This window comes from Jaculus jaculus, chromosome 13 (genome assembly GCF_020740685.1).
Source record: "Jaculus jaculus isolate mJacJac1 chromosome 13, mJacJac1.mat.Y.cur, whole genome shotgun sequence".
Taxonomy (NCBI): domain Eukaryota; kingdom Metazoa; phylum Chordata; class Mammalia; order Rodentia; family Dipodidae; genus Jaculus; species Jaculus jaculus.
Genome location: NC_059114.1, coordinates 9,628,563 through 9,758,597, shown reverse-complemented (window position 1 = coordinate 9,758,597; position 130,035 = coordinate 9,628,563). Strand labels below are relative to the sequence as shown.

Below are 130,035 nucleotides of genomic sequence, written 5' to 3'. Positions count from 1 at the left end.
GGTCCTCTGCCAGATGTCTGTGTGACACTGGGCAAGTGTGCTGAGACGTAGAGACCTGGGAGGCGGCGTCTGTGCCCTCACGCAGTGTAACCTGCTCCCAGTGAGAACACAGTGGAGCCTTTGGAGCAAGCCGGGGGGCTCTGAGAGTTTGCGATCCCCTTCCCAGGGAGCGAGGACACCTGTTTCTCAGGGAGAACAGACAGTAAGATCTGGAGGAACTGAGCCTGGGATCTAGAACAGCACACATGTCTCAGTGGCATCTGTTGATGCCAGGGACCTCGGGAGGACTTGTCACCATGTGTCTGGGAGCATCCTATTTCAAGGTAGGGTCTCACTCTAGCTCAGGCTGACCTGGAATTCACTATGTAGTCTCAGGCTGGCCTCGAACCCACAGCGATCCTCCTACCTCTGCCTCCCGAGATTAAAGGCGTGTGCCACCACGCCCAGCTTGTTTTGTTTATATGTTGTTTTGGTTTGGTTTTTTCAAGACAGGGTCTCACTCTTGCCCAGGCTGACCTGGAATTCACTATGAAGCCTCAGGGTAGCCTCCAATTCACGGTGATCCTCCTTTCTCTGACGCCCGAGTGCTGGGATGAAAGGTGTGCGCCACCACGCCCAGCTGGAGAATCCTATCTGGATACCACCAAAGATAGGAAGCTGAGCCCCAAAGGGCTGGACCCTGGATTCCGCCTCTGTGTTCAAAGCTCTCTCGTGCTTTGCGACACCTGTTTCTCCTGGGAAAGAGACAATGCTAAGGTGTGGCCACTCATGAGTGGCAACTTCCCTTTAGACTGGGGGACATCTGTGGCTCTTTGAGCCTGTGGGCAGAGAATGGTGTGGGCACAAAGAGAGCAAGGGGGTTTGGGGGAGCAGACAGTGGGGCAGCCTCTGAAATGAGCACCCGGACTCTTGCTCCAGGACCCTGGGACTGAAATTAGCCTGACATTGACATCAGGACATAGAAGGGAAGGATTTTGTCTGTGGGGAGTGAGGGAGATGGAGCCCCTCAGGCCAGACTGCCACCAGTTCTGTGGGGCGCTAGGCTATAATCCTTCAGAGTCTTTGATATTGGGGCATGGGGCTAGGTGGAGGCCTTACAGGTGGTGGGTGGACAGACTTCCTCTGAGATGGCGCTCCGTCCCTGGGCAGTCCCTGGCTCATGGGTTCGACAACAGGCCTCATGGCTTGCAGTGCCCCGTCATGTTGAGCCTAAGTGATGATAAAATCGACAGCAGTTTAATTGGTAATTTTAATCCTGGACAGAGCAGTAATGGCGTTACTAATTGGATCGTTAGAAATTTGTGCTTTATAGCTGTGTAATTAGAGAAGCTGTGGGGGGCCAGGGTGAACTGGGGGGGCATGTGGGGCCAGGGGCAGGGAGCAGCAGGCAGTGCCCTCTTCCAGGCTGGGTTGAGTCATTGGCAAGACTTCTGTTCTGCTCACCTTCCACACTATGGCCCTGGGTAGCTGAGAGAAGGAGCCTGGCTGTGACAATCGTGCCACCCTTCCTAAATCCGGGTCCCAGGAGGGATCTTGGAAAGTACTATGCAAGGTGACTGCACAACATATAGCTCAGTGGTGTAGGGGCAGAGATGCCCCCCTCCCCCAAACCCAGACCTTCCTTGTGTCCCCTGAGCTCACAAGGCTCCACAGCCTGGCCCGTGGCTCACTTCACACACTGTCCCCTGTCTCTGCCTGCACAGGTGACACCATAGCCCTGTGCCCTCTCAGAGGGTGCCCCTACAAGTCTTGGTAACTACAAAAGGGCTTTTTTTTTCTTTTTTTGTTTATCAAGGTAGGGTCTTGCTCTGGCCCAGGCTGACCTGGAAGTCACTTTGTAATCTCAGGGTGGCCTCAAACTCACGGAAATCCTCCTACCTCTGCCTCCTGAGTGCTGGGATTAAAGGCATGAGCCACCACTCCTTACTGGCATTTTAATTTTTAATTAATTAATTTATTTATTTTTGGTTTTTCAAGGTAGGGTCTCACTGTAGCCCAGGCTGACCTGGAATTCACTAAGGAGTCTTAGAGTGGCCTCGAACTCATGGCGATCCTCCTACCTCTGCCTCCCGAGTGCTGGGATTAAAGGCATGCGCCACCACGCCCGGCTTCTTACTGGCATTTTTAAATGGGAGTTCTGAGGATTAAATTCAGGTCCTCATGCTTGTGAGGCAAGCATTTTACCAACTGAGCTGTCTCCTTAGCCCCTTCTTTTCCCTTTACTATTTATTTTCTTTTGGTTTTTCGAGGTAGGGTCTCCCTCTACCCCAGGCTGATCTGGAATTCACTTTGTGGTCTCAGGGTGGCCTAGAACTTATGGCGATCCTCCTACCTCTGCCCCCCCCCCCCCGAGTGCTGGGATGAAAGGCGTGCGCCACCACGCCCGGCCTTCTGTTCTTCATTTAGTGCAGAGCTGGGGAAGCCGCCCAAGGACTTGCACTTGCTAGACAAGGGCTCCATCTCGGAGCTACATCCCCAGTGCCCAAATGTCTTCATTTTAGAACATGAAGAGAACCTGCACCACTCAATGGAGCCTCAGAATAGGAAGGACTCGTGCTGTCCCCTCTGTCATTTCTCACATGGGGGACGTTGAGGCCCGGCAGGGGAGGGGCCACCTTTGTGTGTGTTGCACGCCTAGTCATCCACACATGTGAGGCACATGCTTGCTAGCCCTGGACACACCAACATGGGGGGGGGGAGGTTCTCACAAACATTGCAGCCATTGCACACCCAGGATACAGGAGGACTCTGGGGACTTGGCTCCCGTCCCAACCACATGGAGCAGACATTGTGAGGTGCTTTGGGGGAGGTGGGCAGGGCAGAACATCTTCTGGATTGAGCTCACAAAAGACAAACGCATTACGCGGTTCTCTCAATAAATACTTGCTGGATTAACAGATGAAAGAAAGATAAAAGGTGCCAAGCGTGGTGGCACATACTTTTAATCCCAGCACTTGGAGGCAGAGGTAGGAGGATCGCCATGCGTTCAAAGCCACCCTAAGACTACATAGTGAATTCCAGGTCAGCCTGGGCTAGAGTGAGACCCTACCTCAAAAAAACAAAAAAGAGAGAAGAGAAGAGAAGAGAAGAGAAGAGAAGAGAAGAGAAGAGAAGAGAAGAGAAGAGAAGAGAAGAGAAGAGAAGAGAAGGAAGATGGACAGACAGAGTAGAAACAGTAGGCCTCTGTCACATGCCTGGCTACCTCCTCTCCTGTTGGCCCTCCAGTGTCTCCTATAGGGTCCCCTAACCCACCATCCTCCTCTATAGTCTGGATTGGCTTCCTCCCAGCTATCCCATAGTACCGACTTTATTCCAAAGAAGAGGCAAGTCTTCCCAGGGACCCACAATCCTCTTTCCTTGTCTTTCCACCCTCGCCTTGCATCCTGCTGCTCCAGCTGCCACACCTGCTCATGGCAGAATTCCAGGTGCCCTCCTGTCCCAGGGCCCTGCACTTGCTGTCAGGTCTTTATTCAAAAACCACCTTTCTTTTCTTTCTTTTTTAATTTGTGTGTGTGTGTGTGTGTGTGTATACACACTTTTTTTTTTTAAAAAAAAGTTATTTATTTGAGAGAGGTAGAAAGAGGGAGAGAGACAGACAGAATGGGCACTCCGGGGCCTCCAGCCGCTGCAAACAAATTCCAGACGCGTGCACCACTTTGTACATCTGGCTTACATGGGTCCTGGGAAGTCAAACTGGGTCCTTAGGTTTTGCAGGCAAGTGCCTTAACTGCTAAGCCATTTCTCCAGCCCTCTTTTCTTATTTATTTATTTATTTTTTGTGGGGGGGGAGTGGTTTTACAATTTTTTTTGTTTATTTTTATTTATTTATTTGAGAGTGACAGAGAGAGAGAAAGAGGCAGATAGATAGAGAGTGGGTGTGCCCAGGGCCCCTGGAGTTCCTAGCTACTGCAAAGGAACTCCAGACCATTACGCCCCCTTGTTTGTCTGGCTTGTGTGGGTCCTGGGGAATTGAGCCTCAAACTGAGGTTCTTGGGCTTCATAGGCAAGCACTTAACTGCTAAGCCATCTCTCCAGCCCAGAAGTGACTTTTTTTTTTTTTTTTTTTTTCGAGGTAGGGTCTTACTCTAGCTCAGGCTGACCTGGAATTCACTATGTTGTCTCAGGGTGGTTTCAAACTCACAGCAATCCTCCTACATCTGCCTCCAGAGTAAGTGCTGGGATTGAAGGTGTGTGCCACCACGCCCGGCCAAAAGTCACCTTTCTAATGGGCCTTCTCTGGTCACCCTAGTTTTTTTTTTAAGTTTTTTTTTTTTTTGTTCATTTTTATTTATTTATTTGAGAGTGACAGAGAGAGAAAGAGGTAGAGAGACAGAGAAAAAGAATGGGCACGCCAGGGCTTCTAGCCACTGCAAACAAACTCCAGACACATGTGCCCCTTTATGTATCTGGCTAACGTGGGTCCTGGAGAATCGAGCCTTGAACCAGGGTCCTTAGGCTTCACAGGCAAGTGCTTAACCACTAAGCCATCTCTCCAGGTCACCCTAGTTTTAAACCAAGCAAATAAACAAACAATGCCTCTTCTCCCCAGCTCTGTTTCACCATCCTTGTGTTTATCAGTGTGACCCGGGGCTGACTTAACCTTTCTTGTCTGGTCTGGATTTTGTTCACTGGATTCTGTCATGTCTCCAGTGTCGTGGCACCCAACGTGACTGTGGGATGAGTGGAGAACTAGAGGTGGGGCTGGGGCGGGTGGGTGCAGGATGAGGAAGGTCACCAGCCTTGGCTGGGATGGACACTCCCACCTGGGGCCCTTTCCATTCTGGTTGATCAAGCTTGCAACCCCCCATCCCCTGGAAGCAGTGCAGAAATAGATGGCGCCCCAGCAGCAACCTATATCAGCAAATGACTTGGGAAGGGGGGGAGTGGGGACTGTCCTGTCAAATGCTACAGAGCCATTGCCTCAGCCCCCTTCAGCCAGGTCACCCTGGCGCTTCTTCTATAAGAAGCAGCTACCTCTGGGGTGGGCTTGGGGATCCCAAGAAGCCCCCTCCTTTGCTGGGACCAGACTCTGGGCTGCAGGCAGGGATCACGGTGCCTGGCTTCCCCCCAGTTGGGCACAGAGGTGGGTGGTACTGAGCCCAGCAACATGCTGCCCACTCGCCTTGGCCCCAGCTGCCTCAGCATGGACAGGTGATGTACGGCCCACTGGCCCTGCCAGGAAGTGACAGCCGATGGATGGGCAGCGCTGGGGGCAGGCTCAGAGCCAGGTGTTGCAAGCCGTGGGGGGAGGTGCCTGGCGCTGGAGAAAGCTATTCCCGGAAAGTCACCTCCCTGACCCAGGGCAAGATGGGGAGGCAGGAATTGTCTTGGACATGGTGCCTACGCTCTGGTCTTTGGGGGGGGGGGGCAGTTCAGGGAGTGAGGGGGGAGGGGTTCTTGACCTCTGTTTCCTCATCTATGAAATGGTCGAGAAGCATCTAGTGGGAGGCAGCACAGAATGTTCAGCTAGAAACTCCTCAGGCTAAGGCTCAGGCCCGCTGTAATCCTGGCCTGTCCATAAAACCCTCCTTCCTCATCTTGATACCTCTCCACCTGACCCCCACACTCCTTCCATCTTTTGGTCTGTGGGACAATCAAGATTTACCCTCCCCCCCATCTTCCAGACAGAAAAACTGAGGTCTTATGAGATGGATTTGCCAAAGTCAGGGGCAGACCTTGGGAAACCTGTCACAGTGGGTCCTAATAGGGGCCCACTCTCCTCTGTGGCCCCTGGAGGATGGCAAGTGCCAGCTGCCTCTGATCTGAGCAGGGACAAAGGACAATTAGGGCAATGCTGGGCACAGGGAAGGGGCCTGGGGGCTGGCGCAGCTGCCTGGGGCTGAGTCAGGACACGCCAGACACCTCCGTGGGCATTGTCTGCATCCAAGGAGACCAGGACGCAGGGAGGGCGGACAACGTGTCCTTGCAGGCAGTGCCTGGAGAGGGATGGAGATTTTTTTGGGGGGGTCATTTTGGGAACTGTGCAGCACCTCCTGCCATCTGCTCCCCTGTCTTGCTTCTCAAAGGATCCTGGACCCCACGTGGGACCTCCAGTGGCTGTGGGCATGTGACACAGACAGATCCAAGTGGCCTGTCACAGAGCAGACAGGAGTTGGTGGCTGGGAGTGTGTGCACACGTGTACTTGTGGTCATTGAGTACATGTGTGTGCACACATGTACTTGTGGTCACTGAGTACTGAGGGGGTGTGCACCCAGGTTTCTGATATTTGGGCCTGGGCAGAACAGGTGCAGACACAGGTGGACACACATACCAGAGATTAGTATTCGTGTTCCATATGCATCTGGGTGCGTCATGCTTGTTGTACATGCATGCACGGGTATAAATGCACACTCAACATTCATTAGGGTTCATTCAATCAGCCCCGGTCAAGGTGAAAAGTGAGAGCTCCTGTAATCATATGGGTAAACTGAGGGCAGTGGCCGGCTCCGGGTTACTGGGATCCTGCCTGGACATCTAGGACAGTGAATCTTGCCAGGCCTTCGTCTCAAGGTGAGACTCAGGCTAAAATCTATCCCACCCAGTGTTGGCCCTCTGAACAGGCCCTACTGCAGGATCAGGGTGTTTTGAGTTGGGCAAGGTTGTCTCTTGAGACCAGCGGGCAGCTGTTTTGTAGAGGGGCACCTTGCGTGGAGAGTTGCCCTCTCCAAACCTCAGTTTCCTCATCTTAGAATGGAGCCCCTCCCCTCCATTCTTCCTAGGTTCCTCTGGGAAGAGCTGATCCAGCCTTAAGCACTGGAGTCCTTCCACAAATCAAGGTAAGGGATCCAAGGTCACCCCGGGGACAAGGTGACGGTCCTGCACACCACATGGCTCTCCTGTTGGCCCGAGGTCTGGGCGAGTAGATGAGTCTGGGGCGGGGCGGAGGGGGGTGCGGGTTGGGAAGAGGGGAGCTAGAGGAATCGGAGGCAGGGCGGCAGGCCTTCCAGTTCACTTAGTGAAGGGATTTGTCATTTTAATGATGCGATATTTCTTGCCTGGCTTCTGCCCGTGGCAGTGCGAAAGGGGACAGCTGCCTCCACAAGTGAGGAGGTAGTGGGGCTACTGGGGGCTGTCCAGGCTGAGGTAGAGGAGGCTGGGCCTCTCAGGTCTGAGGAACCAAGAGCTTGGACTATTGCTTCCAACCCAACTCTGCCCCTCCCTCCCTCCTGTGTGACCTTGGGCAAGTTCTCAAGTTCTTCCCCATCTCCAAGCCTGCTTTTTTTTTTTTTTTTCCCCATCTCTAAAACAGCTGGCCACCACCCTCCCGGAGGTTAGCACTGACCACTGCTAGCTGTCATTTGTCCTCCCTGGGCCCCAGCCCATCTATCTCTGCGTCACCATCCTGCACATGCCACAGCCATCCACCTTTCTTACTTCTGGGACTTTGTAAGAGCTGCTCCTCAGTGTGACACAAACCCATCACTCTAGTCCCTTAATTAAGTCTGCTCAGAGGGGTTCTCTGGCTCCCCTGCTCATCCTCGGTTTGCCTCATGGCCATCATGGTCACACACCGGAGGGTGACAGCTGGTGTGCTACCCCGCTTCCGCGCTGCGGTGCGTCGAGTGACTGTATGAATGGCCACAGCGCTGTGGATGTGCGGGCAACGCAGGCAGGGGATGGTGGCCCAGCGGGCGGCCCATCCATCAGCCTACCGCTGTGCCTGTCCAGACAGAGCCCCTGGGGGGAGGGAGAGGAGGAGGAGATCCATCACCCCATGGTGGGCAGCAGGCGTGTGGGCGTGCCACCCTGGCCCCGGAAGATCCTCATCCATCACACTCTCAGGGACACTTGGAGGAGGCAAGCACAGCAGACACCTCAGGGCGGCTCGGTGGGACAAAGGGGACACTGAGGTCTGAGGTGGGTGGTACAGGTTAAAAGTACAGGCTCTGGGGCCAGACCAACCAACTCCCCCCACCCTTTGGATTTTCAAGGTAGGGTCTTGCGTTAGCCCAGGCTGACCTGGAATTCACTTTGTAGTTTCAGGGTGACCTCGAACTCACGTCGATACTCCTACCTCTGCTGGGATTAAAGGCATGCGTCACCACGCCCGCCCGGCCCAATTTTTGAATGACAGTTGATTCATGCTGGGGGAATTTCTGAGCTCTGGGAGGCATTTTTCTCTGTGACATGGGGACACAAGAGTACTTCTTCACTGGGAAGAGGAATCACAGAGACAGGCACACTACCTGCATGTAGATCACTCAGACCACCTCCCCTCCCTCCCCCCCCCCCCGCCCAACTGGCCTCAGTTCCTCTTCAGGTGGCAGGAAGAAGTGGTTTCTAATAGCAGGTTCAGCAGATACAAGCAAAGTTAATGTCCTGGGCCACCAGGAGGAGGAAGTTTCGATGCTTCTCTTGCCAGAGGGGCTGAGGGCGGGTGGCTGAGTGATCGTGATCAGACCCTGGGTGATCACAGCTCACCAGCTAGACTGAGGGGACGTCATGCACTGTTCTCTGCCTTCTCCCAGCCCCCATGCCCATTTACTTGGAAATCACCACCTCCCTCTTCCTCCTTCCTCAGCCTTTTGATTCTAAGAAGCAGTCTCGGGCTGGAGAGATAGCTCAGCAGTTAAGGTGTTTGCCTGCACAGCCTAATGATCAGGGTTTGATTCCCCAGTACCCACGTAAAGCCAGATGCTCAAAGTGGCATATGCCTCTGGAGTTCATTTGCAGTAGCTGAAGGCCCTGGCATGCCTATTCTCTCTGTATCATGTCTCTCTATCTCTCTCTGCTTGCAAATAAATAAATAAAAATAATTTTCAGGACTGGAGAGATAACTTAGCATTTAAGGTGCTTGCCTGCAAAGCCTAAGGACCCATGTTCAACTCTCCAGATCCCACATTAGCCATTCACACAAAGGTGAGGTGAGCGCAAGTGTCTGGCATTCTACTGCAGTGGCTGAGGCCCTGGTGTACCAATTCTTTCTTGCTCTCTGAAATAAAAAAATATTAAAAAATTTTTTTTAGTAGCTGGGTATGGTGACACACGCCTTTAACCCCAGCACTCAGGAGGCAGAGGTAGAAGGATCACCGTGAGTTTGAGGCCACCCTGAGACTACATAGTTAATTACAGGTCAGCCTGGACCAGAGTGAGACCTTACCTTGGAAAAGAAAAAAAAGAAAAAAATATATATATATATGCCTTTTCTGAGCCATTCTTACACCTGCATTGTCCAGGGAGAGGGCCGAGACCCTCTGGCATTGAGATCATCATTCCACCATGGGGATTCATTCATTCATTCATTTACTTAGCAGTTGTATCAGACGTACCCATGTGCCATGCCAGGCCCTGTGTTGGTCAGGGTGGTGGGAGCAAGGAAGCAGGCTTAGGCTAGTGGGGCACTTGGGCAGTCACAGGTGGATTGCTCTGAGTTCTGTATCTAGCGTGGGCCTGCCAGTTAAGCAAGAGTGTTACGGGATGTCAACCCTTTAGCGACACAGAATCTCTGGCACTTATGGGCATTGCTCAGGGCCAGGCACCATAAATGCACTTCTGGGCATCGTTTTCATTTACTCATCCACAGCAGACGTCAGTGACCCTGTTTTTCAGCTGAGCAAACTGGAGCACAAAGGGGACAAGTGACCTGCTTTGGGGTCCTGTAGCTAGGGGAGGGGAATCAGCACGAACCCCTCCCCCAACTTGGGTTCTTTTCTCCCTACATTACACATGTTCAGGAACCTCCTGCTGTAGGTGGAAGGCCAGGCCTAGAACTATATCCCTCCAGAATCAAACTCTTCCCTGGTGGGTCTAGGCCAACCTGGAGTTAACCCCTCCCTGAGCCCCTCAGAGTCACTGGCCACAGTGGGGTGACTAAGGGAAAGGACTTTAGTCCTCAGGGGTTGCAGGGGTTTCCCTCAGAGGCTAAACTGCACAATGAGTCCAGGCCTGGGGGTGGGGGGCTTAAGGGAGCCTTCAAATTCCAGCTGTGAGAAGACACATGGACCCTAGCCTCAGTTTCCTACTCTGTCACAAATGAGCAGAATGTCACAGGGCTGTTGTAGGGCCTATCATGGTAAGCAGGAGCCACTGGCATTCAGTGGTGTATACAGTGATGCAGAGCTCTCCTCTTGGGACTACTGTGAGGTTAAAGACCAATCAAGTATGTTGAGCTGAGCCAGGTGTGGTGGCGCACGCCTTTAATCCCAACACTGTTGAGGCAGAGGTAGGAGGATCGCCATCAGTTCCAGGCCACTCTGAGACTACATAGTGAATTCCAGGTCAGCCTGGGCTAGAGTGAGACTCTACCTCGAAAAGCCAAAAAGAAAGAAAGAAAGGAAAAAGAAAAAAGGGGCTGGAGCTGGGCGTGGTGGTGCACGTCTTTAATCCCAGCACCTGGGGACAGAGGTAGGAGGATCGCCATGAATTCAAGGCCACTCTGAGACTACATAGTGAGTTCCAGGTCTGCCTGTGCTAGAGCGAGACCCTACTCCCCCCCACCCACAAAAAAAGAGGGAGGGGAGGCTGAAGAGATGGCTTAGTGGTTATAAGGCATTTGCCTATGAAACCAAAGGACCCAAGTTCCATTCTTCAGGACCAGGTAAGCCAGCTGCACAAGCTGGCCCATTTGTTTGGAGTTCATTTACAGCGGCTGAAGGCCCTGACATGCTCATTCTCTCTCAAATGAAAATAAATCTTAAAAAAGAAAAAAAAAAAAGAATGCTGAGGTTAGCTGAGCATGGCACATGCCTGTAATCCCAGCACTGAAAAGGTGGAGGAGTTCAAGGTCATCCTCAGCTACACAGCATTCCAGACTAGCCTAGGATACATTAGACTCTGTCACAAATGAAGAGTTCTAGCAGGTGTGATGGTGGTGGTGTCTGTAATCCCAGCACTTGGGAGGCAGAAACAGGAGGATAAGAAGGTCATTCTCAGTGACGTAGTGAATTCAAGGTTAGCCTGGGCTATATACGCCTTGTCTCAAAAAAAAAAAAAAAAAAAAGGCCAATACAGGCCACTGTTGTCATCATTACTCTCATCTTTTTTCGTTTGGTTTTTTTTTTTTTTTTTTTTTTTTTTTGGTTTTTCGAGGTAGGGTCTCACTCTGGTCCAGGCTGACCTGGAATTAACTCTGTAGTTTCAGGGTGGCCTTGAACTCATGGCGATCCTCCTACCTCTGCCTCCCGAGTGCTGGGATTAAAGGCGTGTGCCACCATGCACAGCTGTTTTTTGTTTTTGTTTTTGTTTTTTTAATTTTCGAGGTAGGGTCTCACTCTGGCTCAGGCTGACCTGGAATTCACTATGTAGTCTCAGGGTGGCCTCGAACTCCCGGCGATCCTCCTACTTCTGCCTCCTGAATGCTGGGATTAAAGGCGTGCACCACCATACATGGCTTAATCTTTTTTAAAATATATATTTATGTATTTATTTATTTGGACAGAGAGCAAGAGAGTAGCATGGATGCTCCAGGGCCACTGTAAGCAAACTCCAGCCACATGTGCCACTTTGTGTATCTACTGGGGAATTGAACCTGGACCTTTAACTGCAGAGCCATCTCTCCAGCCCCTACTCTCTTCTTTTCTAGGTCTGACCAGAGCAAGATGTTCAGGAGACACTGTGGTCCTGACCTCGTGAACACAGGATCCTGGGCTGGGGTAGAAAAGAGGGTCCCTGGGGCCTGCTTTCCTGAACCAGTTGTTCGGTGGGCTGGGCGGGCCTAGAGGAGCTGCGGGCCTGAGGAAGAGCTGTGCTGGTCCAGCCACTGGAGCAGAGAGACGCTAATGAAGTGACCTAGCCCCAAGCCACACTGATTTCATGTCTCAGTGGCCACTTCTCAGCTGGTAAATGTCACTGGAGAGCAGCAGAGACACCTGGCAATGGGCCAGTTGTGGCTGGGGACGGGCAGGCTGCTGGAGGGACTGGGAATGCCCATGGAATGCTGATGCCAGGCCGGGGTCTCCAGACCCTGTGGACTTCCCCACCCAAATTCCAGAATGGCTGCATGTCACCAACTATGCATGCATGTCACTGACTTGGGTACACTTGCAATCACCAGTCCCAATCCTGCTCTGAACCCACAACAGTGGGAACTCCAGGGCTGGCAGGCTGCCCGCCCTCCCCAGCCAACCACAGTTGCCCCTGTGGGGGCACCTGTGGGGTCTCCAGAGGCCTCAGCTGACCTCGGTCCATAAGTGAGGAGTAGAGTGCCTGTGGAGCCCTCCCCACCCCAAGCTGTTTCCTTTGATAACTGGTCCAGGACAAGCAAATAGTGCATAGCTATAACCATACAGTGGCAGGCCTTGTTTAATAAACTCTCACTGCGGCAGGTGCTGGCTCAGAACCCAGACTGTGTGATCTCATGTAACCCCGAGATAACCCTGTGGTAGGTTTGGAACTGGCTCTGTTACTGAGAGGGGACTGAGAAGCTAAGCCCCTAATTCTGATCACCTCGTCCACCTATAGTCCTTGTGGATTCTAGCCCTCTGCTCAGCCCCTTCCTCTGATCTATCCTGCCTCGTCCCTCACCCCCTCAGGCTCAGAGGCAGGTGGAGGTAGTTTTGGATCATGGCCAGGGGAGCTGAAGGGGGAAGACGCTCCTGGATGACTTGGAGATGCAAGGCAGCCAATCGCAGAAGAGGCCAAGGGGCAACGGTTCCCTCTTTTCTCTTCTAGGACACAAAGTCTGCCCGATCCACACCTACAGCAGACCCGACATTTCCTGGGCCTCAGTCATGAATGAGCTGTTTCTTCCTGTTGCTGAAGGGTCTGGGGGAAACAGTATCCTTGGGGTTGAACATGTGACAGCCAGAGTCAGGCCCTTCAGAAAGCTGCAACTTCCTCTTGGGGACCCGACTGGTGGCTCAGCCCAGAGACTACCAGCTTCCACCTCCTGACAAAAGCTCCTCTTCCTAGTTTGTTCCTCAATGCACTGGACACCCATGCTTAAGTTTGGACGAGCCACAGTGGAGCCTGAAGAATTCCACCAGCCAGGGGAGTCCTGGTGAGCTCAGGGGCAGGCGGCAGCTCTCAGCCGGGCTTCCTTAGAACACCTGCTCCATCTGGGAGCTGCTCCCCGCTCCTCCTCCTTGGCATCCAGGGGACCTTCCTACGTGGAATGAGGAGCCCTGGCATCCCCAGCCACTCTTCCCCCTTCCATGGGGCATGAGGGCGGGGGGTGGGGACAAGGGGGAGGAGAGAAAAATCCGTATTAATAAAAGAATAGAATGCTGCCACGACCAGACTAACTCTGTACTGGTGTGTGCAGCCCAGAATAGCAATGCGCTTTCTCAAGGCAAACAGAGCTCCCCGGGTGTTGATGCAAATTCACTTGCTGAAGATGAAAGAAGATTGTTTCCCCCCTTCGCTGGCTAATATGAAGAACTTAATAGATTCAGCCTTGGGACACTGGGGACCTCAGGCTGGGAGCTGGGAGCAGTGGGTAGAAGAGGGATGGGGTGTGGTCCCCAGTGGCAGCAGGATTACTGAGCTAAGCCTTCTGCTCTGGGGCCTTTCCCATTGATCTAAGGGCTGGCACCATGGGGTCCTTGCTCAATTTGTGCCAGGAGAAAGAATGGGGCAAGGCGGGGAATCCTAACATGGGTCCGGGCTGGTTAGGTCTAGTCTAGCTCACTCTGTGGACCACCCCTGCAGGGTCCTAGGCCAGTCCTCTCTCCCCCAAAGGGTGACACCTGTGTGGCAGTCCGTGGGGGCTAGCCTGTGGAGTTGGCATATAAGAGGCTTTACAAGGCTTTTTGTATAAACTTGACCTTCTACAGCCAAAGCACAGCAGCCTAGTGGAAAGGAGTTAGCCCAGGCCACGTGGCTGAAGCAGAGAGCTGAGGACCCTTCGCAGCAAACTCACCAAGCTCTCCTGGCAGCCTTGGTGTCCTCCGTCCAGCATGCAGCCCCTCTCCAGCGTGGGGCCCCAAGCCTAAGCTATGCGTTCCTCCACTGAAAACCACGTGGGACTTCATTGGAGGAACATATGGAACCATGAGCTGCGTACGTCCCACAGGTGTGTGCCAGAGGTTCCGGAAGAAGTCCCCTGGGCTCAGCAGAGACTCGGAGAAACCTAGGCTGGGCTGTCCCCAGGTTGGCTGGAACTTAACTCCTCTTGGTCAGGGTCAATGGCGTAGCAGGTACTGGACAAGACAAGACACCTCCACAGCCTTCCTTGTTTTTGTTTACTGACTTCATTCCTTCAGATCAAAGGCTGCCCCTTCCTCCCCAAGCAGGCAGGCAGGGGAATTACATTATTTATATTGGAAATGGGCTAGGCTCCGTGGGGACTCCTTCCTTATGCCTGATAAGAGAAAATTAGGTCACTGCCGAGCCTCCCTGGTGCGGGTTTTTCCAACCCAGGTACTATGAGCTGGGGCAGAGCTCTGTTGGTAGAGCAGCCCACCCAGCTCCTGTCCCATCTGAGCCTCCAGTAAATTATTGACTTGAACAAGGAGTATTAATGGGACCCAACAAGAACATCCTTCCCGGGCAGCTCAGGCCAGGGTGATCTATCATCTCCTGGGCCCTGCGGCTGGCACTGAGCAAACATGGAGGACAAACAGGCCACATGCAGGGTCATTAAGCTCCAGGTGCACAAGGTGTGTGTGGGGGGGGCTAGTGCCTCTGAGCCGTGACTGCCTCGGGGTCACCCTATGTGCTAATTTGAATGTGAACTACCCTCCAAAGCCTCAGGTGTTTGTGACTGGGCCTCACCTACCTCAATCCTAGCTGGAGACAATGAAAGGAAGTGGAGCCTTGCTGGAGGAGGTGTCTCATTTGAGGTAGGCCTTGGGGTGTTACAGCCCAAGCCCCCCAGTTGCCAGAGCAAACTCATTCTTGCTGCTACCTCCCAGCTGCTGTGGCAAGATGTGATGCCAAGCCTGTGTTCTGCCATGCCACGAAGAAACTAGATTCTAGAGGCTGGAAGCCTCCCATAAACTGCTCTGGCCAGGCATTCTGTTACCAGCAATGGACGATAACTTCCACACCCTGGCTCTTTCCTCTGATTCCTCCTGCCACTCCCTCCACGCCCCACACCAAAGGAAGCATTCAGAGAAGGCCACCACTCTAGGGTGATGACATGATGTCTAAGCTTAAGAGCTTTCTGGGCATCAAATTTATATAAACCCCTCTAAAAGTTCCACTTCACAGTGAAGAAACTATAGTACCCAGAGGTGATACAACTTGCCCAGGCTCAAATGGTTGGTTGGTAAATGGCCGAGCAGGAGTTTGAGCCCAGGCTTGTTGGATTGAGTCTCTCCACCAAGTCAGACCGCATCCGCAGCTCACCTGTGGCTGATATCAGGTAAAGAAAAGATTCTGGCTGAGGGTGGTGGTCCCCACCTATAATCTCAGGCAGCTTGACCTATGGTATAAATTCCAGGCCACTCTGGCCTATGGTGAGACCCTGTCTAAACACAAAAACAAAACAACAAAAAGATTCTGTTTCTTAGCCAGGCATGGTGGGTACACCTTTGATCCGGATCAGCACCCGGGAGGCGGAGGTAGGAGGTTCACTGTGAGCTCAAGGCCACCCTGAGACTACATAGTGAATTCCAGAGATCAGCCTGGGTTAGAGCGAGACCCTACCTCAAAAAAGATAAAACTCAACAAAAATTCTGTTTCTTCACCCAGCTGCCTGTTACTTGCTGACAGTGTGATAAGAGTTCTCCATACCCATTCCCTTCCTCTTTCTGATAAACTGGAGTCCTCCTGTTTCCATTCCCCACAGATTCCCGAGGCAGCCAGATGTCACCGTCAACTACCTTTACAGATGGGATAAAGGGCTTGGCCCCAGGGAGAGGCGTGGGACAGGTGTCCTTCAGTTTGGCCAAGACTGGCTGGAAGCAGTGTGGCTCAGCAGCTCCGTTTGGCTCCCATGGAGTTCTCAGATGTTTAGATTTTCACTCAAAGGTAACATGCCAGGTGCTATTGAGGCCACTACTCCAGTGAGAAATGAGCATCAAGTGGAAAGCAGAAGACCTGGTGTGTGCGCATGCGGGGGTCCTCTCTGAGACAGGAAGAGACCTTGCTGTGTTGATAAGCAACCCTATAATTTGCAGGAGCTGTGGTTGGTCGGTCGTTCTCTCTACAGGGCTGGGACTGCGGGGCTGGCCGGCAGGATCCTGCAGTAATGCAGTAATGACAGGCTGCCAGGAAGGCTTCCTGGGCAGGGAGGGGTAAGAGGAGAGCCCTTGGCCTTTCTCACTGGAGAAGAGGATGCCTGGGCTGTGTGCAGGGAGGCAGGAAGGTGCAGCTGGCTCAACGTTTTTCTCTACCCCAGACGACAAGAGATTGGATTAGACATAGTTGCAGCAATTTTCTCCCCAGTACCTTTCTCCCAGAGACTTGGGCTGCCAGCTTTTCATTATATGTGGGTGGCGCCTTATCCGATCCTACACATGACGGCTTCTGGGGCACATAGCCCTTGGGGAGCAGCTGCCAGGTTCTCCCCACTCAAGCGTGGCCCAAGGCAGAGGAGGAGGCACTGGCAGGAAGGCCAGAATGAGCAACTCAGATCCCACAGGATCGGGCTGCACTGAGGTCCAGCAGTCACTTGGTTCTGACAGCATGGGCAGAATCAACTAGGAGAGAACGCAGGTCATCTCGGTGACCATCCTCAAGGCACCAGGCCAAGGTTTGTGCAGGCTTGTCGGCCCAGCACTTGGGAGACTGAGGCAGGAGGACATTGAGTTTGAGGTCAGTCCGGGCAACATAATGTCTCAAAAACAAAACCACCAGGCTATAATATTGTTAGTTCCAACTTTGCTTAATGGAGACCTTGGAATCTTGGTAAGTGCCTTCTGTTTTTTTTTTTTTTGTTGTTGTTGTTGTTTGTTTGTTTGTTTTTAAGGTTAGGTACTACCTGGACAGCTTTAAGAAATCTGTGTGTAGAAAATGCTTCCTCTGGTTTGACTGTACAGGAAATGAGGCTACTATTTGCTAAAACCAACAATCTAATCAGTTACTAGCTCTACATATTCGAAGCTAACAAAATATTGCTAAAAGTTTTACAAGTCTGTAATTTTACAACATCATTCCAAAACATATGAAAGTAGTAATATTTAACACAAATAATGGGAAAAAATTTTTATATAGTCACATATAACTTAGTGATGGGGACACATTCTGAGACACATTGTTAGATGATCCCACTGGTGTATAACACAAAAATAGCTACAGTGTCATTCATTAGGCCATAACCTTATGGAACTACTGTCCTTCCTATACTAAAATGGCTTATTAAATTGACTGATTTATTTGAGGAAGAGCAAAAGGCAGAGAGAATGGGTGTGCCAGGGGCTCTAGCCACTGAAAATGAACTTCAGACACATGCGCCAACTTGTGCATCTGGCTTACGCGGGTACTGGGGAAACTGAACCTGGGTCCTTAGGCTTCACATGCCTTACCTGCTAAGCCACGTCTCCAGCCCCCACAGACTATATTTTGATGCCATTTTCCTCATTAACTTGTATAACGGAAACCTGAAGTATGTTCTCACAAACAATCCCTTATTCGTCCTCATAGCCACATTGCGTCACCTGAGTAACTTTAGGCTAGTGGTTTGGGAGAATTATCCTGTCATAATTTTGGTCTTAATAAAGGACATTCATTGATTTAAAAAGACCACGACACAAAACCCCATGTGCTCTGCAGAGGTGGCTCCCAGTTCCAGTGCAAATGTGCTTCTGTGAGGAGGGGAGTCACATTTGCTCTGCAGACAGCCCCTGTCTGGCCCATACTCTCTCCAGACTCCTAGAAGCTGAAGTGACTGGACAGCTCAGCTAGCCCAGCACCCTGGTTCCCAGGACTGGTTTCAGGGATCAAGAGGAAACAGAGGCCACTTTTACAACTTTGGTGTGACCCACAGCAAGGGGGAGAGCCCCAGGACTTGCTATCAAGGCTGTCACCAGCATGGTAGAGGCAGCCCTCTTACCATCAATGACAGGGGCCAGAGGTGAACCAGGGCAGGGGGTGGGGAGCAGGGCGCTCTTCCTCATAGAACCAAAGAGAGGGCCCCACCACGTCACCCTCCATGACTGGAAGAACAGCAAAGGAAAAAAAAAAAAAAAAAAACAGTGACAAACTATTGCAGCTCAGTTTTTATTAAAACAATCACTTAAATTACAACAATTCACCAGAACAGAAAACAGCCCTCCCTGGTCTGGGCCTGACGGGAATGCCACAGGGCTCACAGGCAAAAGTGCTGCTTGACGCCTCTGACAACAGAGTCCCTGGAAGCCCAAGAGCATTGGCCTGGCCCCACGGCAACTAGGAGAGGCAGAACCCCCTGTTCATGCCACAGAGTTCGGGGCCCTCGCCCTGTTGGCAAGAAACAGTCACTATTGCTGGTTGTCAGACTCTAGACTTTTGAGAAAAGGAGAATCTGCCCAAAGGATGACAAATCAGTCACTCAGGAAGTGTTATGTAATGCCAGGGGGGTTGCGGGGCAGGACCTGACAGGTATGTGAATAATGGAGTGGTGACCACGGGTCAGGGAGCTGCTGTGACACAGGTGTGGTTTCAGTCAGGATATATGACTGGCTACAAGCCCAAGGTGAGGCCTCAGTGTCCAGAGCTGGGCAGTGACTTACTGCTCCATCATGGTTCCTTTGCCCAAGAGCCACCAGAAGTGCTCCTAATGAAGCAATCGTGGCCAGGACTCTGCCTCCCTCAGACCCCAGAGACTTCCTTCCTTGACAAGCTCTGTACAGGAGTCACCTCAGCCACAGCCTGGGTCTCTGAAGACCAGACACTGCTTTCATTCTTTTCCCTGGAGCTGGAGACACTCTTGGGCCTCACTCTCCCTTTCCTGGGAGAGCTCAGGTGTTGCTGGCTGGGTGGATTTTGGGGTCCCCCTTGCACCTGCCACAACTCATATGCCAGTGGCTCCAATATGGCCATGTGATTTAGCATTCCTTAGATTTCAGAGATATACACAAATAGTTAAACAACAAGGCTCACCATCACTTTTGTAAACCACCAGCATGCTCCTCTGCCCCACAGCTACTGTTAAAGATTAAATTTACAGATAGGGAAGAAAGGAAGTCCTGGCAGAAATCCAGGGATGGGATTTGGGCCCAAGACGACACACTTGCACAACAGATGGGACTTGGCACACACCTGGGACATCGGTTCCAGAGGACTTCCCTTAATCTGCAGGTTCCAGACCAGAGCCATCCTCAAGGGCCAGGGTGACACTTAGGGGCATACTTCTAGGAGCAAAGTGGACTAAGAAGGGAATGGCTAGTTGGACAGTGGAAATGGGGCAAAGTGCCTCAGTTTCTCAAACCCAGAATGATATCACAGAGACTGCCTCTGCTCGAAGACCTCTAGGCCTCAGCTGTCTTAAGCTAATCAGATTTTTCACAAAGTGAGGCATATCACCTGCTCTGCTTCACAGTCCAGTGTTAGGGTGTGAAGGATCCTGGGTTGGGCACAGTAATACCCGCTTAAGTAGAAAAAAAGCAGCCAGATGGTGGCCCCAGGCCATGGAGCGTGTGAGCCAGCATGGAGGAGTGCCACCAGCAGCCTGTGTGATCACTGGCGGAGGAAACGCCTGTGTCAGGCTCAGGCAGAGAAAGGAGAGACCCTGTTGGACAACAGCCAAATGAGGCCTAGGTAGAGCATGCTGGGATGGGTGTGGGGGGGGGTGGGTACTGGGAAGGATTAATTCAGATCAGCAACAGGGCTCCTAAGTTCGGAGTGCTGCTGGGGCCTGTGAGAAGCATGCGTGAAAGCCCTTGTCATGGCTGGATTCCAGGCAGTGAGGAGATCGGGGAGCCCGTGGCCCACCACAGGCAAGAAGGCTGATGCTGAAGGGGGACAGGAAGGGCACTGTGGCTCTCACCTGCCACTCAGACCCTATCTGGGCCCGGTAGGAAGGGCAGTGAGTGCTCTGTACCGTCAGCCCTGCACAGGCTCCGTGTGCCTCCCTGCCCCTCAGCTGGCCACCAGGCCTTTAGCACAGTGTCTGTCTCAAGTTCCTCCCCCGTCACAGCTGCCCTGCCTGCCTGCTCGCTGCTGAAGGCAGCCCAGTAGCCCGGCTTGTCTGTTCGCAGCACCATTGCCTCAGGGGTGCATGGCTGAGAATCCATCACTGTGGATCTTAATTTCAGACAAGCTCCTGGGCAGGCACCGGCCAGGCTGGGCTTCGGCACTATTGCAGGAAAGGAGGCCTCTGCACTTCACTTCCTACAGCCACTTCCCACACTAGGGACACTCACGCCCGAGTGCCTGGGACACAGGAAGAACATATCCCACACATGACAAAGACAGACAAACACTTCTCAAAAAAAAAGTCAAAGATTCAGGTCAGGAGAACTAGAACGCCAGGAGAGAGGTGTTCTCTACGGGGTCGTAGTTGACAGGCAATTGCACATGAAGGGGGCTGGGCCTTCCACTGAGCTGGAGAAAGTTTTAGAGCTCCCACGAAGAGTCCGAAAACCAGCCCGCCCCCTATGGATGGTTTCCACGGTGTCACCCCTATCCTGCTGGTGCAGGGAGTAGCAGAAGTGGCAGATCCTGGAGCGGCTGGGTCACCTGCTAGAGCTCTTCAAAGAAGGCCACTCGGGACTTGGCGCTCTGTAAAGTGAGCTGTAAGAGAGCAGAGAAGAAGTTGAAAGGCACATTGGTTCTCACGGCAGAGCCCATCTTGCTGCAGGGGACTGACCTCAAATGTGGCTTTGAATGACAGAAAAGCCTGTTCAAAGAGATGCTCAAGATGTTGGTGGTCAAGCCCAGATACAATTCCTGATTTGCCCTAGAATTCCAATGTGGAGGGACAAACGCCGACTGCCCAAAGGGTGGCAGGTGGGCAGAAGCGCCATCAGCAGGAAAATGCCCATCGCTTGGCCTTTCCAGATGGAGTCTAGCTTGCTAGGCTCTCACACTGCTTCTACAGAAGCCCCTGAAACATCACCTCCATGCTGCAATTGGTGGTGACACCAGGCTGGGAGCCTTTCTGGGCGGAGGCCACAGCTTGGTAGAACAAGTGTGTGTCGGATGAGAAGAGCTTGTCCCTTCTGCTCCTGGTTCCCAAGGTGGTCCTACAGCAGAATTGCCCATGGCCTGACAGCAAAGAGATGGCTGCTCTCTGCAGGCTCCACGCAGGAAGGGCTCAGGCAGGAGGGCAGGAATTCAGGGCACATGCTGGGGGGCAACCCCAATGCCTCCCAGGAAGGACACTGCCTAAAGACCTGGCTGGGAAGAAGCAAGAGGGGAGCAGCGGGCCAGGACTGAGACTTAGCATGGTGGACATACCTCCCTAAGTTCCTGATTCTGCTGCCACCTTCCAGCCTCTCCCCAGACAGAATCACTGGACAGTGACCTGCTTCCTGCTGCTTCAGAAATGAAGTGCTTGGGACAAGACAGCGTTCTAGATGCAGCTCCGGGGCTTCCTAGAGCACGGGGAGGGGCCAGGGAGTACACACTGCCATCTTCATACCCCAAACTGTCTGGCTTACTGCTTGGCTGATTCGGGAGCCTAGACCATACTTCTTGCGTGGATGGGACAAGGATGTGGGTCACACTAATAACCAAATGGGAGACAGACATCAGGAAAAGCAAAGAGCTTCACCTGGAGCTGACTCCCACCGCAGGCATTGCGAGGCGCCAGTGAGGAAGCTTGGCATCTCTGTAGCTCACCCCTCCGGCGGGAAACCACAGGGCAGACAAGCTGGTCTGGCCCTGCCCTGGGCTTTGGGCCATCACCGAACGTGGAGCACCCCAGTGCTCCATGCAGCTCTACCAAGGGCAGGGGAGGGAGACTGAACCCACCACGTCACCATCAAAAGACAGGCGGTGTCAGTGTGCTCAAAATGAGACAGCTTGCGAGCACACTTCAAATCCTGCCAAATCTTTTGGCCTTGAAGTTCCTGACTAACGAGCTGAACGCGGGGAGGCATCTGAGTTGTTTTCTTCGGAGGAACCAGCTCCGGAAGCCCTGCGGAAGCCTGGTTCTCAGGAGCGGGGAGTTGCTCTCTGCTGAAGCAAGCCCTCTAGACAGGAGCAGCGCTGGCTGGGGTTCTCCAGAGGGGGGTGGGGGTGGGGGTGTCCTGTGACACAGGGGACCAGGACAGTGACGGGTCTGGAACAAAACTCCTGTCCGGAGAGGGTTTGAATCAAGAGATCTCTACACTTCTGCGACCTCGGGGGTGAGGAACCTGTAGAGACAGGGCCATGGCCATAAACAGGCATAGTTGGACCCAAGGCCTGTCTGCCCAATGACCAACCGGGTGGCCCTGGGCATATCACTTAACTTGCTGGCCTCAGCTACCCATCACAAAGCAGGGCCATGCAGCCCTTCCTCACAGGATAACACGGGATGCACTGAGCAGCGCCTTTTACTGCTAATTAGGGCGTCACTTCCCCTTCTAGGGGAAGCCAAGCACAGCCTTATTAGAATAGGGTGCAAGAGGAGGCAGGGCCATGTGCTGTGCTGACCCCTGAGCCAGGACAGGCACTGCCCAAAGAGGACTGGCCACATACTCAGGCAGGGCGCCAGGCTGTGGGGGCCCCTGAGAGTCTCCTGCTTGTTTGCACAATGTTGGCTCCAAGAATTCCTGGATCCTCTACCAGAGGAGCTTGCTGGCTGTCCCCTGAAGGTGCCAGGGGAGGGTTTTGGAAGCACCAGATTCCAGTTACTCAAGCATATGCTTGTTAGGATGCAGAGTGCTCCGGGGAGGGGGGAGTGTGACAAAACGCTCCTCCATTCTACCTGAATTCCACCAGTGCTGCACTGCAGGGCTTGGCTGACCTCTTCTCTAACCTCAGCCCCAAGGAAAGGGCAGGTTTGGAGCAAAGCCAATACTGCAATACCATGCAGGAGAGAGCTCGACAGTCTTCTGGAAGGCCCCAGGACTGCAGTACTTGCTGGACAGGGCAGCTGAGAGCCTCCTGTGATCATTGCCTGATCCCAAGGGAAACCTGTCTATAACCACCCCACCTTCTACCCTTACCATACAGTTCCTGGCACTGTAATTCCATTGTGAACCCCAAAGTCTGAGGAATGTGTGACATGCACTCACTCCCCACTCTTGGACACCTCCAGGGGCCATCCCAGCCTCTGCTTGCTTCTCCCTCAGGAGGAGAGCAAAGGGACTGGGAAGCAGTGAGTCAAGGGTGGCAGGAAGAAGCCCTGGGCTTCTTTCTTGGGCGAGCTCAGGGTCCGCACTGGCCCAGGAGCGATGTTGTCTAGAGCCACGGGAGCCCTTCCTCTGGGGAACTGCCATTTACTTCTACACACTCTGCTCCCAGCTGGGACTCCCCATGAGCAGGCTCACCTACCTGCGGGGTCTTTTGCCACTCGCTGTTTCTGAAACAGTGCCAGTCCTAGAAAGCTTGCTGTCATATTTATAGGGGAGCAACAAGCAAGAGGTGTTCATAGGAGAAAAGAAAAGGCTCAGAGGAAGTGGCACACAGCTAGTCTTTCATAAAATAATGTTTTCCACTCACGAAGTCAGTCAACAAGCTTCCCTGTGGCTCTCTTTCTTTTTAAAAACATTTATTTATGTGTGAGAGAGAGACAGAGAGAGAGAGAGAGAGAGAGAGAGAGAGAAAGGATACACAATGGCCTCCAGCCACTGCAAACAAACTCCAGATGCATGCGCCACCTTGTACATCTGGCTTGTGTGGGTCTTCAGAAATCAAACCTGGGTCCTTTGGATTTGCAGGCAAGCATCTAAACTGCTGAGCCATATCTTCAGCCCAAGTTGCAGAGAATTAAAAGAAGAAAAGAAAAAGGACTGGTGAGATATCTCAGTGGTTAAAGCACTTGCCTGCAAAGCCTAAGGACCTCGGTTCAATCTCCCAGGACCCACGTAAGCCAGATGCACAAGGTGGTGCATGCATCTAGAGTTTGTTTGCAGCAGCTGGAGGGCATTGTGCTCCCATTCTTTCTCTCTCTCTCAAATAAATACGGCAAGGCACACGAGCTCACTGCAACACTTGGGCCACCCTTTCGCTCAATGACTGGCTTGGCTCTTTCTGCATGGCAGTGACACCATTGTTTGCCAAAGCCAGGAAGTGCCTCGAAAATGATCCCACTGAGGCTCTAGCCTCATTCTATGTTGCACTGAGTTGAGAAATGAACCTACCCTGCAAGTCTCACCTATCCACCAGCATCTACACAGATTTATACTCCCCTGGGTGGTGAAAGTGAATCCCTTCAGAATGGGGTGCAGACCCTCTACTCACTCTGCCACTGTTCCTGAAAGGCGGTCTGGGAAGGGATTTCAGCTGGTGGCGCAGCTGAAAAGCTCAGAGCATGATGCATCCCAATGCCCTACAGATGCTGCTACATTAATCTGGGACATGCCTGGTCTGGTGATCCCCCTACCCCTGAATACTTCTGTGGACAAGTAGGCAGAGCTCTGTGAACATGACCAGTGGCCATCCTGCTATGAACTGTCCTTCAAAACACTAGAGCCAGACAAGGCCAACCACAGGCGTCTGAGCAACTGGGTCTTGCTTCTTTAGGGAGGCTGGAAATCACGAGTGCCCTGCTCAGTGTCCAACCCAAAGCGCTCTTGCCAGCTCCTTCAAGATGACTACAGGAACACGCAGCCTCCTCACCAGGCACTGGGCTGACCCGCTGCTCTCTTCCAGCTGTCTCTTCACATCTGATTAGAATCAGCCGTGTGAATAATACAGGAGGAATTAAGTTCTCTCTTGACTGAACCGGCTGTTCAAGTCTGTCACTAATCCAATTCCATTCTGAAGAGACTGACTTCCTTTCCTTTCTCTGCAGCAGATCTATATGGCTCTTATGGGCATCTGAACCACCTGGGGGAGGGGGGCTGGCTCCTCCTTCCAGTACACAAACGTGGCCCTGGAAGATACACCTTTCTATCCCCTGCTCCACAAACAGCCAGCCATTTGTGACCCAGCTGTGGATGGGAAAGAGAGGAAGGCATTTGGCAGTGCGAGGCTCCCTTTCTGCTCCCCATACCATGAGTGATTCAACAAAAATGGACAGATCCTTCTAATCTAAACAGATTTGGATCTGGGAGACATATCTGCCCCTTAAAGATAGGAGGGGGCTGGAGAGATGGCTTAGCCGTTAAGGCGCTTGCCTGCAAAGCCAAAGGACCCCATTACAATTCCCCAGGTCCCACATAAGCCAGATGTACAAAGGGCGCACATGCATCTGGAGTTCATTTGCAGTGGCTGGAGGCCCTGGCGTGTCCATCCCCCCATCTGCCTCTTCCTTTCTTTCTCTCCAATAAATAAATAAAAATATTTTTAAAAAGATAGGAGGTGCACACTTAGAATCCCAGCACTTGGGAGGTAGAGGCAAGAATATCTCAGCAAATTTGACTCAAATCAGGTCTACACGGAGAGTTCCAGGCCAGCAAGGCCTACATAGTGACACACTTTCTTCCCACCTCCTCACCAAAACCAGGAGGCTACACTGGCAGATGCCTGTCATCCCAGTACTCAAAAGGCTAAGGTAGGAGAACCCTAAGTCCAGAGGCCAGCCTGGGTTGAATAGTGAGACTCTATCTTAAAACCAATAGAAGATTTGAGTGAGTAAGTGGTTCAGTGGTAAAGCACTTGTGTAGCATGTGTAAAGCCCTTGGTTCAATTTGCCTCAGCCTGTAAATATTAAGTTTTTTTTTTTTTTTTTTTTTTTTTTTTAAGGAGGTAGGACTGGCTGGCTCCTCCACCCTAGAAAAGACCTGCTACCCAACAGATTCTCCATAACCCAGCCATGGATTTGCAAACTTCACCTGGCTCCCTCTCATGGCTGTGACAGGCAGCCCATCAAAATGCTCCTGAGAAATGGCCCCAGAGCCAGCAGACAGTAAGCGGGAAGGCACCAGTGACAAGCACTTCCCTGTTGATGGGCCAGAGGAAGGCTTCCAACTAAGGCTCCTTCAACATGCCTTCCAAGAGCGCCCCCTGCTGGAAAGCCAGTGTGAGAAGGTGCACTGCCAACTGCCCAGCTCTCCTCCAAAAGTCCTTTTGAGGGGCTGTTTCCCAGAGTAATGGGAGGGCAACTAAATGTATTCCAGCGTGGAGACTGCAGCAGCAAGGCTGCTTGATTAAGAATGAATTACACTTCCATCAGCACAGAAAGAAAATTGATTCACAAGGCTGTATTGTGATAATTTTGTTCCTAAAGCCAAAGGGGGTGGCGAGGCAGGCAGGACAGAGCCACCTAGGCCACCAATGGCAAGAGAAAGGAAGCCCTCCAGTTATGCTGGGGGAACAAAACTAGCCATGGCACCAGGATTCCTTTAACTAGTCCCTGGGGGCCTTGCCTCAATCCACTCATCCCTGGGGAGGGGAAGAAGGTGGGGGGGCAGTCTAATTCATTTTAAACAATAGGGTCACAGCGCAGAACCCATTTCAGATACTAACCTAATAACTCCCAGCGCTGAGACTCAGCTTGCCCCATAAAATGCAGTGGAATTGAAATGCAAGCCCTAAGATCAGGCTATACCTCCTCTCCGCCACTACATGTGGAAAACGATGGAGCGGGGGAGGGTGCAGATAGAAAAGGACATGCAGATTCTCTGGCGCACGCATCACAGGGAGAAAGCAGACTCTGGAGCAGAAAAGTGACAGTCAGATCCCACAGTAGCAAATTCCAAAGTAATCCTTGGTTTGGGATGTGATAAACATTATCCCTTCCAAACTGGATCAGGGTGGGGGGAGGGCTAGCAAAGTGGGGGTCGCTGCCATAAAGTAGCCACATTAAGCTCTTCTGCAGTCTTGCTAGTGACAGCTTGCACCCAAATGCCATCTGGCGATGTGCATGGGAGAGAGCTATCCACATGCTTATCCCTGAACAGAGGTGGAATGAAAGGCCGCATCTATCGCAACAAACAAATCAAATTTAGTGTTAGGTCTAGAGAGGAATCTGCCTGGGGAAACCTCAGGGGGCCCTATTCTGTATTAATCCTTGAGGGACAGAAAGCAGCAGAAAATGCCCGGAAACATGTCTGCCTATGTCTCCAGCTGCCCCCGTGATGCTGGTGGGCCTGTTAGCTACTCTGTTTTTCCACCTGACAAATGAACTCATCAGCCTGATTCACCTCACTGGGCAGGTGGAGGCTAAATGGTATCGTCCCAGCACTCTGAGCAAGAGCCTTAGGAAAGAGCTCCAGATATATTGATGTCACTGTTAAATTGCCAATCTCAAAAGAGAAATCATGGCGAGGCTCATAAGAACAGAACCCCGAGCCCGCAGAATGAGTTTGCATCCCAGCTCTTCCCTCCCACTGTTGCAGCAACAAATCAGGTGCCCATGGAGAGCTGCGCTGAAACAGATCTTCAGAGCCCAGGGGCCAAATGGGATGTTTTACTGCATCAAATAAGGCCCAATAATGGCCGCAGGCATTTTCAAATAGTCATAAAATATGCTAGACTGCAAGGCAGGGTTTGTTGGCTCAACACTTACTTCTCAAGGAGCAACTGCCTGATGTGATAAACTCTTCCAACAATATCCAGGATTCGACTGTTGTCTTAGAAAAGAGAATGGTAAAATCTATTGACAGAACTACCAGAAAAATACAAGAAAACCATCGCCCCTGAACAGTACAATTCTTCTAGAAACTCAGTTGTGCTGGGAGTGGCCTTCAGGGACGACCCTTCACTGTGAGATCCAGGAGAGCTCTCTCAGGACTGGCCAGCAGCTCCTAACACCTTTGGTGTGCTTCTGCAGAGCCTGGGAGCTGAGAGGAAGGGTCTGGGGGTACTGCAGTTTCTTCTGGGGGTTCAGTACACATGTGTGGTCTTGCTGCTAGCTCTCACCCAATTTCCCACTCCTTTGTCTTCCCTTTTTACTTAATTTAATTTAGAGAGAGCATGCGTGCATACCAGGGCCTTCTGGCGCTGCAAATGAACTCCAGATGCAAGAGTATCTGGCTTTATGTGACTATTGGAGAACTGAACCTGGGCCATCATGCTTTGCAAGCAAGTGCCTTTAACTGCTGAGCATCTCCCCAGCCCATCCCTCCATGGCTTTTTCTTGCTTCCTCCATGAACACAACAAAAACCAGGGTGCTGGCTTTTATGTCGGGGCCAAGGATGCACTACCAGAAAAATGTCTGATTTCTAAAGCAAGCAGAGCCACTCAGCCCATACGACATAAATAAGGCTGCACATATGAGCCACATATTAATCCATTTTGCAGCAGTCGTTAAAGCGGGTGTTATACATCAGAGGTCAGGAGAGGTGCTGCCTGCTTGTTTTAATTGTGGGAGATGCCTTTCATGCATATGCAACTTCTCCCTGTGATATATCACTTCTCCAGGTGCCGAAAGTGTTCTACTTTACTTTGCCAACTCTGTATCTCCAAGGGGACTCTGTAGAAATTGAAGATGACATTGGACTTTTATGTCTTCCTGATCTAGGAGAGGCAGCTGAGCTACCCATAAATGTCAAGGCTCTCTAGTCCTGTTCCTCTGTGGTGGGAACCCCGACTGGAGGCTGATAGTCCAAACCATTTACAAATGAAGTAAGCTTTCCCAGGTCCACGAATCCCATGATTTTTCATCTGTCAATTTCCTTTGAAATTCTCTGCTCCCTTGGAGACCATGGGCACAAAAAATGATGACTTGTTTGCTGGCACTTGGATCAGCTCTGGATCATGAGACTGAGCCAAGAATCTTGGCAGGGGATGATAGCAGGATCCTGAAGGGTACAAGTCCCTGGACAACATTTTTATCCCCAGAGCTAACTCACACCTGGCCAACACTGTCACCAGCACTGTTGATCTGATGGCCCAAGACACCCTGTATGTCTACCCAGACAGACTGCTGGTTTTGCTCCTTCGTTCAAAGGCTCAGAAGCCATGAACACAATACACTCCCTCAGAGAATGAAACAAATCCTGGTTCTCCAGGGTGGATCTTTTTCACAAATATTTTAAAATATTAATTTATTTATTTATGAGAGAGAGAGAGAGAGAGAGAGAGAGAGAGAATGGGTGCACCAGGGCCTCCAGCCACCTTGTACATGTGGCTTACGTGGGTCCTGGAGAATCAAACCTGGGTCCTTTGGCTTTGTAGGCAAGGGCCTTAACTGTTAAGCCATCTCTCCAGCCCTCACTTATTTTATTTTTGTGTTGCTGAAAATATAACAAGGACCTCATGCATGCTAGCAAATACTCTACCATCTAGCTACATCACAGCCCATAAATGTTTCCCAAGCTGGCTTTGAATTTGTGATCCTACCACCTCCGCCTCCCAAGTGGCTGGAAGTTATAAGGGACTCACTCTAGCCCAGGCTGACCTAGAATTCACTCTGTAGTCTCAGGCTGGCCTCCAACTCACAGTGATCCTCCTAACTCTGCCTCTTGAGTGCTGGGATTAAAGGCACGTGCCCATGCCTGGTGGGTGCTGACTCTTAAGAGAGAATAAAGAGTACAGCAAAAGGACCAGACAGTCTCACCTCTTGGCATTCAAGTGAGTACGATAACCCCTGGAAACCCAAGGCCCAAGTTACTTTGGCCTTTCATAACCTCCATGGGTCCTTCAGAGACTGCATATGAAATAGCTCCTTTATGAGGCAGCATAGTGGGAGCAAAAAGGAGGAACATTCCTAGATTATAGTTAGTAGGTAGAAGACCCATTCCTTGGCTGAACAAATACAAATCTATGATCAAAAACCACTAAAACAAAACAAAAACTAATTCAGGCCAGTTTGGACACAGATTAATGGGCCGAAGCTCTCCAAGCCACCACCAGTATTTGCATCTTTTGTCCCCAGTGTTTGAGACAGAGCTCTGCCCATGACATCTATGTACTTACACTTTTCTTCTAGGCTGGCATTGACCCAGACATGACTTCAGAGCCACTTCTGCAAAGGCAGGTGTGGGTCATCAGTCTTGGTCACTAGCCATAGGGACTGCCAGCATCTAGAAAACAGAGCATGCCTCAAACTTCCTGTGCAGTAAAAAGCCACCGCTGTTAGTCTAGAGACACTGAGAGAACTCCAGACACCTAGAGGCAAAAATCTGTGCTGGAGAGATGGCTCAGCAGTCAAGGCACTTGTTTGCAAAGCTCAAGGATTCAGTTTTTGATTCCCCAGTGCCCAGGTAAAACCAGATGCACCAAATGGGGCATGCATCTGAACTTTGTTCAGTGGCTAGAGGCCCTGGCACACCCATTCTCATTCTCTTTCTTTCTCTGTCCTCTACCTCTGCTTGCAAGTAAACAAATAACTTTTGTTTTGTTTTGTTTTTTGAGGTAGATTCTCACCCTAGCCCAGGCTGACCTGGAATTCACTATGGAGTCTCAGGGTGGCCTCGAACTCACGACGACCCTCCTACCTCTGCCTCCTGAGTGCTGGGATTAACGGCGTGCAGCACCACGCCCGGCTACAAATAACTTTTAAAGCAAAATCTATACTTTTAGTAACCCTTGCATAGCCTAGTAACTGCTTTGAAAACATTCACATCAAGATAGTAAGGTGAGTGAAGTCTGGTATGGTGGCGCACACCTTTAATTCCATCACTTGGGTGGCAGAGGTAGATGGATCACTATGAGTTCGAGGCCAGCCTGGGTCTACAGAGTGAGTGCCAAGTTAGCTTGGGCTAGAGTAACACAATACCTAATAAAAAAGCTATTAATGTGACTAATTTTAAGAATGAACAAATGTTTCCACACAGAGTTATTTGTTGCTTGATTCTGGGACATGTTGTGGGAGATGCATTATTAAATGATCTAATCACTGAGCAAAAAATCATAGTGCTTTTACACTGAGTAAGACGGCTGTGATATCACATGGTGATATATGACGCAATCTCACAGAACCACTGTTGTACACCCACTCCATCATTGTCCACATGGCATTATGGTGCCCATGGTTGTTTGTCCAAGGGCAATACAGAGGTGACAAAGAATGAAACTTTTGTCCATAACAACTTAGAAATCTGAAGAACGTAGACATTCTGTGTCATACAGAAAGAGGATAAACCCATGTTCAAGCCAAGCCATGTGATTATAAGCAGGGAATATCGGCTACACAGGCTGAAACCAATCAGTTTTCTCCACATCCGAACCACACACAGGACCTGGGTGCCACTTGGGGAGAGGTTGATCTGCCCTGCCTATTCTTTACTTTCTTTGGCAGGGACTCTATAGCCCACGCTGTCTTAAACTTATGGTGATCTGCTTGTCTCAGCCTCCCAAGTGCTGGGATTCCAGGCACATGCCACCATGCCTGACTCCTGTCCTGACCATTCGGATTGCCTGCTCGGAGCACGAGCTGTAGTGTTGGGGTAACACCACCAAAGTGAGCAGGAAGCTGAAGAAACAGTCTTCAGCCTGATCAGTCGGGCTGAGATCACACTGCAGGTCCTGTTTATACCTTGGGTTCTTAGAACCTCTGGCAGATCTCATTCATCTGATAGCAGATCTACTTGGAACTTTAATACTTAACCCCCTTGCTGAGACCATGAATATAGATTGATCTGTCTACTCCCAATTCTCTTTTGGGTAGAAGCTTCCAGAGCTGCTTCTACTTGTCTGTAGCATCCCAAAGGATATAGTCTATGCTCCTTTTGGATGGCACCAAGCTCACTGGCCTGGGTATGACTAGAGATTAGGTGAGAAACAGTGAGTATGAGGCAGGGTGACATTTTGTTACTGAGGAAAACCAATTCTCTCCATTGCCTAGACATGATGGAAGAGTAAACGTGATCCTCCCATTAAGTGACTCAACACTGCTGTAGTGTGAGAGAGCGCCCACACAGCTTCCATTCTAGGGGTGAAACGGAGGCAGCCTTCGAGCAACTGCGGGCCACCTCCTGGGCTGACCAACAGACACTTCTGTGTTCTGTGCTCACTGCCCTCGGAGAGCAAAGGGGTGTGCACAGAATGGGGGCGCTCGAGGGGAAAATGAGAATGAGTGACCACACCCAGGAGCTGCTAGCTGTGACAAGTCTGCAGCAAACACCACCACAGGACAGGAGGTGATCTTGAGTGAGGGGAGATACCAGCCGAAAAAGCACCCGAACTGGCCCCACCTCCATGCTAGGGCTGTTCACCTTAGGAGTACACCATCAAGACAAAGGACCTGAAGACAGACCTGACTGGACAGGAAGCCATGACTTCCCCCAACCCAACAGTGACAGGAGATGAGCAGGGCAGCTGGTCCTGCAGCCCCGTGACATGCTCGAGAGCAAGGCAGCCTTCCGAACCCGGAGGCTGATGTGGCCCCTCAGGGTGGACACTTGCTCTTAGCCTTAAAGCATGCTATGGCTAGCCCCAGGTCCCACCTGCCCTTGGGAGGGCTCTGCATGGCCCAAGGACAGAGACAGGCAAGCTCATGCACGGGTTAGTATCACAGACGGCAGGACCATCACCACAGACAGAGTACCTGGGAATAACCTACTGTGAGGACTCAAATGCAGATAGGTCTTCTGCCTTGGGCTTGAGGCTAAACCAGCAAAATAAAATGAAGAAAAACAAAGACATACCCTGTGAAATCAACAATGCTACATGTGCCATTTGCTAAATGCTCAGAAAGGCCTGAAATCATGACAAGTGACTTCACATGCTTTTATGGTTTGAACATGAGTCTTTCTGGTTTTTAGCACTCCAGGCTTCTGGAGCTAAGGGTCAAGCTCACCACAGCAATCCCAATGCCCAAGTGCTCAGTAGGCTGGAAGAGATGTCTGGTAGCTCCCCTGGGGCTGACTAGCTGACTGGCCCAATCACAGTCTTACCTTGTTGCTTAAGGTCAGAGGGCTTTGCTTTTGCTAATGGTTTAATCATTTCATTTGGGAGGGGAAACCCAGAAAAATGACAGAATCCAGATAAAAGAAGGGTATGGAGTATGGAAATGTCTTTCCCTCAAGGTTATGCTATTAAGAATTCCCTATGTGACATCAATTGTAACAAGTCAAGAGGAAGAAATGGGGGATCCCTACTGTACCCACAAGGCAGTGGTAGGCAGGTGCAGATTTCTTAGGGTTGTCAGTGGCAACCTAACCACTGAAAACAGAGCATCCTTAGCTGGAGACCACTTTAAAGACTGAGGTAGACAGTAAAATCTTAACCATATCAGCTGCTATCTAAACTCAAGGACCAGGAGACAAGGTCTCACTCTACAGTCTAGGCTGGCCTCAAGCTTCCAATACTCCTGCCTCTGCAGGGGTTAGAGGCAGGGCCACATGACAGTCACACAGCCTCATCTTTATAACCCTACTTTACGGAAGCAGCCTGATTCTAGACAATCAATGAAGAGCAAAATATCAATCACTCAGAGGATCTCTCTGCTTTGCCCAAATAAGAGACTTATATTCTTGGGCAGATAATGAATACTCAATTTAACTTTTAAATCCCTGAAATGTCAAAAGCTCTACATATCAGGGGAGAAAGATGGGATACTATGAACCTTATACATGAAGTCTAATTTTTAGAACATTAAGGTTCTCCTACATATTTCCTTTTACATATGAAAAAAGTTGAGAATTCAGAATATGGTCTTTTGTTCATTTTTGATTTTCAAGGTAGGGTCTCGCTCAGGCTGACCTGGAATTCACTAGGTAGCCTTGAACTCACAGTGATCCTACTACCTTGACCTCCCCAGTGCTGAGATTAAACCCAGCTTTTTTTTTTGGTTTTTCGAGGTAGGGTCTCACTCTGGTCCAGGCTGACCTGGAATTAACTCTGTCATCTCAGGTTGCCCTTGAACTCATGGCAATCCTCCTACCTCTGCCTCCCGAGTGCTGGGATTAAAGGTGTGCGCCACCACGCCCGGCTTTTTTTTTTTTTTTTTGAGGCAGGGTATCACTTTAGCCTAGGCTATTCTAGAAGTCACTCAGTAGCCCGTGCTGGTCTCAAACTCACTGTAATCTTCCTCTCTCGGCCTCCCAAGTGCTGGGATTAAAGGCATAAACCACCACATCTAACATCAAAATATGGCCTTACACAAAAAGATTAGAGAGGATTCCATTCCATGGCCTCTAACCCATCATGCCTTCTCATGAGGTAGGTAAGGCAGCTCCCTGGGTATAAGTCCCACTGGCTTAAAGACAGAAATGCTTTTGTGCTCAATGATGGGAAAACCCTCTCAGAAAAGGGAAGGGATTCATTTCATCAGAGCTTTTTTTTTTTTCCTGAGGTAGGGTCTCACTCTGGTCCAGGCTGACCTGGCATTCACTATGTAGTCTCAGAGTGGCCTTGAACTCACGGCAATCCTCCTACCTCTGCCTCCTGAGTGCTGGGATTAAAAGTGTGCACCACTGTGACCAGCTCATCAGAGCTTTTAACACAAGCTCCACTCCCATCAAGTCAATGGGTTCACTGTCATTGGCAGATTAAATTCCTTATCTGTCAAGAGTTGAGAAATACCCTCAACTGAGTACATGTAAAAAATGACAACAGCCTAATGACTGTTCCAGAGGAAACCAGATGCCAACCTCACATTTCATTAATGAATGTCTTGATTAGCAAAAGCCAGGAGACTCGGGGTACCTTTTTAATGGTATTGTGCTTGCTGCTGGTGCCGCCCCTGTCTGAGTTCTCATTGTGCAGGATGTCCAAGGCTGTCTCCCTCTCCTTCAGTTTCAAGGCCTCGATTTCTGTCTTGAGTTCATTGAGCTGTTCCTGCAGATGCTTGCTCTTCTCCATGTACTCCACTCTGTGGCAAGAGGATGTCATATATCAGCGCTGGGCAGACAATGAACCATGCCTGAGATGTGCTTGCTTGGTGTGGCATGCAGGGGCTGAGGCCTACAGACCACATTTCAACGTGGGTGCCACTCAGAGAGCAAGGGACTTTGGGTTACTCACTTAATTGCTAGGAATCTCTCTGCCCATTGGTACAACTCAGATATTGATCAGAGGACTTCTGGCCAGAAAGAAATAAAGAACCAAACCTCCTAAACCCACAACACTCTCCAGTCTCCTTCCTTCTTGGGACTACATCAAGTGATCTCTTCCATAAGGCCACCTTTACCCTAAGGCTCACCTAGCCAGTACCAGGAAGAAAAAGGTCTCCACTGCTATCTTCAAGTGGACATGCAGAGCCCCACTGCGTATGACGGTAAATGTCAGGGATCCATAGTGACTGGAAAGACTATACAACACAAATATGAAGGAACCTTCTGATGAGGTCCTATGGCTAGTGGATGGACTCTACCCACTGAAGCAAAGAATTAAGTGCTATGGGCTGGATGTAGGTGACACTGACACCCTGCCCCCAACATATGTGGAAACGGAATCACCAGTGTGTTAGGAGGTGAGGCCTTTGGGACATGATTAGTTCATAAGGGTGACAGCCTCATGATAGGATTTGTGTCCTTAGAAAAGTGACCCCAGAGAACCCCCAGCCCATGTGAGTACATCTATAAACTGGGATGAGGGCTCTTGTCAGAATCTGCATTGGAAAGTACCTTGATCTTGGATATCTTAGCCTCCAGAATGATGAGAAATACATTTCTATTGTTTATAAGCTACCTCACTGCTGATATTTTCTTATAGCCCAACACACTAAGACAGTAAGAAAACACAAACTATAAAACAGCAGGACACAGAACGGGTTGTAGCCTTTTGCTGATCCGCACATCTGAATGCTGACACCAGATGATACCAACAGCCGCTGTGGGCACCAGCCTCTTAGCTATTCTCTCAATGTGAGGCCATGCTGAACTCCAGGTAGGCACTTTCCAGAGAGTTATCCTGAAGGTGCCACACATGGGTGAGAGGTTTTGCTTCTCATGGGCTGTGTAAGCTCGGTAAACTAAGTCTACTCTCATATACACAAGAGGAACATGAAAGCCTCCCTGTAGCCAGTGTGGCCTCAACCTTGCCATGGAGCAAGGACCTTCTGATCCTCCTGCCTCCCTCTCTGAGTGCTGGGATTCCACGTGTACACCACCACATCCAGTTCATGTGGTGCTGGGATCAAATCCAGGGCTTCAGGCATATTCGGTGAGTCCTCTACCAACTGAGCTACAACCCCAGCCTCTAACCTGTCATGTCCGTGTGACGTCTGCCAATTAATAGGAATTAAATGAGACAAATAAGAAATGCTGGGACATGGAGGTGCTCATGGTGTTGTGACGGCTCTCTGGCAGCTGTGGCCATGTTAACCACCAGCTCAGAGAATGAAGGGGCTGTGCTTAGATCTCCTCTACAGTGGGCCTCTTCTCTGTCTCTATTCCACTTCCGCTGACTACCAAGTCAGGTCCTCGGTAGAAGCTGCTGTGGTTAGGCTGGGGTGGGGCTCTGCTCAGACCTACCTGCTCAGCAAACTAGAACTTGCTCACCTGGACCTTTGCTCAGCCTGGAGTCCTGGTCCCAGTTTCATTTCATTTCTTTTCTTTCTTTCTTTTTTGTTTTTTTTTTAGTTAGGGTTTCACTGTAGCCCAGGCTGACCTGGGTCTCACTATGTAGTCTCAGGGTGACCTCGAACTCACAGTGATCCTCCTACCTCTGCCTCCCGAGTGCTGAGATTAAAGGCATGTGCCACCTTGCCTGGCAAGTCCTAGTTTCTTCTCTCTCACCTTTGTTGTAGACACAGGAACTGCTACTGAAGAACACGACCAGGAGAACTCTGAGCTCTACTACCATGTGGATAGCTGTCTGACTGATGCAGAAACCCCTGACAACCCCATCCTGTTCTTCAGTCAAGACTCTGAACCACTATAAACACTAGGCCACCAGTCAAGTGTTATTTTTAACCTGGAACATTGACTGTTAACCCAATATGTTTAATATCTTTAATTTCTAATTAGAAACTATGTCCCATAGTGGTGACAACAGAGCAAACCTTTGCAGAGCTACTGACAAGCCACTGCAGTGACCTCCTGTGTGCCCAGGCCAGATCCACTCACTCCATTCACAGTTGTCCTAAGCAAGCCACAGGAGGCTACGTACTTTTCTTTCTCTATCTCCATGGAGAGCCGCTTCATGTCAGTATCCTTGAAGTCGAAAGACAGGCTATCACCGATGAGGTCAAAGTTCGGTATGTCAGGAGGCAATGGTGCTGGTATTGGATTCATGGGCTATCAGTGAGAAAGCTTACATTAGAACACTCAAGTTATACAAGACTAACCCCTCCACAATTGATGCTGCCAGGCAAGTGACCCAGAGCGCCCAAACTCAGGCAAGCCATCCCTCTCCCCTCAAATCTAACCAAAAACTCCTAATCAGCTTTTCATTTAGAAAACTCCCAGGCACTGTTCTAGGAGCTGGAAACGAAGTAAGACAGGCTCTTGGCTCTGAGCAGCTGAAAGTCTTGTTCAGGAAGCACTTGTGAGCAAACCCTCACAGTTAAGTAAGGTAAACACTGCAGCCAAAGGAGGAGCAGTGGCCGAGTGTGGAGGGAGTCTGCCAGAAAAGTCTGCTGGAATCCAAGAAGATGCAGAAGGAGAGGCATGGAAGTAGCAGGGCAGAGTGTCCAGTGAGGATGCTGGGCGTTTGCAGTGCCCCTGTAGGGAGGCACATAGAAGACTGGCCCTGGGCCAGAGAGGCTTTGCTGACATGCTGGGAGGCTTGGATTTGCAAGACCAAGCCAGAGGAAAGCCTGACGTACAGGGTGAAGTTATTAGATTTGTTTTTAGGACTTTCTCATCCAAGAACAAAGGGTCATCACTATTTGCTCTACTAAATTGTGACGGTACTGCTTATTCCTGGGGCCACACTCCATGCTTGCTTCCTTTCCCTTCCCTTTCCTCTTTCTTTATCTCCCCACTTTTTTTTTTTTTTTTTAAGGTAGGGTCTCACTCTAGCTGAGGCTGACCTGAATTCACAATGTAGTCTCAGGGTGGTCTTGAACTCACAGTGACCCACCTACCTCAGCCTCCTGAATGTTGGAATTAAAGGCGAGCACCATCACACCCGGCTTCTCCCCACTTTTTAAAAGTATTTTAAATGCTATTTTTTTTTAAATTTATTTGAGAGAGACAGAGACAGACAGTGAGAGAGACTGACAATGGGGTTGCCAGGGCCTCTAGCTACTGCAAAAGAACTCCAGATACATGCACCACCTTGTGCATCTGGCTTACATGGGTACTGGAGAGTTGAACCTGGGTCCTTAGGCTTTGCAGGCAAGCACCATAATTGCTAAGCCATCTCTCTAGCCCCACTTAAAAAAAAAAAAAAGATTTATTTTTATTTATTTATTAGGGTCAGAGAGAGGGAAAGAGAAAGACAGAAAGTAAGAATAGGCAAATAACTCCAGACACATGCACTACTATGTGCATCTGGCTTATGTGGGACCTGGAGAATTGAACCTGGGCTTCCCAGGCAGCACCTTAACCACTAAGGCAGCTCCTCAGCCCTCTCTCCCCACTTTTTTTTGCCATACTGGAAATGTGCACGCTAGGTAAGCATTCTACCACTGAGCTACATCCCATCCTCAGTCATCTTTCTATTTTCTTTTAATTTGATTTTTTTATTTGAGAGAGAGAGGGAGGGAGGGCGGGAGGGAGAATGGGAGCATCAGGGCCTCCAGCCACTGCAAATAAACCCTAGACACCTGTGCCACCATGTGCATCTGGCTTATGTGGGCACTAGGGAATTAACCCTAGGTCCTTAGGCTTCTCAGGTAAGTGCCTTAACTGCTAAGTCATCTCTCCAGCTCCATCTTTTTGTTGTTATAGAGACAGGTTTCTTTACATAGCCCAGACTCACCTCCCAAGTCCTGGGATTACAGGGGTGTGTCAACATGCCTGGCAAGTGCTCCATTCCTCTTTCAAGTCAACTCCTTCAATCTCTCACCAAAGCCCTACCAAATCCCTTTTGGCCAAATGGCCACTCTTAACTTGTCCTGTTCTTGAGTATGGCATCAACAGTTCTACAATGGGTCTTTCTATTACCTAAGGGTAGTATCTGCTTCCTTTTCATTCTTAGATCCCTTACTGAGTCTAGGACAGTGTTTGGGAAAGAGCAGAGCCTCTGAACTTCCATTTGTCAGAAAAGCTGCAATGTTGGTGGTATACTGGTGAGCAGCACAGCTGCTTTCCACGTATCACAATCATGAGGCTTAAGGCAGGGTGTATGGAGGGTGTCATAAGCAGTGCCAGGTGGGGGCTCCTGGGGCCTACAGAAATTCTGTTTTCTGATCTGAATGCTAAGTATGTGGAGGTGTTCAGTCTGTGGAAATTCATCAAACTGTACAGTTGTAATGTGGGCACATCTTTGTATATACCTTATATTTTACAAACATTTCCAGAAAGGAAGAACATTAGCACCTCTGGAAAGAGCACATCCAGCATGACCTTTCGGAGGCTATCATTTAACATTTAACCCCATAGTTAAACATTTAACCCCATAGTTCTAGTCATGACAATTCATTCTACCAACACCGACACATGTGTGTGCAAAGGTTTGTGTTCAGGGATGCTCAGTACAGTTGTGCTCAACACTGCAAAACAAACAGACTAAATATCCTTCCATCCACAGGGACTGACTAGACAAATTACAATCCATCCATACAACAAAATGTGATTAAAAAGCTGGTATGGATAATCTCCTCCCAGATATATTGCTAAGAGGCATGAGCAAAGCAAGAACAATGCATAAAGCTTGCTCCAAAGGATTTTTTAAAATATTTTATTTTTATTTGAGAGAGAGAGAGAGAGAGGGAGGGAGAAATAGGCAGGGAGAGACAGGGAATGAATGGGCCCACTAGGGCCTCCAGCTATTGCAAACGAACTCTAGATGCATGCACCCCCCTTGTGCATCTGGCTTATATGGGTGTTGGGGAACCAAACCTGGGTCCTTTGGCTTTGCAGGCAAACACTTTAACCAATAAGCCATCTCTCCAGCCCCCAAAGGATGTTTTAAACACATGTATCTCGGGTATATAGTCCAGCTGTCACCTGATTGTGACCACCTGAAAGATTCTGACCCAAGGGGCAATAATAGATGGGTATTTGGAGTCACATGATTGGCTTGGGGTGATCTGTTACCAGGGAATAGATAACTCAGACACATGGCAATAGCAAACTGGTATTTATATCTACGCCCTGAGTGCATCTGTGCCATATGCAAATGGGCTATGTGTGCAAATGTATATAGTGTGTGTGCACTACATGTATGATGGGCCATGCGCTGTGAATGCGTTGTTCCCTTGTTGACACTATGCAATTCTGTCTTCCCCACCTAGCAGGAAGCTTGTTCCTACTCCCCTCCAAGAGTAAGCCATCCTGAGCTTTCCCACTCCCCATGCTGGGCTGTGTTCTGAGCACCTGTGTGGATCTGTTTGGATAGAGATTTCCAACTGATGGTATTATGTGGACAGAAAACAGATGTGCAAAAAACTGTGCAGAGTGGAATACACAGAGGAAAGGAAGGGAAGCGACTTCTATTTATTCTGTGACCCCATTAAGAGCTACGTGACCAGATGGCACCCTGGGGGGGGGGGTCCTATCCAGGTTCTGACTTGCTGGCTGTGTAAATTACTTGTTCTAACCTGTGTTAAGTGCCTGAGGTCACTGTCAAGTAAACCAAAGGGCCGGGAGGGTTAGGAAGTCATCAGGTCTTAAGGAGCCACAGGCTGGCAGCCTGTACCCAGGCTCACCGGATATGTGGGCTTGGTGGCAATTTCTAAGAGCTTCTGCTTGGCTCGTCGCTCTGCCTCACGAGCTTCCTGAAGGTCTTGCTTCAGCTGATCAGCCTCCTTAGCCCTGCAAAGAAAGGAGATATTAGTGAGACAAAAGAGAACAGGTGAAGGGAGGAGACCCCTAACCCCTGGGTGAGCCCTGGAATGGCACCTGACAAGACAAACATCAACAGTAGGACAGAGACGTTCACAAGTCGGGACTCTTAAAGCAAGAACAACAGTACTGGGCACTGCAAATCTCAACTGGTCAATCTAGACTGGAAGGTGGGCAGCTGGTGGGGCAGAACCAAAGAGGAAGCCCCACAGGCCAGCGGGGTGTGGTGGTTTGTGTCTGTGATCCCAGCAGCTGGAGGCCAGCTTGGGCAGTAACAGGGCGATGCAATGTCAAAATAACAAAACCAACTGCTCCCCCGCCCACCCCAGGATAGATGGAAGGGAAAGAGATTGGGGAGGACCCAGAGGTGCTCGTTCTCTGCTTATTTCCTAGGAAATAGTAGTCTGGACAAAGGAGAGCATTGGGGGTCAAAAGTCTTACGACAGACCTCAAAGGGCAGACAGAATATGAAAGAACTGCTTTTTCACAGTCCCCAAGTAAAGCATTCACTCTCAGGGCAGGAAGATGAGTCCCTAGAAGAAACAGGCTAGGTATGGCGAGGGAAGCTGTGCTCAGGAACCCAGCCCAGGGGATGTGATCCACACACAGAAAGAAAGGGGCTGAGGGCAGGGCAGGTATCAAGGAGCCCTATTTCCATACTGACATGCAGACAGCGCTGAGGAAAACCACAGTGATGCCTTAGTAGCTAAGAGCCAGATTTAAGTGCTCTAAACCAACAGAGGCAGATGCTGTGGGGAATGTTTGCCAGTGTTTATATCAAGGCTGCAGGCCTAGAACAATCCAGAGTCTAGAATAGTCTCTGAAAAGTACAGACAGTCTCTGAAAAGTTCCATCCTTCACCTGGTCATGGTCACGAAGAGGATGGAGACTCCCCCCATCCCCATCTGCCTGAAAGGGAAAGAGACACTGAGTTTCCCTCAGAGGTAAATAACTGCTATTCACCTGCAACATCCCTAGATAAAAAGGGGACATATATATATGTACACATACACACACATACATACATATACACACACACACATATATACACATACATACACACACATACATATATATATTATATACATATATATGTATGTATGTATCTTTTCGGAAAAAGCCTTTAAAAACAGATTGTAGGCCAGCACTCGGGAGGCAGAGGTAGGAGGATCGCCGAGAGTTCGAGACCACCCTGAGACTACATAGTGAATTCCAGGTCAGCCTGAGCCAGAGTGAGACCCTACCTCGAAAAAACAAAAACAAACAAACAAACAAAAAACAGATTGTAGGGTTGGAGAGATGGCTTAGCAGTTAAGGCCTTTGCCTGCAAGGCCAAATGATCCCAGTTCGATTCTCTACGACCCATGTGAGCCAGATGTACAAGGTGGCACATGCATCTGGAGTTCATTTGCATGGCTGGAGACCCTGGCATACCCATTCTCTCTCTCACTGTCCTCCCCTTTCTCTTTCAAATAAATAAATATATTTTAAAAGATAATTTATAAAAACATATGGTAGTGCTTAAGGTGTTTACTTGCAAAGCCTGACGGCCTGGGTTGATACCCAAGTATCCACATAAAACCAGATGCAGAAAGTGGCACATATGTCTGGAGTTCATTTGCTGTAGCAAGAATGAATGTGCCCAGTCATTCTCTCTCTCTCTCTTTGCAAATGAATAAATTTAAAAAAAAAATCAGGATGGGCATGGTGGTGTATACCTTTATCCCAGCACTTGGGAGACTGAGATAGGAGAATTGCTGTGAGTTTGAGGCTACCCTGAGACTACATAAGTGAATTCCAGATCAGCCTGGGTCAGAACAAGAACCTACCTCAACCTTCTCTTCAAAAATCAAAACAAGGGCTGGAGTGGTTAAGACGTTTGCCTGCGAAGCCAAAGGATCCAAGTTTGATTCCTCAGGACCCATATCGGTCAGATGCACAAGGGAGCACATACATCTGGAGTTCATCTGCAGTGGCTGGAGGCCCAAGCACACCCATTCTCTTTCTCTCTCTTTCTCTCCCCCCCCCCCCCCGTCAAATAAATAAAAACAAACAAAAAACCCAACAGAGTGCATATGTGTTCAATGGCTTTGCTACAAACTTGGCTATTAGGAGGATAGGGACAGGGGCTTTTTGAGGCCTGACAGAGAGGTCCCTGGGCAAGAGAACTGTACTGTAATGTTCTAGTAGCTCCTGCTCCCTGCCAGCCTATTGAGAAAGGAGCCTTATCACCTGTCTCATAATGGAGAAGCAGCATGAGAAATCTGACCAGCTCTGCCTCAGGACTGGGGTGGGACCAAGCCAAGCGGACCCTTCACCAGGCCCAGAGCCCAGAACCCCCCTACCTCCTCTCTGACTCCTCGGCCATCTTTAGCGCCAGCACCTCAGCCTCCAGCACCTTTTGCTCCATCAGGCGCTTTTCCTCCTCTGTCCGAATGGCTGTGGCCTTGATGCGTTGCATCTCTTGCTCAGCCTCAGCAGCTTTCTGTGCCAGCAGCTTGGCCTCCTCCTCAGTGATCTGGGCCTTTTCAGCCAACAAGTCAGCGGTCTCCTCAGAGCGCATCTAGGGTAAAAAGTGCTATCAGGAGGTGAAGCATTGGGTGCCTAACCCTCCCCAACATAGGGCAACAAGAACCAGTCTTAGCCAGGCGTGGTGACACACACCTCTAATCCCAGCACTCAGGAGGCCCAGGTAGGAGGTTTGCTGTGAGTTCGAAGCCAGCCTGAACCTACATAGTGAACTACAGGTCAGCCTGAGCTAGAGTGAGACTCTACCTCAAAAACAAAACAAAAAGCTGGCTATGGTGGCGCACACCTTTAATCCCAGCACACAGGAGGCAGAGGTAGGAGGATCACTGTGAGTTCTAGGGCAGCCTGAGACTACATAGTGAATTCTAGGTCAGCCTGGACTGGAGCAAAACCCTACCTCAAAAAACAAGACAAAGCAAACAAACAACAACAGTCTTAACCTCCCTAGACCCTGCCATTGAGAGATGCCCAGTGCAAGCAGATAACTTGCCACATCCTCCAACAGGGTCCTTTGGGCTCTACCATGGGAACAAGAAAGCACCCTGTGGGGCTGGAGAGATGGCTTAGCAGTTAAGCGCTTGCCTGTGAAGCCTAAGGACCCCGGTTCGAGGCTCAGTTCCCCGGGTCCCACGTTAGCCAGATGCACAAGGGGGCGCACGCGTCTGGAGTTTGTTTGCAGAGGCTGGAAGCCCTGGCGCGCCCATTCTCTCTCTCTCCCTCTATCTGTCTTTCTCTCTGTGTCTGTTGCTCTCAAATAAATAAATAAATAAATAAATAAATAAATAAAAAAACTTTAAAAAAATTAAAAAAAAGAAAGCACCCTGTGTAGATAACATACTTCAGCTGCTACCTATACTTAAGTGAAAGAAAAGCAACTTAAATTCTGTTCTTTCTTTAAATCAGTGGTTCAAACCAAAAGAGGAAAATGAGACAATCTCTGGAGACTTTTTCTTCCCTGCAGAGCTAAGGAATCAAAGACACGGCCTCAGGCCAGATAGGCTGGGCAGGAGGGTAAGAATTCATGGTCACCCTTGGCTACATAGTAAGCTCAAGTCTACCCTGGGCTACATGAGACCCTGCCTGTCTCATCTATGGCCACACTACTCTGAGTGCGCTAGATCTCATCTGATCTCTAAAGCTACGGAGAGTTGGACTTGGTTAGTTCGTGGGTGGGAGGCTCTGTCTCCAAAAAAAAAAATAAGAAGTGGGGGCTGGACAGATTGCTCACGGGTTGAGCTTCCTGTGAAAGCATGAGGTCCTGAGGGAGCCTGAGATTGCCCAAGGACCCCTATAATAGCTGGATATGGCTATGCATGTCTGTAACCCCAGTCCCATAGGTGAGCAGAGACCTGGGAATCACTCAAGGGTCAAAAAGAAATGGGTGGGAGAACAAAGGAGCAGGACACCCAACTTTTACTCCAGCCGTGTGAGCATGTGAGCACACCCCACCACAGGCAACTGTGCAGGACTCCACAAGGGCGCACACATGGAACGAACACCACAGAGGACTGTGGACAGGCCACGAAGGGGCTCCACCACCGGTACACATGGCCCAGTACTGGGACATTTTTTGACTGAAACAGTAGAGGCTGGGGTGGTATGAGAGCTCCGAGCAGATAGAGGAAGGGACACTGTAACCATCTTTCCATGAACAGCACAGTCCTAGGTGATGGGCTCCAACTGTCAGTAACGTCAAGGCTGCAAATCCCTACTTTCAAGACAACTCTGTGATGCCCACGAACTTAACCTGAACGTGCTTCTGCTAACACAGGCGGAAAGAAATGGCACCAGCGTTTTAAAGGCTGAAGGAAAGCACATCAAAGTAAATGCTGCTAGTTCACAGTCCACAGGAAGCCTCGCTCCAGAAGCCCCTGTGCGACCTCCAGGGACCCAACTCCGGGGAATCACCAGAGCTTCGTTGGCCATTGTCGCCTCCTCTTTCATCTGCAGCAGCCGCCTCTCCAGCTCGTCTCTCGTGCGCTCGGCCTCCTCCCGCATCTGCTTCTCCCGGGCGAGGCGCTGCCGCTCCATCTGGAGGTGAACAAGTGCAGTCCTGTGTCATGGCGGTGCAGGGACCCAAGAATGCCTAGCCTCTGGAGACTCTTTGGAGGACCTTTTTGGTCTCTTGTCACTTTAGGTAGCCTGGGATATTCTGGTTGCCTGCCTCCCTCTGTCCTAAACCAGCTGCAGAGCTGAAAAATGTGCCTCTTGAAGAAAATTCTAGTGATGACCACACAAGAAGGACCCAGGTTCAGTCTCCACTTGTATGAGGTATGCTGATCTTATAATGCTGCTGTCAGTTGGGAACCTCACCCCACCCCACCCTGCAGGTGGTGCTTAGTTTACCACGCAAGTTCCTTCTTCCCAAGACAGGGGGAGGGGAGCAGAAAAGACAGCTCTCTCTGCTTAGATGAAGCACCTCACCATTTCCCCACTGTTCCTTCGCGCAGTTTCATTCCAAAGGTTCCACTTCTCCCGCTGCCCACAGAGAAGACATGGGGAAGCTGCACTAGCCACAGCACAGCCTTGCAGGGCCCCAACTCCTGAGGCAGGCAGGAACGCAGCTCTATCCTTAAGCAGCAGTACAAAGCCTCCTCAGACCCCCTCCTAGCCTCCTGCTGAACTTAATAAGGGGGAGAGGCTAACATAGCAGCACAATCCTCTGACCCCAGGGCACCGAGTTCAGAAAGCTGGAGCCCAAAGTCACCAGTGCACTGTTTTCTGCTTTAAAAAGTGAAGATGTGTAGTTGTCCCCAACTTTAAAGCAGTACTACATAGCTCTTCCAAAATCTGAAGCCCACCTCCCAGGTGCCTCAGATGTGAAAGCAGCAAGCAAAGACAGGCAATCCAATACTGTCGGTTCTCTGGTTTTCCTCTTGACCTCAGTGCTGGCAATCCGTTCAATTTCCACTGAGCTATAATTTTCATCTCTTGTTAGGCAATTCCCAGCACTGTACTTCCCATGAGATTTCCACACCAGTAAGAAAGGACTTCCTATCTGCAAAGTAGTTCATTGCTCACAGACTTCCACGTAGAGTATGTCCCTGGAGCTGAGACAGAAAAGCGTCCCTAATGCCACTTGATGGGTGAATAAACTGAGCACTGCACTAAAGAGTCAGATCTGGCTCCAAAGCAAATGTGCGCTCCACTGTATTGCCACATTCTCTAGCACCCAGAGGCCTTCGCTCTCCTTGATGCTCTTAGGTGTCTCACTTCTAAGCTTTCCTCCGCTAGGAGCAAGGGCCAAGAGCACTCCTCTCTGGGTTGTCACTACACCTCACGCAGGCTCCGAGGCATTTCCAAGCCCAACCGACCCTATCCCATCACCCGCAAAGCATCCCGAAGAGCCTATTAATGGTCTCAGAAAGCCCTCTGGGTCAAAATGAAGCCTGAGGCTGGAGCCAGCCTCTCTGGGGTTCCCAAACCAGAGCAGCACACAGACTAATTATTACAGTTTTGAGCCTGCAAGTCCTGAGGGCAGCCGACTGCAGCGGCTGCTACTCTATCTAGCAGTTCATCCAAAATCACAATTGATATTCTCAGCAGCAAGGTCCAAATTAGTTGTGTGGGTTTCAGTGAGTAGAGAAGGTCTGTGAGTAGAAAACAATGATGCAACTCGGTCAGTCTGCTGATAGGCGCTGCAGGCACCTCCCGCAGTGGGTGGCAGGCGCCCAGGCTGACCTGCAGTGAGCAAGTGTGGCCAGAGTCTAATTAGCATTCCATAGCAAGCACTGAAATGCCACCATGTATTCTATCACCGTCTAATTAGAAAAGGTGCAGGCTGGGCAAACGAGACAGCCAGGCAAAAAGCAAGACAGTTAGATGGACAGAGATGAAAGCATGCCTGCCTACTGTCCCATATCTGTGCTAATCACACTTAACTTCATGCAAGTATAGGAAAAACTACAGTGTTTCCTTTAAAAAAACATATTTTTGGGAGCTGGGGAGATGGCTTAGTGGTTAAGGCGCTTCCTTGCCTGCAAAACCTAAGGACACAGGCTTGATTCCACAGAACACACGGAAGCCCGATGGTGGTGGCGCATGCATCTAGAGTTTGTTTACAGTAGCTAGAGACCCTGGCATGCCCAATCTCTCCCTTATCCGCTAATAAATAAATAAATAATTTTTTTTTTTCATTTATTAGGAGAGTTGAGAGAGAATGGGTGTTCCAGGGCTTCATGCCATTGCAAATGAACTCCAGATAGATGTGCCACTTTGTGGATCTAGCTTTGTATGTGGGTACAGGGAAATCAAGCTCAGGTTGACAGGTTTTACAGGTCCATACCTTTAACCACCGATCCTAGAGATGGTCTATTAAATATGCTATTAGAATTTAAGGCTCATTTCCAAAGCTGCCATTCCATTATCTGTGCACCACCAGCAGGTGAGGCTCCAAGAACAACAGAGAAAGTAAGAGCAGGTTGGTTGGCGGTTGACAAACAGCTATTCCTTACCTTCCAGGCCAAGACTGACCCTAAGCAACATCATCTTAAAGGCGCAGGCCTACACAGCCTAAGGACCCAGGTTCGAATCTCCAGGTCTCATGTAAGCCAGATGCACATAGTGGCCCATGCGTCTGGAGTTCATTTGCAGTGGCTTAGAGGACCTGACACACCCATTCTCATATTCTTTATCTGTCTCTCCCTCTCACTCTGTCTCTAATAAATAAATAAATAAAAATAATTAATTTTTTTAAAAAAGATCTGAAACCAGGCATGCTAGCACATGCTTTTTGGCTGGATGTGGTGGCATATGCCTTTAATTTCATTCCTTGGGAGACAGAAGCAGAAGGATCACCATGAGTTCTAGGCTACCCTGAGACTACATGGTATATTCCAGGTCATTCTGGGCTAGAGTGAGACCCTACCTCAAACAAACAAACAAACAAATCCAGATCTGGTCACACCTTCTAAGGCTCAGGGTCTAATGTGGAAGAGGTGGCAGAAAGAATTTAAGAGCCAAAGGAAGGGTAGGACTCCTTACAACGTGCTCCCCCAGACATAAAATGGCATCGATATCCATGACCTCATAGTGCCTGACACTACCTACACAAGACCCTCATAAGAGGAGGGAAAGATCACGACATCAAAATAAAAGACTTATTGAGATGGGGAGGGGATATGATGGAGAATGGAATTTCAAAGAGGAAAAGGGGGGGAGGGAAGGTACTACCATGGGATATTTTTTATAATCATGGAAAATGTTTTTAAAAAATGGAGAAAAAAACAAAATAAGATTAAAAAAGAATCCAGATCTGGGCCAGGCATGGTGGTGGCAGTCCTGTAATGCCAGCATTTGGGAGCCTGAGGCAGGAAGACTACCACAAAATTTGGGGACAAACTGGCCAGCCAGGATTCCACAGCAAGAACATGTCTCAAAAAAATAAATAAATAAATAAATAAAAATAAAAAAGAGAGTTCTGGAGAGATGGCTTAGCGGTTAAGGCACTTGCCTGCAAAGCCAAAGAATCTTGGTTCAATTCCCCAATACCCACATAAGCCAGATGCACAAGATGGCCCATGCATCTGGAGTTCATTTGCAGTGGCTGGAAGCCCTAGTGTGCCCATTCCTTACACTCTGCCTCTTTCCCTCTCTCAAATTAAAAAAAATTTTTTTTTAAGTCAACATTGGGCTGGAGAGATGGCTTAGCGGTTAAGTGCTTGCCTGTGAAGCCTAAGGACCCCAGTTCGAGGCTCGATTCCCCAGGACCCATGTTAGCCAGATGTACAAGGTGGCACATGCATCTGGAGTCCATTTGCAGTGGCTGGAGGCCCTAGCACGTCCATTTTCTCTCTCTCTCTTCCTCTGCATTTCTCTCTCTCTCTCTTCCTCTGCCTTTTTCTCTCTCTCAAATAAATAAAAATAAAAATCTTTTTTAAAAAGTTAACATTTAGTGCTGGAGAAATGGCTCAGCAGTTAAGATGACTGTTGGCTGAGCCAAAGGAGCCAGGTTCAATTCCCCAGTACTCATGCACAGCCATATGCACAAAGTGGCACATGCATCTGGAGTTTGCTTGCAATGGTTGGAGGCCTGGTGTGCCTATTCTGTCTCTCTCTTTTCTATCTCTCTCCCTCTCTCTCTCTGCTTGCAAATAAATAAAAACATTAAAAAGTTAATTTTTTTAATTGTTAAAAAAAAAAAGAGGGCTAGAGAGATGGCTTAATGGTTAAGACACTAGTCTGCAAAGCCAAAGGACCCGGGTTTGATTCCTCAGGATCCACATAAGCCAGACACACAAGATAGCACAAGTGTCTGGAGTTCGTTTGCAGTGGCTAGAGGGCCTGGCACACCCGTTTTCTCTCTCCATCATAAATAAGTAAAAATAAGTAAATAATTTTTTTAAAAAAGAAAAAAACAGAGCTAGGGAGGTGGCTCAGCAGTTAAAGGTGTTGGCTTACAAAGCCTGCTGGCCTAGGTTCAGTTCCCCAGTACCCACATAAAGCCAGATACAGAAAGTGGTACATAAATCTGGAATTCACTACAGCAGCAAGAGGCCTTGGCATCCCCATACTCACTCTCTCTCAAGTAAATAGTATTAAAACAGAAGAAGAAAACAGGGCTAGGGAGGTTTGGGTTTGTTTCCCAGTATCCACACAGAGCCAGAGGCACCAAATAGCACATGCATTTGGAGTGCATGTGCAGTGGCAAGAGGCTCTGGTGCGCCCACACTCACTCACTCACTCACTTATTCTCACTTTCCCTTTCTCCCTCCTCACACCTAAACACACACACACACACACACACACACAAATATTTTATCCAGGTGTGGTGAGACACACCTTTAATCCCAGCACTTGGGAGGTAGAGGTGGGAGGATCGCCATGAGTTCAAGGCCACCCCAAGCCTACAGGTCAGAATGAACTAAAGTGAGACCCTACCTTGAATCCCCGCCCAATTTTTTTTTTTTTTTTGCAAAGAAAAAGAAAACAACTACAAAAACAAAAAAACAAACAAAACACCAATACAACAATCCAACAATGTCTTGCTTACCTGCTTTCTAGCCTTCTCCTCCCTGGCCTGGGCTTTCATCTGCTGAACTTCCAAAGAGTCAGCCTTCCTTCTCCTCATAAATAGGTCATGGTTCCCAATACACAGCTGAAGGATCTATGAACACAGAACAGGAGAACCATAAAGCCTCAAATGACTCTTCTAGGGCTGAAGAGATGCTCAATGGTCAAAAACATTAATCCCAGCACTCGGGAGGCAGAGGTAGGAGGAACACTGAGTTCAAGGCCACCCTGAGACTCCATAGTGAATTCCAGGTCAGCCTGAGCTAGAGTGAGACCCTACCTTGAAAAAAAGAATTGCCTGAAAAGACTGGTAGCTCATTAAGTTGGGGAGGGAAAAATGGTTATTCATGTGGGGGAATAAAAAAAGTTGGCCTGTGTGGTGGTGCACGACTTTAACCCAGTACTCTGGAGGCAGAAGTAGGAGGATCGCTGTGAGTTCAATGCCAGCCTTGGACTACATAATGAATCCCAGGTTAGCCCTACCTCAGGAAAACAAATAAAAACAAAACAAAAAGACAAATAACCCAAAAGAAAAATGGCCAAGAGACTCAAGTACTTAAAGAAATATACAGAAAGATGTTCAACTTCGATAATATTTAGGAAAATGCAAATCAGTACAACAGGTGGCAGGCTGGAGTCACATACTTTGGTGATATAGCATTTGCCTAGCATGCATAAGGTCCTAGGTCTGAAAGCCAGCACAAAAAAAAAAAAAAAAAAAAAAAAAGCACCAAACAAAAAAGCAAAAGCTAGGATGACTCTGTAGGTTAAGTTAAAGAGAAAAGTATAAACCAAGTGAAGTATCATTTTATACCTCCTAAGATGTCACTGATATCCATTAAAAAGAAGCATTCAATTTCTCACAAAAACTATGATTATCAGTCATGAAAACCAAGATCTCTGGATCTCAACTTACCAACTTATTAACACGGAGCTTCGAGGAGTTAAATTTGAAGACATCAATTTTCTTATCCAGAGGCTTAATAGTAAACTGAAAAGAAGGAAATAGAACAGTTTCAATGTGACAGCCTAGAGGGTTACCACCAACTGGGAAACTCCACAAAAGTAGCAGCCACACTGGCCTCAGTCCAGCTTGAGGCTGTGCCTTGTCCTGGCTTCCTGGTGCTCAGGGGTGAAGCACTGGTGAGTTATAGGCATCCAGGGTGCTAGGCAAACTAAAATTAGAAAATATTTTATTTGCAAGGACAGAGAAAATAGGCATGCCTGGGCTTCCTGCTACTGCAAACAAACTGCAGATGCACGCACCACTTTGTGCATTTGGATTTATATAGATACTGGGGAATCAAACCCAGGCCTGCAGGCTTATGTAAGCAAGTACCTTTAACCACTGAGTCATCCCTCCACACTGAAATTAGAAATTTATGGGGCCAGGTATGGTGGCACATGCCTTTCATCCCAGCACTTGGGTGACCAATGTAGGAGGATCGATGGAATAAATTCAATCCTAGCACTAGAGGGAAAAATAGCAGAGATGGGGAAAGGGGCTTTTTGCTGACTGCAATAATCCACAGACTGGCAGGGAGGCCGTGGGAGGTGAGGAGTATGAGCCAAAGGAGTTTGTATTTGATCGACAGAATACAGTGAGTCACTACAGGGTTTTAAATATTTTTTATTTTTATTTATGTATTTATTTGACAAAGAAAGTTGGGGGGAGGGGAGAATGGGCATGCCAGGGCCTCCAGCCACTGCAAACAAACTCCAGACGCATGCGTCCTCTTGTGCATCTGGCTAACATGGGTCCTGGGGAAACAAACCTGGGTCCTTTGGCTTTGCAGGCAAACGCCTGAACCACTAAGCCATCCCTCCAGTCCCACTACAAGTTTTTGAACATGGTCAGTGTGGTCAGAGCTGTTAACGGAAGGAATGCAATGTGAAGAGAAATGGATGGCTCTGTAAGAGAAAAATACAGTTCCTGAAATCAAAGTGGAGAAAAAGATAAATGGTAAGGACAAGGTGACAGGTTAGTAGGAAGAAACCAGAGCCAATCCTCTGACACAGAAGCTTAGAAAACCCAAAGGCAGGCTGGAGAGATGGCTTAGCAGCTAAGGCACTTGCCTGCAAAGCCTAGATCGATTCCCAATGCCCACCTGGAGACAGATGCATAAGGTGGCACATGCATTTGGAGCTCATCTGCAGCAGCTTGAGGGCCTAATGTGTCTCTCTACCAACCTCTCTCTCTCTCTCTCTCAAATAAATAAACAAAAATAGCAAGCCAGGTGTAGTGGTTCATGCCTGCAAGCCCAATAATTGGGGAGCCAGGATAGGGGTATCACTATGAGTTCATGGCTAACCTGAGTTCAAGTCAATCTGGACTAGAATGAGACACTGCCTCAAAAAAAAAAAAAAAAAAAAAAAAAGGCACTACCAGCCAGGCATAGTGGCACATGCCTTTAATCCCAGCACTCAGGAGGCAGAGGTAGGAGGATTACCATGAGGTTGAGGCCACCCTGAGACTACATAGTGAATGTCAGCATGGGCTAGAGTATAAAACCCTACTTTGAAACCCCTTTTCCCCCCCAAAAGACACTACCACTATCAACTACTGAGGACAATTACATCCAAGATGTAAAATATGTATTTTCAGGGCCTGGAGAGATGGTTCAGTGGTTAAGGCCACACTGGTGCACTCATTCCCTCTGTTTCTCTTCTATCTCTTCTATCTCTATCTCTATCTTCTATCTCTCTCTCTCTCTCTGTTTATAAATAAAGATTAAAAATTAAAATACAGGGCTGGAGAGATGGCTTAGCGGTTAAGCGCTTGCCTGTGAAGCCTAAGAACCCCGGTTCGAGGCTCGGTTCCCCAGGTCCCACGTTAGCTAGATGCACAAGGGGGCGCACGCGTCTGGAGTTCGTTTGCAGAGGCTGGAAGCCCTGGCGCGCCCATTCTCTCTCTCCCTCTATCTGTCTTTCTCTCTATGTCTGTCGCTCTCAAATAAATAAATAAATAATGAACAAAAAAAAAATTAAAATACAATTCAGGGCTAAGAGATGGTTTAGATGTTAAGGTGCTTGCCTGCAAAGCCCAAGGACCCAGGTTCAATTCCCCATGACCTATTGTAAGCCAGATGCACAAGGTAGCACATGCGTCTGTAGTTCATCTGCAGTGGCCAGAGGCCCTGGAGGACCCATTCTTTCTATCTGTCTCTTTCTCTCTCCCTTTCTCTCATAAATAAATAAATAAAATATTTTTATAAATGCATATATAGCCAAGCATGGTGGTGCACGCCTTTAATCCCAGTACTTGGGAGATAGAGGTAGGAGGATCATTGTCACTTCGAGGCCACCCTGAGACTACATAGTGAATTCCAGGTCAGCCTGAGCCAGAGTAAGACCCTACCTTGAAAAACAAAAATAAACAAACAAAACCCAAATAAACAAAAGAACCCAAAATGTAATCCAAGGCCAGGCATGGTGATGCAAACCTGCCAATTTAAGGAAGCAGAAGCAGGAGAAATGCTGGAAGTTTAAGGCCAATCTGGTTTACGTAGTGAGTTCCAGGGCTACCTAGTAAGATCACACTGGGCGGGGGGGGGGGGGGGGGGGGGGGGGAAGCAACAGCATATCCATGTCAAATCATGTATGTAAATGTCCTAATGAAACCTGTTATTTTATTAAAAAATTAAAAATGCATACTCATTCCCAACAAAGACTTGCACAGTCGTCCCCAGAAAAGCAGAAAAACAAGAAATTAGCTTGGAGCTCTTGCTTGGCATGTAGGTTCCATTCTCAGGACCATATCAAGTAACTCAATACAAAACATAACAAATAGCTGGCTTAGCAGATAAATATACTGGGGAAGATAAATTCTTGGGTATTTCTTTCACATGTCACCTTGTCCAATGAGGAGTTGGCACAATGGGGGACAAAAAAACATACTTTGTTTAGCTTTTGGCCAAGTTAATTTAGAGGCAGTATAGTTCTCCTGTAAGCTACTACCTGTGAATTTCACGAGCTTCTTTCTAGCCCTGCTATCAAGCCCCAGAGGAGCTGTCAGTGGGAAACCACAAGTAGTGGGGAAACTACAGGCTCAGTGCCACACCAAGGCATGCACAAGAATCAGTGGGTCACTTAAAACCAACCTGCATTTCTGTTTTGACAGCACAGCTGTCGTGCATGACGACCAAAATTACTTCCCACCATGCCAAGGAAGCCTGGGGTCTGCTTGCTGTGAGCGTTACTGACATGATCGAATGTGAGGGTGCCTTGCCCCTGGAGAGGGCACGTTAGAGTTTGTGTCAGGCCATACTAAGGAGGACCTTAATCCTTGAGTTTCCTGAAAAACAAGCATTTGGGGAGCCTTTAGTGTACAAATGTATGACATGTAGTAAACAGATTTTATGAAATTTGGAGATGAAGAACTAGCAGACCGTGGAACATCTATTGCTTTAAGTCGTGTGGCGCTTTCAATTTAAGTACCTGACAAAAAGAAATACCTAATGCTTACTTCCTGGTCTAGCTACATACAAAAACTAAAGGTCAGAATGTTCTGGATTAAGAAAAATAATTCAAGTTGGGTGTGGTGACGTACACTGTAATACTAGTACTGAGGAAGTCAAGGCAGCAGGAAGGTGAGTTTGAGGCTTGCCTGGACTGACTACATGGTAAGACCTTTGTCTCAAAAACAAAGTGAGAGCCAGGCATGGTGGCACACACCTTTAATCCCAGCACTCGGGAGGCAGAGGTAGGAGGATCGCCGAGAATTTGAGGCCACCCTGAGACTACATAGGGAATTCTAGGTCAGCCAGGGCTACAGTGAGACCCTACCTTGAAAAAAAAAAAAAGAAAAGGGAGAGAGCTGGGAAGATGGCACAGCAGTTAAAGGTGCTTGCTTGCAAAGCCTGCAGCCTGGGTTCAAGTTCCCAGCGAACCATGGAAAACCAGACAGGCAGTTGCTTGCAGGAGCAAGAGGGTCTGATATGCTCCTTGTCTGCACACAATATAAATTAAAATCAAAATAAACACATCTTTAATCCCAGCACTTGGGAGGCGAGGCAGAGGAATCACAATGAGTTCGAGGCCACCCTGAGACGACATAGTGAATTCCAGGTCAGCCTGGGCCAAAATGAAACTCTCCCTCAAAAAAACGAAAAACAAAAGGGCGGCGGGGGGGAAATACCCACAAACCTTTAAAAAAAAAAAAGAAGAATGGGGAGGACAGAGGAAAGGAGTGAGGAGAGAGGGAGGGAGGAGGTGGGGGAGGGGCTCAGTCGGCCTCGGCAAGCATGGCCAAGCAGATCTCAACCACAGGTTGGAAACCAGGGCCTGGTGTTCCTTCTCCGGGGCTGCTATGAAGCGAGGAAGCAGGAAATCTGCTCGGGGCTCCAGACTCGCGGCAACATAAGCTACCACTGTCACTCACTCCCCACTCAGTGCCTTGGATGAGCAGGCACCAGTAGGGTACTGAACATAGGGCAGGCTGCCTCCCTCGGCCTGTCTTGTACTCTCAGGCTCAGCCCCTGAGCAACCACGATGAGTGGAGGCTGAGACATCCGAATTCCCGCATCCCCTGCTACCACACTTGTCAGACCCAAGTCACTAGATCAGCTGCAGCTGTTGCCTGTGGCACTGATACTGAATAGGTGCCCTTGTGTCTACAGTGGGTCCTCCCAAGGATGGGATCAGGACAGCCAGCACTAAGTGCCTGTCTTATCAGTCCTGCACTTACTTATTACAGCAGTAGAGACTTTACTGAACATTCGTTCCTGGAAGGCTAATACTGGGCTTTCTATAACTCTGTCTTGTGGGCTGGAGAGATGGCTTAGTGGTTAAGGCACTTGCCTGTGAAGCCTAAGGACCCAGGTTTGATTCCTCAGGACCCACATAAGTCAGATGCACAAGGTGGCATATGCATCTGGAGTTTGTTTGCAGGGGCTGAAGGCCCTGGCACACCCATTCTCTCTAACAAACAAATAAAAATAAAATATTTTAAAAAAGTTAACTTTGTTTTGTGTTACCTGGCACTAAGCAAATGCTCACTAACTCCTTCAATGAAGGGACAGGGCTGTGACGAAGCCCAGCAGTAGCAAGCTTACCGTGCGTGAGCAAGGAAGGATGAATGTATCAACATGGAGTTGCAGCATTTGGGAAAGGCCATCAACCTACCCAGAAATAATTTTAGTATCTGAACTCAAGCCAAGCACTAGGGAGGCTGTAGTGAGAGGATTACTCTGAGTTCAAAGCCAGCCTGACCTACAGAATGAAATCCCAATGAGTGGTATCGAAGTTACTCAAACTCCACTCAATAGTCCTTGTAAGCATAGTGGCCTGATGGCCTCATTCTTCTGAAAGAAATACACATGAACACCTACACAAAAGACACACGTCCCTGTGTATTCATATGCATATGCCTCTTTTTTCCTACTACATGTAACAAATGCAGTACACAGGGAGCAGGCTCCACATAGACCACACATACTCAGAAAATGTTCCGTTTTCTTTCTTGCTGTCCTCTGGGGTTTAACCCTGACAGGTTAGAGCTTCTCAGTGTCTCATTAGTCAATAAATGGGGTTTAGTGATGTCCTTTGAAAGAAAGGATGCCAATACTGTTCAGTAAATACTTCCAAAGTCAACAACCAAAATCCTAAAGCTTGGGAATTAAGAGACTTTTACTGACAACAGTGAGCTATCTGGCCGGGAAAGCCCAGCAAGAAGAGAGGAGAAAGGACTTTTCACAGGACCACTGGGCCATTTGTGGCATCTGTAGTGTAGACGTGTCTTACCTCCTTGTCGCTGTAGGAGATGTTTCGGATTTCATTCCATGGGAAGGAAATCTTGGGAGTCAGTCGGTTCTCAGGGTCGTAGATGTGCAGCCCCAGAGCATCCACTCCAAGCAGCAACTCGGTGCCCTTTTTATTCTGCAGAGCCAACAGAGAGCAGTGCTGTCAGCTCAGCCTGGAGATTTTACTCCTCTCCCAAGAACCTGGCACACACTGCTACATCTGACAAGTTCCAACAGGTCCCAACAGAAATCAGTTGTCTTGTAGCCCAGGAGGCTTCCAGCTTCCAGAACTGGAGCAGGCAGAAGCAAAATGGTAGCATTTTTGTGACTTGTGTAACCTCTGCAAAGATCAGCTTGGGACTCGGGCTCCTGTCACTAGCCCAATGGCTAAAAGAAGTATAATTTAAACTTATTATTACCAGTTAAATAACCATTATTATTATAGAAGGATCCAAACCTGTGTGTTTAGGGGTTGGGAAGATGACTCAGTGGGTAAAAGGGCTTAGTGTGGAAGCCTGACAACTTCTGTTCCAATGGTCAGAACCCACATAAAGCCAGACACGGTAGCCAGCATGTATAATCCCAGACCCAGGTGGAGAGAGGAGAATCCCAGAAGCCTGTGGGCCAGCTAGCCTGGCATATACAGTAGTGACAAGAGACAGGCCTCAAACAAGGTAGAAGGCAAAAACCAATATCCAAAGTTGTCCACTGAGCTCCATGACTCACACACATGGACACAGACACACACACACACACACACACACCCTTTTTTAAAAAATCCAAATGTTTAAACATTTCTTCTATTATAGGAAAGGTAGCTATAAAGTGCCACTATAGCTTAGAGACAGAGTGCCTGTCTGACACACACAAGGTCCTGAGTTCAATCCCCAGCACCAACAAAAAGTACAGGTTTTTGGATTGCCAGAAGGAAAATTGTAAATTCTGTGACTAGATTGGTACCATTTTAGATTACAACACAGTTTCAATGTAGTTTTTACTGCACTATAATAAGTATAGCACATATATATGTGAAACGTTAGCTTAGCAACTAGGTAGTGGGTATACATGACCATTAACTGAAAACTTCTTTCAACATTCCCACATTTCAAATGCTTGATAAATATATGCTAAAAATATCAAAGTGAGGGCCGGGCGTGGTGGCGCACGCCTTTAATCCCAGCACTTGGGAGGCAGAGGTAGGAGGATCACCATGAGTTCGAGGCCAACCTGAGACTCCACAGTGAATTCCAGGTTAGCCTGGGCTAGAGTGAGACCCTACCTCAAAAAACAAAAACAAACAAAAAAAAAAAATCAAAGTGGGGGCTGGAGGGATGGCTTAGCAGTTAAGGCATTTGCCTGTAAAGCCAATGAACCTTGGTTCAATTCCCCAGGACCCATGTAAGTCAGATGCACAAGGTGGCGCATGGTCTAGAGTTTGTTCGCAGTGGCTGGAGGTCCTGGCACACCCTTTTTCTCTCTCTCTCTTTCTTTCTGTGTCTGCCTCTTTCTATCTCACTCTCTCTCTCAAATAATTTTTTAAAAATTTTTTTGTTCATTTTAATTTATTTATTTGAGAGTGACAGAGACAGGGAGAGACAGAGAGAGAGAATAGGTGCTCCAGGGCTTCCAGCCACTGCAAACGAACTCCAGACGTGTGTACCCCCTTGTGCATCTGGCTAACGTGGGTCCTGGAGAATCAAGCCTCGAACCGGGGCCCATAGGCTTCACAGGCAAGCGCTTAACTGCTAAGCCATCTCTCCAGCCCCTCAAATAAATTTTAAAAAGTGTGTGTGTGTATGTGTGTGTGTGTGTGTGTGTGTGTGTGTATTTCAAAGTGAATTATATACAAATTACACCTCAATAAAGCTGTTAAAAATAGGTACTAACTGAATCTCTTACAGCAGTCACAGCAGACAGAGCCAAGTGCCCTGCACGCCACATTACTGACCCAGCTATGGACCTTTGGTCACATCCTCACAGGCAGGCTTCATTTGCCAGCACTGTAGTCCAGCCTTTGTTTGGTGGTGGGAGGAAAGTCCCTGCACACACAAGGACACTACAGCTCCTGACCCCTTGCTGACAACAAGGAAATTGAACCAAGACTCAAGGGTAGAAAAGCAGACCTGCAAACTGAGAAGGTGGCTGGGCTGTGACAAGAAGTACCAATCTAACAGCAGGTGTCAGATAGGGAGTCCAACACTCCAAGATAAATCTCTTTACTCCTTCTAACACCTGAAGTGAGGTACTACCACCCAGCCATGACCATGTTCTGCTTGTCCGCAAAGCTGTAAAAACTGCTGTGCTAACTGAAGTGAGGCTTTATTCTTACATCTCTACCACATTTTGAAAAATAATATATTTCATTATGATTCTGATTTAGTTTAAATTAAAAGATGAAGGGATTCTACCCTTTGCTTCCTATCACAACTGACATTTCTAAAGATGAAAGAGAGGGAAACACAAGTACATGGCACCTCATTAACATGTACAACAGTTAAAATAAATATAATTTACAATGAAATGTTGAGAAATGGCTTAGCAGTTAAGGTGTTTGCCTGGGGATCGAAGCTCAATTCCCCAGTACCCACATAAAGCCAGACGCACAAAGCAGCACATGCATCTGGGGTTCACTTGCGCCCATTCTCTTTCTTTACAATTAATTAATTAATTAAAAATATTTTTTTTTAAAAAATTGTTTTAGGCCGGGCATGGTGGTGCACAACTTTAACCACAGCACTCTGGAGGCAGAGGTAGGAGGACCACCAAGAGTTTGAGGCCAGCCTAAAACTACATACAGAATTCCAGGTCAGCGTGGGCTAGAGCAAAACCCTACCTCGAAAAAAACAATTGTTTTAAGTATTTAAGCATATTGTCCTTAGTGACAGAACTTAAGAACTCTACCATAGAAGCCACTAAAGTAGTCTTTAACTTTACCGATCGCTCAACATAAAAAGTATATAAAAATGGTTCATGGAGCTGAGGAGATGACTCAGTGGTGAAGTGTTTGCTGCACAAGCCTGAGGACCTGAGTTCGGATCTTGAGAACCAGGTACAGCCAAACACAGTAATGTCTGTAACATCTGCCCTCCTACAGCGAGATGCTAGGCAGAGACAGGAAAATCCCAGAAGCTCAGGGGCTAACTACTGGCATTCACAGCAGTGAAAAAGATAGGACCTGCCTCAAAAATTAAGGTGGTGCTATGGTGTTGGTGGTATAGTGGTAGATACACTTGCCTTCCAAAGAGCAAGATAGAAGGTGAGAACCAACACTCAGGGTTGTCCTTTGACCATCCCCCCAACACATGCCATGCCGCAGCACCTGCACTCACACGTATGAGTGCATACACACATACACAACATAAAGATAATAAAAGAACTAGTTTACCTGGGTGTGGTGGTGCTTGCTTTTTTTTTAATTTTTATTAACATTTTCCATGATTATAAAATATATCCAATGGTAATTCCCTCCCTCCCACCCCCATACTTTCCCATTTGAAATTCCATTCTCCATCATATTACCTCCCCATTACAATCATTGTAATTACATATATACAATATCAACCTATTAAGTACCCTCCTCCCTTCCTTTCTCTTCCCTTTATGTTTCCTTTTTAACTTACTGGCCTCTGCTACCAAGTATTTTCATTCTCATGCAGAAGCCCAGTCATCTGTAGCTAGGATCCACATATGAGAGAGAACATGTGGCGTTTGGCTTTCTGGGCCTGGGTTACCTCACTTAGTATAATCCTTTCCAGGTCCATCCATTTTTCTGCAAATTTCATAACTTCATTTTTCTTTACCACTGAGTAGAACTCCATTGTATAAATGTGCCACATCTTCATTATCCACTCATCAGTTGAGGGACATCTAGGCTGGTTCCATTTCCCAGCTACTATAAATTGAGCAGCAATAAACATGGTTGAGCAAGTACTTCTAAGGAAATGAGATGAGTCCTTTGGATATATGCCTAGGAGTGCTCTAGCTGGGTCATATGGTAGATCAATCTTTAGCTGCTTTAGGAACCTCCACACTGTTTTCCACAATGGCTGGACCAGATTGCATTCCGGTGGTGCTCGCTTTTAACCCCAGCACTTGGGAGGCAGAGGTATAAGGACTGCTGTGAGTATGAAGCTAGCCTGAAACTACACAGTGAATTCCAGGTAAGCCTAGGCTACGACAAGACCCTATCTCAAAAAAAAAAAAAAAGGGACTGATAAGTGCATATCCTCTAATAAAAAGAGTATGCTTTGGATTGGATAGATGGTTTAGTGGTTAAGGTGCTTGCCTGCAAAACCTAAGGACCCATGTTCTACTTCCCAGATCCCATGTAAGCCAAATGCACAAGGTGACGCATGTGCAAAGTCGCACACACACAAGGGGTTTAAAAAAAAGGCCAGTCTTTTTGGCTTGCCTCAAAAAAAAAGTTGTTTTTGTTGTTGTTGTTGTTGGTTTTTCAAGGTAAGGTCTTGCTGTAGCATATAGGCTGACCTGGAATTCACGATGTAGTCTCAGGGTGGCATTGAACTCACAGTGATCCACCTCTGCCTCTCAAGTGCTGGGATTAAAGGCATGTGCCATCACACCCAGCTAAAAAATGTATGTTTGAGGATTTATAAAATGCTAATTTTTTGTTTATTTTTATTTATTTATTTAAGAGCGACAGAGAGAGAGAGAAAGAGAGAGAAAGTGGGAGCACCAGGGCCTCCAGCCACTGCAAATGAACTCCAAATGCATGCTCCACCTTGTGCATCTGTCTTACGTGGGTCCTGGGGAATTGAGCCTCTAACCAGGGTCCTTAGGCTTCACAGGCAAGTGCTTAACTGCTAAGCCATCTCTCCAGCCCCCTAAAAAGCTAATTTTTAAGAATCTAGATGATGAGCAAATGGGGCAAGAGAAGCTAAACTGACCAAACAACAACAACAAAAAAAAAAAAAAACCCACAAACACAACTGTGTGAATTTGGTCAAAGACAAAAGTCAGCTAACAAATACAGATTAATGACACCTTAAAAACAAACTTCTGGGACTGGGGAGATGGCTTAATGGTTAAGGTACTTGCCTGAGAAGCCTAAGACCTAGGTTCAATTCCCCAGGACCCACATAAGGCAGATGCACAAGGTGGCACATGCATCTTGAGTTCGTTTACAGTGGCTAGAGGCCGTGGCATGCCCATTCTCTATCTGCCTCTTTCTCTCAAATAAATAAATAAAATATTTAAAAAACTTTTTCTGCATCTTATGGAATACCTTGTAGGTGTTTATTTACATAGCAGGACATTTCAGTGTGCCTTGGTTTTTATGCAAAATAATCCACAGAAATCTGTACCTAAGAAACAGATTAAATAGAAAGCTATCCTGGAATGCTGGAAATGTGCATTTACCCAAACTTAATATCCAAGTTGTAGGGACCTAGAAAAGCAGAACTGTGAGCATGAAGGCTGGCCACTGAGGCCAACCACTCCAACGCCTGCTTCTCTGGTCCATCATCTCGGCATCTGCCTATTCAACACAACTTTTGTCTAAGTGGCCAAAGGCTCTGGGCACACCACAGATGCTCGTTCGGAGGAAGGACTTGCAGATACACTGCAGCTGGCGGTCAACCCGCCCGCGGGAGGAAGACTTGCTCCAGGGCCAGACCTGAGCTGAACACAAATGGCTCTCTGCAGAAGCACTGGTTCCCAGAGGCCAGTGGACCATTAATGGTCTGAATACAAAACCAATTAGACTCACAGTAAGAACCGGAGTTCCACTCAAATCAGGAATCTTTATAAACGCAGCCTGACTTTCTGTGGGCCCCAGGGAAAGACACTAATTCTAGGTGCTCCCAGGATCTCACAACACCTAAAATAATCAAACATTACACTGCCAGCATTCCAACACGGTTCTTCTGAGAGCAGAACCAGGCCCAAGTCCCAGAAGACAGTACCGACACTTACTTAATTACCTGAAAACTAATTTTAAGTTCCAAAAATAAGACTCCAGTTAACCTGGAATGAGTAAGTAACCTACCTGGCTGCATGGCCCTGATGCTATCTGTCTGCTAGCCAGGGAACTTGGAGAGGATTTGACCTACCCGGATTGCAAAGTAGTTCACACCGTACATCTCCAGGTCCTGAGCTATCTTCAAATACTCCATTTCAGCTTCATCCCTGTGAGGAGAATGGGAGACACTGTCATTAGGAGTAAGTGACAAGGGTGAAGACAGACACCTGCCTCTTCTCTGGACTCATGATACCTGCAGAAAGCTTGAACCAGACCAGCAACCAGCGAAGCTTCTCCCGACAGAGTCTATTACACACAGCAGAACTTCCCATCTCCATGAAAATAAGAAAACAGACTCATTATGCTGTCTCTGGGCTTCAATTTCACACTTTGCCCTTGGTAAATACTGACATCTGTCTCAAATGATTAAAGAAAAGACTGGGGGCTGGGAGTACAGCTCAGCGATACAGCACTTGCTGAGCATGTGCAAGGCCCTGGGTTCCATCTCCAGCTCGGCAGAAAGCAAAAACAAAAGCATAGCATGCTACTTCAACCTTCACATGTGTCACTGAAGTTGCTGCCTTGTATTTGTGTGTTTTCTTAACCTGGACAGCTTGGTAATGAACAACTTCCTCTGTAAGCTATCTGAAAGCTACTTTCTTTTTTTTTTTGGTTTTTCGAGGTAGGGTCTCACTCTGGTCCAGGCTGACCTGGAATTAACTCTGTAGTCTCAGGGTGGCCTTGAACTCACGGCGATCCTCCTACCTCTGCCTCCCAAGTGCTGGGATTAAAGGCGTGCGCCACCACGCCTGGCTGAAAGCTACTTTCTTGATTGTACGTCTTGGGGTGCTGCTGAAGGTTAAGGCTAGAATATTTGGGTCATAAAAAACCCAAGTCAGATCACCTACTTCTGTGTTATAAGTCAAATTTAAAGCATGCTTTTGAAGCAGCAATGACTTGCAGAAAACTCCCAAATAGGTAATGGTATTGAAATAATTTAACTCAAGCCTCCTTGTGACCTTGTCCTTTTTCCTCTCTCTCTGATCTCAAAATGCTCTCAAATGGATTTTAAAAATTCACCCTCAGAGAATGCCAAGTGTTGGCAAGCAGGTGAAAGAACCAGAAATCACACACACTGCTGATGTAAATTAGTTCAATTACTTTGGGAAACTGTTTTACATTATTGTAACAGTAAAAACCAAGAGACAATCCAGCAACCTAAGTGTCCTTCAATAGAAGAATGGACAAATAATTTGTAATATATTAATATAGTGCAGCTGGGTATGGTGGCACACACCTTTAGTCCCAGCACTTGGGAGGCAGAGGTAGGAGGATTGCCATGAGTTCAAGGCCACCCTGAGAATACATAGTGAATTCCAGGTCAGCCTGGGCTACAGTGAGAGTCTACCTCAAAACAACAAAAAATGAATAAATAAAATAAATTTTTAAAAGTGGAATTCTGCACGGCCATGAAAATGAAAAAGTTATTGCTACATGCCACAAACTCAAATCTCACAATATGAGCCTGAATAAAAAAAGGGTATGAAAATAGGCAATGTTTGGCTAGGGGTATAGCTTAGGGATAGAATCGTTGCCTAACATGTGAGAGGCTTTGCATTTAGAAAGAAAAGGAGAGAAGAGAGGAGAGGAGAGGAGAGGACAGGAGAGGAGAGGAAAACAGAAAGAAAAGAGAGAAACAGGTAACACTAATCTCTGGCATTAAAAATCAGGAAACTAGGTCTGGAGAGAAGGCTTAGCAATTAAGGCACTTTCCTACAAAGGTAAAGGACCAACTATCAATTTCCCAGGACCCACATATGCCAGATGCACAAGTTAGCACATGCATCTGGAGTTCATTTGCAGCAGCTGGAGGCCCTGGTGTGTTCATTCTCTCTCTCTCTCTCTCAAATAAACTTAGAAAAAAGTATCAGGAAACTCTGGGCGAGAGTGAGACCCTACCTCCAAACCCTCCCCCTCAAATAAAAAAATCAGGGAACTGGTGCACGCTTTTAACCCCAAGACTCGGAAGGCAGAGGTAAGAGGAGTGCTGTGAGTTTGAGGTCAGCCTGACTATATAGTGAATTCCAGGTAAGCCTGGGCTAGAGTGAGACCTTACCTGGGGGCGGGGGGACCAGGAACTGGGGCTAGAGAGATGGTTCTCTACGTAAAGCCAGATGCACAAGACGGTACATGTGTCTAGAGTTTGTTTGTAGTGGCTGTAGGCCCTGGTAATTCTAGTAAATAAATTTTTTTTTAAAAAAAAAAAGAAGAACTGGAGAGATGACTTAGAGGTTAAGGTGCTTGACTGCAAAGTCAAAGGACCCAGGTTCCAAGGTGTGGTGGTGCACACCTTTAATCCCAGCACTTGGGAAGCAGAGGAAGGTGGATCACTGTGAGTTCAAGGCCACCCTGAGATTACATAGTGACTTCCAGGTCAGCCTGGACAAGAGTGAGACCCTACCTTGAAAAACAAAAACAAAAACAAAAGACCCAGGTTTGATTCCCCAGGACTCACATAAGCCAGACGCACATGGTGGTGCATGTGTTTGGAATTCATTTGTAGAGGCTGGAGGCCCTGGCATGCCCATTCTCTCTCTCTCTCTTTCTCTCTCTCTCTCTCCCTTCTCAAATAAATAAGTAAAAGTATATATGAATGATATGGTAGGAAGTTAATTCGAAGAAAAGAAAAATTTAAAGCCAAATGCAAAGATGACCAATTTCACCAATTTCTAAAGCCATCGGGGTAGAGTACTATTCAGGTTTTAGTTTACAAAAATCAGAGATTGGTAAAGACAAATGCTGAGGAGAAGCTAGGGTGGTGAAAACCTAACACCACTGATGGTACTATACCAACAGATGCAATCGTTTTGGAGGGTGATTTGGGGCACCTGTCAAAACACAAACTATTCACATTTTAATCAGCAACTCTTCCAACAATCTAGTCTCAGTCTACTTGTGCAATTGCAATAATAATGAGATTGGGCACTGTAGAAATTTTTGAAGTGAAAACATGCAGACACTCCAAATGTCATCAGTGGAAGGCTACACTCAAAAGCAAGGGCTCCGCAGACCAGAAATTCCAAAAGTTAAACTGCTAGCAATCCAGTGAACGCAGCAGTTTTGTACACTCTGGTAGGCAGAATACATGCTCACTTTAAGTTTCTTTAAGATTTTATTTATTTATCTGAGAGAGAAAATGGGCACACACTGGCTTCTAGCCACTGCAAACAAACTCCAGATACATGTACCATTTTGTGCACCTGGCTTTATGTGGGTACTGGGGAATTGAACCTGAGGCATTAGGCTTTGCAGGCAAGCGCCTTAATTGCTGAGCCATCTCTCCAGCCCTATCACTTTGTTTGTTTGTTTGTTTGTTTTTCAAGGTAGGGTCTCGCTCTAGCCCAGAGGGACCTGGAACGCTGAGCTCCAGGCTGGTCTCAAATTCACAGCAGTTCTCCTACCTCTGCCTCCCAAGTGCTGGGATTAAAAGTGTGCACCACCACTCCCGACCGCACTTCCGTTTTCCTTGTCTGTGACCCTCTACCGCTGAGCCACAGCCCTAGCCTGTCACATTGCACGTCGTACCAGTGCACCAGAGAAAGCCAGGTACAGACCACACTGAAGACCATTTTACTCCCGCTCTCTTTTCTTTTAATATACTTCAGTACTGCATTTGTTCAACAAGCACGTCCTAGTTTTGCGGTTATTTAAGAGAAAAGCCCGTAAAGAAATGTAAACAAGGAGGAAGCACCCTCACCTGGCTCGGCCGCGGTGCTCAGCATACCAAGCAGTAATTCTCTCCTCCCACATTTCCGGAGTCATCTGATACAAATTTATTACCTACCAAAAAGAGAGCAAAATAAAAAACCCACACACAAGTAAGTCTGAGTATTGTTTACCATTTTTATAATTACACATCATTTTTACAAAATGACAGGCCTATTTTTAAGGAGCTGCACACAGGGAGTCACACGCAGGGCACCGGTGGCTGTTTAAAAAGCACCGTTCAAGCTGGAGCAACCTGAAGCTGCAGGATTCCTCAGGCCAAGCTCTGCTCCTGGACTGGCAGGCAGGGCCTCCCCTCCCCAGGGACCACAATGCTCACTGACCCGGGCCTCCCCCTGCACGTAGGACCACAGTGACAGAGGCTACAAAAGGGGAAGGGGCCTAAGGGAGGATGGCCTTCTGTGGCTAATGAATAAGATGAACAAGGATGAGTATTAAAAGCCACGGGAGGGGGGGGGTTGGGAATTTAGTGGATGAGTGCTTGCCTAGGAACTGCAAGGGGCCCTGGGTTCAGTCTGGGTGGGGGGCAACACAAGACCTCCCCCAACCTCACCTCCTCTTCCACCCGAACAACTCAATTCCCCAAGCTGAACACACACAGATCACACACCTTTCTGGAATCAATGTCCTTGAACTATCTTTAGAAATCACATCAGAGAAACATTTACAAGCCATACTCTTCACGGCAACTCCAACCTAACGACATGAAGCTTTGCTGGGTTTTTGTTTGTTTTGTTTTTGAGACAAGGTCTTACTCTGTAGCTGGGTTGGCCTTGATCTCATGATCCTCCTGCCTCTGTCTCCTGAGTAATGGTATTCCAGGTATGCACCACTATGTCCAGCTAAACCTTTGCTTATGTGTGTGTGTGTGTGTGTGTGTGTGAGAGAGAGAGAGAGAGAGAGAGAGAACTGGCACACCAGGGCCTCTAGCCACTCCAATCAAACTACTAATGTGTGTGCCACCTTATGAGTCTGGCTTATGTGGATTCTGGGGAATCGAACATGGGTAGTTTTAGGTTTTGCAGGCAAGCACCAATCACTAAGCCATCTCTCCAGCCCAAACCTTTGCTTTTTTATATGCTCAAAAGAGAAATCTGGGTGTGATGGTGCACACTTAGAACCCCAGTACCTCAGGAGGCTGAGGCAGGAGGAGTCTAGGCCAGCCTAGACTACATAACAAGAGTTTGTCTCAAATAATAATAATAAAAAGAAAAAAAGAAAAAAACATGCTTAAATAAGATTCCATATTCTTTTCTCAAGATGACAAGCTATTTATGGAAATGTGCTTGCCATGTACTTCCAACATCTGCTATGTTTTCCCAAACAGGGAATCTGATTTCTTACCCTTTTTGGAAGCAACTCTTCTTGGGCCAAAAATCCTCGCTTGTGCACAGAGGGGTCATAGTCACCATACTGGAAGAGGAAAAGAGAGTAAGAGATTCTAAGGACTACTGTCATTTCTTTTCTTTCTTTCTTTTTTTTTTTTTTTGGTTTTTCAAGGTAGGGTTTCACTCTGGTCCAGGCTGACCTGGAATTAACTCTGTAGTCTCAGGGTGGCCTCGAACTCACGGCGATCCTCCTACCTCTGCCTCCCGAGTGCTGGGATTAAAGGCGTGCGCCACCACACCCGGCTATACTGTCATTTCTTAACAGGGCTCAACTTAGTTTGCTCCTCCCACAAGCCCCAGTGAGCAATTCAATTCTGATGACAAGTCAAGATTTCAACCTTGCCAGATTTCTTTGTTATCCTTGAATGAAAATACAAAGCTGATTATATCTATGAACAACAGAGTTGCGAAATCCCATAAGGGATAGATGGGTGATGTGCTAATAAGAATGTGACATTTGTTTGGAAATGTAGTCTTGCTTTATAACCCTCAGAGAAAGCAGTCACTTCCAAACCATTAGCTTTGGAATGGAAACAACAAAACACAAGCGTGAAAGTTGTGATTAACAAAGTGTGATAAGAGTCTTACCTACAAATGCTTCTAAGTGGCTGGTAATTGAAGCCAACTGCTAGGTGGGAACTGAGAATAATGCAGGCCATATTTTAATATCTTTTGCTCAAGGCTCTGAAAATTGTTTTGGAAAGATCTGCTGTCAGTCCTGTCAATCCTACCACACAGAGAGATGAGTAAAAGGTGCACTGACTTAGCAAATGCTGCACAGTAAGTCATCACTGGGGCTGGAAATGGGCCCTGAATTTTCTTTTCTTTTTTTCTTTTTTTTTGTTTCCAAAGTTTATTAAAAATCAAAGAATAGAAAAACTTTACATAAAAATATGTCAATTTTAGTGTCCACATTGTTGTCCACACACAAAAAAATCGAAACATGATATCTTCTGTTAAATCTGTAGCATGCCATGCTAATCTCTGTATCATTCCAATTTTAGTATATGTGCTGCCGAAGCGGGCTCTGGGCCCTGCATTTTAATTTACCCCTCCAGCGACAATGACTTAGAACCTACCTGGAAAAATCAGGAGGAAAAAAAAAGTTCCTGCAGGGTGTGATAATGTTTAATCCCAGCACTCAAGAAGCAGAGGTAGGAGGACAGGGGGACTGCAGTGAGTTTGAGGTCAGCCTAAGACTACACAGTGAATTCTAGGCTGGCCTGGGCTAGACAGAGACCCTACATCCCTGACCCTCTCCCCGCAAAATACTAGTTTCTTTCCTAGAAAACTTAAGTCTGAACAAAGAATAATCCACAATGGGAAAATGAGGCTAAGGTGGGGCTCAGTGATAAAGCACTTAACCAGTATGCACAAGGCCCTGGGTTTAACACCACACACGAAAAGAAAAAAGTATACAGGGCTGGAGAGATGGCTTAGTGGTTAAGGCGCTTGCCTGTGAAGCATAAGACTCAGGTTTGATTCCCCAGTACCCATGTAAGACAGATACACAAGGTGGTACAAGCATCTGGAGATCGTTTGCAATGGCTCAAGGCTGTAACACCTTATTCTCTCTCTCTCAAATATATAAATAAATATTTTTAAGAAAAAATGTGTTTAAACAAAGATGAAGGGTGATGCCAGGGGTGGTGGTGCACACCTTTAATCCCAGCACTTGGGAGGCCTGAGCTAGAGTGAGATTCCACCTAGAAAAACAAAAACACAAAAACAACAACAGAAAAAAAAAGAGATGAAGGTTGAGGAGCTGGCTCAGTGGGTAAAGTGCTTGCCTTGCAAACATGAGGACCTGAGTTTAATATCCAGTAGCCACGTAATAATGCCAGACATGGTGGCGTGTGCCTGAAGTGCCAGCACTGGGGAGGCAAAGACAAGAGGATCTCTGGAGCCTGCTCACTAGCCAGTCTAGCCTACGTGGAGAGCTTTAGGCCAAACAGTGACCCTGACTCAAAAAGAAGTAGACAGGCTGAGTATGCTCAGTGGGTAGGAGAACTTGCTGTGCAAGCCAGAGCACCTGTGTTCAATCCCCAGGACCCACGTAAAAATCTGAGCATGACTGCTCATGCCTGTAATCTTATTGCTGAGGGCAGTGAAGACAGAAGATTGCTGGGGCTCCCTGGTCAGCTGTCTAACTTAAAAATGGGGAGCTCGGAGCTGGGCGTGGTGGCACATGCCTTAATCCCAGCACTTGGGAAGCAGAGATAGGAGGATCACCCTGAGTTCGAGGCCACCCTGAGACTACATAGTAAATTCCAGGTCAGCCTGGGCTACAGCGAGACCTTACCTCAAAAAAACAAAAAAAAAGCAGGGAAGCTCTGGCTGGAGAAATGGATTAGAAGTTAAGAAGTTAAGGCACTTGTCAGCCATGCCAAAGGACCCACATAAGCCAATGCACAAGGTGGCTCATGCCTCTGGAAGCCCTGGCACGCCCATTCTCTCCTGCCCCCTTTCTGTCTGTCTGTCTCTCAAATATATAAAAATGAGGGGAGGGGGGCTGGAGAGATGGCTTAGCTGTTAAGGCATTTGCCTGCAAAGCCAAAGGACCTCAGTTCGATTCCCCAGGACCCATGTGAGCCAGATGTACAAGATGGCACATGTGTCTGGAATTTGTTTGCAGTGGCTGAAGGCCCTGGCATGTCCATTTTCTCTCTCTCTCTCTCCCCCTGTGTCTTTCTCTCTCTCAAATAAATAAATAGTAATAATAAAAGAACAGGGAGCTCTAGGTTCAGTGAGAAACTCTGTCTTAATGAAATATGGTGGAAGAATAGAGAAGGACACAGACATTCTTTTCTGACTGCTACATGTGTTCACATATGCACATACCACACACAGCAAGGGAGAGAGAGAGGTGGGTAGCATTTCTAATGACAGCACCCAAGACTGTGTCTGGTCTCCATAAACAAACATGTATGTTTATATGCATGCATACCATACGAAAGAGTGTGAAACAGAGTAGAAAATTGAAGCCTGTCTCTTATGAGTCAGCATTCAATGGTTTCTCTTTTCATCAGTAGCAGGGTTTGGTTCTAGCCAGCAATACTGGTATGGCCAGGCACAAAGCTGCTGGCCTCATGTCTCACCAAATGGAGTCAGGATCTTGCCCACCCTCTTATAACCAAAGAGCCTATGGCATGCTTTCTTATGTAGTCTCCAACCGGAAACTTGACAGTCAAGCAACAGGTGCAGCATTGAAAGGAAAGGCTTATCAGTTATGGAACAGCCTAGACACCTACCTAAAATGGAGTGAGTGTTAGGTGTTCAGGAATAAAGCCTTTGAATCCCAAGCCCTAGGTTTCTGTCTGCTTTTTTAAAAGACTTTTTATTTTATTTTTATTTATTTGTTTTTATTCGACAGAGAAAGAGGGATTGAGAGTGAGAGAGAGAATGGGCACGCATCTGAAGTTCGTGTGCAGTGGCTGGAGTTTGTGTGCAGTGCCTGGAGGCCCTGGTGTACCCATTCTCTCTCCCCCTACCTCTTTCTCTGTCAAATAAATAAACAAATAAAAATAAAACATTTTAGAGCCGGGCGTGGTGGCGCACGCCTTTGATCCCAGCACTCGGGAGGCAGAGATAGGAGGATCACCCTGAGTTCAAGGCCACCCTGAGACTACAGAGTTAATTCCAGGTCAGCCTGGACCAGAGTGAGACCCTACCTCGAAAAACCAAAAATAAATAAATAAATAAATAAAATAAAACATTTTAAAGAGAGAAGGAAAATTGTTAAATTATTGTATTTATTTAGGAAAGCACAAAATCAAGAGAAAGAAATAGACACACCCATGTAGTCTGACAGCCCATGTGGTGGGCCTGAACGAAATGTGAAAAGAGAGTTAGAGAAGAAAGAAAAGAAAGTACAAAGAGCTCCTGCCACGTAGAGGGCAGGAGGGGATAAAGAGCGCATGTGGGAGCAGGAGTCAGGGGCGACTCACCAGAACCTGGAGGTTCATGAGTGATGAACCAGCTGCCCAGAGTGTTCGTCCTCCCTTTGATAAACGTATTTATAACGTTACTCCAGTAGCCTTTACCTTCTGGTTCAGGTGAACCAGAGAGTCAGCTGATTGGTCTGGGCTACAGGCTGTCTCAGGAAGAGGCCAGCCAGTGTGCCAAGTTCTGGGGACTGAATTTGACCAAGCACAATGTCAGGATCAGATTTAAATTCTAGGACGGGGAACCTCCACCCCAGGAGGGGCTCAGGCTGTTCGTGGGGGGAAAAAACATAGATCTAAGGAGAAGATAAGAAATCAGATCAAAGCCAGGTGTGGTGGTGCACTCCTTTAATCCCAGTACTCAGGAGGCAGAGGTAGGAGGATTGCCATGAGTTTGAGGCCACCCTGAGACAACATAGTGAATTCCAGGTCAGCCTGGGCTAGAGTGAGACCCTACCTCAAAACCCGACCCCCCCCCCCAAACAAACCAGATCATACTTTGATCTCTAGCAAAGTGGAGACTGCAAGAGTAGGCCCAAAGACATTCCTGCTTTTTTTTGTTTGTTTTCTTGAGGTAGGGTCACACTCAGACCAGGCTGACCTGGAATTCACTTTTTCACTTTGTCTCAGGGTGGCCTCGAACTCACTGCAATCCCACTACCTCTGCCTCTGGAATGCTGGGATTAAAGGTGTGCACCACCACACCCAGCAGTCCTGTTTTTGTTTTTGTTTTTTTCCAAGGTAGGGTCTCACTCTAGCCCAGGCTGACCTGGAATTCACTCTGTGTTCTCAGGGTGGCCTCGAACTCATGACAGTCCTCCTAACTCTGCCTTCCGACTGCTGGGATTAAAGGCGTATGCCACCATACCAGGCTTTTAGAATCGCATTGTTTTTTGAGTGATAAATTAATCTCTCAAGTTAAAATATTTGTTTGTTATTGAGGCAATCTCATGTAGCTCATGCTGGCTTGAACTTGCTGATATATAGCTGAGGCTGGCCTTGAACCTGATCCTCCTGCCTTTGCTTCCTGTGTTGGCATTACAGACCTATACCACTACACTGCCTTAAACATTTTAAATATGTCATAGTTTTGTCTAGGGTTTCACTCTAGTCTAGACTGACCTGGAATTCACTCTGTATTCTCAGGGTGGCCTCGAACTCACAGCTATCCTCCTACCTCTGACTCCCAAGTGCTGGGATTAAAGACATGCGTCACCATACCTGGCTATGTCACAGTTTTTATAACCATGTCTATGAATTTCTTCATTCAAAAGACTAGAAGGGGTTGACAGTATGACTCAGTGGTAGAGCCTGGTATGTCTGAGGCCCTTAATTCAATCTGCAGGACTAAAACAAAAAATTAGAGGGAGAAAAGGAAAAAATAAAATAAAAATAAAAAAAAAAACATAGAGGGAACTTTTTTTTCCCAATCCCTCCTGGAAGCCCAGAGATGTAGTAAGCCCCAACCACAGGGAAGTCTGACAAGCTCTCTGGAGAGGGAGCTACAGAGCCGAGGAAAGAGGCCATGGTAAGGTCTAGGTTCTATACCAGCGCTTGTACTTAATATGTGACTCATAGAGTTTAGTGTCTCCGTTTTCCCTGCTGTAAAATGGAAATTATAACAGTAATTATCTTACAGGACTCTCATTAAGTAATGCTTGCCAAGTTTAAAAAATGATTTTTAACACATACAGCCCAGATTTCAAAAGATCTTAAGTGTGGGCTGGGGAGATACTTCCGTGGGTAAGAACACTTGCTGTTCAACCATAAAGGTTGAAAGGGCCTTGATTCACCCTGAATTCAACTCTCAACACCCCATAAAAAGCTGGGCATATCCACGCACGCATGTAGCCCCAGCCCTGTGGAGAACAAGGCAGGAGAATTGCTGGGGCTTACTGGTCAGTCTAAACAAAAACAGCTGCTCCAGTTTTAGTGACAGATTCCATCTCAAGGAAACAACAAGGAGGAGTGAAAGAGAAGGATGTCCGTTCTGCTCTGTCCTCTACAGGTATGTGCATGGGGCACACACATCTCCACACACGCGAGTCTACATGCCACATATACTTAAGTACATGCCACATACACTTAAGCATGTATGCACACACAAAAAAAACACTTAAAACTGGTTTTTTTTTTTTTTTTTTTTTTTTTGTCAAATGAGAGCTCTGGCCCTGGAAGTTCTTGAAAGAAGAGCTCTGTAATGCTGCTCTGGAGGTCCTGTAAGACACCCCTCTCTTAAACCTTGGCTTTTCATCTGTAAAGCAAGGGGCAAGACTGTACCAGCCTCACAATGGGGAGATGAGGAGAATGTATAGCAGTTCAGGCAAGCATTCAGCATGGTGCCTGGCTCCTGATGGAAGTTAGATACTATCATTATTAGTATCTTCTGCATTAAGGCCACACTAGTCACTGAGGACCACCCCCCCCCCAAGAGGAGGATAAGAGAATGTAAATGAAAGCCCTATTTCAACAATGCAGACCAAATTTTAATGCAAAAGTAAGCAGATATGCAAAAGTAAAGTTGTAAATTCAGGTTCCAAAGGCTTCCAAGATTAACGACCCCATTGTTAAATTATACCAAGCTCCCAGCTACTCCGCTGATCAAATGCATTACATCTGAGCAGTGCAGAGGTGCTGAAAAAACTTCTCCACTGGACTAACTCTGCACACAACATTAAAGCCACCTTGATGTGAGATGCGTAGGTCCACTCTTAAATGTCTCTAAAAGACAAAGGGAGAAAAAACAACCCAAGGCTGTGGCAGTGGTGAATATAAAAGAAAATCACACCACTTCATAGATAGAGATGGCTACTTCCCACCCTTTTATGTAACAGACACATTCTGATAACATGCCCAGGGTGAGCTCGCAGTGGAAGAAAAGAGGCTGGGGTTTCAGTGTTCTGCAACTATGTGGGGTTGTGACTAATTTTGTAGTTAGCATTCAGCAGTCCTGCATTAAAGAGAAACCCCTAAATTGTCTAAACTTCAGAACTCACAACATCCTATCTACCATGACATATACCACTTGAATTTGAATTTAAGAAGGGAGAAGGCTGGGGTGCAGCTCAGTGTCAGAGAACATGCTTAGGATGCATGTAGCCATGGGTTCAATCTTCAGAAAATCAAATTGAACAAAACAAGTATCAATATCACCTTGTGTAACTGGCAATTAGATCAAATTCTTTCATAAAGTAAACAATCTTAAATTTGTTTGTAGCTGCTTTTGGGCTGGGGGTGGAGCTCTACAGTTCCTGTTTAGCTGGATCAGATCCCAAAGTTAAAAATTCACCAATAAAACTGGGTGTGGTGGTGCACACCTTTGATCCCAGGCAGAGGTAGAGGATCATTGAGTTCGAGGCCAGCCTGGGACTACAAAGTGCCAGGTCAGGTTGGGCTAGAGTGAAACCCTGCCTTGAAAATACAAAAAAAAAAAAAAAAAAAGGCTAGAGAAATGGCTTAGCAATTAAGGCAGTTGCCTGCAAAGTCAAAGGACCCAGGTTTGATCCCCCAGGACCCACAAAAGCCAGATACACAAGCTAGAGGGGCAAGGGTAAGAGGATCACCTTGAATTTGAGGCCAGCTGAAGACTATACAGTGTATTCCAGGACAGCCTGGGCTAGAGCGAGACCCTCCCTCAAAAACTCCCCCCAAAAGTCAATTCTTTGTCATTGTCTCTCCCCCACCCCTCAAATGGAGGGGGAAGAGGTTACCTATATTGCTCCTATGTTAAACTCTTAGGCTCAAGTGATTCTCCTGCCTCAGCCTCCTAAAGAACTGGACCTGGCTACTTAGCAATAATTCCCAAGTCAAATGGAGTCTCTTTCTGGACATTAACAATTTCCTCTGGGTACATGTATGGAAGATTAGAGCAAATGCTCTGAATAGGAATTAACAATGCATAAAAATTTATTTGATATATATGAAAAATAGAACCCTGCCACACCACAATTCCTGATGAATAAAAGACTTAAACCTATAAACAAAAACCCATTAAAAAAAAAACAACAAAAACACAACTACAGCTGGAGAGATGGCTTAGTGGTTAAGGTGCTTGTTTGCCAAGCCTAAGGACCCAGGTTCGATTCCCCAGTACCCACATAAACCAGATGCACAAGGTGGCACATGTGTTTAGATCTAGAGTTTGTCTGCAGTGGTTAGAGGCCCTGAGGCACCCATTCTCTCTCTCTCTCTCTCATCTCTATTACTCAAATAAATAAAATATTTTAAAAAAACAACAAACTAGGGCTGGAGAGATAATTGAGCAGTTAAGGCACTTGCCTGCAAAGCAGGGTTCAATTTCCCAGTACCCATGTTTACAGATGCACAAAGTGGCACATATATCTGGAGTTCATTTACAGTGGCTGGAGGCCCTGGCATGCCCATTCTCTCAGTCTCTCTTCTATCTTCTCTCTCTGCTTGCAAATAAATAAATATTTGGAAAAAAAAAAAAAAAACTAGGCCAGGCATGGTGTGGTTGCACACGCCTTTAATCCCAGCACTAGGAAGGCAGAGAAGATATATACTGGTGGTGAAGCCATTCTTAAATCTGATATGTAAAAATAGACAAAAGGTTGATATCTATAATATAGGGAGCTCCTACAAAAAAAATCAGAAAAAGAAGTAATATAACAGAAAAGGAAGGAACCATAAACAGCTACTGCAAAGAAAAAAGAAATACAAATGGCTAGTTAATCCATGTGAAGAACTCTGTGGCAATCACAGAAATGCAATTAAAAAATCTATTTTTGGGTCTGGAGAGATGGCTTAGTGGCTAAGGCACTTTCCTGCAAAGCCAAAGGATCCAGGTTCAATTCCCCAGGACCCACATAAGCCAAATGCATCTGGAGTTTATTTGCAGCAGCTGAAGGCCCTGGCGTGCCCGTTCTATTCCTCTCACTCTTTCTAGGTGCCTCTTTATCTCAAATAAATAAAAATAAATGAAAAATAAATTTAAAAATCTATTTTTCTATCAGGTTAGCAAAAATGTAAAAGACTAACAGCATCCACTCTTATAAAGGATGTGTGCAAACAGGAATCCTCACATGCTACTGTTGGGACTTAAATTGGAACAACACTTCTGGAAACCATTTATGTACTTGATTTTTAGATGAAATTCGCATACATAAAATTTACCACTTCAAATGTACAATTCAGTGATTTTCAGTATGTCCGGAATGCTATGCAACTATCAACACTGGCTAATGTGAACATTTTCATCACCTTCAAAAGAAACACCCACAGTCACCAGCAGTCACTCCTAATTTCCTCCTCCTGCTGCCACCTGGCAACCAGTAAATCTACTTTCTGTCTCTGTGGCGTTGTCCAGTGTAGACATTTCATGTAAGTGGAATTCCACAGTATGTCGTCTTTCGTGTCAGGCTTCTTTCACTTGGCATTACTTACATTTTAAATGTCCTTCAACTCAGCTATGCCATTTCTCTATATTTGTCATAGCAAAATACTGTTACTATATACCCTGAGAGACATACACAAGGATGTTCACTGCGTCTGTTCAAACACTAGGAAAATAACAAAGAAAAACAGGGCTGGAGGTGTCGCTCTGCAGAGCATTTGTCTAGCAGACACAAGGTCCTAGGTTCTATCCCAGAGGGGAAAAAAAAAACAGCTTTTTTTCAAGCATGGTGGCAGCATGTTTATAATCCCAATATTCTACAAGTAGAGGCAGGGGAACCCCAAGTTTGATGCCAGCCTGGGCTACATAGAAAACTCTTTCAATAAACAAAACACAGGCTGGGGAGATGACTCACTGGGCAAGAGTGCTTACTGAACAAGCATGAAGACCAGCACCCACATAAAGAGCTAGGTAAGGCCATGTGTACCTGTAACCCCAGTGCTTAGGGGTGAAGAGATGGGAGGATCACTGGGGCTCACTGGTCAGCCAGTCTAACAACAAAAAAAACAAAACTGCATGAGCTCCAGGTTCGGTGAGCGGCAATAAAACGGAAGAGCAACAGAGGAGAACCCCTGACATACCCTCCTCTGTCCTCACACCCACGCACACGCAGTGGGCATACACCATGCACACATACACACCATACATACACACGCACATATGCCCCCCAAAACTTAAAGTAAAACACCCCCTACACACACACACACACACACACACACAAAAGGAAAAACGAATCTAAATATCTGCCAGTAAGGATAAGTTTAAGTAATCCCCAATCCCCCTTGTGACAGACCTGGCAGGAAGGAAGGTATTCTCAAGAGATCCTTCCTTCCTTCCCTTTGGCTATTGGACTATGGAAACAATGAACGGCAAGAAATTGGAATTTCCCCAGGAATCTCATGCTGGGACAAAGTAAAGGCTGAAGTTAGAGAGCAAACTTGTGTACCCTGGAAAGAGACTGCACACAGTGCTGGCAACAGGTCAGACCACCTTACAGGAGCAGCCAGAGCAGAAACAAAGATGGGCGGGGCCGTACTTGGACCAGGACTGCCTCGCTATCTATGCATACCTCTGGTCTTCTGCTCAAATCTACATTTAGGTCAGTATCCTGAGGATGGATTTAAGAGAGCCACTGGATTTCTTTGTCTCTCTTCTCAATGTGGCCACAATGAGTAAAGATCCTTTTTCTGCCTTTCACTATTAATTTGGCTATTTTAATTAACTGGCTTTACTGAGAACAGGTGGCTGGACCTGGGTGGCGGGGTGCTGTTAGGGACTGGGTTCTGACCATAACTCTGGTAGCCATCTGCCTGGCAGGTCCTCCCATTCTGGCAGTCTCAAGTGAAAAGGATGCAAGCCACCCCGCGGGAGCAGCAGTGCTGGGCACCATGGAGCTGAAATGTGGCTGCCAGGGGACGGCAAGGAGGACTGACTGCTGTAGGCATGGACTTCTTTTGAGGGTAAAGAAAATATTCTGGAATTAGACGGTGGTGCTGGTTGACAACATTCTGAGTGTACTACACACCTGGAATAGTCACACCGACATGGGACACTGGGAGTCAGCATGTGTCTCTCCTACAGTGACTGGTTCATCACACCTGGCACCCTGGAGGTTGTGCCAATTCATAATCCCTGCAGCAGGAAAATGTACTCCAACAATATGGTCACCCACCTGGGCTTCAACTGTGACCTTATGTTACTTTTTCTTGTTCCTGAGTACTGTGAAATCAAGTATTATTTTGTATTGAGAAGCCACTTTCTATAAAATGTCTGCTCATCATATACTTCATGTCCACTTTTCTGCCTTTGCTATAAGCTGAAGAATATTTACATTTAGGTTCATACCTCTTATCAAATCTATGCAATGCTACTTGTAGAAATGTTCCTTAAGGGGGCCATATAAATAGAGTTTAAAGACAGCACTGTTTATCATAGAGAAAAGAGAGAAACACCCTTCCTCTCTCACACAAGGAGAAGAGATACAGAAACTAGGGTCATTTATGAAAGACTCCTGCACAGCAGGTAAAAATCAACGAGGGACCTCTGCATGTGTGACAAGGACACACCTCAGATCAATCTAGTCACTCTTAAGTGAGAACAAGTACTGACTGCAGACTATGCAATCTAGCAACACTGAATCAACTTTTACCTTCTGGACATTTTCAAGTCAGTCTCCTCCTATACAACCAAGCACCCCCTACAGCGTGAACTTCATAGTCTCTCACCAGGACAAACACCAGAGCTTTTTACAGATGTCTCTTTCTGTTTCCAAACTTATCTCCCTCCAATCTGTTCTTCACATAGCCACCATGTTCTCAATCACTTAAATGAATTGTATTTTGCCACTTAGTCTCTGATCATCTTGAACTAAGAAATCCTGTTTCCTCTCCCACTCCTCTTTTCTTTTTCTGAATGTGATACGTGTCTGTGGGGCAGCACCAAAGGATTTATGAATGATAGACTATTCTCTCCCAAAGCCATTTTTTAAAATAAGAACACATTTCAAACACAAAATTATCAATATAAAATACAACAGGTAAGCTGTGTGTGCTGACACATGCCTTTAATCCCAGCACTCAGGAGACAGCAGTAGGAGGATTACTGTGAATTCGAGGCCAGCCTAGGACTACAGAGTGCCAGGTCAGCCTAGGCTAGAGTGAGATCCTACCTCAAAAAAACTAAAAAGAAAAAGAAAAAAAAAATCCAACAGGTGGTATAAACATTGCAAGATGTTTCTTAAGTCATGTGACTGGACCAAAACAATTCTACCCATACTTTGGATTCTAGCATAACTCAGGTTCTAACCAAGAAATATGGTTCTTGTTAACTGAACCATGTGATTAATATTTGTATTTATACTTTGAGGGTAATTGTTTCTTTATGCTTTGGAATTAACTGTGTCTATATCGTTGGAACAGCTGAAATTCAGTAATGAATACAGTTGTGCATAATTACATTCCATGTGTTAATGAGCTAAAGGTTGGAAAGGAAGCAAGCTGCACATAATGGAAGGAGATGGGATGACTTACTGAAAAGCTTGAGCTATTTTGATCAAGTAAATGAAATTAGAATGTAGTGAAAGGCAAACTTTGAAGCCCACTGGGGGACCTTTCACTAGACCATGAGAAGCAACAGCTAAGGGCTGACTAGACTCCTGGATCCCCAGTCCAGCTCCACTCTTCATCCCACTCTGCTTCAGTGCTCCTCAAGAGGTTCAGAGGTTGCCCAGTGGTTGCAAAGCCTGAAGGCCCAGGTTCAATTCCCCAGTTTCCATGTAAAGACAGATGCACAAAGTGGCGCAGGTACCTGAAGCTCATCTGCAGCAGCAGAGGCCTGGAGCACCCTCTCTCTCCTCTCTCTCTGTCTTCACAAATAAATAACTAAACATTTCTTTAGAAAGAGAGAGGTTCAGTGGTAGAGTGCTTGCCTATCACTTGTGAAGCTTTGGGTTCCATCTCCACAGTACAAAACAAGAAAAATAAGTGAGCCAGGCATGATGGCACACACCCTTAATCCCAGCCCTTGGGAGGCACAGGTAGAAGGGCTTCAGTTCCTGGTCACCGTGGGCTAGAGTGAGACCTGCCTAGAAAAAAATAAAATATCAGCAAAAATGTCCTTTCAAGACTCCATCAGCAGTCCCAGAAACTATAAGCATGTTATAGTAAGCCTTAGTTTCCTGAAAGCAGACTTTTAATGCCAGAAATTACCTTTATTTGTAAGATTCTTAAAATTAACACCGGAAAAAAAACAGTCAGAACATCCTCCTCCATATGAACCACATATGCTGTCTGTGAATCACTTTCATCTCCAAATTAGTAGGATCCAAATTAGTAGGGCTTTCCTACAGTGAAATCTGTTTAAACAAACATCTGCTGGTTCCCTGAAAAGTGATCCACCCTCCCTACAGGTGGCCTTTGAATTTGTGGCCCAAAATCCATACAAAGAAAATACAGCCATTGCGACTATGGTTGTCTCTGACAGCTTGGGTCTCTTCTCAGCTGAGAAAGGGAGAAAACCTGTGAACAGAACTGGACTCTGGGCCAGGGAGTGCTTGGATTTAATGGAAGTGACAATGACTGCTTCATCACTGTCAAGGCAATACTGATTGAAAGGACACATTTTTCCTGTTACTAATATTCTTGATCAAAGCATAAAAGGAAGCATATGTTTTGGTTGAATCGAGGCTCATTTTCTGCTTTTTCAACTAATCATTTTTTAAGGAAGTGGAACAGGAGAGGCACCAAATGCAACCCCAAAGCCATGGATTCTGTCCTAGCTTTATCCACAATGGTGGCAGTAACCTCGGGGCATCACTGAGGGCACAGACTTGCTCTAGCGCCAGCATCTATGCCAGTTAATGAGTCCCACACTTAGGACTGGTGACTCTCGGCAAACATTCAATGAGCAAAGAAAGGATTAAACAGACTCTGGTGTTTCTACTGAGCTTACCAGCTTGTACAATGCCCAGCCTTATCCCAACCTAAATGATAAATCATTCCTGCCTTTGACCTGAAATTGTATTTAGCTACCTGAAAAAAATAAGAAGAATTCCTAATTGTCTAAGCCTACAGGATGCCTTTATGGATGCCTGTAATGAAAGAGAAAAACGTTTTAAAAGACTAGACTTTAAAATGGCAAGCCATCAGTGTCTCAATTCTGAAGACATGCTCTGCTTGAGTGAGAGTCAGGAAGCAGGACATCAAAAGGTGGGATGCGATGGGAGTGGGAAACCCAAGCGGCATGCAGCATTCTGGGCTGGCCCTTTCAAGTCTGGTCGGTCTTACAAGAAAAGAGGAGACAAGCTGGGTGCGGTGGCGCACGCCTTTAATCCCAGCACCCAGGAGGCAGAAGTAGGAGGATCACTGTGAGTTCAAGGCCACCCTTCTGGTCTACAGTGTGAGTAAACCAAAGTGAGTGATGATAAGCATCAGTGCCCAGTCACAGGCAGAGTGCACAGCCACCAGCAGAGGCAGCAGGGTCTCACTGAAGGCAGGTGGGCTCCCCGGGGGCTCTCAAAAGATGAGTCTGGGGCTGGAGGGATGGCTTAGTGGTTAAGGCATCTGCCTGCAAAGCAAAAGACCCAGGTTTGATTCCCCAGGAGCCAAGTTAGCCAGATGCACAAGGGGGCACATGTGTCTGGAGTTCGTGAGCAGTGGCTAGAGACCCTGGTGCCCCCATTCTGTCTTTCACTCTCTCTCTCTCCCCCTTTCTCTGTCAAATAAAGAAATAAATAAAAATAAAATGTTTTTTTTTTTTTAAAAAGATGAGTCTGGAGGAAAGACCTAGGTACTGCTGATCTAAAGGCCTCATTCAGACATACTTGAAGATCCTAAGTTCATTTTTTCTGGTTAATAAGAAGAAGTTGAAGTGACAAATGTAAGGAAGCACATGTGCATCATGACACTGTACAGAAAATTCATCTTTTTGACGAATGCTAGCTCATTAGGATGACACACTTGTCATCAGTGTACACCACACACACAAGCACATACAAAACTGCTCAGGAGCGAGACAGCAGCAGAAGTGTTCAAGCCCGCAAGTCCCATGACATCTCACTTTCAGGGAAGAGTGTTTTTTAAAAAAAAAAAAATTTTTACTTTTTTATTTATATTTATTTATTTGACAGAGAAAGAGGGAGAAAGAATGGGTGTGCCAGGGCCTCAGTACCACTGCAGATGACCTCCAGACACATGCGCCCCCCTGTGCATCTGGCTAACGTGGGCCCTAGGGAATCGAACCAGGGTCCTTTGGCTTTGCAGGTAAACGCCTTAACCACTAAGCCATTCCTCCAGCCCAAGAAGTCTTTTTAAAGTTCAATAAACCCAAAGAAACAGAGGGCAGAAGCCATTCTATGACATGAGTTAATGTCTGGGAAGAATGTATTTTTCTTCTTTGTGCCTACCTTGGCCTGGACAGCATAGGAAGCTAGGAGCACGGAAGCCTCGGGAGGGCAGTAGATCTTTTCATCCAAAATCTGCTTCTTCACCTGAAAGGGGCAACAAAAGAGAAATGAGATCACGTGTGCAAGTGAGCCACGCAGCCTGGTCGCAGCAGATGGCTGCAGGGTGTTCTAAATGAGAACTGCTAAAGCAACCTGTTAATGATTTTCTGACAAAGAGCTCGTTTTTTCCTAACTGCTGCAGACCAGACCGGTTAAGGGTTCAGTTGCTGAGGAGTTACTGGTAATATGGTTCTACACAAAACCCCTCGTCTCCTCTTGTCATGATCAAGGCTGAGGAGAAAACGAGGTCTTCTTGGTTACAACAGAGACTGACATTCAAGCAGTGTCAGGAGCACTGAGGGAGACTGCAGTCTGGGCCTCTGCAGAGCACTCACAACTCTGCAGGAAACGGAGTCGACTTTCACATCTTCACACTAGACAAAAGTCACCGAGGCCACTGAGTTATGACTGTAGAAAAAAAGTCATTGCCTTCAATGTGCTTCTCTAAGGAAAAAGGAAGCAATAAAATTTGATCGATTCAACTTTTAAGTACACGTGAAGGCCAAGAAATACTTCCTATGCCATCGTGTTGAATTAACATATCTCACTGCACTTAATTTCTTAGACTGGTGCAGTGTGTGACATTCCAGATGCAGAGGCGAGAGCTGCATGAAGTGGGGGCACACTGAGCAAAGCCAACTCTCTTTTCACAGATGGTAACAGTTGCCAGATTCATAAGCATAGTAAGTTTCACTTGCTTAGTCACAAAAATACCCTAACATTTCGGTGTGAAGGAAAATCAAGCCGAATAGCCATGAGGGCAGGCACTATTCCCAAGGGCTCACTCACAACAAAAACCACTTCTATGAACAAGGTATTTTGGAGCCCAGGGAAATTCGTTCCTTTCTTTCTTTTTTTGAGACAAGGTCTGGTTTTGAACTTGCTATGTAGTCAAAGATGACTTTTACCCCCACTTTCCAAATGTTGGAATTACAGGGAAGTGTGTCACCACAGCTAGTTTATGCAGTACTGGGGTGTTGGAAACAGTACCCAGAGACTGGTGCATGCCAGGCAAGCACTCTACCAACTGAGCTACATCCTCAGCCCCCACAGATCTTTATGCTCTTCTCAGGGTTGTTTTGTTTTGTTTTTCAAGGTAGGGTCTCACTCTAGTCCAGACTGACCTGGAATTCACTATGTAGTCTCAGGGTAGCCTCAAACTCATGGCAATCCTCCTACCTTTGCCTCCCAAATGCTGGGACTAAAAGTGGGCGCCACCACACTCGGCAACTTCCCAGGTTTTAAAACTGGTTTTCTTTTTTCAAGAGAAAAAGAAACCAAAGATGTTTTGAAGCAAAGCAACCTTCAGATTCTTCAGTTTCTTTCCAAAGAAAAAAATGCTACACTACAGAAAAACTGAAAGGGCTGCTCTTTGACCTGAAAATATTGTATAGAAATTAACTATATACTGAGTGTATAACACACACACACACACACACACACACACACACACACACACAAACACACACACACACACATATGGCAGAATGCTTTATTTATTGGCTTGTGTGCATGTGCACGCATGCCAGGGTCTCTTGCTGTTGCAATCGAATGCCTTTCCAGCATTTTTTTTCCTTTTTTCATTTGTAAGGTAGGTCTCACTCTAGCCCAGGCTGACCTGCAATTCACTATGTAGTCTCAGGCTAGCCTTGAACTCACGGCAATCCTCCTACCTCTGCTTCCCAGGTGCTAGGATTAAAGGTGTGTGCCACCATGCCTGGCCTCCATCCAACTTTATGTGATGAGTGAAATGAACCCAGCACAGTAGGCTTTGTAAGTATGCACCTTTACTGCTGAACCGTCTCTTCCGGACCTGGCAGAATTCTTTTGCAAAAGAAATTATTTAGTCAGGCATGATGGCACACACCTGTAATCCCAGCACTCAGGAGGCTGAAGCAGGAGGATCTCAAGTTTAAGGCTGTATGGCAACAAAACACGACCTTGAGCTGGGGAGATGGTTCAACAGTTAAGGTGCTTGCCTGCAAGACCTAGCAACCCAGGTTTGATTCTCCAGCACACATAAGGTCAGATGTGCAAAGTGGCACACACATCTGGAGTTCATTTGCAGGGGCTGGAGGCCCTGGCACGCCTATTCTCTCTCTGCTTGTAAATAAGTATATTTTTTAAAAAAATGGGCTGGACCCCACCGTGGTGGTGTATGCCTTTAATCCCAGCACTTGGGAGGTAAAGGGAGGAGGATCACCATGAGTGCGAGGCTACCCAGAGACTACATAGTGAAGTCCAGGTCAGCCTAGGGCCTGCGTTAGAGTGAGACCATACCTCAAAAAAACAAAAAAAAAAAGGAGATGGCTCAGCAGTTAAGGTGCTTGCCTACAAAGCCTAAGGACCCAAATTCAATTCCCCGGCACCCAGGTAAGCCAGATGCACAAGGGGGCGCATGCATCTTTAATTCGTTTGCAGTAGCCAGAGGCCCTGGCATGCACATTCTCTCTCTCTCTCTATTTCAAATAAATACTTTTTTATGTTTGTTTGTTTGTTTTTTGAGGTGGGGTCTCACTCTAGCCCAGGCTAACCTGGAATTCACTAGGTAGTCTCAGAATGGCCTCGAACTCACAGTGATTCTCCTATTTCTGCCTCCCAAGTGCTGGGACTAAAGACATGCGCCATCACATCTGGCAATATTAGAAAAAAAACCCACCTTATTTAGGGATTTTATTACACTTCACTATTTCATGAATCACAATACACTGAGGCTCAAATTAATTACAAAGACTGTGGGACAAACCTCACCTCTGGGAAGTCATGTACTTAATGCCCTTACCACATCTTTATAGCACAGACAACTGGCGCCCTGGGCACGCAAGTAGCCCCACAGCCAATCATTGCAGCTGGATTTGAAACTAACCAAGCAATAAGCAAGGTTTCTATCCTTAGATGAAACCCCTCCCTGTGCCTACATGATCAACCTATAACTCTGATCTCTTAATGGTTTTTGTTTGGCTGGCCAATTACTTAGGAATGTCTATTGCACATTCAGTGAGCCTACCTTTAAGGGACTCACACTTCAGGGAGGAAGCAAGAAGACAATATAGTCTCAGAGTAGCATACAGCAGGATGTCTGAAGTACCAAACAGGAGGCAAACCAGGTGTCACTGTCATGTCTTAATGAGAACAGATCTTGAACTCTGAAGAATGCCTCTAGGACTCTGGCCTTTTTCTGCAACCTCGGAGTGCTTTGCAGTTGGCTATGAGAAGGCAGGACCCACCTTGAGCAGGTTTTAGATTAGGAAGCTGCTTTTGTCCACACTTCATCATCACACCTTTGTAATTTCATCTGACACCAATTCTCATCGCTCAGGTATAAGCTCTATTCTGATTTATTTTTCCCATTACTGAGCCGAAGGGTCTGAATAACTAGAGGCAGTGCATGTTTGCAATGTGGAAGTGTAAGTGGTCATGTCTAAGGGTTCAACCCAAGCTGTCTCTGCAACCACACCCAGGTGGGTCATCTCAGACTCCGGGCACAGCGTGGGCTGGCATACCTGCAGGAAGAACAGATGCTGCGTGACCTCCTGAACCAGCTCTTCCTCGGCATTCTCAGGGTAAAACTTGGCCAGGAAGTGAAAGGTGACCGGCTCTTCCTTTGAAACATCATGATCCAACACCTGCAGAAGTGCAGAGCAGAAGACACACGATGCCCAGCCTCCTCCCATGTGCTACCATCAAAGCTCATTTGCAGGGAAGGTACAAAATTCTTCCCATGCGTAACAGCAGACAATATCACTGCACACAGGGGTTCTGGACTAAATCAATCAACATCCCCAAGAGCTAAGTGGAACTACAATGAAGGCACCAATGTTCTCAAAGCCACAAAAATAGTCATAAACCAGAAACATGTAATTCAAAGATCTTGAAACTAACTAAAGGCTTTAATTTTTTTTCTCCTGAAGCAGTAGACTCTTCCTTCATTTTTTTTCGTGCTGCTCACCTCTAGTATGTAGGTGCAGGTGGAATACAGCTTGCAGACAATGAGCTAGATCTTGTGACATTATTTATATGCTAACTAAGCAACAGAAGTAACACATGTCCATTGTAGCAACACTTTGTTTCTAGGACCCTCCAGAGATGCCCACAAAATACTAGCAGTGCACTAAACAAACCACTGCCTTTCATCTTCTAACAGGTCTGCCCACCCCTCAGAAGCTTGAACCATCTGCTCTCCAGAGTGAATTTCATTTCAGGACATAAACATGCCATGTGATGGGCTACCCAGCACCATTAACATGTGCCATAATTTATTCCCTCCGAGCAGCAGGTACTATGGCTCCTGATGCCCCCAATCAAATATCCATTTGGCCAACACTCAGGTATGATTTAAAATTCACTTTGCTGAGAATCATAAAAAGATACAGAAAGTGTTCCTGTCTCTGATATATAACTTTCCACACGACTGTCCCTGAGGTAGTGCCCAGGAGATGCAAGATAAACTTGATCTAGGCTGCTTTCACTAATATTAGTTCTTTGTGGAGCTTAGAGGTTTCTGATCCTTGGGAATGACCATTTGAAACTGATAATTAGCAGGGATTCCCTGTAAAGGTGGGGAGCAGATCCATATGTAAGCATGATTTCAATACCCAAATGTAGAATCACACTGGCATGACAGGACACATCTACAGTGCATGGTAACCTCAGGCAGGCAATGACAGGGCACATCGTTCAGAGTCAGAATTAGACACTGACTTACTCTGAGATTATTCAGTGTCTTTTAGGACTGACTGACAGATGTATACGGCCCTCCTCTCCAGGTGGCTTCATGGGTAGGTGGCCAGGAAAATAGGCAGGGGTGGCTTTGTGTGAACACATGGGCCTAAGAGTAGATGGCTCCCCTAGGCCATATCCATTTCTAAACCACCTTCAGACTACTAATGTACTAGATTTCATGTGCTTTAGAAGACCCAACGACCCTGAAGACCAAATGGAAAGTTCTTTCACCCAGGTTCTTCCTTTTTTTTTTTTAACAAGTCCTTTCAAGACCATCAGCACCTAAAGGCCATGTCACATTAATGATTAATTCCAGGTAGGCCCTAGTGTTCTCAAAAAAACAGGAAAACATCCCCAAAGAACATGAGCCAAAAGAATCTGTCAAAGTCATAAATCGTGTTTTTTTTCTTTTAAAAAGCATAAAAAGATAGTAGTCATTTTTAACTATAAAGCTCAACTAGTGGCTCGATAAACTAAAGGGCATAAAGCCAAAAGCAAACAGGCCAGCACAAAGGGTGAAAAAGCTAGGGCTGTCCAGGTTTAACTCTGGCGCATCTTGCTGGGAGAGCCCATGAAGAGCAAAGGGCCACGGACCTGCCTTCTGCACAGCCTCTCTCAGGAGCCCCGCACCCTTCTCCACTGGGTCCCTGTGAAGCACCAATGATGCATGCAGCTAGACACTTGCTCAGGAAAACAACAGGAAGCATGTGCCTGCCACACTGTTTTCATGGAGTTCTAGCCCAACCTTCTTGTCCATTTTGAGCCAGGCCACAGTGTCCTTGATTGTATACTGCAGTCCAAAGAACCAGGTTTCCCGCAGCCCCAGCGTCCGGCACACCAAATCAAACAGGTCCTTCCCTTTCCACTTCATCTGAAATAACAAACCAAAGGGGGAGGACATTATGAGCAAAAATCCTAACCAGCTTGCACACAGAACTGCTCTCTGCTGTCACCAAAATGGCTGATGAGCACTGAATTCCTAAATAATTTTGAAACTTCCTACACAAAACTGTGAGTGGGAAATACCAATTAGAGCTTAATGGCTTAATCACTGTGGCACATACACAACACCTCCTTGGACAGTTCCTTACAGATCTTAATATCCCCAAAGCTGCTAGTTTAGGAAACTGGTAAATTTACAAGTGGTCTCGTTTAGGAGAGGCAGACTAGCCCAGGAAGATGGCCAGTTTGGGAGACGCTCACTCCCTTGAGATTTTGACTTTGCTTTTAAATCATGACTATCCTTTGATTAAAAAAAAAAGATTAGAGCTTTTCAGCACTGCAGTATCTCTATCACACCCTCCAAGGCTCAGGGTCCATTGCAGAAGCGGTGGTAAAAAGAATGTAAGAGCCAAAGGAAGGGTAGGACTCCTTACAATGTGCTCCTCCAGACAGAAAATGGCCTGGATATCCATGACCTCACAGTGTTTGATACTACCTACCTACACAAAACCCTCATAACAGGAGGAAAAGATGATGACATCAAAATAAAGGAGAGACTGATTGAGAGAGGGAAGGAATATAATGAAGAGTGGAGTTTCCAAGGGGAAAGTGGGGGGGGGATTAACATGGGATATTATTTACAATCATGGAAGTTGTTAATTATAAAATAAATAAATAAATAAAAATGTTTTAAAAAATTTTAATGGTTAGAACTTTTTGTTTGTTTGTTTGTTTGGTTGGTTTTTAGAGGTAGGATCTTGCTCTAGTACAGGCTGACCTGGAATTCACTATGTATTCTCAGGGTGGGCTCAAACTCATGGTGATCCTCCTACCTCTGCCTCCCAAGTGCCGGGATAAAAGGCACGCACCACCATGCCCAGCAGCAGAGCTTTTCTTCTACCTTAAAGACTAGCTTTACTAGGAGTTAAAAAAAAAAAAAACCAAGCATTTTAAAAATATTTTATTTTTATTTATTTATTTGAGAGCGACAAAGAGAGAGAGAGAATGGGCATGCCAGGGCTTCCAGCCACTGCAAACGAACTCCAGATGCATGCACCCCCTTGTCTATCTGGCTTATGTGGGTCCTGATGTGTATCTGGCTTACGTGAGTCCTGGGGGATCGGGCCTCGAACTAGGGTCCTTAGACTTCACAGGCAAGCGTTTCACTGCTAGGCCATCTCTCCAGCCCTACTAGAAGTTGTTTTGTTTTGTTTTTTTAATATAGAGAAGCTCTAATCAAAGCCATAAATAATCTAGGGGGAAAAAGTTTAAAAAAAAAACAAAACAAAACAGAAAACAAGAGGCCAGATAGACCAATCGCAAGTTTCATGGCTGAGCCATGGTGAAAGCCAATGCCTACAACCAGGCAGAGCAATTCTACTCACGGTATCTAAGCCCAGGTGATGAACCAAACCAATATACCATGGCATTTATTCTATAGCCTCACTTTCAAAAGAACCCAAAGCCATGACTGCTAAACCCCCTTTCTCAGCTATTCAACCTTATAACTGGAACAGCAACCTCAAACATTTCGATAGGGGAACACGCTATACCAGGCAGCTTAGTAAACGTTGCCACCTAGTGGTTTTCAAGGTAAATCAACCAGGATGCCACACTAGCCCTCAGCTACAGCTTGATGGGGAAGCATCCCATCTATCTCCATGTATCAAGTGCACATTCAAATATACACCTGGGGTATGATCACATGAGACATGTGCAAGGAACAGTGGGTACAGTAAAGGCAATCTTGAGATTCAAATACAAGGTTGCCAGACACAAGAGGAGACTATTCAACTACAAAAGAGAAGACCAGAGCCGGGCGTTGTGGCGCACACCTTTAATCCCAGCACTCAGGAGGCAGAGGTAGGAGGATCTCCAAGAGTTCGAGGCCACCCTGAGACTACATAGTGAATTCCAGGTCAGCCTGAGCCAGAGTGAGACCCTACCTTGAAAAACCAAAAAAAAAAAAAAAAAAAAAAAAAAAAAAAAACAGAGAGAGAAGACCACTCTGCCCTCCTCCTACCCTCATTAGAAACTCTCCACCTCAAGTACTGGTACATGGAAGATGCATAATGAAAAGGAAGGGAAACAATGTACGGATGTACGGCCTACAGACTTGTTATAAATGTAAAAGGAGGGGCTGGAAGAATGGCTTAGTGGTTACAGCATTTGCCTGCAAAGCCAAAGGACCCAGGTTCGATTCCCCAGGACCCACATTAGCCAGCTGCACAAGAGGGACACAAGCATCTGGAGTTCGTTTGCAGTGGCTGGAGGCCCTGGCACGCCCATTCTCTCTTTCTCTCTCTCCTCCCTCTTTCCCTGTCAAATAAATAAATAAAAATAAAATACAAAGCCGGGCATGGTGGCTCATGCCTTTAATCCCAGCACTCAGGAAGCAGAGGTAGGAGGATCGCTGAGAATTTGAGATCCACCCTGAGACTCCAGAGTGAATTCCAGGTCAGCCTGAGCTAGAGTGAGACCCTACTTTGAAAAACCAAAAGATAAAAATAAAAATAAAATGCAAAAATAAATGTAAAAGGAAGGGATAGAAAAAGGGCTCAGCAGTTAAAAACACATGCTTGCAAAGCTTGCCATTACAGGTTTGATTTCCCAATACCCACATAAAGTCAGATGCACAAAGGAGCACCTGTGCGTGGTGGTGCTTGCCTTTAATCCTGGCACTCAGGAGGCAGAAGTAGGAGGACTGGCTTGAGTTTGAGGCCACCCTGAGACTACATAAGAAATTCCAGGTCAGCCTGGGCTACAATGAAACCCTACCTCAAAAAAAGGGGGGAGCGGAGGAGGCACATGCATCTGGTGGTAAGAGGCCCTGGCACAACCATTCTTATTCTCCCTCTCAAATATTTTTTTTGCTTTGTTTTGTTTTTGTTTTTTGAGGTAGGGTCTCGCTGTAACCTAGGCTGACCTGGAATTCACTACGTAGTCTCAGGGTGGCCTCGAACTCAGGGCGATCCTCCTACCTCTGCCTCCCGAATGCTGGGATTAAAGGCATGCACCACCACGCCCAACTCTCAAGTAATTTTTTTTTTAAAGAAGGCTAGGTGTGGTGGTGCACACCTTTATAACCACACACAAGAGGCAGAGGTAGGAGGATCACAAACAATATAAATATTGGCTAAGGGAAGAGAACTTGCTTGAATTTAGAAAGTCAGAAAGTTATCCACTACAGTTGAGATTTCTAAACTCTTGGATCTTTTTTTTTTTAATTTTTTATTTATTTATTTGAGAGCAACAGACACAGAGAGAAAGACAGATAGAGGGAGAGAGAGAGAATGGGTGCGCCAGGGCTTCCAGCCTCTGCAAACAAACTCCAGACGCGTGTACCCCCTTGTGCATCTGGCAAACGTGGGACCTGGGGAACCGAGCCTTGAACCGGGGTCCTTAGGCTTCACAGGCAAGCGCTTAACCGCTAAGCCATCTCTCCAGCCCATAAACTCTTGGATCTTAATCTGGGTTTTACTCTTCATTGATTTGATAGGTTTTTTGTTTGTTTGTTTGGTTGGTTCTTATTTTTGTTTTTGAGGTAGGGTTTCATTCTAGCTCAGGCTGACCTGGAATTCACTATGTATTCTCAGGGTGGCCTCAATCCTCCTACCTCTGCCTCCCAAGTACTGGGATTAAAGGCATGCACCTCCATGCCCGGCCAGCCTTTTTTTTTGCTTTTGTTTTTTTTGGTTTTTTGTTGTTTTGTTTTTCAAGGTAGGGTCTCACTCTGGTCCAGGCTGACCTGGAATTAACTCTGTAGTCTCAGGGTGGCCTTGAACTCACGGTGATCCTCCTACCTCTGCCTCCCGAGTGCTGGGATTAAAGGCTAGCCTTCTATTTTTAAGAGGTGAGTGAACAACGTGTCCTCTCCAGGCACTCAACAAGAGGCCATCCCTTTCTGTGTCTGCAGTCAGAGTCTGCAGGACAGATGAAAGGACACCAAGACAGTAGCACCCAAGTGACTGAGGTGCACAGTGGCTTTTGTCCTTCACCAAGACACTTCTCCTATCTGTCCTGTAGTCTTGGCCCTGGACCCCTTTCTGACAAGAGTGAGACCCCTGGAATAATATAAGGATTAATGTCTTTAGAGATTATTTTGAATAGAAGAAAACAAATGAGTTTTACTTTAAAAGATAGCCTTCCCGCTTTTCATAAGGCTCAATAACAAACAGACCATTTCCCTGTCCAACAAATGGGCAAAGGGTTTTTTAAAATCACAGCAGGTTTTAATTCGTACAGACAGACTTCACTGAAGAAATGCTATTTTGGAAAACTGGAAGCTTCAGGATGCTGATTATCCTCTTGTCTCTATTTTAAGCAACACACAGTATATAAATTATAAATGCCTACCTTGCTGCAAGATAATGTTCCACTAAAGAACAGGCATTAACCTGGAGAAGTGAAACACCTGAGGGCCACGAGGATCAGGATTGAGCTAATCACTCCCAAGCCACCATAACTCACTCGCGGCCACAGGCAGGTGAGGCCTTGGCGCTGTGAGCAGGATGCAGAGCCCTGGCGTGAAAGCTTCCAGGGGAACCCCAAGCGCTCTCCTCAACTGGGAATTGCAAACCTCAACACACTGTATGAAGACAGCTTTCCTGTACTCCTTCTACTTCTTTGTTTTTAAAATGCAGCACTATCTGCCCCCATGGAGTTTGCAATGAAGCTAGGAGAAGGGAAAGAATTCTCAGAACAATTCAGAATGGCCTACTTAGACTTTGGTTTTTTTTTTTCCCTACTTAGATTTCAACTTTGGTGCAAAGAATCAAAGACTGTCAGAGTTGGAAATGAGTCTCAGTAACCATCCTCCTTTCATACAAATTAGTAAAATGAGTCACTGATTATTTGGTGGTCTATCAGACATTGGAGCCGGGTGTGGTGGTGCATGCCTTTAATCCCAGCACTCAGGAGGCAGAGATAGGAGGATTGTTGTGAGTTCGAGGCCACCCTGAGACTCCATAGTGAATTCCAGGTCAGCCTGGGCTAGAGTGAGAACCTACCTCAAAAAAAAAAAAAAAAAAAGACAAGACACTGGCTTTTCTCATGGTGGTCCAAGGTAGACAAACCCCCCGTCAAACAGCACCTCTTTGCCTGCTCTCTCCTCTTCCATTCCCTTTGCCTCCACTGTCCCGGTAAGCAACCAGTATTTGAAACAAAACCTCTTCTCAGAAGAGTCAGATATGACTCATTTTTGTGAGTTAGAGCCTAAATCTTTCAACAAATACTGCTGGAGAACATACTGCGTGACAGCCAATGTCAGACACTGAAGCTACAGAATGATGGGGACACAGCCTGGGACACAACAGTGAATTCCAGGTCAGCCTGGGCTAGAGCGAGAGCCTACCTAGAAAAAACAAACAAGCAAACAAACAAAAAAGGCCAAGACAGGGTGGCCATGGGAGAAATGGGCAAAAGCTGAGGTCAAAGAAGACCTGGAAGAACATGTGAGGGTCCAGTGATGGAAGGAGGAGCTGCATCTCCCAAAGATCCATGATCACCGCAGGGAGCCGCAGTCATCCATGAGGCCAAAACTGACAGGAGGGCTCCAGGCAGCAACGGTGGCAGAGTGCTCCTGCTGGAGCAGGGGCTCCGGGCAGCAGTGGTGGGCTGAATCGGGATTGCTTGAGTCTGGGAGTTCAAGGTCACCCTGAACAACTTAGTGAACCCTTATTCCAAAATGAAAGAAAATATTCCCTTTCTGGCCTGGTATGGTAGCTCGCACATGTAAACCCAGTACTTGGGAGGCTGAGGCAGGAGGACTGCTACAGGTTCAGTGCCATTCTTGGCTACACTGAGATCCTGTCTCAAGGAAACAAAGCCATCCAGAAGTTTTCTGTTTGGTTGAATCTAATTTCAACATGTTACCTACACAAGGCTGTACTTTTCAACATGCTGTTCTCCAAGCATGAAGCCTGCTTGGTCTTCCTCATTGATCACTGATGTCTGGAGTTGTTTTGGGATCCAGTGGAAGGGAGATGTTAGGTTGCAGGTCGCACTTTCTCAGTACAAGCTGCTCTTCCAGAACGTGATGGCTTTACTCTTGGTTCACTGCACTGTGCTGATGTTGTGCAGTGACTCACTGTCATCTGAAGGTCTCCCTAGAATGTAGGCACCTCGACCAAGGAGCAGCGTTAGTCATCATCCTATTCCCCACAATACTCTGACACAGCTGTCCAATATGGCTAGCAGGAAAACTTGTAAATCCTCAGAGGCTTGGAGCACAGTCCACAAATATTTAGTAAACACACATTGTGCCTGAGCACTGCTCAAGGTAGAGGGGACAAATGGGGAGTAAGAGGCAAATTCCCATCCTCACGAAGCTAGAACAGAAGCCAGCTAACAGATAATCACCTCAGCCTACCCAAATCAACTCCGAAACATTTGTGAGTATTCCAACGGGACACCCGGGGCTGCAGGAATCCCTCTCCCAGAAAGCTGAAGAAATGACATTCAAACTAACTCATGGTGGGAAAGAGAAGCCAAGTGAAGACTGGGTTTGGAGAAGGAGGAGCTGTAAGAAAGAATGGAACAGGCAGAAGGAATAGTGTATACAAGTCTGGAGCAAGGAAAGCATCCTGGAGCCAGGCATGGTGACACATGCCTTTAATCCTGGCACTCAGGAGACAGAGGCAGGAGGATCACCATGAGTTCAATGCCACCTTGAGATTACATAGTGAATTCCAGATCAGACTGGGATAGAGACCCCACCCTGAAACCCCCCCAAAAAAAGAAAAGCATCATTATAGAATATGAATTTTTTTATTTTTATTTATTTATTTGAGAGTGACAGACAGACAGACAAAGAGGCAGATATATAGAATGGACACACCAGGGCCTCCAGCCACTGCAACTGAACTCCAGACGTATGTGCCACCTTGTGCATCTGGCTTACATGCAACCTGGGGAATCGAGCCTTAAACCGGGGTCCTTAGGCTTCACAGGCAAGAGCTTAACCGCTAAGCCATCTCTCCAGCCCCAGATATGAAATATTTTGATCGGAAAATACTTCTGAGTTTCCAAAAGAAACTAAACCACAGCCAGCCACGGTGAAACACACTTATAACCCCTTGAAGCAAGAAGACTGAATTACATAGCAAGACTATGTTAAAACAAACAAGTAAATAAACAAAAACCCTTCTAACAGTGCTGGGGAACCTGAAGACCTGAGTTCAAGTCCCAGTACTCACATAAAAAAATACATCCCTGAAGGTAACACCAGAGTACACGTACACACACACACACACACACACACACACACACCAGATAAAGTGTAAGAAAGAAGACCCTTGAAGACCCTCCACCATCTAAACATGATGCCTTGTCCACTGTCCTCCTCTACACTCACATCTCAGCCGCAGAACAGAGAGAGATCTGATGACTATGCCTCCCAAGGGTGGAACATAACTAGTACCAGTCTAGATACACAGAAGACAAGTTAAATCATTACACAAGATGGATGCCTCAGGACACAAGGGCTTACTTCTCTATAAGAACCAGCCAAAATGGCACAGATAAGTGATAGTTATCTACTACTGTATGAATCTCAGTGCTGTCACTGTGTGACCTTGGGCAAGTTACAGAACTTCCTCCTGCTTCAACAGAGGTGATAAGCAGAGCCAGTCCTGGCAGATTGATCTACGGATTAAGTACATTAACACACAAAGAAAGTGAAGACAGGGCTAGGCCCAGAGTAAATAAACATTCAATAAGAAGGAGTTATTGTTAATTCCCACCCTGCCTCCCACCTCGGATTCTCAAGTAGTGTTGCTTAAAGCCTCCCAGCAATGATGGATGACAGATAGGAAAGGGCATCATCAATTCTCATGGAGCTAACCATATTATCACTCATTTGACAAACATTTATTGAGCACCCACTATATCCTAGTCTTGGTGCTTGGCAAGGAGATAAATGATGAATCCAGGACCAGACACAGTCTCTGTCTGTGTCTGACAGAGAAGACAGGTAGGTAAATGGATAAGGAAAAACAGACCTGCTAAGTGCTAACAGACAGGGTGCTGCTAGAACACAAATGGGCCCCAGGGGACATGGGGATTGAGGAGCTTCACTGAGGAGATGCTGGCTAGCTGGGTCTCACATGCCAGGTGGAGAAAGGGCTGACGAAAGGGAGGTCATGCCAGCCCAAAGGAGCAGCATGTTTGCACTTGGGTCCAAGCTGCTATAAAGTGAAGGAATGTTCTCCACACGTTTCTGGTATCTAACAAACAGCATAATTACCCAATCTGCAGTACTGAATGTTCAAGCAGTACAGAATATGCAGCTTCGGCCCAACACGTGAGACAATTCTCTCTCCCCATAACTGATGGGGAAATAGGCTGTCCAGCTGCTACAGAAGGGGTGTATCCCACAATAGTACCTGGAAGGCTCAAAGAAGCCAAGAGAAGGCAATTGACTCTTCCATGTTTTCCTATTAAAACATTCAAGGGGGGTGGCTAGAGAAACAGCTTGGTGGTTAAGACGCCTGCCTCTGGTGCCTAAGGAACCAGGTTTGCTTCCCCAGTACCCATGTAAACCAGATGCACAAGGTGGTGCATACATCTGGAGTTCATGTGCAGTGGCCAGAGGCTCTGGAGCCCCCATTTTCTCTATATATCTGCCTCTTTCTCTTTCACTCAGCATGCACAAAGTCCTGGGTTCAGTCCTCAAACCTGGCACAAACCTGGCATGGTGGTGCATGCCTGTAATCCCAGCACTTGGGAGGTAGATGCAGGAGGATCAGAAGTTCAAGGTCATCCTCTACTACATAGTGCATTAAAGACTAGCTGAGCCACATGAGACCCTGTCTCAAGAATTCCAAGCTATAGTAGCACAGGCCTACAGTTCATAATTTAGGAGTGACAAAGTGACATCCTGTCTAAAAGGGAAAAGAAAATTCCCTTTCTGACACATGATGAAATACACATAAGCCTTTCAGCCCTGCAGTCACACTATTAGCCAGGCCTTTTCTGTTAGGTTTACAGCTTTTCCTGAATAGTTTGTCAAAAATAGAACCCCATTCCGATGAAGTGTGCATTTAAACCCATCTCATTCTACCTGGCCAAATATTCAACTGCTCTATCCCCACCCTAGTCTCAGCCTGGGGAAAGAGAGAGAGACTAAGAGGCAGATGCTCATTCTGGGGAACAGAGGGAGATTTTTCAGAGAGAAGAGAGGCAGGAAAGAGGGGAAATCTGGCCTCCACGGCAAGGAAGCATCCTCCTTCCCTCCCTCCCTCCCTTCTTCCCTCCCTCTCTTCCTCTCTCCCTTCTCCCCTCCCTCTCTCCCTCCCTCCACAGGCTTGTCCTCAAAGTGCCCTTCAGGAGGAGGGGCTGGAGGGAAGGAGTCTAGAAGCATGATGCTACTTGGCTCTCGGTGACTGCTTTCTTTCCTGTTACTTTAACAGGCACAGGCAATTTCACAGATATATACTTGTGCCTGTATGGACAGATAGATATCTGCGCATGAACTTCATAAACAGGACTAAGTGCTGTCAGCTTGTTATTTTTTGTAGAGGCTGGATTTATGAGCTTTACCCCGAGTGAAGTACTTGTCATTTATCAACCTAGAATGTTTTAAGTAAATAGCACTAAGCACTTACCCTCCATTCAGCAACATGCTAGAATATAGCACTTTTCTATTACAGGAGGCAAATGGCACCAATAACCTGATGGTGTGTTAACTGGGGACAGCGACCTTACCAACTGGCCACAGTTAGACACAGCCCTGAAACTGCCACTAGTTCTTACTTTGCCAGGCTTCACATTGCATTCCTTTCATTTCTCTGGGCCACAAAGCCAACAGTAATCAAATCCCCACACTGGCTGAAACAACACTGCAGGGTGAAGAGGAAACCAGCCACAGGCTGGGGAAAGGCCACAACACACAAGGTTAACTCTCTTGAAGAAAGTGAACCCATTTGGCTGCAAAATGTGTAAGAATTAAAACCCACAGAAAAACTTGGGCTTTTACACACAGCTCACATCTGGAAAAAGCCAAGACTGAAGCAATATGCCATTTCAGAGGTCTCGGGGCTTGATCACAAGCCCCACTGCAGAAAGGCTGGCTCCTTGCACACAGGGTGACAGAAGGCGCTGCACTGCACTTCCCCAGCTCAGGGTCTTGCCGTCATTTCAGAAACGGAAAACCAAGAATGGCTGAGATTTCTCACTCAACTGACGTTTGCAGTTCTAGCTGGCCTATGAGAACAGATTTATAAAAGAGAATTTAAGATGCTTATGTAAAATTCAAAACTAAATACTGCACTTGGGAGATAGGGGCAGAAAGATCACTGCAAATTCAAGACCACACTGGTCTAGAGTAAGACACTGCTTCTAAAACAACCATAAAGGGTTTGGGGAGATGGTTTAGTAGTTAGGGCACATGCCTGTGAAGCCTGAGGACCCAGGTTCGATTCCCCAGGGCCCACATAAGCCAAATGCACACGGTGGCACATGTGTCTAGAGTTTGTCTGCAGCAGCTAGAGGCCCTGGTATACCCATTCTTGCTCTCTCTCACTCTTTCTATCTTCCTCTCTAATAAATAAATAAAATATCTAAAAAGAAAAAGGTAGGCATGATGATGCACACTTTTTTTGGAGGGGGGTTGAAGTAGGACCTCGCTGTCACCCAGGCTGATCTAGAGTTCATTACGTAGTCTCAGGTGCCCTTGAACTCACCGCAATCTTTCTAGCTCTGCCTCCCTAGTGCTGGGATTAAAGACATACACTACCACACAGGTCGACACAAACCCTTAATCCCAGCACTCTGGAGGCAGAGGCAGGAGGGTGGCTGCATGTTCAACACCAACCTGGTCTACAGAGTTTCAGGTCAGCCTAGGCTAGAATGAGGTCCTGCTACACAGCAACAAAAAATAAAAACCAAACAAACAACAACAACAAAAAACATCCATAATGTAAAGAGTTAAAGAGCCAAGGAAGAGGCTGAAAATGCTTACCTCATACATTTGATCCCAGCACCCCAACAGTTGTAAAAGTGACTCTGCTGGGCAATAAGTGAGTAATGAATTCCATTAAAATCTCTTCTAATTAATCAAAGAAGATTAAAAAAGTATAGTAATACAAATGTAAGACTACACCACAAAAGCAGGTTTTTCTGTCTCTTGAGCTTAAACTGCAAACCCGACCTGCCATTTCCTTCTGCAATTAAGGGATACACTACTCCTACACAGGCATTATTTCTCAGCATGAGGGGAAAAGGGATCCTCCAAATAGAAACAAGAGCACAGCAAAAAAAGATATTTGTTTTTGCTGCTCTGCCAATCCTGTGGCCTGCCTACAGCTCTCATCCAAAGCTGAAACTTCCTCTTTGCAAAAAATCCCATCTCTAATCTCTTACCCTGTCAGTTTTTGCCATAATCAACTGTAGCAATTAATTTTCCTCTTCCAGTCTTCCAATCATCTCTGTTATTATACCCAATCTATGTAAATTATTAGTTTCAAGGTTCTCCACCAATTGCTTCCTCCTCCCTCCTTCAACCAATTACCCTGCCTTATTACAACTCAGCCTGTGCACTCCCAAGTCAGCAAAGCTAGTGAGTGTGCTTTCAGACTGTTCTAAGACCTGTTCCTTTATCTCATCACTGCCCTTCCCCCACCCCTAATATCATGTAAATGAGTTGGTATACTTTATATATATGGAAAAACGAGGAGTCTATCTTTCCCCATGAGTCCTGTCTTTTCTCCCACTCTACAGAAGACAAGGGCTAACACACACACCCACACGTCTGCATGCACATGCACTCACATACTTAAGGTTCCCAGAACCCAAGCAAGTGCTGCATAATCTGTGGACACTCCATAAGTGCTTGTGGTTGGCTGGTGATGTTGATGATAATGATGATGATAGCTAGATGAGGCTCTGAGTAGAACAGATTCCTAAGTAATGATTGCAATGAAGCAAGAATTTATGACACTCCTTATTAAAATTCTAATTGCATAAGTAGGCCTTAAGATATATATTTCCCCCTTTGGTGACACATACTGATTTCCTCTCTCTAAAAATACCTTGGCAAAGAACTCCAAATCTCAAAGAACCACAGAAGAAAATTTTCCATAGAACAAAAGAGACTAGGAAGAAACAAATCATTGCACCTTGGGAAGCTACAAAATGGAGGTTTTTAACTCTCGTTAAGTCTCCAGTTTTTCAAAGCAAGATGAGTTACAGGTTTTTTTAGGGGGGAAAGTCCATATGATTGAAGCTTCTAGCATCTTCTCTACTGAAGCAGAGAGTGCTTATGGGAATAATGATGAATTCAGAGCAGCGATCTGGATTCTACCACACACCAGCCTGCAGCTTCAGTGACCCACACACAGTTGAATGAAGCCCCAGCATCTTCATCTCTAACACTCCAACGCCCCATGAACCTCCAGATTCTATACTATGAATGAAGACACACTAGATTCAAAGTCGGCTGATAGATGACAAAGCACAAAGAGACAATTACAGCACTATAAAAGCAAGACAGTCCACCCCTCAAAGTAAAAAGACAGTATCTGTGGAATTTAGCTCACAACATGAGAGCAATCATAACTCTGTCAAACAGCTATAAACACCCCAACCTGCTGTGTTGGGTAAGTCACTTAACCTCTACGGGGCTCTGCTTCCCCACTCATCAAGTGGTCACCCTCTGAGTCCATGAGCTTGAGATGGCTCTGTATAAGCCACTCGGTACATTTTCATTGTTGGAATAATCTTCTGTCAAGCTTTTAACATCCCATCATTTCTAGGGATGGAACTAACACTTCTATTCATTTACATGTGGTTTCTGCATTGTTTTCCCTTACTTGGGGGTCTGCCACAACCCTTTGCCTAACCATCAGGAGCTGACTGAAGAGCTGGGTATGATGGTGTATGCCTGTAACCCCAGTGCTTGGGAGGCTCCGGAATTCGAGGCCAGTCTAAGCTATATAAGACTCTGTCTCAAAAGGGGGAAAAAAAAAAAAAAGTACTAATGTATAGTGAACTCTCTAAAGCAACAAGAAAGGTAATTATAATGCTGGTGAAGAGTGAGGGTGTGCTAGTGATAATCAGCAATTATCAAGGATTATAAATGTTTGAAAAGCTGAAAATGGAAATTCTGCAGAGCTACGAATAGGAAACAACTGCACACTCAGTACAGATGAAGTGGCTCATGCTTATAATCCCAGTACTGGAGAAGCTGAGGCAAGAGGATTGCCAAGAGCCTGAGGCCAGCAGGCCTTGCTAGACTGAGATGTGGTCTCAACAAAAGGGAGGCGATCTGGGGAGATGACTCAATCGGTAAGGCCAAGTAAGTACGAGGTCCTGAGTTTGGATCCCCACCACCCGCATCAGTGCAGTGGGTGCACACGCGTAAGTCCAGCCCTGGGGAGGTGGATACTGGGATCTCCGGGGCTTAGTGACTACCAGTCTAGCCAGCGAGCACCAGGTTCACTGTCAGACCCTGTCTGAGAAAATAAGGTGGAGAACAATTTAGGAGACATCTGCCATCCATCCCTGGCCTCCACAGGCACAGGCATGCATGCACATACACACACACACATGCACCTATACATATATAAACATGCATATGCACATGTACACACACACTCAAAAAAAGATACAAGGCTTAATTTGAAATGTCTCAACATCAGGCAAAACTAGCATACTATTTAACACAACCTAATTAAAGAGTCCTGTCCTAGACATTGTAAACTTGTAGTTTATATGCAAAAGTGTTTTCTTTCAGAAAAGTAATCCCAAACCGGGTATGGGGCACACACCTTTAATCCCAGCACTTGAGAGGCAGAGGTAAGAAGATCACCATGAGATGGTCACCCTGAGATGACAGTGAATTCCAGGTCAACCTGGGCTAAAGTGAGACCCTACCTCAAAAAAAAAAAAAAAAGAAAGAAAGAAAGAAAGAAAGAAAAGTAGGCTGGAGGGATGGCTTAGCAGCTAAGGCATTTGCTTGCAAAGCCAAACAACCCTGGTATGATTCCCCAAGACCAACATAAGCCAAACATACACAAGGAGGCGCATGCATCTGGAGTTCATTTGCAGTGGCTGGAGGCCCTGGCGTGCCCATTTGCTCTCTACCTCTTTCTCTCTCAAATAAATAAATATTTTTAAAATTTTAAAAAAAGTAATCCCAGCTACTTGGGACTGCAAATTCAAGATTAGCTTGGGCAACTCAGTAAGACCTGTCTCAAATTAAAAGTGAAAAAAAAAAAAAGGGCTGGAGAGATGGCTTAGTGCCTGCGAAGCTGAAAGACCCAGGTTCAATTCCCCAGTGCCCATGTAAACCAGACACAAAGTGGTACATGCATCTGGAGTTTATTTGCAGCAGCTAGAGGTCCTGGTATACCCAAGAACTCTATCTGCCACTTTATCTCACAAATAAATATATAAAATATTTTAAAAAGTAAAGAAAGACAGCTGGGCATGGTGGCGCATGTCTTTAATCCCAGCACTTGGGAGGCAGAGGAAGGAGGATTGCTGTGAGTTCAAGGCCACCCTGAGAACACAGAGTGAATTCCAAGTCAACCTAGGATACAGTAACACCCTACCTTGGGGGGGAAAAAAAAAGTAAAAAAAATAGGGGCTGGAGAGATGGATTAGTGGTGAAGGCACTTGCCTGAGAAGCCTAAGAATGCATGTTCGAATCTCCAGGCCCCACATAGCCAGTCACAGTGATGCAAGCATGCAATGTTGCACATGTGCCTCAAGTGGGGTTCACGCATTTGGAGTTTGCTCATAGCAGCTGAAAGGTCCTGGCACACCCATTCTCTCTCTGCCTCTTTCTCTCTCTCAAAAAAAGTAAAAACAGAAAGGGGCCAGGGTGCCAAGGCGCTTGCTTGTAAAGCCTACCAGGCCAGGTTCTAGCACCCACGTAAAGTTAGTCTCAAAGTGGCACAAACCATCTAGCATTCACTGATGTAGCAAGAGATCCTGGCATGCCCATAAACACACATGCACATGCATGTACACAAAAAAGTATTTTTTTCTCAAAGCAGGGTCTCACTCTAGCCTGGGCTGACCTGGAATTCACCCTGTAATCCCAGGCTGGCCTCAAACTCATAACAATCCTCCTACCTCTGCCTCCCTAGTCCTGGGGTTAAAGGCATGTGCCACCATGGCCAGCTTTTTTCTTTAACTTTTTTTTAAAAGCAGGTTATCACTCTATCCCAGGCTAACCTCACCCGGTAGCCCCAGTTGGCCTGTAGGCGATGCTGCCTCAGCTCAAACTAAAGGCTTGTACCACCATGCCTGGCTCCTTTTAACATATTTATGAGACTGATTTTATCTGAAAATCAACAAGAAAAGATAGTAGATAAATGTACTGTTGGAGAATTTAAAACCACAGATCAGGGCTGGAGAAACAGCTTAGTGGTTAAGGCACTTGCCTGCAAAACCAAAGGACCATGGTTTGATTCCCCAGGACCCACATGAGCCAGGTGCATAAGGTAATGCATGCATCTGGAGTTCGTTTGCAATGGCTGGAGGCCCTGGTACACCCATTCTCTCCCCCTCTAGCTTCCCCTCACCCAAATAAATAAATAAAATAAAATAATAAAATTTTTTTAAACTCAACAGATCAGATAAGTTCAGTAATTAACTCTAAACTTCAGTTTTCAGTTTTATAGGAACATCAAGCCGTCAGAAGTACCAAAACCAGAAGCTAAAATGGAAAGGTGGATGGGGAAGCCATACAATGAACAGAGTTTCTGTGCGTTCCCAAAGCTAATAGTTTGGCAAAGCAAAACAGGGAATAGTAGTGACAGAGTAGTGACAGAGAGGAAAAGGGCCCAGTGTCTTTGGAAACGTGCTCTGACACCACCTAGTGGTCATGGTGATTCCTACACTGAAGCAGGCACCTTGAATCTCGGTATCCTTCCTTACTTATTAAAGGCTGGGGACAGTGACTTGCCTACAGCCCAAGGGTTGGTACACAGCATTGCAAAAATACATACCTTTCCTCTTGAAAGCAGCACTAATTTAGTACTTTGTTGCATGCTAAAAGCATCCCAAAATATGTGGATTTAGACTCTAAATTAAACAAAGCACAGACAGGAGGACAGAACACACTATCCCATAACACTTCACAGAGAAGCCTGTCACCAGCTGGCTAAAATGATTAGCAGCTCTGAGGAAATGTAGTTCTGGGTTTTTTTGGTTTTTTTTTTTAAGCCTCAAATGCTTTAACTGCTGAAATTAAAAATAAACAAGCACCCAAAATGTTCTTGGACAGTAATGCAAAACCAGCATGAATATCTGGGAGCTATCAAAAATGAAGAAAAAAGATTGGCTTAAGCCTGTTATCCAAGCAAGCAGGAGGCTGAGACAAGAGGATCCAAAATTTGAAGCCAACCTAGACTTTTTGTGAGATCCTATCTCACAAAAAAAAGAAAAGAAGGCTGCAGAGATAGCCTAGTGGTTAAGATGTTTGCCTGCAAAGCCAAAGGACTGCAGTTCAGTTCCCGGGACCCATGTAAGCCAGATGCACAAGATGGCACATATGTCTGGAGTTTGTTAGCAGTGGCTAGAGGCCCTGCATGCCTATTCTCTTTGTCTGTCTCTCTCTCTGTGTCTTTCTTTTTTTTTTCTTTTTTTTTTTAATTATTTATTTATTTGAGAGCGACAGACACAGAGAGAAAGACAGATAGAGGGAGACAGAGAGAATGGGCGCGCCAGGGCTTCCAGCCTCTGCAAACGAACTCCAGACGCGTGCGCCCCCTTGTGCATCTGGCTAACGTGGGACCTGGGGAACCGAGCCTCGAACCGGGGTCCTTCGGCTTCATAGGCAAGCGCTTAACCGCTAAGCCATCTCTCCAGCCCACTTTCTTTTTTTTTTATTTTTTTAAGTTTTATTTATTTGAGAGAGTGAGGAAGGGAGACAGAGAATGGGCACACCAGGGCCTCCAGCCACTGCAAACCTCCAGACACATGCGCCCCTTGTGCAGCTGGCCTATGTGGGTTCTGGGGAATTGAACCTGGCTTTGCAGGTAAACGCCTTAAACGCTAAGTCATCCCTCCAGCCCTCTCTCTCTGTTTCTTTAAAAAATAAAAAATAAAGCTGGGCATGGTGGCGCATGCCTTTAATCCCAGCACTCAGGAGGCAGAGAGAGGAGGATTGCTGTGGGATCAAGGCCACCCTGAGACTACGTAGTGAATTTCAGGTCAGCCTGGGCTAGAGTGAGACCCTACCTTGAAAAACAAAAATTAAATAAATAAAAGGAAGGGAGGGGCTGGAGAGATGACTTAGTGGTTAATGGCTAATGCGTTTGCCTGTGAAGCCTAAGAACTCATGTTTGAGTCTCCACGTCCTAGGTAGTCAGACCCACAGTGACACAAGTGTGCGATGTCGCACATGCACACAAGGGGGCACACATGTCTGGAGTTCGTTCGCAGCAACTGAAGGCCCTGGCACACCCATTCTCTCTCCCTATTTGCCTCTTTCTCTCTCTCTCAAAAATAAATAACAGGGCTGGGGAAATGGCTTAGCAGTTAAGGCCCTTGCCTACAAAGCCAAAGGACCTAGGTTCGATTCCCCAGGATCCACATAAGCTAGCTAGATGCACAAAGTGGCACATGCATCTGGAATTTGCTTGCAGCAGCTGGAGACCCTGGTGCACCCATTCATTCCCCCCCCCCGTCTTAAATAAATAAAACTTTTAAAAATAAATAAAAAATAAAAATAAAAAAGGAAGGGAGGAAATGAATCCATTACTTAAGACAAGTTGCTCAAGCTCAGGGCCTTTAAATTTGAATTTTCCCCATGACTGTGCAAGATCTCAGAGAAGAGCTCTGCCTAGGAGCCAGGTATTCACACCCCAATTCAGGGCCCTTGATGGTATTTAAATGACAAGGAACTGGACAAGAAAGCAAGGGCTGGAGAGATGGCGCAGCAGTTAAACGTGCTTGCTTGCAAAGCCTGTTGGCCTAGGTTCAACTCCCCAGTATGAACTTAAAGCCAGAAGCACAAAGTGGTGCATGAGTCTGTAGTGCGCAGCAGTAGGAGGTCCTAGCCTACCCATTCTCTCTCCCTCCCTCTCTCTCAAGTAAACAAATACTTAAAATTAAAAATAAAAAGAATAAAATGTGTTGATATTCTGAAAATGCCTTCCCACCTGGCAGGCTTTGTCATCCACCCTGCATGTTGGCCCTGCTCACTCTGAATCTTCATCCTCTGTATTCACTAGAACCTTATATCTGCCCAGTTTTAGTCCAGGTCCCACTGCTATTCAGGTTTCTAAGAAAATTTCATAGTTGTTGTTCTTTATTATCATTATTATTATTATTTTTTTTTGGTTTTCTGACGTAGGGTATTGTTATTATTATCTTGGATTTTTGTTGTTGTTTTGAGGTAGAGTCTTGCAGGCTGACCTGGATTTCACTGGGTCTCAGGCATGCAGTGCAAAATCTAGAAGAGAACACTCTTCTATTCTCTCACCACACATCAGGGCACTTCCTTGAGATGGGGTCTTCTCAACCTGGAGCTGCCATAGCCAGCAAGCCCCAGCAATTCTCCAGTCTCTGCCCTCATTGGACTAGAACTGGAGCTGAACTCAGAGGCCTATGGCCTGAAAAGCCCTCATACACTCTTACCTACTGAGCCATCTCCTCCAGGCCAACCATGAGTATCTTTTTTTTTTTTAAATTTTATTTTATTTATTTATTTATTTGAGAGCGACAGACACAGAGAGAAAGACAGATAGAGGGAGAGAGAGAGAATGGGCATGCCAGGGCTTCCAGCCTCTGCAAACGAACTCCAGACACGTGCGACCCCTTGTGCATCTGGCTAACATGGGACCTGGGGAACCGAGCCTCGAACCAGGGTCCTCAGGCTTCACAGGCAAGCGCTTAACCGCTAAGCCATCTCTCCAGCCCCAACCATGAGTATCTTGATAAGCTAGCATCTCTCCTCAGCTTCTCAGACAAACATACATATACTCGTGCTCAAATGAGCACACAAGCACACAAATGAACTACAAATGCTTTGGGCTAGGAGTCACATTGACATGGCATGTGCATAAAGTGCCTTTACTCTTACTACAAAGAAACGTGCTCTGTCAGGTGTGGTGGCACACGCCTTTAATCCTAGTAATCGGGAGACAGGAGGATCGCCACGAATTTGAGACCATTCTGAGACTACATAGTGAATTCCATGTCAGCCTGGTCTAGAGTGAGACCCTACCACGAAAAACAAAAAAAAAAAAAAAAAAGAAAAAAAAAGAAAGAAAAGAAAAGAAGCATGCTCCAATGCTTTCAATACAAGCTGCTCCAAAACTGAATAACAGGGGTAGGGAAGGGAAGGCAGGAGTAAAGAGGAAAGTGGGTTTTTTTTGTTGTTTTTTTTTTTTAGCAATAGAGAGACACAGATAGAGAGAGAATGGGCATGCCAGGGCGAGTTGGAGGGAAAGGATGCAGTGTGAGTGAAAAAAAAAAGGTACAGAAGGAAAAAAGAAAGAAAGAAAAAGGAACAAAGAGAGAATGGGCACAGCAGGGCCTACAGCCACTGCAAACAAACTCCAGGTGCACATATCACCTTGTGCATCTAGCTTACGTGGGCACTGGGGAATCAAACCTGGGTCCTTAGGCTTTGCAAGCAAGCACCTTAACTGCTAAACTATCTCTCCAGCACCCCCCTTCCTTTTTGTGAGATGGGATCTCACAAAAAGTCTAGGTTGGCCATCTCTCCAGCACAGAAAGTGACTTTTTTTTAAACCTTTTTTTTTTTTTTTATTACAGACAGGGAGAGAATGAGAATGGGCACACCAGGGCCTCTAGCCACTGCAAACAAACTCCAGACACATGAACCACCATGTGTATCTGGCTTACGTGGGACCTGGAGAATCAAACCTGAGTCCTTAGGCTTCACAGGCGTGTGCCTTAACCACTAAGCCATCTCCCCAGCAACCAAAAGTGACTTTTTAAAGGTTAAAGAAAATGAAAACAAGGCTAGGGATCTAGTTCAGTGGTAGAGACCTTGTCTGGGTATTCAAGGTCCTGGGTTCCATCCCAATATGCTCAAAAATAAAATAAGTTAACTAATTTGGGCTGGAGAGATGGCTCAGAGGTTAAGGCACTTGCCTGCCAAGCCTACCAAATAAATATATTTTTTAAGTTAATTAATTTCACCAGGTGTGGTGGCACATGCCTTTAATCCCAGCACTCTGGAGGCAGAGGGAGGATCGCTGTGAGTTTGAGACTACCCTGAGACTACATAGTAAATTCCAGGTCAGCCTAGACCAGAATGAGACCCTACCTCAAAAAAAAAAAAAAAAAAAGTGAACTAAATTCTATCTTTGTGGACACATCACATGCGGAGAAGACATCAGGCTGGATGCAGGGGAAGACCTCTGGCCATGTAGCAGCTACCTTCTCACTGCCGGGACAAGAAACCTGGCCAAAAACAGCTTGTAGCAGAAAAGGGTTCATTTGAGCTTACAGACTGTTCAGGAAGCTTGCTCATGGCAGGGAAAGCATAGCAGGCCTGAGCAGGAAGCCTGAGACACATCTCCACATCAACCATAAGGACATAGTCAAGTCAGTAATACTGGGAACACCCCAAAGCCCACCCCCAGTGACACACCTCCTCCAGCAAGGCTCTACTTCCCAAATGGTCACAGATGGGACAAAGCATTCAAAACATATGAGCCCATGGGTGACATTTCACAGATCATAAGGATGTGAAATGTCTCACTGTAAAGTACTTAAAAATTGCAAAAGAAGCTTCATTTTAGGCCAAAGGCAAGGAATTCCAAGCTGATCACTGACAAGTGAAAGAGATTCACTTCTGGAAAAGTGTTTATGTGATTTAGCCATCAGGCTAAATGTAGTGAGAACTATTAGTCATGGCATTACCCAGCAAAAAATTAAAACCCACTGGCAAATTCACAAAATGATTCTGAGATGGAATCTTACACCAAGTACAAGATATAATGTCATAGAAAAATAAGTTGAATTAGGAAGGCCTTTGAAAGGTCTACTTCTGCTTTCTGCCCCTCATTGTTCATATTTGCCAAAAACTTAGACTCTCTCCAGGTGAAAAAAAAAAGAGTTTCTATTCTAACCTTTTCTCTACTTTGAGCTTCCTATTTGGGTAACAGCATAGTGGGAAAAGGGTTAGACTGGAAGAAGGGAATCTTAGGTTCAACACCCAGGCCAACCCTTTAGTAACTGTGTGAGCCCCATGCACAGAAAGGAAGGAAACACAAAGCTGGGCTTATGAGGAGAACCTGTAGCTCTGCATCAAGTGACAGGTGAGAAGAGCACTCCAGGCTCAGTAAGCAGCCTCTGCAAAGGCAGAACTACAGAGGCAGGGAAAGGGCAGCCAGGACAACTGTCTCAGAGCAGAGAGAATGTAAGGAAGTATAGAAAAAGCAGAAACAGGCAGTGGGGGCTGGAGAGATACTTAGTGGTTAAGGCACTTGCCAGCAAAGCCAAAGGACCCTGGTTCAATTCCCCAGTGCCCACATAAAGCCAGATGTACAAGGTATTACATGTACTGGGGATTTGTTTGGGGTGGCTGAAAGCCCTGGTGTGCCCATTCTCTTTTCCTCCCTCCCTCCCTCCCTCTCTCTCTCTCCTCTAATGAAATAAGTAAATAAATAAAACACTAACCCTCCAAAATTTTAGGTGGTGCACACCTTTAATCTCGGCACTTGGGAGGCAGAGGTAGGAAGATCACAGGTTTGAGGCCACCTTGAGACTAAGAGTGAATTCCAGGTCAGCCTGGCCTAGAGCAAGACCCTACCTAGAAAAGGGGGGGGGGCAGTGAAAGTGGTGACAACCTCCAGACTTCCTTCCTGTTATGTAACAAGCCTTACCTGGCACGTACCTGGTGCCAGGTACTAAGAACTTTTCTGATCATAACTCCCTATGGAAGAATCATAACAACCTCATCCTACAGATGAGGCAAGTGAAAAGGGGCTCTGCCCTCCTTTAGGTAGTACTGCCTCAAGGAAGCTGGAGCTGGAGAGGTTAAAAAGACTTGCTCACCTTACTTGAAAGCTTCACCATGAGGTTCAAACAAGCAACTGAAAGCCTTAGTAGTCATTATTAAATTATCATCATGTACCACATAAGAAAGAGATGCCTTCTGAGAAGTAAATCAATCAGTAGGCAATTTCTGCACTATGTGGACACCACAGACTGAATGTACATGGACCTAAGTGGTATAACACACGGAGGCTACATGGTACATCCTGTAGTTTCTAGGCTAAAAATTGTGTGCAATATATTACTCTACTGAATACTGTATACAATTGTAACACAATGCTAAGTATTTATATTTCTAGACATATCTACAAAGAGAAAAGTACAATAAAAATACTAGGCAGGCCAGGTTTCATGGCTCACATCTGTAACCCCAGCATTTAGAAAGCTATGACAGGAGGATTACCACAAATTCAAAGTGAGTCTGGACCACAAAGTGAATTCCAAGCCAGCCTGGACTACAGAGACTCTGTCTCAAAAATCAAAACAATAACAACAAAAAAATACCAGGCAATAGAAATTGTTTCAACTCCATTATAAATTCATGGGACCACAGGTATACCTGGATAGATCACCACTGAATGGACATTATGTGGTATGTGACTGTAATGATGTATCTATATATATTTTTTGTTTTGTTTTGTTTTGTTTTTTTCCCAAGGTAGGGTCTCACTCTACCCCACACTGACCTGGAACTTACTCTGTACTCCCAGGCTAGCCTCAAACTCACAGTGATTCTACCACTGCCTCAGGAATGCTGGGATTAAAGGCATACAGCTCCATCTGTTTTCTTATAACCTATTTATTCTATCCTATTCTTTGTCTTTCAGAATGGATTGTGGTTCAAATGAGATTTAAGCAGGCTACTTACTGTCTAAAACTCTGTTTTCCCCTAAAAATGAAGCCAACAATAATAGCACTGTGTTCAAAATAGGTTTTGATCACTGCTAATGGTGTTTGCTGCCTCGCTCATGGGGAGCTCAGCGAGAGTCTCCTGAATGAGTCCCTGTTGTGTCAAATGAGTACATTTAAAGCACGAAGCACTGTCACTGCTGTTCCTTAGTCCTTCCTCCCACAAAAGAGCAGACACAAGGTTCAGGGGATGGAGGACTGACCAGCATATACCCTGCTACCTGCCTCTTTACCAGTTCATCCTCCATCCTGCCTGTCTGTGTCACAGACCTGGACAGTGGTACCCATCCACAAGCACTGCTTACATCCACAGGACATACGCAGTAAAAAAAGGAGGTAACGGGCATTCTTCTCAAATAAGTTTTTCAGCATATATACATGCGATTATATTATCCTATGACAATATACAATAAAATAATCACATTGCCCTCTTGGAATTGACATCCTCAAAAGGGATTCTTTGCCTTAAACCTTGAAGACTCTAGAAGTAAGGACTTTGCTGAAAATACCCAAGTTGTTTTCTCTGCATCCCCTATTGAAGGTTCCTTCTGTGATGGACAAGCTAAATTCATTTGTATGCTCAATGTAATGTTTGCATTCAGTTGATCATAATCCCACTTGGACATGCTAAATACATTTAGGGTACCAATCAACAGGAGGGTTTTTTTAAATATAAGAAAGTATTAGGGGGCTAGAAAGATTGGTCAGCAGTTAAAGACATTTGCTTGCAAAGCCTGAGGGTCTGAGTTCGACTCCCCATTACCCATATAAAATGAGATACACAAAGTGCAACATGTATATAGAGTTTGTTTGCAGTGACGAGAGGCCCTGGTGCACCCATTCTCAGTCTGAATCTCTTTCTGTTTGCAAATAATTAAATATAATATTTTCAAAAGGTATTAGAATCTCCCACCACTCACTTTGTTTGCTTTTCGAGGTACGGTCTCACTCTGGCCCAGGCTGACCTAAATTTCACTATGTAGTCTCAGGGTGGCCTTGAACTAATGGCGATCCTTCTACCTCTGCCTCTCGAGTGCTGGGATTAAAGGCGTGCGCCACTACACCCGACTTCCCACCACTCACTTTTGAAAAATTTCTCATATTCAACTTGTCTCACTGATAGATTGAATTATTAGAGTAAAATTCCAGCCTAGATAAGAAATAACATAACCATTTAGCCTCCTGGCAAATTACATTCAGCACCCACTTTCTCAAGATGACAAATATCAAATCTTTCAAGTGGAAAAATCTTCCAGAGCATCGAGCCAATTGTGCAATGCAGCAAGTGGCGCAAGAAAGAGATCTCACCCCCATCCCTGCTGCAGTCTCAACTTATTACCATAAAGCGACGGGACTCATGCCAACCACTACTGCTTCCAAAACTGGGTCCTTCTTGGAAGGCCACTACCATTTCACCTTAACAAAGCCAGGTGTTCCACAAGCAACATCTCTCTCTATTCCTTTATTTTCCCCAAAAATTGCATCTGCCATTCCTTTTGCATCAGCACTTTGCCCAGTTAATGTAGGACATAAAAATAGGGCAGGAGAGCGAGACTAATCACTTCTCTGAGTTATCTCTACCATCATAAATCAAACTATTAGCACTTTTAACAGGATATTCAAAGATCATTTACAAAAGATGTTTCCACTAGAATCTGAAGTCCAGGGAGATGTGACAACTTGACAAAATCACAACAGGACAGTGTTCAAGGTGACTCAAGCCTACTTCGGGCAGATTGTAATGCCTCCTGATTCTTGCTTCTACAAGGCATTTCGCTGACAAAATCCTTCTAACTGTGCAGAGTCAGTGTATTAGTCCTGTTTTACTAGTGCGGAAACTTAAGTCCAGGGTGCTTACATATTATGTCTGTCTATAGCACATTCCTCTAAATTGAAATATTCCCTCCTAAAGGAAGGGGGAGAGCAGACTTAGAAGAATCACAGGACCATTCCCCAAGATCATAAGAGCAGTAAACAATTGTTAAGCGACAAGCTCTGACCAGTGTTGCATAGCGATTTTCAAAATGCAGGGCTGGAGAGATGGCTTAGCGGTTAAGACGCATGCCTGCGAAGCCTAAGGACCCTGGTTCAAGTCTACAGGTCCCACGTAAGCCAGATGTACATGGTGGCACATGCATCTGGAGTTTGTTTGCAGAGTGGCTAGAGGCCCTGGCACACCCATTCTCACACTCCCTCTACCTCTCTCTGTCTCAAATAAATAAATAAAAATAAAAATATATTTTTTAAATAAAATAAATAAAAACTTTGTAAGGGGGTTGGGTCGGGCTGTCATTAAAGGCACTTGCTTGCAAAGCTGCCCATGTGGGTTTAATTCCCTAGCACCCTCATAAAGGCAGATGCAGAAAGTGGCACACATGTCTAGTGTTTATTTATAGTGGCAAAAGACCCTAATGTGTGCACACACGCACACATAAATAAATATTTGTTTTGGACTAGAGAGATGCCTTAGCAGTTAAGTCACATGCCAGCAAAGCTTAAGGACCCAGATTCAATTCTCCAGGTCCCACATAAGCCAGACACGCATGAAGGCAGAATTAGGAGGAATGCCATGAGTTCAAGGACACCCTGAGACTATATGTTGAATTCCAGGTCAACCTGAGCTAGAGTGAGACCCTACCTCAAAAACACAACGAAAAATAAAAAGCTCTCACTCTCTGATCACTTGGGGACTTCCAGCTGTGGGTGAGTTTTTCCCTCGGCTGGACCTGGGTTGGCTTGGTCCAGGCCTAGGCCCAGGCCCAGTCCCAGGCCCAAGCCCAGGTGGGAGGGCCCCCTAGCCCTTACTCTCCACATGCGGTCTTTATCTCCTCCAGCTCCCCACATGGCAGGAACTCCTTGAACTTTTTCTCTTTTCTTTCCACGCTTTTCCCCCAGATCTGTATCTGGTCACATGGGCTCCTGGGCTACACATGGCCCAAATGGGCTTTTGGGCACCTCGTAGTGTGCTTCTCTTCTCCCCATTCAATTTCCCCTCACCTCCCAGCCTTCCCCTTTCCACACCCCTTTGTAAAATCTGAATAAAGTGTGGTATTTTAAAAATAAGAAAAAAAAAAACAGGCTGGGGAAATAGCTTAGTGGTTAAGGCCTACAAAGCCTAAGGGCCACAGTTCGACTCCCCAGGACCCACATAAGCCAGATGCAAAAGGGGGCACATGCGTTTGGAGTTCATTTGCAGTGGCTGAAGGCCCTGATGCACCCATTCTCTCTATCTGCCTCTTTCTCTCAAATAAATAAATGCATTTATAAAAAAATATTTTTAAGAAAAACAAAAGAGATAAAAAGAATTATCCACACTAAATGTCAGCAGTGACAAGGCTGGTATTATTGTCATCTTTGGGTCAGGAAATCAGTTTTTAAAAAAGGAGAAAAAAACTAGGCATGGTGTTAAATGTCCATAATCCGAGGACTTCGGAGGTGGAGATACAAAGGATCAGCAGTCCAAGGTTATTTGTAGCTATACAGCAAGTTCAAGGGCAGCCTGGGCTATATGAATCCATGTCATTCCACCCTTCCCAGAAAAAAAATAGCTCAGTGGTGTTTGCCTGGTGTGCATGGGTTCAATCCTCCAGAATACTCTTTCCTAACAAAAGTATGGCTGAAGAAATGTCAAATAAACTGTCCTGCAGGCCAGTTTCTCGTACTCTCTTCAACATTTAGCAAATACTTAGATCAATGGTCACAAAACTATGGTTCACAAGACAAATGCAACTGACCTTATTCTTATTCAGCTCTCAGAATGATTTTTACTCTTTTTTAATTTTCTTTTTTTTTTTTTTACTAGTCAAATTAATTTTAAAAAAGATTTTCGTTTCATTTAGCCTGGGGAACGACATCCCTCGGGCTGTGCAAAGCAACGAGGGCCAAGAAGACACGGGAGGTGGGCTCACTCTATTTTTTTATTTTTATATTTATTTATTTGAGGTAGAGTCTTGCTGTAGCTCAGGCTAACCTGAAATTCACTATGTAGTCTCAGGGTGGCCTTGAACTCATGGTGATCCTCCTACCTCTGCCTCTAGAGTGCTGGGATTAAAGGCATATGCCACCATGCCCAGACTAAATATTTTTTATTTTTACATTTTGAATTTTAAAGAAAATTTTATCAATTGTAAAAATTACATGAGCCAGGCATGGTGGCACACCCTATTGCTGAAGACTCCACATACTTGGGCTGCAAAATCACTGAGAAATCCTGCTAGAACTGAGCTGAAAACTTCCTCCATGTAGACCAGCTGACAGAAAGCTGGAAAAAGCTACACTACATGCTGTTCAATGGAAGAGAGAGAAATCACCAGTGGAGATACTCAACAGTGGACATTGCAAGCCTTACATATGGCCAGCCAGGCCAAATGAGCCAATGGGTACAATAGTGAGATGTCTGTTATGGGGGAAACTGACTGCCCTCTAATGGGACTGGAGGCCTGCTCCATGGGAGGGAATACATGCCTGATAATGAACACCTACAATAGGGGTAGTCATGAGCCCTAGGGGTGTAACGTCTGCTGGTATCTGGCTAAATGTATATACTATGCTCACCAAACTGCCCAATAAGCACTCCTCTTAATGTTCACACCCATATATTAATACTACTCTCACTTTTAGTTAGACAACCTTCTCTTTTCAGATGGCAGTGACCTTGGGATAACTCAGAAGGCACCATGGTGCTAAGAAGTAACAGTGAAGTACTCAGCACTGAAATATCTCAATCACATCTTCCAAGGCTCAGGGTCCATTGCAGAAGAGGTGGCAGAAAGAATTTAAGAGGCAAAGGATGGGTAGGACTCCTTACAAAGTGCTCCCCCCAGACATAAAATGGCCTGGATATCCATGACCTCACAGTGCCTGGCACTACCTACACAAGACCATCATAATAGGAGGAAAAGATGATATCAAAATAGAAGACAGACTGGTTGAGAGGGGGAAGAAGTATAATGGAGAGTGGAGTTTAAAAGGGGAAAGTGGGGGTAGGGAGGGAATTATAATGGATTACTGTCAACAACTATGGAAGTTGTCAATTAAAAAAAAAATTCTGGGGTTGGAGGGATGGCTTAGCAGTTAAGGTGCTTGCCTGCAAAGCCAAAGGACACAGGTTTGATTCCCTAGTACCCACATAAGCCAGATGCACAAAGTGGTACATGCATCTGGAGTTTATTCGCAGTGGCTGGAGGCCCATTCATTCCCTCTCTCTCCCTCCCTCCCTCCCTCCCTCCCTCCCTCTCCCTCTTTCCCTCTCTCTAAATAAATAAAAATAAAATGTTTTTTAAAAAATTTTGAAGCCGGGTGTGGTGGCTCATGCCTGTAATCCCAGCACTCGGGAGGCAGAGGTGGGAGGATTGCCGTGAGTTCAAGGCTACCCTGAGACTCCATAGTGAATTCCAGGTCAGCCTGGGCTACAGTGAGACCCTACCTCAAAAAAAAAAAAAAATTTTGAGGTCCGGGCATGGTGGCACACATCTTTAATCCCATCACTCTGAAGGCAGATATAGGAGGATTGCCATGAGTTCAAGGCCACCCTGAGACTACATAGTGAATTCCAGGTCAGCCTGAACTACAGTAAAACCCTACCTTAAAAAAAAAAAAAGGCTGGAGGGATGGCTTAGTGGTTAAGGTGTTTGCCTGCATAGCCAAAGGATCTAGATTCCATTCCCCAGGACCCACACTAGCCAGATGCACAAGGGGGCGCAAGCATCTGGAGTTGTTTGCAGTGGCTGGAGGCCCTGGCACACCCATTCTCTCTTTCTCTCTCTCCCTCATTCTTTCAAATAAATAAATAAATAAAATATTTTTTTAAAAATCTGGGCAAGCACATGAATGGAATTATGTGTTCTGAGACTGGGTTATTCCCCTTAGCATATTTTCAAGGCCAATTCATGTTGTAACATGTACTGATGCTTCATTCCGTTTCATTGCCAAATACTATACACAGTATGGATACATTATATCTTGAGTACACATTCATAGGTTGATGCACAATTGAGAGATTTTCACATTTGGCAATTAGGAATAACCTGTTAAAAACTTACAAGTTCCTCTGTAGACACATTTTCATCTCTCTTTGGTAGACAGATGCCAAGTAGAAATTGCTTGGTCATACAGTAACTCTATATTTAACTGTCTGTAGAACCGTCACACTGTTTTTCATAATGGCCTTTTCTCCACATTTCCATCAACATTACATGATTTTCACTGTTTGATTTTGTTTTGTTTTGTTTTGTTTTTTTGAGGTAGGGTCATTAGGCTTTGCAGGTAAGCACCTTAACTGCTGAGCTATGTCTCCAATCCCCTCACTATACTTTTGATTTAGTTTCCTAATGACAAATGACACTATCTTTACATGGGCTTATTTCATGTGTCCTCCTACCTCAGCATTAAGAGTGCTAGAATTAAAGGCATGTGCCACCATGCCTAGCAAAATTTTTTTCCAAAATATTTTATTTTTCATGGGGGGGGGGCAGAGAGAGAAAAAAAATTGGCATACCAGGGCCTCCAGCCATTACAAACTCCAGATGTAAACACCACTTTGTACATCTGGCTTTACATGGGTACTGGGGAATCTAGGAATCTAACCTAGGTCATTAGGCATTACAGGCAAGCATCTCAACCAAGAAGCCTTCTATCCAGCCTATAATTCTTTTTACATATTGCCAAACTTGGTTTGCTAATAATTTGGTTGCAAATTTTGTTTCTCTTTGAGACATTGTTCTGTAGTTCCTTTCCTAGTGATGTCCTTGTCTGGTCTGGGTACTAGTACAATGTTAGTCTCACAAAACTATTTCATGGGCCAGGCTTGGTGGCCATACACCTTGAATGCTGCACTTGGGAGGTAGAGGAGGAGGACTACTGAGTGAGCTCCAGGTCAGCCTGGGCTACTGTGAGACTCTTCCTCGGGGGCTGGAGAGATGGCTTGGCAGTTAAGCACTTGCCTGCAAAGCCAAAGGACCCAGGTTTCATTCTCCAGGACCCACATAAGCCAGATACACAAGGTGCCACAAGCATCTGAAGTTCATCTGCAGTGGCTGAAGGCCCTGGTGTGCCCATTCTCCCAATCTCTCTCTAACAAATAAAATAAAATGAAGTTTATGAAAAAAAGAAAAAAAAAAAACTAGCTGGGTGTGGTGGTGCATGCCTTTAATCCCAGCACTCAGGAGGCAGAGGTAGAGGATCACCATGAGTTCGAGGCCACCCTGAGACTACATAGTGAATTCCAGGTCAGCCTGGACCAGAGTGAGACCCTACCTCAAAAAAAAAAAAAAAAAAAAAAAAATGGGGCTAGGGACACAGTTTAGTAGCAGATCATTTACCTCAATAAGCAAGGCACTGGTTTAATCCCCAGTGCCCCAAATGAGTAAGTAAATAAACATTATTTTTAAAGTTTTTGTGAAGAAAAAAAAAAAAACAGAATTGATACCTGCTATAGTAACACACCCCTTTAGCCCCAGCACTTGGGAGGCAGAGGTAAGAGGATCACTGTGAGTTCCTGGCCAGCCTGGGACTACAGAGTGAGTTCCAAGTCAGCCTAAGTGAGACTCTACCTTAAAAAGAAAACAAAGTTTGAGAGCTGGGGAGATGACTCAATGGAAAAAGGCACTTGCTTGCAAAGCCTGCTGGTCCAGGTTCAATTTCCCAGTACTCACATAATGCCAGATGCACAATGTGTCACATGCATCTGGAGTTCATTTGCAGTGGCAAGAGACCTGGAGCCAGCCTGCCTGCCCTCCCTCCTTCCCTCCCTTCCTTCTTTCCTTCTCCTCCCTCCCTCCCTCCCTCTCTCTCTCTTTCTCTCTCTCACATACACACACACACAAAAGTGCTGAGATGAGGGCTGGAGAGATGGCTTAGCAGTTAAGCGCTTGCCTGTGAAGCCTAAGGACCCCGGTTCAAGGCTCGGTTCCCCAGGTCCCACGTTTGCCAGATGCACAAGGGGGCGCACGCGTCTGGAGTTCATTTGCAGAGGCTGGAAGCCCTGGTGCGCCCATTCTCTCTCTCTCCCTCTATCTGTCTTTCTCTCTGTGTCTGTCGCTCTCAAATAAATAAATTAAAAAATTTAAAAAAAAAAGTGCTGAGATGAAAGGGGTGTACCACCATGCCCAGCAATAAATGAATATATATATATATATATATATGCATGTATATATATATAAACATATATATAGCTTTTGTTTGCTTGTTTGTGTAGTTTTAGGTAGGGTCTCACTCTAACTCAGGCTGACCTGGAATTAACTATATACTCTCAAGGTAGCTTCAAACTCACAGCAATTCTCCTACCTCTGCCCCGAGTACTGGGATTAAAGGTGTGTGCCACCATGCCGAGCTAATAAAAATATTTTTTAAAGAGTTTATGATGCCAGATGTGGTGGCGCACATGTTTAATACCAGCACCTGGAAGGCAGAGGTAGGAAAAAAAATTGTAAGAATTGTGTCAATTCTTCTTGGATGCTAGAATTCATTGGTAAAGAAATCATGGTCTCTAGTGAGTAGACCCTGAACTTTTCTTTGTGGGTAGTTTTTTATTACTAATTTATTTGGCGGGGGGGATTGTCAAGATATGGTCTCACTGTAGCCCAGGCTGACCTGGAATTTACTATGTAATCTCAGGGTGGCCTCTAACTCAAGGTGATCCTCCTACCCCTCTGCCTCACAAGTGCTGAGATTTCATGTTGGTTTTTTTTTTTTAATTTTTTTAATTTACTTGCAAGGAGACAGGGAGGGAGAAAGAGAGATAGAATGGGTGCATCAGGGCCTCTTGCTGCTGCAAATAAACTCCAGATATATGCACCACTTTGTACATCTGGCATGCTTTGCAAGCAAGCAGCTTTATTTAACTGCTGAACCATCTTCCCAGCCACTTTTTTTGTGTCATTTTTGGCAACTATGTCATATATGTAAAACATTTCTACCTACTATATGCCCAACAATCTAATATATATGTATATTTTTATATATAACTACTTCTTCTAATATTTTCTTTTTATTTATTCGTTTGAGAGAAACAGAAAGAGACAGAACAGGCATGCCAGGGCCTCCTGCCACTGCAAACAAACTCCAGACACATGCGCCACCTTGTGCACCTGGCTTACATGAGTCCTAGGGAATTGAACTTGGGTCCTTTGGCTTTGCAGGCAAGTGCCAACTACTTTTTTTTTTTTCAGGTTTTTTTTTTGTGTGTGTTTATTCTTATTTATTTATTTGAGAGTGACAGAAAGAGAAAGAGGAAGTTAGATAGAGAAAGGGTGCACCAGGGCCTCCAGCCAATACAAACGAACTACAGATGCATGCGCCACCTTGTGCATCTGGCTTATGTGGGTCTTGGGGAATGGAGCCTCAAACCAGGGTCCTTAGGCTTCACAGGCAAGCACTTAACCACTAGCCCATCTCTCCAGCCTAAATTTTTTAATTAATTTTTATTTGAGGCAGAGAAAGAACACCAGGGCTTCTAGCCACTACAAACAACCTCTAGTTATAAGGGCCACCTTGTGCATCTGGCTAACATGGGACCTGGAGAATCAAATCCTTAGGCTTCACAGGCAAGTGCCTTAACCACTAAGCCATCTCTCCAGCCCTGGGAGCACGTCTTTAATCCCAGCAATTGGGAGGCACAGGTAAGAGGATTGCTGTTAAATTCAAGGCCAACCTGAAACTACATAGTGAATTCCAAGTCAGCCTGGGCTACAGCAAGACACTGCCTTGAAAAACCAAAAAAGAAAAAGAAAGAAGGAGAAAAGCATTACCTTCTATACTTAAATAACTACCTTTACTAATGCTTTGTTTTTTCATATTTAAGAGGTTTTTGTTTGTTTTTTGGTGTTGCAATATATATGATATATGCATGTGTGCACACATTTGAGAGGGTTTTTTTTGGTTTTTTTGTTTGTTTGTTTGTCTTGTCAAGGTAGGGTCTTGCTTTAGCCCAGGCTGACCTGGAATTCACTATGTATTCTCAGGCTGGCCTCAAACTCATGGCAATCCTCCTACCTCTGCCTCCCGAGTGCTGGAATTAAAGGCGTGCACCACCACACCCAGCTTTTTGAGGAATTTTTTGCTCATCAGAGGAAGTATTGGAGTGGCCTGTACCACAAGTAGGGACTGTATAGGAAAGGGAAGCTCCATCTCTCAGGTGCAATCACCCAGGACTTAGCCTCAGCAACAAGTAGCTCTAAATAGGCTAAGTGACAGGAAGTCCTGCTCCCTACAGAAGAAAGCCAAATGACAGGGAGCTGGGGAGAGGGGTCCTGTGTAAGGGGTTGAAGCAGTATGGAGTGAACTCTCCATGTAGCTGAGCAGAAATGGAGAAGGATGGTCTTGATCCAAATACTATGGCCTTTTGCTTTTCATATTACATTTTCATAGATTTCTTAAACTGACATGTCTTCATTTGCTGTTCACCCTTACAACCATTTCCAAAACATATAGTTTTATTTTCTTTAATAATTTGCCGCAGGACTTTTTTTTCCTCAAGGTAGGGTCTTGCTCTAGCTCAGACTGACCTGGAATTCACTATGTAGTCTCAGGGTGGGCTCAAACTGACGGCGATCCTCCTACCTCTAACTGCAGAGGGCTGGGATTAAAGGCATGTGCCACCACACCCGGCTCTTCTTTTTTATACATATATTTTATTTTTCCACTGGAGAAACAAACAGGAAGAATAGTCATGCCAAAGACTCCAGTCACTGCAAATAAACTCTAGATGCATGCACCACTTTGGACATCTGGCTTTACGTGGGTATTGGGGTGAACCAGGGCCATCAGGCTCTGCAAGCAAGTGCCTTTAACCTCTGAGCCATCTCTCCAGCCCATACCATTTTTTGGAGGTGGCTCTTTTTGTTGTTGTTGTTCAAGTTAGGGTCTCACTGTAGCTCAGGCTGACCTGGAATTCATTATGTAGTCTCAGACTGGCCTCAAACTCAAACTCCTACCTCGGCCTCCAAGTGCTGGAATTAAAGGTTTGCACCACCATGCTCAGCAGCTCTTCTTTATGTTAGAGAATCTTGTTATAGGTAGCTTAGGCTGCCCTTGAACTCACAATTCTCTGGCATCAGTCTCCTAAGAGCAGGGATTACATGTGTGTCACACCTGACCCAAAGTTTTTCACCAAGAAGCGTTTGGGGATTTCTCTCCACCAGCCATCAGTCACACAAAACAATTATTTTCTACAACAGACACAAGCGTCCTTCAATTCAATTCAATTCTGACACAATCTAGCTAGAAGAGTCAGATCCCACAGGTAGAGGGCTCAGCTGCACCAGAGCGGCTCCCACTCCTGATGCCAACCAATCAATCACAAGCCTTGAGACCAGTTGCAAGCTGAGTCCCCACGCTCCCTGTTTGACTGTCAACTTGACAGGACCTAGAACCACCAGTGAGGGCTGGTAATTAAGTTAGGCTCTGGGCATTCCTGCAAGGGAATATTAATGAGGTGAACTGAGGTGGGAAGCCCACTTCAACTGTGGGCAGCACCATTAGGTTGGCGGAGGTCCTAGACTGGATATAAAGGAAAAAGGCAGTTACGCAATAGCATTCATCGCTCTGCTTCCTCACTGTGGACTGAATGCGGCCAGACCTGTGCCTAGATCCCACCATATCCTCCTCGCCATGACGGACTGTGAGCGCATAGAAACCCTTCCTTCCTTAAGTTGCTTCTGGTCAGGAATTTGCGCACAACAACGAGAAAGTAGCCAATACAGTTAATTTACTAGACTACCTTACAAAACTTGGGGAACTTATGTTCACCTTGTTATTTATTTTCTAAAATATTTTTATTTATTAGCAAGGAGAGACAGAAAGAAAAAAATGAGAGAGAATGGGTGTACCAGGGCTTTTCAACACTGTAAATGAACTACAGACACATGTGGGGTCATTTCATGCATCTGGTTTTACATGGGTACTGGATAATCAAACCTAGGCCATCAGGCTTTGCAAGCAAAAGGCTTTTAACGGCTGAGCCATCCCTCCAACCCTTCACCTTTTTATTATCAAGGATATTACAAGGGCTACTGATGAAAGAATGTGTAAGGTATGGCATGTGGGAAGGAGTAAAGAGTTTCTATGTCTATACTTGTCTACACTACCCTCCAGCAATCTCCCTACATTCAGCCAGCTGGAAGCTCTCCAAACCCTGCCCTTTTATGGAGGGTTTATGAAGGTTTCACTATATAGGCATGATTGATTTACACTGGCCATTGGTGATCAATTTAACCTTCAGTCCCTCTCTCTGCCTCCATGCTGAGGGACAGGCTGCATAGCCCCAACCTCTAATGATGCTTGGCCAGCCTTGTGGCCCTTCCCCCGCCCCCAACACACACAAACCCATCCTGAAGCTTACCCACAGCCTGCCAGCAACAGTCAACTCACTAGCACACAAAAAGACAGTTATCACTTTGGAAATTCCAAGGATTTTAATAGTGGGTTCCCCCCCCCCCAAAAAAGCAAATCTTAACCCCACAGTGTCACAGGTTCCTACCTCACTGGGTTTTTGTAAGGGCTAAATGTGTAAATGACACTTAGTGATAGAAAGCTTGCACAGCATGCACAAGACCCCTAAATACTCGGTCCCCCTACCCCGCTCCAGAACCTCTCCACACAAGTATTCAGTCAATCGTTCATAGTTGTTTATCAAAGCCATGCTGGAAAGTCTAAAGATACCATCTCTTTCCTGGGAGTTACTTCCAGAAGTTTAAGGTTTGGGAAAGAGATACAGACTTTCCCAGGTCGACTAGATGTAACTTTCAATACCTCTGAATACACTGAAAAAAGAACTCCCATAGAGTTTTCTGCACCTTACACGGTAAATCAGTTCCTTACTACAAAAGGCTTCCCGGCCTGGGCCTCTTCCAATACCAATGAATGAAAACAAGTGGCAATTAACTTGTAACTTTGGGCACTTGGGGGCCTAGACGGTCCCTTCCGGGTTCTGACTGTCTCTCGGTGTACGGCCGGAAAGAAGAGGATGGACACAGAATTCCTCAGGCTTCCACTCGGACTGTCACGGCGGGCAAGGGTTTACCCCCGTGGGTGCCGGAGGCAGCGCCCCGGAGGCCACGCGAGCTGGGGGGCGGCGGGGGGTGGGGGAGTCTCCCTCGCCGCCGCCCGTCGGGGGTGTGTGATGGGGGGGAAGGAAGGAGGCTGCCGTCCGACGTTTACCTCGCAGTTGAACTCCATCTCTGCGTCCATGGTGACGATCCGCACCGTGAATGTCTTGGGCTGCTTCCTCTTGAGCGAGCTGAAGCTCATGCGGGAAGCGATGGCTCCGGCCATGGCGCGGGGCGGGGGTGGGAGGGGGGGGTTGCGTGTGGATGGAAGGGGGGGTTCAGGCCTGGGACCCTCTCACCGTCCCCCTCACTCCCCGCAAGGCCTGCGGCTCTCGACCTCTATTAGCCTCCCTGGAGGAGCTGCACAGGCCTCCTCAGGGCCACCATGGTGGCCGGTGGACCGGCCCAGGGCAGATGGAGGCTGCGCGGGTCCCCAGCCACCAGCATGGGCCGCGAGGACCTTCCCCACCAGCACCACCACCTCCTCCACCACCGGGAACTGGGAAGGAGAGTTAGGGGGCAGGCCCTGACGGCGACGGGGCGGGACGTTGGCGAAGGTCGCAGATGGGGGGGGGAGGGAGGGCAGTGGTGGGAACCGACGGGGCGGGCGTGGGACGCCCCGTCAGACGGGAACCCTAGACGGCCGCCGCTCCGACGCCCGCGCGCCTCGCAGCGGCAGGCCGCGCACTAGCCCGGGCGCGCACGCGCGTGGCTGTCACCGCGTTCCGCTCCGCGCGCCCGCGGGAAGCCTTCCCACCTCCTCCACTCCCCCCGCCCCCCTCCACACACACACAGACTCCGCCTGCTCCCGGCGCTGCCCACCGGCTCCCAGGACGCGGCACACGGCACAGCTAAACTTGTTAAGCGCACACCGGACGCCGTGATTGGCTGCAAAGTCCCAGAGGAAGGCGGGACTTTTGGCTTGGGCCCGCCCCCGTCTGCGCGACTCCACCAATTGAAAGTGCCACTGTGACCAGAGGCGCGGGCTTGCGCCCGGCGTTGATTGGTCGGAGCAGTAGTCCGTCTGAACGCTTTTGTTTGTGGAGGACACGCCTACTCTAGCAAGATTGATTGAGACGGCGCAGACCTCAGCGCCTTCGTGTGGGAAACTTGTGGGGCCTTCCCTGCTCCATCTACTAGATACCTGCCCGGGGAGTCATCACGTTTAGGACACCAGGTGGATGGATGGTCACACTGGCACTTAAACTGCACGCGCTGGACCTCTGTGTTTCTCAAACTTGTGTGTGTGTGTGTCTATGTGTTTTCGAGGTAAGGTGTCATTTCTGCCCAGGCTGACCTGGAATTCATTATGTAGTCTCATGCTAGCCTGGAACTCATGGCGCCCTTCTACCTCTGCTTCCTGAGTGCTGGCATTAAAGGCGTGTGCCTCCACTCCAGTCTTCAAACTTTTTTACAAAATATTTATTTATTTATTTATTTGCAAGGAGAATGAGCAAGAGGAAGAGAGAATGGGCGTGCTGGGATTAAAGGAGTGCACCACTGCTCCTGGCCTCCTTTTACTTTTTCTATTTTATTTATTTATTTATTTATATTTCGGAGAAAGAGAAATAATTGGTGCTCCAGGACCTCAGCCACTGAAATCGAACTCCAGACGCTCGTGCCACCTAGTGAGGCAATGCGACCTTGTGCTTGCCTCACCCTTGTGTGTCTGGCTTAGGAGGGAGTTAGAGAGAGATCAAACATGGGTCCTTAGGCTTCACAGGCAAGCACCTTAACTGCTAAGCCATCTCTCCAGCCCTCCTCTTTTTTTTTTTTTTTTTTTTTTTTTTTCCAATTGAGGCAGAATCTCACTCTAGCTCAGGATGCCCTGCAACTCTCTCTAGCCCAGGATAGCTTCAAACTCACAGCGATCTTCCTACTTCAGTCTCTTGAGTACTGAGATTATAGATGTGGACTACCATGCCCCGATTTTCTCAGATTTTAAAAACACTTGTAGGGCTAGAGAGATGGCTTACCTGTTAAGGAGCTTGCAAGCAAAGCCAAAGGACCCTGACTCGATTTCCCAGTATCCAGGTGAAGCCAGATGCACAGGGTTGCACATGTGTCTTAGAAGCCCTGACATGCCCATTCTCTCTGCCTCTTTATCTCTCTTAAATAAATAAAAAAAAAAAAAAAAAAAAAAAAAAAAACACTTGTGGAGGCCTACTAGGTTCCAGTAGCACATTGCAAACCAATCTTTCTGGAATTAACTATGCAGTCTCAGGATGGCCTTGAACTCACGGCGATCCTCCTACCTCTGCCTCCTCAGTGCCGGGATTAAAGGCGTGCGCCACCACGCCCAGCGCAAACCAACCTTTTTCTTTAGAGAATTGCTATTACCAAAGGGGTAAGGATTGTACTTAGTTCATGGGTGATTAAATGTATTTAATACATGTGAAGCTTTAAACCAATGTCTGGCATGTAGTAAGTTGAGGCCATTGCTCTATTTGTAAATCAAAAGGAGGGAAAATTACCTGGGCATGGTGGCAGACGCCTTTAATCCCAGCACTCGGGAAGCAGAGGTAGGAGAATTGCCGTGAGTTCCAGGTCATCCTGAGACCACATAGTGAATTCCAGGTCATCCTGAGCTAGAGTGAGACCCTACCTCAAAAAACAAAACAAAAAGAAAAAGAGAGAGAGTAAGGCATTTGTCTGCAAAGCCAAAGGACCCAGGTTCAATTCCCCAGGACCCACATTAGCCAGATGCATAAGGGGTCGCACATGTCTGGAATTCATTTGCAGTGGCTGGAGGCCCTGGTGTGCCCATTCTCTCACTCTCCCCCTTTCTCTGTCAAATAAATAAATAAAAATAAAACACTTAAAAAATAAAAAGAGAAAATTAAAGCATTTTGCATTGTGTGCTCCATACAAGTTTTTTTCTTAATTTATTTATCTTTTTAAGAGAGAAAGAAAGAAGCAGATACAGAATGTACACTCCAGGGCCTTCAGCCACTGCAAACAAACTCCAGACCCATGTGCCATCTTATGCATCTGGCTTTGTGTGGGTACTGGGGAATTCAACCCAGGCAAAGCCTTTAACTCCGAGCCATCTCTCCAACCCTGATTTGTTGTTTTGATTTATTTATTTCATGAGAGAAAGAGATAGGCCTGGAGAAATGGCTCAATGGTTAAAGCACTTGTCTTCAAAGCCTAAAAACTGGAGTTCAATTCCCCAGTACCCACATGGAGCCAGATACACGAAGTAGCACATTCTCTCTCCCTTTCCCTCCCCCCTCTCTGTTTGCAAATAAATTAATTAATTTTAAAAAAAGACTGGGCGGGCTGGAGAGATGGCTTAGCGGTTAAGCGCTTGCCTGTGAAGCCTAAGGACCCCGGTTCGAGGCTCGGTTCCCCAAGTCACACGTTAGCCAGATGCACAAGGGGGCACACACATCTGGAGTTCGTTTGGAAGCCCTGGCACGCCCATTCTCTCTCTCTCCCTCTATTCTCTCTGTGTCTGTCACTCTCAAATAAATAAAATTATTAAAAAAAAAAAAAAAAAAGACTGGGCATGGTGACACACGCCTTTAATCCCAGCACTTGGGAGGCAGAGGTAGGAGAATTGCCATGAGTTTGAGGCCAACCTGAGACTACATAGTGAATTCCAGGTCAACCTGGACTAGAGTGAGAACCTACCTCAAAAAAACAAAAAGAGAGACAGAGGCAGAGATAGAGAGAATGGGTGTGCCAGGGCATGTGGCCATTGCAAACTAACTCCAGACCTATGTCCCACCTTGGCTTTACATGGGTACTGGGGAATCCAACCTGGGTCCTTAGATTTTACAGGCAAGTGCCTTAACTGCTGAGACCTCTCCAGTCCCAGATGAGTTTTTCCAAACCATAAAATGCACTAATATTTTTTACATGTCTCCCAAGCTACCCACATAAGAAGCAAAAAGTAAAGTGTGTCTGGTGTTCATTTGCACCACCAAGAGACCCTGGCATGGACACACACACAAACAATAGATATATGATTTTTATTTTTTGTTCATTTGCAAGCAGAGGGGGAGAAAAGAAAGAGAATGAGAATGGACATACCAGGACCTCTAGCCACTGCAAATGAACTCCAAATACATGCACCACTTTGTGCATCTGGCTTTACATGAATACTGGGGAATTAAATCCTGTTTGTTAGGCTTTGTAGGCAAGTGGCTTAACTACTGAGCTTCATCTCCAGCCCCCCAACTTTTTTTGTTTTTTGTTTTTAGATTTTTTTAATTGACAACTTCTATAATTGTAAACAATATGACATGGTAATTCCCTCCCTCCCCCGACTTTCCCCTTTGAAATTCCACTCTCCATCATATCACCTCCCCCTCACCATCAGTCTCTCTTTTATTTTGATGTCAGCATCTTTTCCTCCTATTATGATGGTCTTGTGTAGGTAGTGTCAGGCACTATGAGGTCATGGATATCCAAGCCATTTTGTGTCTAGAGGAGCACGTTGTAAGGAGTCCTACCCTTCCTTTGGCTCTTACATTCTTTTCACCTCTTCCACAATGGACCCTGAGCCTTGGAAGGTGTGATAGAGATATTTCAGTGCTAACTATTCCTCTGTCACTTCTTCTTAGCACCATGATGCCTTCTGAGTCATCCCAAGGTCACTGAGATCTGAAAAGAGAAGTTTGTCTAACCAAAAGTGAAAGTAGCATTCATATATGGGTGTGAACCTTAAGAGAACTGCTTATTGGGCAGTTTGGTGAGCATAGTATATACATTTAGCCAGACAGCAGCAGACGTTACACCCCTAGGGCTCCTGACTACCCCTGTTGTAGATTTTCAGCATCAGGGATGTGTTCCCTCCCATGGAGCGGGCCTCCAGTCAGATTAGAGGGCAGTTGGTTTCTCCCATAACAGACATGCCACTATTGTACTGTTGGCTCATTTGGCCTGGCTGGCCAAATATAAGACTTGCAGTGTCTACTGTTGAGTATCTTCACTGGTGATTTTTCTCTCTTCCATTGAACTACATACAGAATGGCTTTTTCCAGCTTTCTGTCAGCTGGTCTACATAGAGGAGGTTATCAGCTCAGTTCTAGCAGGATTTCTCAGTGAGTTTGCAGCTCAAGTATGTGG

General features: G+C 46.6%; 1 protein-coding gene across 4 annotated transcripts; it reads right to left on the bottom strand.

Moving 5' to 3' along the window:
• Nucleotides 1–18,029: 18,029 nt before the first annotated feature.
• On the bottom strand, nucleotides 18,030–125,524 carry Nf2 (NF2, moesin-ezrin-radixin like (MERLIN) tumor suppressor). 4 transcript variants are annotated; one of them, XM_045132387.1, is made up of 17 exons: nucleotides 125,072–125,523; nucleotides 88,824–88,949; nucleotides 86,860–86,982; nucleotides 83,258–83,341; nucleotides 67,955–68,023; nucleotides 66,582–66,664; nucleotides 62,916–62,991; nucleotides 56,846–56,980; nucleotides 51,021–51,095; nucleotides 50,085–50,198; nucleotides 45,002–45,124; nucleotides 42,910–43,127; nucleotides 40,429–40,534; nucleotides 36,780–36,907; nucleotides 34,374–34,539; nucleotides 32,287–32,331; nucleotides 18,030–20,536 (listed from the first exon to the last, which is right to left on the bottom strand). In XM_045132387.1, the coding sequence occupies exons 1-16, from the start codon at nucleotides 125,183–125,185 to the stop codon at nucleotides 32,296–32,298; spliced, it is 1,776 nt and encodes a 591-aa protein (XP_044988322.1). In that variant the 5' UTR covers nucleotides 125,186–125,523; the 3' UTR covers nucleotides 18,030–20,536; nucleotides 32,287–32,295. The 4 variants fall into 4 exon arrangements, with proteins under 4 accessions (XP_044988322.1, XP_044988321.1, XP_044988320.1 ...); XM_045132386.1 differs by having other exon boundaries at nucleotides 32,272–32,331; nucleotides 125,072–125,522; XM_045132385.1 differs by lacking the exon at nucleotides 32,287–32,331 and having other exon boundaries at nucleotides 125,072–125,522.
• Nucleotides 125,525–130,035: the final 4,511 nt, after the last annotated feature.

What these genes read in the sequence shown, in the direction of transcription:
- Nf2 (XM_045132388.1), bottom strand. Translation starts at nt 125,185, where the DNA reads ATGGCCGGAGCCATCGCTTCCCGCATGAGCTTCAGCTCGCTCAAGAGG. An exon ending in AGATGGAGTTCAACTGCGAG is followed by an intron (nt 88,950 to 125,071) that starts GTAAACGTCGGA and finishes TTGTTATTTCAG; the next exon opens with ATGAAGTGGAAAGGGAAGGA. An exon ending in TGAACTACTTTGCAATCCGG is followed by an intron (nt 56,981 to 62,915) that starts GTAGGTCAAATC and finishes TTGGCTCTGCAG; the next exon opens with AATAAAAAGGGCACCGAGTT.